Consider the following 144179-nt stretch of genomic DNA (forward strand, 5'->3'; position numbering starts at 1 on the left):
TATGTGATGTATCATGACAGTTTCCCTTGGGTGTATTCATAAGATGGACTAGCCAGGTCACAGGGTAAATGCTCCATCAGCTTTACTGGATAAGGCCAGATTGTTTTCCAAAGTAGTTGTCCAATTTCTAATACCAGCAGCAGCGTCTAAGTGTTCCAGTAGTTCCACTTTCTCTCAGACACAGTACTATTAGACTTAAATTTTTTTTCACCAACCTGGTAGGTGTGTATATTAAAATTTTAAAATATTGACATTTATTTATTGACTACTTTATGTCAAGTACTGTGGGAGACATTGTCATATGTTATTTACTCCTCTCACAGCTCTTCTTCTTAGCCCTCTAATGGAAACTAATGTTGTATTTAGTTTGTCATGCATAATTACCCCTAAACCTCTCTCTGGCAAATTTATTCCTTATCAAGTTTTTCTTCCATCTTGTATCTGCATAATTTATTTTCTGTTGTTCTTTTAATAGTCTCATTGTAGGAGAAATTTGAGACATGAAGTGGTTAATAACTTGGCTCAAGTCACATTGTTATTTTTTATTTTTCAAGAAAATGTTCTTTATTACCAATGCAGTAAAGACCTCAAACATGTTGTTGATTAGTTGCAGACTTTGATATGAAACCCAGTTCTCTGGCTCCTAATCCTTTTTTTTTTTTTCTCCATCTCTTCCCTTTTTCCTCCCACATTGCATTTCTTCTTCCCTTCCCTCACATTTTTCCACTCCTCCTCTGAGTTTAACAGCTTAAATGTACTTTCCACTTGGCTGCTATGTAATGTGATGTGCATGCAGAGAGCGTCAGAGCATTGGGTGAATGCCTGGTTCTAGCTAAATACTCATTAGTCAGGTCCCTGGCTGGCTGTTAAGTGTCATAACCATTTCACATTCCAAGCTGTGCTGCTTGTGTGCAGTTATCCAAGCTACCCTCTCAAAGCTGCTGATGGTCCTGTGGGATTTGAACCTACTGTAGGAGTTCCTGAGATCTCTCAGGGTGCCTCAAGAGTGGTGATGCTAGAATAGCTAATATTGGTTAGGAGCACACAGATTCTGCTGGCAGAAGAAACAGACCTTAGATTGGGGTACAAAACTTCCAGCACATGTGATTTTTTTTGGCTTACACAATATTTAATTTTACTTTTTAAAAATTTTGAATACTTTTATAGAAAGCACGCACTGATCAATTTGTCACAATAATCAGCACTTCATTTCTCATTTTACATCCAACTATTATTAACTCACTGGTGCCTAAAGTTAGTCCTAAATTTTGGAGTTACCTTTTCACTAGACATAAAATATTTGTATCTATATTAGATGAAAATCCATAAGTTAACTGCTGCCCGATGGAGTTATAATAGAATACTCCAGTCAATAGAAAACTAATCAAAGGTATAGGCCCAGAACTTCACTGAAAGATCACCCAATAATTTATTTTTCCTGTTTCCAAGTTTCAGCTAATCTTTCTGACAGATTATAGTTGTCAGCTTAGATTTGGTTGCTAGAAAGTGGAATTTATTTCCCAAGTTTTAAAACTATAACTTTATGATAAGGATATTTGAAATGAATTCTAAAATTTAGCATATGTATTTTTAGAAGTAGATTTATTTTGGATTTTAGAGGTCAAGTTCCAAGTTCCTTAAGTATATGTTTAAGTCAAATGGTATCGGCAATGAGAAATTCTCATTCTAAATGTTTTTATTTCCTTACAGAAGTTCCGGGGAATAATAACTGAAACTACCCTGCGATGTCTGTATCTGAAAAGGAAAGTGAGGACAAACAGAATGGAGGTAGGTGAACTCTTAAGTCTGTACATCATTATTGCCTCTAAAAGTACATCCGTGCTTGCACATGTGTGTGCACTCACACATAGGACAAATGAATAGACTGCCAACCTACCAGACTGCCAGTTGGGCTAACTGACCAGGAAAGGAAATACACTTTGCAGAAGTAAATCCTTTGTACTTAAAATGAGAAGCTCCACCATTTTGCCTCTTGAAAATTTTAAGTAGTTACAATTGCTCATCTTTTGTACTTTTATTGGAAGCTGAACAGGAAAACATGTGTTCCTTTTCCTCTCCCCGTTGTTCACAACTGCCTCTTGCTAAAAGAGAAGCGGTCAATGTGGAAAACCAGTTGCTGAAGCAGATAAGGTCAGCTTTTGTAGACTTTTTACAGACAGGGATAGTGAATCTGGCTATGGTGTGAGAGAGGATTTCTGTACCACTTTCATGCTTTCCTGTGGCGAATATAAGTACTAAAAGGAGCTGGGGTTATCACAGCCAAGGCATCTTTAAGGATAAAACAGCCTGACATGAAAAAAAAAATCTTTTTCTGACATAAAATTTTGAGAAAGCAAACCAGACTGTAGTTCTGTGTTTAGGCTTCCTATTGAGGAATGGAGAAGGTACAGAGAATGAAATTAGGTCACTGATTTAAGGCCACCCCGCTCCAGTACTCTTGCCTGGAAAATCCCATGGACGGAGGAGCCTGGTAGGCTGCAGTCCATGAGGTCGCTAAGAGTCGGACAGGACTGAGCAACTTCACTTTCACTTTTCACTTTCATGCGTTGGAGAAGGAAATGGCAACCCACTCCAGTGTTCTTGCCTGGAGAATCCCAGGGACGGGGGAGCCTGGTAGGAGGCCGTCTGTGGGGTCACACAGAGTCAGACACGACTGAAGTGACTTAACAGCAGCAGCAGCAGCACACCTTCTTTACTTTTTGTTATTACGCAGTTGTCTGATTCCTGGAAGTAGCCCATGACAAGGACAGAGGAAGTCAGGCAACTCCCAACAGAGGGGAAAAGCAGCACATCTGCTTGTACTCTCTGAACTGCTAAAAGAGAGAGGGCTGAAGAAAACAGGCTAACTGACCAGTTTCTCCTGCATCTTCTTATGAACAGAGCACATGGAGGATAGTGTAAATCAATGAAATCAGAACATACCCTCACACCAGTACACACCAATAAACTTAAAATGGCTTCAGTTCAGTTCAGTTCAGTCGCTCAGTCGTGTCCGACTCTCCATGACCCCATGAATCACAGCACGCCAGGCCTCCCTGTCCATCACCAACTCCCGGAGTACACTCAAACTCATGTCCACAGAGTCGGTGATGCCATCCAGCCATCTCATTCTCCGTCGTCCCCTTCTCCTCCCGCCCCCAACCTTTCCCAGCATCAGAGTCTTTTCTAGTGAGTCAACTCGTCGCATGAGATGGCCAAAGTATTGCAGCTTCAGCTTTAGCATCAGTCCCTCCAATGAACATCCAGGACTGATCTCCTCTAGAATGGCTTGAAGACTTAAAAATATGACACCATAAAACTCCCAGAAGAGAACATATTAAAAAACATTCTAATATAAACTGTAACAAAGTTACAACAATGCCTTTGGTCAGTCTCCCAATTCAATAGAAATAAAAGCAAAAATAAACAAATTTGTACCTTATCAAACCTACAAGCTTTTGTGCAGCAAAGGAAACCATAGGCAAATTGAAAAGACAACCTATGGATTGGGAGAAAATATTTGGAAACAATGTGACCAACAAGGACTTAATTTCTAAACAGCTCATACAATTCAATAACAGCAACAGAAAAGTCAAACAACCCAATCAAAAAATGAACAGAATACCTAGACATTTCTCCAAAAAAGAAGTGCAAATAGCCAGTAGGCACATGAAAAAGGTGCTCAACATTGCTAATTATTAAAATGCAAATAAAATTACAATGAACTACCCCCCTGACACTTGTCAGAATGGCCATCATCAGAACATGCACCCAATATGTTTTCAGCAACATAGCCAAGACATGGAAACAACCTAAATGTTCACAGGCAGATGAATGGATAAAGAAGGTGTGGTGTGTGTGTAAATATTTAGCTCCTTTTATCCCAGCTCCTACACACACACACATACACACACACACCAAATGGAATATTATTCAGCCATAAAAAGAGCTAAATGTTTGTCCCCTTGAATTCCATAGCCGTGACTACTTCAACTAGACCATCTCCTAGACTCTCCTTGTCTAAGCTAATTTTCAATCTTCTATAGTTCTGACTTCTCATCTTTAATTCACATTTTGTCACTCTTGTTTAAACCAAACACAAATAAACTTTGAATTAACATGCGATGGGGAAAACACTTGGTCATCCCAGTCTTTTCTCAATAGTATTCACAAGCCCTAGGGAATCTTGAGTTAATCTTTTATTATCTCATCTAAAATTTTTTTTTTCTGCCTTTAGTATCTCAAACATGACTGGCTACTCTCTTTCCGTAAGTTTGTCTTCTTTTTCTCTCAGACTTTTAGTTTCTTCTCCTAGATGATTGTGCAAACTGAAGTTTTAACCACTTTTCTCATTGTTCCAGCTTTTCCTTTTTTCAGAGGCATCTTAAGAAATTCAACTTTCTAGGCCTCATTTTTTTCTTTCCTTTATGGTGAAAATCCTACTCTTCTTTTTCAGGCAGGTCTGGGATCAAAGAGCTAGAACTAGGTGTTGGTTAATCCCATTACCCACTTTGAAGTCTCAGTCTGTCTCCACCAAAATAGGCTCTGAACTTTGAGATCTCCCTGCTTTGTTTTACTCCTAAACTCAAAGAGGGAGGTATGTATTCAGTTGTTGTGCAGAGCCTCAACTCCTTGTATCCCTTGGGGCTGCTACACTTAGATGGAATAGCTTGCTACACCCAGATAAGTTGCTGGGAAAATCAATTAGACCTTTATTAAGTTAAAAACATAGTTAGTATGGGGGCGGGGGAACACATGTATCAGTTCAGTTCAGTTCAGTCGCTCAGTCGTGTCCGACTCTTTGTGACCCCATGAATCACAGCACACCAGGCCTCCCTGTCCATCACCAACTCCCGGAGTTCACTCAAACTCATGTCCATCGAGTCGGTGATGCCATCCAGCCATCTCATTCTCTGTCGTCCCCTTCTCCTCCTGCCCCCAATCCCTCCCAGCATCAGAGTCTTTTCCAGTGAGTCAACTCTTCGCATGAGGTGGCCAAAGTATTGCAGTTTCAGCTTTAGCATCAGTCCTTCTAATGAACACCCAGGACTGATCTCCTTTAGAATGAACTGGTTGGATCTCCTTGCAGTCCAAGGGACTCTCAAGAGTCTTCTCCAGCACCACAGTTCAAAAGCATCAATTCTTCGGCGATCAGCTTTCTTCACAGTCCAACTGTCACATCTATACGTGACCACTGGAAAAACTATAGCCTTGACTAGACGGACCTTTGTTGGCAAAGTAATGTCTCTGCTTTTTAATATGCTCTCTAGGTTGGTCATAACTTTCCTTCCAAGGAGTAAGCGTCTTTTAATTTCATGGCTGCAATCAGCATCGGCAGGATGCTGATCCACAGGAACACATATATACCTGTGGCTGATTCATGTTGATGTATGGTAAAAACTATCACGATACTGTAAAGTAATTACCCTCCAATTTAAGTTAATTATAAAAACATAGTTATATCTAGGATTAAATTTAATAAGAAATGTGAAGTTCAATAAGAAAATATTAGAAACTTACCAAGCAGCATAAAACAATTTTTTTGAAAAAATTTAGAGGCTGTGCTGTGTGTCGGGTTTGGTTGGAAAGGCAAACGCCAGGAGAGAGACTGATTTCATTAACCAATGCCTGAGCAAATTGAGAATGATCATAGTAGAAAAGCAACCTGCTCATGGACTGGATCACCTTATACCATAGAAAGACCAGTTCTATCCTGGTACTCTGCTTTAATCAGGCAGCTGGGTCCCTGAGAAAGTTCCTGTACAAAGAGCATAGGCCATGCAGCACCTCTAAATCCTAGATGCATCTAAGTTATCTGAGCCATACATGTTCCATTGCTTTGGACAACCTAAGCTATAATGGTTAACAGAAGCTCTCATATCATCAGGTTGTAAATAAGCTACTAACTAGTCAAAATAAAGTACAACCAAACTTTCTGTCAGTCCCATCTCAAATTCCCCCACCTTTATTCAGCTAATCCTATTAATTGCAAGAATGAAACAACAAGAAACAAACACACTAGTCCAGGAAAACAGACTCTAAGCTGCATAGCTGGGTGGTAAACTAGCCCAGAGAAGACTTATAGCCACTTGTTTATGTTGTTCAGATCAGTTCAATCGCTCAGTTGTGTATGACTCTTTGCGACCCTATGAACTGCAGCACGCCAGGCTTCCCTACCCATTACCAACTCCCAAAGCTTACTCAAACTTATATCCATTGAGTCGGTGATGCGATCCAACCATATCATCCTCTGTTGTCCCCTTCTCCCCTTCCTTCAATCTTTCCCAGCGTCAGGGTCTTTTCCAGTGAGTCAGTTCTTTGCATAAAGTGGCCAAAGTACTGGAGCTTCAGCTTCAGCATCAGTCCTTCCAATGAACATTCAGGACTGATTTTCTTTAGGATGGACTGGTTGGATCTCCTTGCTGTCCAAGGGAATCTCAAGAATCTTCTCCAACATCACAGTTTAAAAGCATCAATTCTTTGGCCCTCAGCTTTCTTTATAGTCCAACTCTCACATCCATACATGACTACTGGAAAAACCATAGCTTTGACTAGATAGACCTTTGTTGGCAAAGTAATGTCTCTGCTTTTTAATATGCTGCTTAGGTTGGTCATAGCTTTTCTTCCAAGGAGCAAGCGTCTTTTAATTTCATGGCTGCAGTTGTCATCTGCAGTGATTTGGGAGCCCACAAAAATAAAGTCTGTCACTGTTTCCATTGTTCCCCCATCTATTTGCCATGAAGTGATGGGACCAGAGGCCATGATCTTAGTTTTCTGAATGTTGAGTTTTAAGTCAACTTTTTCACTCTCCTCTTTCACTTTCATCAAAAGGCTCTTTAGTTCTTCTTCGCTTTCTGTCATAAGAATGGTGTCATCTGCATATCTGAAGTTATTGATATTTCTCCCGGCAATCTTGGTTCCAGTTTGTGCTTCCTCCAGCTCAGCATTTCACATGATGTACCCTGCATATAAGTTAACTAAGCAGGGTGACAATATACAGCCTTGACGTACTCCTCTCTTGGTTTGGAACCAGTCTGTTGTTCCATATCCAGTTCTAACTGTTGCTTCTTGACCTGCACACACATTTCTTAGGAGGTAGGTCAACTGGTCTGGTATTCCCATCTCTTGAAGAATTTTCCTTAGTTTGTTGTGATCCACACAGTTAAAGGCTTTGGCATAGTCAATAAAGCAGAAGTAGATGTTTTTCTGTAACTCTCCTGCTTTCTCAATGATCCAACAAATGTTGGCAATTTGATCTCTGGTTCCTCCGCCTTTTCTAAATCCAACTTGAACATCTGGAAGCTCTCGGTTCACATACTGTTGAAGCCTGGCTTGGAGAATTCTGAGCATTACTTTGCTAGTGTGTGAGATGAGTGTAATTGTGCAGTAGTTTGAACATTCTTTGGCATTGCCTTTCTTTGGGATAGGAATGAAAACTGACCTTTTCCAGTCCAGTGGCCACTGCTGAGTTTTCCAAATTGACTGGCATATTGAGTGCAACACTTTCACAGCATCATCTTTTAGGATTTGAAATAGCTCAACTGGAATGCCATCACCTCTACCAGCTTTGTTCGTAGTGATGCTTCCTAAGGCCCACTTGACTTTGCATTCCAGGATGTCTGGTTCTAGTCCAGTGATCACACCATCATCATTATCTGGGTCCTGAAGATCTTTTTTGTATAGTTCTTCTGTGTATTCTTGCCACCGCTTCTTAATATCTTCTGCTTCGTTAGGTCCATACCATTTCTGTCGTTTATTGTGCCCGTCTTTGCATGAAATGTTCCCTCAGTATCTCTAATTTTCTTGAAGAGATCTCTAGTCTTTCCCATTCTATTGTTTTCCTCTATTTCTTTGCACTGATCACTGAGGAAGGCTTTCTTATCTCTCCTTGCTATTCTTTGGAACTCTGCATTCAAATGCGTCTATCTTTCCTTTTCTCCTTTGCTTTTCACTTCTCTTCTTTTCACAGCTATTTGTAAGGCCTCCTCAGACAGCCATTTTGCCTTTTTGCATTTCTTTCTCTTGGTGATTGTCTTGGTCCCTGCCTCCTGTACAATGTCAGGAACCTCCGTCCATAGTTCTTCAGCACTCTGTCTATCAGATCTAATCCCTTGAATCTATGTATTGTTAGCAAGGTGATGGTACAGATGGGATCACCATGTCCAAAGAAGTGGTTTCCTGGGGGCATACCAGTCTCCCTCTGGGGATATAGTATGCTGCTGAATGGGGAACTGAGTAATAGTGCAAAAATGTCATCTGTCTCCAAATTCATCTGTGTAGTTTCGAAATCTACATATGTAAATCCTTGGGTAAAAGGAACTGAACATACCAGTTTCACCTTTCCTGCAGTTTGTGCAAATTCTGAACTTCAAGCATTGCCCAGTGTGCAGACTTTGGCCCCTTAGATATTTTCTATAAGAAATTTAGTCTTGTTCTGATTTCATGATCTTTAGTAATTTTTGCTAAATTTTAGTCATTTATTTAACCAGAGGATAAATAAAGGAAATTACATGAAGAACCATAAAAATCCCTGTCTTATCATTGGCTCTCTCCTCAGCTTTCAGAAGCATATTATCTTAGCCCCCTGAGAAATACAGTGTGATTTTCCAGACCTTTCTGTACTTCCCATGGGAGGGAGCTCTGCATTTTCTAATAACCCACTTTCAATGCATCCCCAGGATCTAGTGAATAAAATTTTCTTTGTCTTCAAACTCCAGTCTTGAGCAAATTGGCCAAAATGATTCTGAAGTTTACCTAGAAGAGAAAATAGACAAGAATAGCCAAGAAGAAACATCTCTGGGGGTCCAGTGGCTAAGACTCTGCGCTCCCCATGCGCCGGGCTCAGAATCAATCCCTGGTCAGGGAACTAGATCCCATGTGCTGCAATTAAGAGTTCACATGCCACAATTAAAGATCCTGCGTGCCGCAGCTAAGACCTAGCACAGCCAAATTAATTACTTTTTAAAAAAAGAATAGCCAAGAAGATGTTAAAATAGAAGATTCTCCATTCTGTATTAAAAGTTACATAATTTAAAAGACAAATGGAGGGAGGGATAAATTAGGAGTATGGGATTAACAAATTAAAACTACTATAGATAATATAAATAAGCAGCAAGGATTTACTATATAGCACAGGGAAGTATATTATTTCATGAAATAACATATAATGGAAAATTATCTGAAAAAATCATATACAAAATATATATATGTATAAACAACTGAATCACTTTTCTGTACACCTGAAACTAACACAATATTGTAAATCAACTGTATTTCAATTAAAATTTTTTTTCTTAAAGATGGATAGACTAGAACTTAATAGAAAACCCATAATTAGGGGCTTCCCAGGTGGCGCTAATGGTAAAAAACCTGTCTGCCAATGCAGGAGGCTTAAGAAAACCCATCATTATATTCAATATGCTATAATTTGGTACATTATAAAAGTGACATTTAAAATAAGAGACAAAATATTTGCAAGTCACTTATAACTGATTTCTATTCAGAACATATTAAGAATTCATAGTTCAGTGATAAAAAGATAATTAACCCAGTTTAAAAATGAGCAAAGAATCTGAATAGACATTTCTCCAAAGAAGATATAAAAATGTTCAATAAAATACATGAAAAGATACTCAGTATCATCATTAGTCAATGGACTAATTAGTCCATGGAATTCTCCAGGCCAGAATACTGGAGTGGGTAGTCATTCCCTTCTCCAGGGGATCTTCCCAACCCAGGGATTGAATCCAGGTCTCCTGCATTGCAGGCAGATTCTTTACCAGATGAACTACCAGGGAATCCCTCATTAGTCAATATGGACATACAAATCAAAATCACAATGAGACATTACTTCATACCCACTAAGATAGTTAAAATAAAAAAGCACAGTCTTTTACAAGTGTTGGCAAGGATATGAAGAAATTGGAATTCTCATACATTGTCAATAAGAATGTAAAATCATGCAAGTGCTGTGAAAACCTGTTTGGTAGCTTCTCAAAATGTTAAAACCAGAGTTACCATATGACTTGAGTAATTCTACTCCTATGTATATACCCAAGAGAAATAAAAACAGGTCCACACAAAAACTCGTACATGAATGTTCATAACACAGGGCTTAACATCTACCAAAAACTCAGTAAATGCTTGTTGAACCAATGAAGAATTCAAGAGGCTATAGGAATGTTTTATTCAGGACAGAAAGAGCTGTTGATAATTTATATTTTTGAGACATTTTATAACACAGTAATAAGCTATCTGTAATAGTTTGTGACATCTGTGTATTTTGATGTGATGATTTTGTCATGTGTTATTGTTATCAGGCCGACTCCACTAAATCACAAGTCTCTTGAAGTAAGGACTCTGCCTTACTTATCTTTTTATCTCCTCACAGCATCCAGCACATTTGTTTCTGTGCAGTAGATACTGGTAATGATTTATTAATTCAGAGCAAATTTAGGAAAGGTTGGCCTTAGAAAGAACCTCAGATATCTAAAACTACTGCTGTAATTAACTTATGAAGGAGGATTGGGTTTCTGTATTTGGCAATAATGTTGATGCAGGCCTGTTGTCTGTGGAAACATAGTCTTAGGGTTACTAGAAGCATTAATGGTAGAGTGCTCCTCAGAAGTTACTTGTCCTCTTGCCTCCAGAAAGTTCGAACACTTGAGGGTTTCCATTTTAACCGTATTGCTTGATTCTTTGAACAAAGAGACAAACACCTGTTTGTGGACAGATATTCTTGGTGAGAACGTATGAGATGCTAGTGAAGTCACTGGCAGCCAGCATCCCAGGCTCATGTCAGAGGGGCATCCTGCTCATCATTTCTCTCATCTTTTTCAGGACAAGAGAGATATCTGCAAGCCAACAACAGGGAATTTAACAGTCTGTTTGGATACCCAGTGAGTATCTGGTCTCTAGCTATTTCAAGAAGGGGCTGATGTTCTCCTCTAATATTCCCCATTGTCAGTGAGGCAGGAAATTCCTTGTAGATGTAAATCCTACAACATAGATTCTACTTTGTTTCAAGCTCCTGTACAATGAAGGCTGGTGCAGTGAGAGCTCAGAAACCAAATTAATCCAGTGACCTAGGCTCGGGGGAGGATGTGTCTCAGATTTTGGTTTTATATATAGCTCCTAGAAAAGAAATACTGTAGCTTGAACAAATGAAGGCATAGTTTTCTTTATTCACTTAGACTTCTCTCTATGATAGTACATGTTCAGTTCAGTTCAGTTCAGTCGCTCAGTCATGTCCGACTCTTTGTGACCCCATGAATCACAGCACGCCAGGCCTCCCTGTCCATCACCAACTCCCAGAGTTCACTCAAACTCATGTCCATCGAGTCGGTGATGCCATCCAGCCATCTCATCCTCTGTCGTCCCCTTCTCCTCCTGCCCCCAATCCTTCACAGCATCAGGGTCTTTTCCAGTGAGTCAACTCTTCGCATGAGGTGGCCAAAGTATTGGAGTTTTAGCTTTAGCATCAGTCCTTCTAATGAACACCCAGGACTGATCTCCTTTAGAACGGACTGGTTGGATCTCCTTGCAGTCCAAGGGATCTCAAGAGTCTTCTCCAACACCACCGTTCAAAAGCATCAATTCTTTGGCGATCAGCTTTCTTCTTCTCTCTATGATAGTACATGTAGAACTTCCTAATTCATTTAATCAGTTCAATTCAATCGCTCAGCCATATCTGACTCTTTGAGACCCTTATAGCCTGCCAGCCTCCTCTGTCCATAGGTTCTCCAGGCAAAAATACTGGAATGGGTTGCCATGCCCACTAAATCTACTTTTTTACTAAATTAAGATATTTGAAGTTCTGAATGGGAAAAAAGTTATACTTCTGTTAGTAAACTACTAAATAAATATATACCTGAATGAGTTCTTTTAATATATTCAACTGAATTACCTTTTGCAGCTGAGTAATATGAAAACTTTTACTTCATTTTATACTTACAGATTCCAAGCTCTCTTTTTTCATATTCAGTGAATCTAGCTGTTGCTTAAGTATATCTAATTCCTAAGAAAAAGGGGAAAAAGCAAATATATATGCAAATTACATTAAGAATAATCTGTTTATCATTTCAAATACACACGTGTCAAAGTAAATTTTGTAAACATTTTCAACCCATATCTTACGATTTGACTAGAATTTATTAACATTCATCATTATTTCTGTTTTGCCAATTTATTTCATCATTATTAAAAACCTTGCATGATCTACCTTTTAAATACTTTATGAGTTTTTAAAAGGGAATCAGAACTTTTCACAGTGAATCATTGTGTTCTGAGAATATAAAATATCATAAGACTTTGAATTAATGAGATTACTATATAAAGTTATAATTTTTATTTTATTTTTTAGCTTCGTTTCCATGTTTTTTTTTACTATTTTCTCTTAAGGCCAAGACCTATAACAATTTACATCTTACACTCTTAGGGATAAGACTCTTCAACTGTTTACCACTGATCCTTGAATATAACAGGTTTGAACTGCATGGGTCCACTGATATACAGATTTTTTTTCAAGAAATAGGTACTATGGTACTACTCAGTTCAAGGATGGCTGAATCAGTGGATGTGAAACCTCAGATACTGAGAGCCAACTATAAATTATACACAGATTTTTAAACTGCACAGGTGTTGCTGTGCTTAACACCCAGGTGTTTCAAGGGCCAACTGCTGCTGCTGCTACTAAGTCACCAGTTGTGTCTGACTTTGTGCGACCCCATAGACAGCAGCCCACCAGGCTCCCCTGTCCCTGGGATTCTTCAGGCAAGAACACTGGAGTGGGTTGCCATTTCCTTCTCCAATGCATGATAGTGAAACGTGAAAGTGAAGTCGCTCAGTCGTGTCCGACTCTTAGCAACCCCATGGACTGCAGCCTACCAGGCTTCTCCATCCATGGGATTTTCCAGGCAAGAGTACTGGAGTGGGGTGCCATTGCCTTCTCCATCAAGGGCCAACTAGACCCATTCAAAAACCCCTGTGCAATATTAGCTATCAGTTCAGTTCAGTTGCTCAGTCGTGTCTGACTTTGTGACCCCATGGACTGCAGCAAGCCAGGCTTCCCTCCCTGTCCATCACCAATTCTCAGAGCTTGCTCAAATTCATGTCCATCGAGTTGGTGATGTCATCCAACCATCTCATCCTCTGTCATCCCCTTCTCGTCCTGATATTAATTCATTTAATAGCAACATAGTTTTCCATTGTATCAACATACCTTAATTGATTTAGCCAGTTTCTTACTAACATTTTAAGTGTCTCCATTTATATCCAGCTGCCCCCTCCAAAAAAAATTTCTCCAATGTTTTGCTGCAATAAGTGGTCCTACATGAATACCATTTTATATGCCATATACTTTGGCACATTTGTGTGAATATACTTTAGGAAAGTTTCCTAGAAGTGAATTGGCCAGATCAAAAATGAAACACATTAAATTTTTGATACTTATTGTCAGATTACCCTCTAAAAAGGTTATATCTATTTATATTTTTATCTATAGCAAAGAATTCTCACTTCTCCATATTCCTGCCGAATTGGTATTGTCAGTCTTTTTTATCTTTACCAGACCCTTTTGTGGAAAATGACATTTCATTATCTATCTTTCCTTAATTTTGAGTGAGAGCAATAATTTTTATGTTAATTAGCCTTTGTACATCTTTTCATGGAAACAATTGTTAATGGCATTTGACCATTTTCTATTAGATTGTTCATTTTCACTTATTTATTTATTTATAAATAAGTAACTCATAAAAAGATACATGTTTAAAAGTCATGCTCCAATACCCCATCCTTGTCTACATCTCTGCTGCCTAGAAGGAATCACTTTTATTCAGTTCAGTTCAGTCGCTCAGTTGTGTCTGACTCTCCGCGACCCCATGAATCACAGCACGCCAGGCCTCCCTGTCCATCACCAACTCCCGGAGCTCACTCAAACTCATGTCCACAGAGTCGGTGATGCCATCCAGCCATCTCATTCTCGGTCGTCCCCTTCTCCTCCCGCCCCCAACCTTTCCCAGCATCAGTCTTTTCCAGTGAGTCAACTCGTCGCATGAGGTGGCCAAAGTATTGCAGTTTCAGCTTTAGTATCAGTCCTTCCAATGATTTATCATATATTCAGCAGTGCTTCTTTGAGCAAATAAAGTAAACACACACACACACATATATATTATCATTTTCCCACTTTCTTAAACTATTCTGAACTTAACGTTATATCCTGGAGATGTTTTCATAATTATAATTTCATAATAGCATTTTCCTTCTTTTTTCAACTGCTTCCCTGGCAGATAGCATAATTTATGTAACCACTTTCTTATAAATTGACATTTGGATTGTTTCCAATCTTTTACAATTATAAGCAATTTTTACATATATGTTACTTTATGCATATGTAGATATATTAATGTATAGTGCTGTAAGTATATAATATATGTGTGTATATATACTATATATGATATATGTGTGTGTGTATATACTATGTATATAATGTATGTATGTGCCTGTGTATATATATATATGCTACATACATACAGTAGTCTCTATAGGATACTAGTTTATGATTTCTGAGTTAGGCTCTGGATAAGAACAATATTTAGGATATGGCTGTGGGAACAGGTTTCCCCTTCTCTACCTTTTCCGCTCTCTAAACTTTTCCTAAGTAACTCTAAGGTGCAGGTTTTGGCATCACTCTGAGTTTGAACATAGCTCTATTCCTTACTAATGTTGTATCCTTGCTGCTGCTACTGCTAAGTCGCGTCAGTCATGTCAGACTCTGTGCGACCCCATAGACGGCAGCCTACCAGGCTCCTCTGTCCCTGGGATTCTCCAGGCAAGAACACTGGAGTGGGTTGCCATTTCCTTCTCCAATGCGTGAAAGTGAAGTCGCTCAGTCGTGTCCGACTCTTAGCGACTCCATGGACTGCAGCCTACCAGGCTCCTCTGTCCATGGGATTTCCCAGGCAAGAGTACTGGAGTGGGGTGCCATTGCCTTCTCCGAATGTTGTATCCTTAGGCACATTATTTATTTTAACTTCTTTGATCTTCAGTTCCCTCATCTATAAAAAGAACATAATAATGTTCACTGTACATGGTGGTTGTTAGAGTTAAAAATGGTTGTGAAAATGTTAGTTCTGTTTCACCAAAATACTGTTACCCCTTAACAGAAGGGTACAAATTTCATTCATCTCTGTAACTACTGTTCCCATCACAGTATCTGGCCCATATGAAATTCAATAAATGTATGCAAATAATTGATGAACAAGTAAACAGATTTGACTGATTCTTATGTACTTAACAACCATTGCATTTCCCTGGCCCCACACATTGCTCATTTTTTCCCTATTTCTCTAACTTCTTCCATTCCTACTCCTTTTAGGCTTCTCTGGTGGCTCAGTGGTAAAGAATCTGTTTGTGATGCCGGAGACTGCCTGCAATGTAGGAGACATGGGTTTGATCCCTGGGTCAGAAAAATTCCCTGGAAAACGAAATGGCAACCCATTCCAGTATTCTTGCCTGGGAAATCCCACAGACATCACAAGGGTCAGACATGACTTAGTGACTAAACCACCACCACCACTGCTCCTTTTCCTCTTTTCAACCCCCTAACTACTGATTCTCATTATATCCTTGGCCTTCTGTTTTCTATTTTCCACTTTAGCAGTCAGTCAGGTGCTGTGCTTAGTCACTCAGTCATGTCTGACTCTTTGTGACCTCTTGGACTATAGCCCACCAGGCTCCTTTGTCCATGGGGATTCTCCAGGCAAGAATACTGGAGTGGATTGCCATACCCTCCTCCAGGGGATCTTCCCAACCTAGGGATCAAACCCTGGTCTCCAGCATTGCATGCGGATTCTTTACTGTCTGAGCAACCAGGAACTATCCCTGCCCAAATAAATAAATACCCCAAAGCCAAATCTACCATCTCTATCATGTCAAAAGAATTAAACACAAGAATTCTATAGTTAAGCAAATGTTCTAGATCCTTAAGATCTTGCTTCTGATTTGACATTTAAGAGTAGGACAAAACACTCTAGTTGCCAAATTAGTAAAGAAGTACTGATTTGTCTATCTTGGGACAGATTCAGCATAGCTTTTGTCTTTGTTTTCTAAAAAAAATGCTACCCCAATAAGTAGAAACCAAAATACATTAACTGTAAAGTCAAACGGAAAATTTACTAAAGCCAGCTGCTTTAGTAAGGTAACAGATTGAAAGATCTTTGGGTCCAAGTATCAGAGTCATCTGGACTTCAGTTCAGTTCAGTCACTCAGTCGTGTCCAACTCTTTGCGACCCCATCAATCACAGCACGCCAGGCCTCCCTGTCCATCACCAACTCCCGGAGTTCACTCAAACTCATGTCCATCAAGTCGGTGATGCCATCCAGCCATCTCATTCTCTGTCGTCCCCTTCTCCTTCTGCCCCCAATCCCTCGCAGCATCAGGGTCTTTTCCAGTGAGTCAATTCTTTGCATGAGGTGGCCAAAGTATTGGAGTCTCAGCTTTAGCATCAGTCCTTCCAATGAACACCCAGGACTGATCTCCTTTAGAATGGACTGGTTGGATCTCCTTGCAGTCCAAGGGACTCTCAAGAGTCTTCTCCAACACTACAGTTCAAAAGCATCAATTCTTCAGTGATCAGCTTTCTTCACAGTCCAACTCTCACATCCATACATGACCACTGGAAAAACCATAGCCTTGACTAGATGGACCTTGGTTGGCAAAGTAATGTCTCTGCTTTTTAATATGCTATCTAGGTTGGTCATAACTTTCCTTCCAAGGAGTAAGCATCTAGAAATTCAGGATATCTTAAAATCAAAGAAAACCATTTCTATGTTAGAATAACCTACCCCCAGCGTTGGGAGGGGCCTTAGAGGTCATTTAGTTAGAACTCCATTCAAGACACAGAGAAGGCAATGGCATCCCACTCCAGTACTCTTGCCTGGAAAATCCCATGGATGGAGGGGCCTGGTAGGCTGCAGTCCATGGGGTCGCAAATAGTCGGACACGACTGACGCGACATAGCAGCAGCAGCAGCAGCCATTCAAGACATACCTGTGAACTTTCCAGGACAGATTTTGTTTAATTCTTTTTTAGTCTCTACTAGTGTAGCCCAGCATAGAGCTGTGAACAGAACAAACCTTGAGAAATGTATAGTGTTTGATCATTAATTCAAAAGTCATGGAGAAACACCAAGGAAATCTTAGGTTTAACATGGATCTCTAAACTCCTAAGTGCTAAGCTATTTGACCAGCTTCTTTTCCTTAGGGAAATAGACCTTAAGCAAGACTTGACTCGGTTGCCTGTCTAGTGTTCCAAGGCCAGTTTTAGCCTTAGGACAAAAAAATGTTGGTTCTCTTAGAGTATTCAGATGTCTTCCCCAGATAGGACCCAGAAAGAGATTCTGTTTTCCAGGACTGCAGGTAGGTTTGTTCTTCTGTTTGACCCTATAGGTGGAGGAGGTGGGAGAGAAGCCCTGTCCTTAGGGGATTATTTGGTCTCATTCTCCTACTTTTCTTAAGTTCTTAGATTCAAACCCTTACATCTTAGGTCAAACAACTGAAGATCCAAAAGTAGAAAGTAAGATGGTCTTGTCAACATCTTGAGATTAGCATTGAAGAGGTAGCAAGTTCCCATTTTTACTCAACAAAATGATAGCTTAGATGTAGGCCAAAACAGTTTAGACCTCCCCCAGGACAATTAAGGGGCAAGTGATTCTCCAGTGCTGAAAGCAACCTGTGTAGGATCCTTCAGTGGCTAAGACTGAAAGACAGTCATTTGCATTTGGCATTTGACACCTTTCAGCACTGAAAGCAACATGTAAAGACATACCAAAATGGGTTTGCCAGACTTAAGAAAAGCTTCAGTAGAGAACTCTGAGTAAAGTGAACACAAATGGCAAACTTGCCTACTGTTCGGCACTGAGAAGGACCTTGAGTCAGAGGATAAGATGAAACAGAAAGATTTCTGATTCTAAGGAAGGAAAGCATTTGGATGGCTGCCCAAGTGAACTGGGGCTCAGGGAACAGTACAATCTCAACTCCACAAGTAACTGGATGGTCTTCAGCAAATAAATTAACCTCAGGGCCTCAGTTTCTGCATCCTGAAATGGTGATGTTACTCCCTTCTTACAGTTGTTTTGAGAATTAAGTAAGTTGCTTTTTCTAAAATACTTAGAATAGTACTAAAGTACTTAGAATAGTACTTTACACATAGTAAATATTGTATAAGTTTTGATTGTTGTTGATTTTATTATTGTCATTATTATCAATAGCATCAATAAACAAAGAATTGTACTCAGGGCATAAATACATCCTGCCCCTCCTAAAAATGTCCCATATTGATCAGCCTTGCCATCTTTGGCATACATACATAGGCCTCTCTAGGCCTCAAAGAAAAGAGTCTGGAGACAAACACTTCTTCCTTCCTTCCCTCACTATGTTGGGAAGCTATTAGCTTTTTCCTATTTTATGAAGTGGTCTTGGTCCTTTTTGTTAAGACTTGGAGGTGGAGTCTTTTGTTACTCTAATTGTGCTTGTGTTCTTTTAACAGGATAATAGCGTCAAAACCTCAAAATATAATGCCTTAAACTTCTTGCCTATGAACCTGTTTGAGCAGTTCCAGAGACTTGCAAATGCATATTTCCTCTTTTTGCTTTTTCTACAGGTATTACCTTTTAGGGCCTTTCCCACAGAATATTTTATCAACTTCTCTGGGGTCCAGTTATGTAATCAGTCTTCCTCCTTAAACTGAGAGATGTCTTTCTTCTCTCTTTAGACAACGGGCGAATGGATGGCTGGAGTCTCATGCCAGTCTCCTAGAATAGCTGTGGTCAGGATTAGCCAGGGTGAAACAAGCCTCTATAAGAGGAAGGAGTCAAGGTCGCTGAGTCCCAAGTAAGGGGTGCTCCCTCACCATGACTGCATGACCACACTTCAGCTTAACCGTGAAAGGCCACAGATTTGATTCTACACCCCCGCCTCAGCTGCAGCCACATTTCTCCTTCTTGTCCCAGCCTCCCTGACAGAAAGTTAGCACGTGGGAGCACCAAGGGAGGAGAATGGTTTAGAGCATCAGCACAGGGCACGGAAGCAGGGCAGGGTAGGCACAAGTTGGGAGAGAGAGATGGGTCTTCTCATTGCCCCCTGTGCTGAAGGGGTGTAGGCAGTTATGTGGTTTTCCCATGTCCACACTTAATGCCCTACCCCCCAGCACCTTCATTATCAGAAGAGGAATGGCTCTTTGCCAGCAAGACAAAGATATTAGAGTTCAGGACAGTACCTGACAATTTATCATCTCCTCTTCTTTCATCTTTAGGAGGTGTTTGCTTGTATTGGGGTGGCTATTTGGAGGTTATAACAGTGGAAAGCAGCTAGGATTGTTGAACTTATTATGAATCTAGGGAGGCGAAAATGGTGGTGGAGTAGGGGTTGGGAGGAAATACCTTGTCCTTTAAGCTTTCTGACACATGTTTCTCTCCCCTTCCCTCTCCCAGTTGATTCCTCAGATCTCCTCCTTGGCATGGTACACGACTGTGGTACCCCTGATGGTGGTGCTGTCCATAACAGCAGTGAAAGATGCCATCGATGATATGGTGAAGTGACTTCCAGGGCCTCTGTACCCTCACTGTACCTCGTCAGGCTGGGGAGGGAGGGAGCATGAAAGACTCCCCAGAACTGCCTAATACTAGAAGGAAGAAGGAAAGAGGTGTTTCCTTTCCCTATGTCCTTATCTGTGCCAGAGGAATATGAGATTCCCTTAAGCCCAAGATTGGTGAGCCATCCATGGCCAGAAAGGGGTCACACGAGGCCCTTCTCTGTCTTCTTACTGCAGCCTTTTCCAGATTTCCTTCCATCTCCTTCATAACCCACCTCTGCCTTCACTTAGCTCTCTCTGGGTTTGCTCTCACCCTTCTTTCTCCACTCACCCTTCTCCCATTTCTATATTCCTCTTCCCTTCTTCCTGTCCCCCTTGTTTTCTCCAGTCTTATCTCCCCTTTCTACATTCCCGTTCTCTTCTCCGACTCTCCGTATTTCCCTCTCCAGCTTTTGGTTCTATCAGGTGCACACAGCTAGGAACCCTCTGGGTTTAGAGAGCATCATGACTCAACAGAGGCTGGCTGTTTCCCTGGCCTTGGTGGGAGAAGCTGGCTCTCAGTGAGTGCAGTGTGGCTTCCTGCATACTCCTTTACAGCAGGGCCAGGTGGGAGGGCAAACGTGGGGAACCAGTGCTGTGCCTGCCAGTGGGATTTGGGAAGCCCATCATATTGACCTGTTTGGAGCTTCCCTAAGAGAGTCCTTCTGATTTTTATATCAAAGTTTAAGAGCAGAGTGTTTCTGCAGCTCTTTAACTCTGTGACTCTTTAAACCCAGAATTAACATATATAGTGGTATAAATTTCAGGCACAACTCAGATGTGCAAAAATATGACTTAATTTTCCATAACTAAACTCAATGTAACTCATAACCACCACCTCACCATCTCAGCCCTTTTTTAATGAGAGCTGAAAGCTAAACTTGCCAATTCAGGATAACCCACACAGTTCCTTCTGGTTTAGAACTCGGTCTCTTTAGGAGAAATATTCTGACCAATTCAAGATTCTTTCTACCCTCTTCCCAGGGAGTAGTCTCAACTGAAAGGAAAGGGACTCATGTGAGTCTTAGCATCAGGACATACCCTTATTTGTCACCCTCTTATTTGGTCTTTGAATAGACCACTATTCCTCTTTCCTCATTGCATCCATGGTAGAAACTTCTTACGCTGATTGTGGTTGAGGGTAGGGGTATTGGTATGCTTGTGAATACATAACTTCCCTCCACCTACCAAGGTGTAGGCCCATCATTTTGCATTCTCTCCTCTGTGGCTTTCAACATAAGTTATTTGTTCTCATCACCCCAGGCTTTGGCTCTTGATATTAAAACAAAGAGTTTGTCTCTTTCTTCTCGCTTGATTCTCTTTCTGACCTCCTTTCCCAGCTTCTCAGAGACAATCAGCTTCTTGGTCTGGTTTTAATGGTGGAAGAACTTGGAATTGGCCAAGCGCTGGGGGGTAAGGTGGTGAAGAAGCGGGGGTAAGGGAGAATTACAAAGAAGAGGAACTACATTGAATAATACTTCAAAATATTAATCTTCTAAATACAGTTTGCTCTATGTCTATTTCCTGAACATTTTCTTGTACGATTTTAGAAAAGGCACAAAAATGATAATCAAGTCAACAATCGGTCTGTTCTGGTGCTGATGAATGGCAGGTAAGTGCTTCTTGAGAAGCCCGTTTAGGTTTGATCAGCTCTGGTAGAGCAATGACCTTGCTAAAACTTGATGTCTTTGGAAAGGTGATTTAAGACAGTGAAAAGAACCTCGGTCTGGACATAGGAAGAGTTTGTTTCTAGTATGCCCTGAACTTGCCTCTCTGGGCCTCATATGTCTTATCTATAAAATGAAAATAATATTCTTTACCTTAGAGGATGCTTACAAAAATGAAAACAAAATAATATATATTAAAAAGAATTAACAAATTATGACCTGATATTAGTATGCAAGTGGTTATTACCAGTACGGTGGTCAGCATGGAGATGTCTGTCTTTAGTGCATCAGTGGATTCTACATGACTTATTGACCATTCTACTGTAGCCTTTGGTTAGGACATCTTTTTGTTAACAATCTAAAGAAAATATTGGTGTTGACCTCATTAATGTAGTGTTTGGTCTTATCTATCTAAAGTATGGGTAAATGCTTATGTTTTTTGTGGGGTCCTGCAAAATTTGAGCAATTTACCTTTGGCAGGGATAGAGGGAGACCAGCATAATTTTATATAAAGCAAACTATGAAGATTATCATAAGAGGTACAAAAAATATCATAGGAATTAATAAAAAATAGGCAATCATAGCTGGCTAAAGAAATCAAGGAAGACTTTCTAGAAGAGATGATGTTTGTGCTTAAAAGATGGGGAAGAATTCAACAGAGATTATATGAAAGGAGAAGTGACCAGTGTTTGCAGAAGCATGATCATAAACAAGTACAGATCTGAGGGAATTAAAGATTGAGGTCCAATCCTTTCTCATGGTGACCTTACACAACACCCAGTAGCTATAGTTTTATATGTATATTTATATTTTAAAAATATTTTTTAATTGAAGTGCAGTTGATGTTCAACATTATATGTTATAGGTATACAATATAGTGAGTCACAATTTTTAAAGGTTATGCTTCCTTTATAGTTATTATAAAATGTTGTCTATATTACTCGTGTTGTACAATATATCCTTGTAGCTTATTTTATATGTAATGGTTTGTACCTCCTCATCCCCTCCCCATATACTGCCCCTCCCCCTTCTCTGACTCCATTGATAACTACTAGTTTGTTCTCTATGTGTGTGAGTCTGTTTCTTTTCTGTTATATTCACTAGTTTGCTATATTTTTTTAGATTCCATATATAAATGATATCATACAGTATTTGTCTTTATATATCTGACTAATTTCACTTAGCATAATATCCTTCAAGTCCATCCATGTTGTTGCAAATGGAAAATTTTCATTATTTTTTATGGATGAATAGGATTTCAAGAGACCCCGGTTAAATTACGGGGTTGGAAAGATCCCCTGAAGAAGTGATAGGCTACCCACTCCAGTATTCTTGGGCTTCCCTGGTAGCTCAGTCAGTAAAGAATCCGCCTGCAGTGCGGGAGACCTGGGTTCAATCCCTGGGTTTGAAAGATCCCCTGGAAGAGGGCATGGCAACCCACTCCAGTATTCTTGCCTAGAGACTCCCCATGGATGGAGGAGCCTGGCAGGCTGCAGTCCATGGGGTCAACAAAGAGTTGGACTCATCTTGAGTGACTAAGCACACACATATCAAGATGTATAGTTTTAATCATAGAATTCTATTATGGGAAGTTCTTGGGCATCTGATTCTGTTATTTATTGTGTTTGCTGATTCTTACTCATGATGGATTATTTCCCAAAGTGTTTTGATCTGTTGAAGTCTCTCATAAGATATCACTAAAAAAGTTAGTTGTGATTAAAAACAAAATTTAAAAAAGTTATAGAAATAAAGAGAAAAGATAAAGCTGAGTGTATATAAGAAATTTGTAAAGCTAGGAATTACTGAATGAATTTAGTCAAATGAACTTCCTAAGGAGCTTGAGCACTTGGGTTTTATAAAACTATTACAGAAGAATGTGTCATAGAGTCGTTTTAGAGTAGGAGTTCACAAGCAGGGCCCTAATGGTTAAACTTTGTAAGCCAGTGAATGTCTGATTTATTTAACACTTGAGATGAATTGTCTATATTCCAGAAAGTGGAGTCCTTTTTGTAGAGCACATGTGTTTGAACAGAGTTATTAATACCTTTGAAAAATTTTATTTTTTGAGTTGTGATTTCTGTCATTGTAGTCAGTAATTCTGGCTACAAGCACATCTTTAGTTAAAAGCCACATTTTTTAGCTATCAAGAGGAATGAGCCACACCTTCTATAAGTGTTCTCTCAGATATATTATTAATTGAAAAACGCAAAGTACAGAAAATTGTGTATCTGGTATGTCATTTTTAAATGTATATCCTGTATGTGATTATATGGATTGACATTTTCTCAAAAGAAATGCAAAAAATTGCTCTAAGTGACAAAACTATGATCTGGGGAGAGAGGAGACTTTACTTTTTCTTTTTTCTATATTTTTAATTATTTGAACTGTATTTTCAGTTCAGTTCAGTTCAGTTCAGTCGCTCAGTCGTGTCCGACTCTCCGCGACCCCATGAATCACAGCACGCCAGGCCTCCCTGTCCATCACCAACTCCCGGAGTTCACTCAAACTCATGTCCACAGAGTCGGTGATGCCATCCAGCCATCTCATTCTCCGTCGTCCCCTTCTCCTCCCGCCCCCAACCTTTCCCAGCATCAGAGTCTTTTCCAGTGAGTCAACTCGTCCATATGCATATATTGCTTTTACTTAAAGAAAAATTATGTGCCTGTATATCTACATATACCATTATAGAGTTTTAGAGAACTCTTATAGCCTGATCAAGAGAAATGGGCCCCATTCTTGATACTGCTTGGGCAAGGAGTATCCCAAAGCATTTTGGTCCTCCTCTGAGCTTTGAGTTCATCTCAGCTTTTTTCCCCCCTTGATTGTCAAAACAGGACTGTAGGGAAATTCTCAGAGCTGGCATTCAGGCATTCAAGGTTCACTTTCTTGCAGGATAGTGACAGAAAAATGGATGAATGTCCAAGTGGGAGATATAATTAAACTAGAAAACAATCAGATTGTCACGGTGAGTACCTCTTTGGGCTGTGGCTTTTTCTCTTTGGGCTTGAGTAGGAACCTTTTTAGCACTTCTGTGACCACTCCTTTTGGTGATATTCACCTGCTTCACTGTGCATCTAGAGATCCCCAGCCCCTGTGGTAAGAAGTTTGTTCTTGTCCACTTCTCACCACAACCCCAGGTAAAGTATGACTGGCTTTGAGAAAAGAGGTGTGTGGTACCAGTGATGGCTCTTGAGACAAAGAAAGTAAACCAAATGTCTATAAAATTCTTAGGATGAATAGCTGTTCCTGAGGTAATTGCTTTTATCACACTGTAATTTTAAAAGTCTGCCTTCCTTATCTTCTCTGCCTTTCCTGACCACAGGCTGATATACTATTACTCTCGAGCAGTGAGCCCTACAGTTTGACATATATAGAAACTGCAGAACTGGATGGGTGAGTGTTCCTTCCTCATAGTCCATTAAGACAGTTGAACCAGCTTAGAATGATTTCTCATTGAGGGAGAGCATGATGCAGAGAATAAAGTGCTAAAAGCTAGAAATATCCAGATAAGATAGGAGACCTCAAGTCTAAGGCTGAGCTCTTGACAGATTATTGAGCATCCAACTGGGTGCAGAATCTGGGCAAATATTCTTCATCTTCAAATTGGAAACATTCAGTCTGACTGTATTCAATAATGCTGAGTGGTAGGAAAGAGGTTAACCGGACTATGAAATTTCAGAATATAGTTCCAAAGTTTCTTGGGGTGGGGGAATGAATACTGAGATAATTATGTACTGATAAACCATGTTCTGGAAAAGATTTAAGGTAGAAATTCATTAATTTGCAAAAGCTAAGATCTTTGGAAGACAGAGGCCATCTTCAGAGAGCTTGCCCTGTGGAGTTTTATGTTAATCTGCATCCTTACAACTCTTCCTCTTAGTGCCCACAAACTTTTTGAAATGTGGCTTCTTTTTTACTTCTGTCTCTGTGCATTTCTGTATCAAATAATGGTTAAGTGGGATCCCTTCATGGGTCCTATAAACATTTGTGAGATGAGGAGTACGTTTACTTGGAAGTGTTCACAGGTTCTTACCAGGACCTTACTCTTGAAGGGAATAGGTACCACCTCCAGGTTCTTTTGTGATGTTTCTTCAGCTTTTCTAGAGCATCTGACCAGCAAGATCTCATAGGTTGGTTAAAGTAGTTGATATATGTTTCAGGGAGAGAGGGTAACAAGTGGGCTAATATTTAGCTTCCTTGTAGAACCATTCCACCTCAATACTGTCCTTGAGAGAGGATGACAGTAGGAGTGACTCTAACAACTCAAGTCTAAAAGCCAAGCTCTATTGGCAACAGCTGTTTTCTAAAGTAGGAGAAATTGGACCTGTACTGCTGTTATATATGTGCATTCTTTACTGTAGTGAAACCAACTTGAAAGTGAAGCAGGCCATCTCGGTTACCAGTGAGATGGAAGATAACCTGAAGCTTCTGTCTGCTTTTGATGGTGAGTTTTGAAATAGATTTTCCAACCCAAATTTTTATCAGTAGAGGTGTGATTAAAGTGTGATACAGCCATATACTGAATTCTATATAACTCATAAAAAACAGTATGCCAGTTGATATTTACTTATATGGAAAAGTATTCACAACATATAAGTGTAAAAAGATTACAATACATTATGCACAGTATAATGTAACATAAATTTGTCTTTGGAAATATGTATATGTTTCTGAGTATATGTATAGAAAAAATCTTGGAAGGATATACTATAAAAGGTTAATAGCATTTATTTCTAGGCGATGAGTGAATTTTACTTTCTCCTTTTTAATGTTGTATATATATTTACAAAGGGCATATTTTAGTTTACTAATCATGAAAAAATTAACTTATTTCCATTTTGAAAAAAATACTAGGCTTGCTTCAAGTAGTTTCTGAATTTATTCAGATTTAGCTCATTTGATCTGGAAGTACTAATAGTAATAAGTTATCATGTGGGTTGTTCTCTTTCTCTATAACCCATGTCACAGAATTACTCTTCTCTGATACCCAGACCCCTTTGTCTGCCTTTCTAAAGGGAGCTGCTGAGAAATGGGCAGTGGCTGAGAAAGGATAGGAAAAAAAGATGTGTGTATATTTTGAAAGAGGCTTGTTCTTTCCTGTTTTCTATTAAGCCTCCTCTTTGCTGGGAAAGATTGCGGGCAGGAGGAGAAGGGGACATTGGATGGCATCACCAACACAGTGGACATGGGTTTGGGTGGAATCCGGGAGGTGATGGACAGGGAGGCCGGGAGTGCTGCGGTTCACAGAGTCGCAGAGAGTCGGACACGACTGAGCGACTGAACCGAACTGAACTGAACTTCCTGTTGGGAAAGAATTAAGGTTACAGAGTCAGGACTCTTATTCCTTTTTTCCAGGAGAAGTGAGGTGTGAGTCTCCCAATAACAAGTTGGACAAATTCACAGGAATACTCATGTATAAAGGAAAAAACTACCTCCTGAATCATGACAGACTGATTCTCCGAGGCTGTGTCATCAGGAATACAGATTGGTGCTATGGTTTGGTGATTTTTACTGGTACGTCTTTCTGAAGTCACAAACCCCCAACCTTCTGGATTCCATTCATAGCCACATTGTGGGTACTTAGTTTTCATGACGTAGATATGATGCTCAGATATACACCAGAACACTGTGGCTTTGAGGAAGGGAGGCAGGGAGATGGATAGATGGATGGAGGAATTAAGAAAAAACTTTTTTTTTTAGGAAAAAAAAAATGACTTTTTTTCCAAACACTGAGCTGCCAGCATATCAGCGCTGCCTTTGATAGTGGAAGGCTTTGTGTTCCAAGGCCACAGAACATTCATGAGTCTTTCTAAACACATCTGGACACAAGACAAGATATACACATAGAAGTATACATAGAATCAGCATTTGAAAGGAGAACAGTGTGAAAGGGGAGGGTATACATGTGGATTACTTGCATGAGGAGAGAATAAACATGGTGCTTATTATGGAGAAGATTAAATACAGTGTGAAGTGTTCATGCCAGAGAAAAGGCACATGTGGCTCCTGAGCAGTGGCCCATCCTGAGATGGCATTTAGAACCGTAATCCTTTATACTTAGTGAGGGATTGTCTGGAGTTATAATGTAGTGCCGGAAAATGAAGGAAGCTGTTGTGCTCCCTATGCCCTCCGTGACGGTGAGTATTGGTGACAACAACCACAGTAAGATAATAATTTCCAGCTCTAGTCCCAGTGTGTCATTAAAAGTTCTTTATTTCTAATTATTGTTTGTCCTAGCGTGAAGTTCAAAGTCTTTATCGCTCAGCTTCAGAGAAATCTCAGCTCCCACCTCAGAGGAAATCACTTGCCATTGCCTTTTACTTTCTCCATTTCCTAGTTAAAAACTTTAAATAGAGCCTGGTCCAGCTATGAGTTTCCTCAAAAGAAGATGAAGATCTCCTTGTCAGAAGACCCTTTTTCTAAGCTAAATAAACCAGATGGTGATGAGAGAGAAGTTTGAGGCTCCTATTCTGACTTATCAATGAAAAACTAGACTGTCTAAGGTGCTGCAAAGAGAGGGAGGTGTCAGCATTGATGCAGTTTGCAGAAGTAATTGGAATTATCCTAAGAAATAAATTTTCCATTCTTTGAGTTTAGGGCACCAACCACGAGCCTTTCGCCAAGGCTTTATCCTTTAGCATTGGAAAGAAGTTTGATAAAGTGACCATAAAGGTGTATTTCAACCCAATTTCAGTCCTCTTGAGAATATTTAGTGATTCTAAGAGATGATGTCTCCCTGTTTAACTTAGGACCAGACACCAAAGTAATGCAGAACAGTGGAAAGTCCACCTTTAAAAGGACACACATAGACCACCTCATGAATGTCCTTGTGCTCTGGGTAAGTTAAAGACCTCTTTTCTGTATTTTTACAAATAGGCCTTCTTCTCTTCCTTCTACAGCGGTAGCTGGTATTTTCAAGTCAGAATTTACTTGTCTGAAAGTCTCAAGCAGTTCTAGGACCCCACACACTTATATCTGGACCAGATAAGAAGAAAACTCATTGACGCTTTTTTTATTCATAGCCAGGTTGACTCATGACCACTTCAATAAGATCTTACTCAGATTAATAAGATCACCTTACTTAAACCAATGATTTTCAAACTCTATTTCCTTAGAGAAGCCTAAGGTCTGCTGCAGGAGGAATAGAGAAGATCAAGAGTTTTGTTCTGGCCTCTTCATTCGGAAGTAGTTCCTGCTTCAAAAAGACCAGCCTCACATTTATCTGTTCTGTAAAATTTCAGTTAGAGAATAGAGGATTCTACTGCTAAGAAATAAAATTTGAAAAGCACTCAGTACTTATATGTGAAATCGTAAAAAAAAAAAAAAGAGTACAAATGAACTTATTTACAAAACAGAAATAGTCACAGATGTAGAAAACAAATTTATGATTCAGTTCAGTTCAGTTCAGTTCAGTCGCTCAGTCGTGTCCGACTCTCCGCGACCCCATGAATCACAGCACGCCAGGCCTCCCTGTCCATCACCAACTCCCGGAGTACACTCAAACTCATGTCCACAGAGTCGGTGATGCCATCCAGCCATCTCATTCTCCGTCGTCCCCTTCTCCTCCCGCCCCCAACCTTTCCCAGCATCAGAGTCTTTTCCAGTGAGTCAACTCGTCGCATGAGGTGGCCAAAGTATTGCAGTTTCAGCTTTAGCATCAGTCCCTCCAATGAACATCCAGGATTGATCTCCTTTAGAATGGACTGGTTGGATCTCCTTGCAGTATAAGGGACTCTCAAGAGTCTTCTCCAACACCACAGTTCAAAAGCATCGATTCTTCGGCGATCAGCCTTCTTCACAGTCCAACTCTCACAACCATACATGACCACGGGAAAAACCATTGCCTTGACTAGACGGACCTTGGTTGGCAAAGTAATGTCTCTGCTTTTTAATATACTATCAAGGTTAATGGGAAAGAGATAAATTGGGAGATTGGGATGGATATCTACACACTACTATATATAAGATAGGTAACTAACAAGGACCTACTGTATTGCACAGGGAACTCTACTGAATACTCTGTAGTGGCCTATATGAGAAAAGAATCTATGAGAATGGATATGTGTATAAATGATTCACTTTGCTGTATACCTGAAACAACACAACACTGTAAATCAGATATACTCCAATAAAAGTTTTTTAAAAAAGCACTCAGTAGATAATAATCAGCTTTGAGAATAAAAGTTTAAATTGAAGATTAATTAGTTAATTTCCATGCTTATCATATGTGTGTGTGCATGTTCAGTCATGTCCAACTCTTTGCGACCCACGACTATAGCCCTCCAAGCTCATCTCTGCATGGGATTTCCCAAGCAAGAATGTTGGAGTGGATTCCCATGCCCTCCTCCAGGGAATCTTCCCAACCCAGGGATTGAACTGGTGTCTCTTGCATCTCCTGCATTGGCAGGCAGATTCTTTACCACTAGCACCACTGGGATTTTAGAAAATTATTAAGGTTCATTCAGCTTTGAGACCAGAGATTAGTATTCACTATCTTTTTCTTTCCACTACTGTCTGCATAGCTTTCAGCAATTGAAACAAAGTGACATTTCCTGGTTAATTAATGAAGAAGATAATCATAGTTGAGAATTCAGAAAGGCAACAGAGGTAAATATGCCTTTGACAATATCAGAGAGTGTATCATTAGGGAATAAGCTAGGTAATTTAGCCTAGGGTTGTCTTTAAAACAAGATGTCTCCCATATGCCTAAGAAAGCTCAACTACCCAGTTACCTATCTGAAAAGTAGTAATAATACTTGACACCTGTAGAGGAATTTTAACTTTTTAGAATATTTTCACATTCACTTACAGCATCTTCACAACATCTATGAACAATAAGTCAAGAAATATTTTTCCCACTGACATATATGCAAGTTAAGTCATAGTAAAGATAAATAACATAAAGTCCCACAGAAAAATGTCAAAGACTCATTGTCAAGTCATATTTTTTTTATTAAAGTATAGTTGATTTAGTGTTACATTCATTACTGCTATACACCAAAGTAATTCAGCTATGCATATATATACTTCCTTTTTTAATATTCTTTTCCATTATGGTTTATCATAGGATACTGACTATAATTTTTTGTGCTGTCCAGTAGGACCTTGTTGTTTATACATTCTATATATAAAAGCTTATATCTGCTAACCCCAACCTCCCACTCCATCCTTCCCCCTTGGCAACCACCAGTCTGTTCTGTATGTCCATGATTCTATTTCTGTTTCATAAATAGGTTCATTTGTGCCATATTTTAGATTCCACATATAAGTGAAATCATATGATATTTGTCTTTCTCTTTTTGACTTACTTCACTTAGTATTAATATGACAATCTCTAGCTGCATCCATGTTGCTGAAAATGGCAATATTTCATTCTATTTTATGGCTGAGTAGTATTCTATTATATATATGTACCACATCTTTATCCATTCCTCTGTCAGTGGACATTTACTTTGTTTTCATATCGTGGCTATTATGAATAGAGCTGCTGTAAACCTAGGAGTGCATGTATCTTTTTGAATTATAGTGTTGTCTGATTGTATGACCAGAAGTGGGATTGCTAGATCATATGGTAATTCTACTTTTAGTTTTCTGAGGAATCTTTATGCTATTTTCCACAGTGGCTGTACCAGTATACATTCCCACCAACAGTGTTAGAGGATTCCCTTTTCTGCATACCCTTTCCAGCATTTGTTATTTGTAGATTTTTTTTGATGATGACCATTCTGACCAGTTAAAATGGTACTTTGTTATAATTTTGCTTTGCATTTCTCGAATAATTCGTGATGCTGAACATTTTTTCTTGTGTCTATTAATCACTTGTGTATCTTCTTTGGAGAAATGTTTATTTAGGTCTGCTGCCCATTTTTGGCGGAGAAGGCAATGGCAAGCCACTCCAGTACTCTTGCCTAGAAAATCCCATGGACGGAGGAGCCTGGTAGGCTGCAGTCCATGGGGTCGCTACGAGTCAGACATGACTGAGCGACTTCACTTTCCCTTTTCACTTTCACACATTGGAGAAGGCAATGGCAACCCACTCCAGTGTTCCTGCCTGGAGAATCCCAGGGACGGGGGAGCCTGATGGGCTGCCCTCTATGGGGTCACAGAGTCGGACACGACTGAAGTGACTTAGCAGCAGCAGCAGCAGCAGCCCATTTTTGGATAGGGTTGTTTGTTTTTTGTTGTTCATTTGTTTATGCTGTTTGTATACTTTGGAAATTAAGCCTTTTTCACTTGCATCATTTGCAAATATTTTCTTCCATTCTGAAGGTTGTCTTTTCATTTTATTTATGGTTTCCTTGCCTGTGCAAAAGCTTGTAAGTTTAATTAGGTCCCGTTTTTTCATTTTTGTTTATATTTCTATTGCCTTGGGAGACTAACCTCAGAAAACATCAGTACAATTTATATCAGAGAACGTTTTGCCTATGCTCTCTTGTAGGAGTTTTATGATGATGTCTTTTGTTTAAGTCTTTAAACCATTTTGAGTTTATTTTTGTGTATGGTGAGGTGAAGTCATTTTTATTGAGAATCTAATATGTGCCAGGTATTATGAGGACCATAAGGATTTATAAGTCCTGGGTCCAGCTCTCAAGTATATACATTCACTTTGGGGAGACAGAGCATCAATGTGTACCAGATGCTTTACATATTAATTTTATTCAATAATCACACCTATCCATCTAGGCATAACTTTTCAGAGTCAATTCTCTTTCTGCTATGCTTGCTATCTCCCTGTGGAGATAAAATTAAAACACATGACAAGCCTATTTAACATGGAAATCTGACCACATGTGAAGAAATTATAAATTTTTTTAAAGATCCTAAGAGCTTTCAGAGAGAAATAAAAAGTCATTAACAAGAATCAGAATGGCACTGGCCTTCTCAACAGCAATAGCAGAAGGTAAATGTTGTTGCCTTCGAAAGTCTGCCAGAAAAATATTGGCATCTTCTAATTCTAAATCCATTGAAGCTTTCAATAAAATGCAAGTATAAAGAAATTTCAATATGTGCAAAGACTCAAAAAAATATTTACTTCTTACGTATCCTTTCTTAGGAAGTTTCTAAAGTATACTCAAGCAAAAGAAGAGAATAAACCAAGAAAGATTTGGAAGCCAGGAAACATGCAAACACTGAAAGGAAATCCTAGGATAGTAGCTGAAAAGCAGGCCTAGAGCAGATTAAAATAGAGGTATCTGGGTTTCTGAGGTGGTACTAGTGGTAAAAAAAAAACTGCCTGCCAATGCAGGAGACTTAAGAGATGAGTCCCTCAGTTCCATCCCTGGAGGAAGGCATGGCAACCCTCTCCAGTATTCTTGCCTGGAGAATCCGCATGGACAGAGGACCCTGGCAGGCTACAGTGTATAGGGTTGCAAAGAGTTGGACATGACTGAAGCAATTTAGCATGCACGCCTGCATGGAGAGATCTGCAGTGGGAGTCTTCAAGAGAGAATGTAGTTCTCTATTCAAATTCCTACAAGGTGGATTCAGCAGAGAAGTGGTGTAGATGCCTGGAGCAACTACACTAGCCAAGTAGCTGCTATGAATTCCTACATTTGTGAGCTCTTTCATGCAATCTTTCCTTCAGAAAATAGGGAATATTATCTTGGGTCCCATGCTCCTTCTTGGGCATTTAGTTTAACAAGGATGTTGCTGTTCGAGCCCAGTACAATGACTGTGAGAAAGTACAAATAGAAAATAAATTCCCTGACAGAGGATGAAGAACCATCAGCAGACCCAAGAAGTTGATGGTCTTTGGGAAGGCAGAAAGTTGTTAGATTGTACTGATAGGTAAGCCAGAATAGTGGAAGCTTTGGTGGCAATGCGTTCCTCTTCAGCAGCAATGCATTCCTCAAGAGTAGTTCCAAGCTTGAGTGAGCAGGAATGGAGAGCAGGAGTAAGATATGTGGATATAATAATCAGGACAACTAATCTTAAAACTGCCCATAAAACAGCTTGGACAACCACTGGCCCTCTGTACCATCCTACCTTCCTATAGGCATCCATACAACAAGAACAAATGTATTTGACTTCCAGTCTCAAACAAGATAACTGCTTTCTGAAGCAATGTAACAACCTCTGCAGAGGGCTAGGGCTTCTAATGTGGGTGTCATCACTTCAGAGTAACATCCACTTTATTTTCAATTTGGGCGACTCAAGTTTGCCTGCAAGTTCCTTTTATATCCTAGGGTAAAACCAGTGAACTGACACATTCTGCCTACCTATATAGACCTCGTGGTTCCATCTTCCCATTCAAGGGAGTGGCCTGCTAGGTAAATAAAACTATCCAAAGGAAATAAAGCCAACCTATAATGGTCAAACTACTCTTTTACTTCTGTTTTTAAGTGATCTGGAAAAAAAAAAAAACCAGGAGCACGAAAGAAGAGGATGAGGACAAATAGAATAACTGACTCTGGAAAAAACATTATAATTCGAAAGATAAAAGAACTTTCAAAAGAATTTCACTATTCTTAGACGAAACAATTGCACAAATAAGAATAGACTGAATTTCTTTTTTTTTTTTTTTTGAAATGCTGTGGCTTGGGCATCAACCCTGGGCCAGTAGCAAGAGTGTGGAAACTTAACCACTGGACTGCTCAGGAATTCCCTACAATTTTTTTTTAATCAAAGAATAAAAAAAGCAATCTAATAACAACAAAAAAGAATTTTGGAAAGTAAAAATTATTGAAATTAAAAAGTCAATAGAAGGGCTGAAATAAAGATCAAAGAATACTCCTAGACCTTAAAACCAAAAATCTAAGAGATAAATACTTTTTTTAAATGGAGGACCAAACCGAGAACCCCCACATGATCTTCAAGAGTATCAGAAAGCAAAAATGGAGGGAACAATATTGTCAAAGAAATAATAGAAGAATATTTCCTATAATTGAAGAAGGATATGAATTTCAGATTTAAAACATCCATTAAACATCATGAAATTCAAGAGCTCCAGTGGCGTTTAGAAGTACCTCAAAGTTTTCATAGATATAAGAATAAGATACCAACAAACAATGAGAATTAGATTGGCATCAGATTTTTCACCAGCACTACTGAGTCCTGGAAGCCAGGAGGTTCATACCTTCAGAGTTCTTAGTTTGACCTAGAAATCTATACCCAGGCAAACTACAAATCAAGTGAGAAAGCAGACTTCTTCCTCTCATGGGAACTTTATCCTGGCTGGCAATGGCTGCCTTGGCCTTTGCATGGCTTGCTTCTTTTTCAGGGTTTAATGTCTCCTTTTCAGAGAAGCCTTCTCTGCCACCCATCTAAAGTGGGCACCACCTCTACCAAGACCTTTTTTATTCTGTTAACTTGTTTTATTTTCCTCACAGCATTTAGCACTAGTTAACTTGTATTTTTCATTTCTTAACTTGTTTGTTTTCCACCTATATCCACAGGATTACAAACCCTCTGAGAGTTAAGACATTGTCTTTTATCACCACTGTATCCCAGTCCCTAGAACTGTGTTTAACATATAATCAGTTCAGTTCAGTCGCTCAGTCGTGTCCGACTCTTTGCGACCCCATGAACTGCAGCATGCCAGGCCTCCCTGTCCATCACCAACTCCCAGAGTTTACTCAAACTCATGTCCACTGAGTCGGTGATGCCATCCAACCATCTCATCCTCTGTCGTCCCCTCCTCCTCCTGCCCTCAATCTTTCCCAGCATCAGGGTCTTTTCACATGAGTCAGCTCTTCGCATCAGGGCACCAAAGTACTGCAGTTTCAGCTTCAGCATCAGTCCTTCCAATGAATATTCAAGACTGATCTCCTTTAGAATAGACTGGTTAGATCTCCTTGCAATCCAAGGGACTCTCAAGAGTCTTCTCCAACACCACAGTTCAAAAGCATCGATTCTTCAGCCCTCAGCTTTCTTTTAGTCCAACTCTCACATCCATACATGACTGTTGGAAAATAACACATAATAGAAGCATCATTATTCTGTGCTGAGTTAGTGAGAGAGACAAATGAGTGCCTGAGCTACCAAATTATGAGCCTCTAAAGTAGAAATGGGGACGACAGAGAATGAGATGGCTTGATGGCATCACCGACTCGACGGACATGGGTTTGAGTGAATTCTGGGAGTTCTTGATGGATAGGGAGGCCTGGCATGCTGTGATTCATGGGTTTGCAAAGAGTCGGACACGACTGAGCGATTGAACTGAACTGAACTGAAAGTAGAAATTATATCATATCCATCTCTACATCCTTAGGAGTGTCTTGTACAAAGCTGTTCTCAGGAAGTATCTTTTGAATGGTTACTAAATGAATAAATGTTCTTGAATTAGCTAGGTTCTTATCAGCTCAGCAGTTTTGTTTATGTGGTATTTTTGCCAAGACATTGTCAAGACATAGTTAGATATAATGCACTCTCATTTCTTGAAGCTGAAGCAGAAATTCTTCCCCATTTGAACATTTCATTTCTTCCCCATTTTTAGAAATGATTCTTAGGGGAAATTCTGACAGAGACAGGAAGCAAGATGAGTAAAGATGCTTCTTGATAAACACATAGCTGAGCTGGAGTCTGGTCCTTTCCCTGTGCCCAGAGCTCCCCAGAGCTCACAGTGACAATGCTTTGTGAACCCTAGTCTTTTGAAGTGGGACTGTATTTGCGGGGCAAAGAAAAAAAAAATCAGTGTTTGAAATTTAAATGATGCCAGAAATCCAGGCTGTACTTCTGGAGTGAAGGTACAGTGAAAGGCACAGAAGTGAAGGGCCCAAGGATCGAGGAGTATTCTTTTTACAGGCTGCCTATGACTGTGATCAGCGATGGCCTTAGTTCTTGACAGACTTGAGAATCTCTTTCAGGCTTTACTGGACACACACTGCAAAATGGGAGGTTATCTGCTCTTCTTGGGTCTGACTGGCTCTCATAATAAACAAAGTAATGTTTGGGGGTTGTAGCAACAACCAATTTCTTATTTCTTTCTTCCTATACAAAAGAAGCACTGTGAAGCTTTAGAGACTAAGTACCAATAAACCCCATCACAACATGAATGTTTCTTAAGAAATAGACCATCTGCAAGATTTTAGAAAGTCTCAGGATGGCAGGAAAAGCTCTAGGAATGAGGAAAGAGAAGATTATGTACTTACCCTGCAGGCCTCTCTGAGTGGGAGAAGCCCTGCCCTCAGGGGCTTGGTCTGATAGAACTGATTTCCTTTCTGGTTCAGGGGAGGGCACAGCACTAGAAATGACTGATGGGTCATTCTTAATTATCCAGGCAACAGGGATGGAGCTGAAGCAGTGTTGAAGGTCACTCTGTAATTTTCTCCCACAACTTTGGAGGGTGTCAAATTATTCGTTCTAATAATTTAAAATAATTAAATTAGAAATAAATTTATATTTATAAATAAGTAATAGTAATTTATTATCATCATTTTACCTTCCTTACTTTTTATCAACTGGAGTTGATAGAGTTGGGGCTGGAGAAGTGGCAGGTAGAGGACTATGGTTTCAAATTTAATATTGGCTGCATGGAAGACGACTTTACATATGGACATCACCAGATGGTCAATACCGAAATCGGATTAATTATATTCTTTGCAGCCAAAGATGGAGAAGCTTTATACAGTCAGCAAAAATAAGGCTGGGAACTGACTGTGGCTCAGATCATTAACTCCTTATTGCCAAAATCAGATTGAAATTGAAGAAAGTAGGGAAAACCACTAGATCATTCCGGTATGACCTAATTCAAATCCCTTACAATTATACAGTGGAAGTGACAAATCAATTCAAGGGATTAGATCTGATAGGCAGAGTACCTGAAGAACTATGGATGGAGGTTCGGAGGTTCATGACATTGTACAGGAGGCAGGGATCAAGACCATCCCTGAGAAAAAGAAATGCTAAAGAGCAAAATGGTTGTCTGAAGAGCCTTACAAATAGTTGAGAAAAGAAGAGAAGCTGAAGGCAAAGGAGAAAAGGAAAGATATACACATCTGAATGCAGAGTTCCAAATAGCAAGGAGAGATAAGAAAGCCTTCCTCAGTGATCAATGCAAACAAATAGAGGAAGGCAATAGAATGGGAAAGACTAGAGATCTCTTCAAGAAAATTCAAGATACCAAGGGAACATTTCATGCAAAGAAGGGCACAATAATGGACAAAAATGGTAGGGACCTAACAGAAGCAGAAGATATTAAGAGGTGGCAAGAATACACAGAAGAACTATACAAAACAGATCTTCATGACCCAGATAACCACGATGGTGTGATCACTGGACTAGAGCCAGACATCCTGGAATGCAAGTCAAGTGGACCATAGGAACGATCACTATGAACAAAGCTAGTGGAGGTGATGGAATTCCAGTTGGGCTATTTCAAACCGTAAAAGATGATGCTGTGGAAATGCTGCACTCAATACGCCAGTAAATTTGGAAAACTCAGGAGTGGCCACAGGACTGGAAAAGGTCAGTTTTCATTCCTATCCCAAAGAAAGGCAGTGCCAAAGAATGTTCAAACTACCACATAATTGCACTCATTTCACACGTTAGCAAAGTAATGCTCAAAATTCTCCAAGCCAAGCTTCAACAGTATGTGAACCAAGAACTTCCAGATGTTCAAGCTGGATTTAGAAAAGGCAGAGGAACCAGAGATCAAATTGCCAACATCCACTGGATCACTGAAAAAGCTAGAGAGTTCCAGAAAAACATCTACTTCTGCTTTATTGACTACGCCAAAGCCTTTAACTGTGTGGATCACAACAAACTGAGGAAAATTCTGAAAGAGATGGGAATACCAGACCACCTGACCTACCTCCTAAGAAATGTGTATGCAGGTCAAGAAGCAACACGGAACAACACACTGGTTCCAAATTGGGAAAGGAGTACCTCAAGGCTGTATATTATCACCCTGCTTGTTTAACTTATATGCAGATTACATCATGAGAAATGCCAGGCTGGATGAAACACAAGCTGGAATCAAGATGGCCGGGAGAAGTATCAATAACCTCAGATATGCAGATGACACCACCCTTATGGCAGAAAGTGAAGAAGAACAAAAGAACCTCTTGTTGAAAGTGGAAGAGAGTGAAAAAGTTGGCTTGAAGCTCAACATTCAGAAAACTAAGATCATGGCATCCGGTCCCATCACTTCATGGCAAATAGATGGGGAAGCAGTGGAAATGGTGAGACTTTATTTTGAGGGGCTCCAAAATCACTGCAGATGTTGATTGCAGCCATGAAATTAAAAGACTCTTGCTCCTTGGAAGAAAAGCTATGACCAACCTAGACAGCATATTAAAAAGCAGAGACATTACTTTGCCAACAAAGGTCCATCTAGTCAAGGCTATGGTTTTTCCAGTGGTCATGTATGGATGTGAGAGTTGGACTATAAAGAAAGCTGAGCACTGAAAAATTGATGCTTTTGAACTGTGCTGTTGGAGAAGACTCTTGAGAGTCCCTTGGACTGCAAGGAGATCCAACCAGTCCATCCTAAAGGAAATCAGTCCTGAATGTTCATTGGAAGGACTGATGCTAAAGCTGAAACTCCAATACTTTGGGGCCACCTGATGGGAAGAACTGACTCGTTTCCAAAGACCCTAATGCAGGGAAAGATTGAAGGCAAGAGGAGAAAGGGACAACAGAGGATGAGATGGTTGATTGGCATCATCGATTTGATGGACATGAGATCAAGCAGTCTCTGGGAGTTGGTGATGGACAGGGAAGCCTGGTGTGCTACAGTCCTTGGGGTTGCAAAGAGTTGGACACGACTGAGTGCCTGAACTGAACTGACATGGATGGTTCAAAAGGAAAGCACGGCCAGTAGAACTCATCATTAAAGTTTAATCTGAACCGTGAGGATAAGCCATTCTGTCACCTAACTCAGTGAAGAGAAGCAGAATAAAGTGGGAGTAAGATTAAGAAGAGTTTTATGGCCCCAGAGAAACCTGCATCACAGAGAATGGAACTAATCAATATGAATCTGCATTAGGCACAGGGAGATCCAACCAGTCCATTCTAAAGGAGATCAGTCCTGGGTGTTCACTGGAAGGACTGATGCTAAAGCTGAAACTCCAATACTTTGGCCACCTCATGGGACGAGTTGACTCACTGGAAAAGACTCTGACGCGGGGAGGGATTGGGGGTGGGAGGAGACGGGGACGACAGAGAATGAGATGGCTGGATGGCATCACTGACTCGATGGACATGAGTTTGAGTGAACTCTGGGAGTTGGTGATGGACAGGGAGGCCTGGCGTGCTGTGATTCATGGGGTCGCAAAGCGTTGGACACGACTGAGCGACTGTGGTGTTGGAGAAGACTCTTGAGAGTCCCTTATACTGCAAGGAGATCCAACCAGTCCATTCTAAAGGAGATCAATCCTGGATGTTCATTGGAGGGACTGATGCTAAAGCTGAAACTGCAATACTTTGGCCACCTCATGCGACGAGTTGACTCACTGGAAAAGACTCTGATGCTGGGAAAGGTTGGGGGCGGGAGGAGAAGGGGACGACGGAGAATGAGATGGCTGGATGGCATCACCAACTCTGTGGACATGAGTTTGAGTGTACTCCGGGAGTTGGTGATGGACAGGGAGGCCTGGCGTGCTGTAATTCATGGGGTCGCGGAGAGTCGGACACGACTGAGCGATTGAACTGAACTGAACTGAACTGAGCAACTGAACTGAACTGAACTGAAAAGCAGACTTTGTTCTTTTTTATCTTAATGCTCCTGCTTTATACTCTTTCATCCCTCATTCAACTCTCAAATCTCAAATATTGAATGATATTGAGGGTTTATTACTAACTTTTTAAGTGATAAAGATATCATGATTATGTGTTTAAGTAAGATCCCTTAAAGCTATATATTAAACAGTTTGCAAATAAAATTATATAATGTGAGAAATTTGCTTAAAATAAAAGAGAGGACAGAGAAAGAGGAGATTTGGAATAAAAATAAAACCGGCCATGAATTGATCATGATGAAGCTGGGTGATGGGTACATAGGGGTTCATTATAGTATTTAATATCTTAATATGTGTTTGAAGTTTTTCATAATAAAAAGGATTTTTAAATCTCATTTTTTGAGAATGGTCCTAGTTAGATCTGCTTCTCTGCCTTCATACTCTTGTCTTCAAAGACTTTCTATCAGTGACTCAAAGATGAGACCTACAGTTTTCTACCAGTGGGGACGGGTTACTTTGAACAGTTCACACCTTGTGACAAAGGGCATAGATTTGAAGACCCCTGAGTAGACTTAAAAGTTCACAGTAACATAATACATGTCTTCTTTGTAGATATGTGGGCATGTGATGCTGATGGAATGTAAAATTGTATAACCACTTTGGAAAGCATTTGGCAGTTTCTTAAAGAGTTGGGCATTTGTCACAAATTACAGAATTCCCTTTTTCATGGCTGAATAATGTTCCATTGTAGTGTGTGTGTCTGTGTCTCTGTGTGTGTATCACATTTTCTTTATCCATTCATCTGTCGTTAGACACTTAGATTGCTTCCATGTCTTGGCCATTGCAAATAACGCTTCAGTGAACATGGGAGTGGAGATATCTATTCAAAATAGTGATTTAATTTCCTTTGGATATATACCCTGAAGTGGGTTATATAGTAGTTTTATTTTTAATCTTCTGAGGAACCTCTATACTGTTTTTCAAAGTGACTGTGCCAATTTACATTCCCACCAAGAGTATCATGATAGTTAGTGATGTTTATCTTTTCATGTACCTATTGGCCATTTGAATATCTTCTTTGGAAAAATGTCTGTTCAGGACCTTTGCCCATTTTTTAATTGATTTTTGTGTGTGTGTGCTATTGAGTTATTTTCTTAAATATTTGGGATATTAACTCCTTATCAGATACATGGTTTGTAAATATCTTCTCCTATTCCATTGATTGACTTTTTATTTTGTTGAGTGTTTCTTTTGCTGTACAGAAGCTTTTTAGTTTTATGTAAATCCCACTTGTTTATTTTTGCTTTTGTTGCTGGTGCTTTGGATATCATATTCATAAGATCATGTCCAAGACTTCTGTCAAGGAGCTTTTTCTCCCTGTTTCTATGTTTTCTTTAGTTTTTTGGTTTGAGGTTTCACATTTAAACCTTTGATTCATACCAAGTTAATTTTTGTAAGTGGTATAAGATCAGGGTCCAGTTTCACTCTTTTGCATGCATATGTCCAATTTTTCCAATACTATCTTGTCTCCCTTTCAAATATTAGTTGACTATAAATGCATGGGTTTATTTGGGGGCTCACAGTTCTGTTCCATTGGCCTATATGTCTGTTTTTATGCCAGTACCTTACTGTTTTGATTCCTATATCTTTACAATATAGTTTGAAATCAGGAAATGAGATATATTCACCTTACATCTTTCTGAAGATTACTTTGACTCTTTGAAGTCTTTCATGCTTTCATATAAGTTTTAGGATTTTTTTTTTAAACATGTATATTATCATATGTGAAACGAATCGCCAGTCCAGGTTTGATGCATGATACAGGATGCTCGTGGCTGGTGCACTGGGATGACCCAGAGGGATGATATGCGGAGGGAGGTGGGCGGGGGGCTCAAGATGGGGAACACATGTACACCTGCGGCAGATTCATGTCAATGTGTGGCAAAACCAAAACAATATTGTAAAGTAATTAACCTCCAATTAAAATTTAAAAAAAATTTTTTTAATTAAAAAAAATAATAAAAAAATTGCTATTGAAATCTTGATAGGGATTGTATTGAATCTATAGATAGCATGAATAGTACAGACATTTTAACAATGATTAACTCTTCCAATCTGTGAACATGAGATCTTTCCATTTACTTGTCTTCTTCAATTTCTTTCATTAATGCCTCAATCCTATTTGATTATGGTGTGTGATCATTTTAAAATGCTGTTGTATTTGGTTTACTATTGGGAAACTTTGCATTCATCAGGGATATTGGCTTGCATTTCATTTTCTTATAATGTCCTTGTCTGGCTTTGGTATCAGAGTTATGCTGGCCTTGTAAAATGAGTTCAGGATTATTATCCCCTCTTCCTCAAAGTCCTTTTCTAAACATAGTTCTCAAATCGGTCTTATTTCTTTGCAGCCTTTCCCCTCCATACCCTTTCTCTCAACCTAAGAGTCGGACACGACTGAGTGACTTCACTTCTTCACTAAAGGCAAGAAAGTTGATATTATCTAGAACAGTAATCTTAGTTCAGTAAGAAGGTATCATCTTTAATCTGAACATTGTCCCTAGGCTGATTCATTTTATTCAGTTAGAAAGAATTATTGGGCCTTGTTTGCTTAAGATCTCAATCTTTTCTCTTTTTTCCTCTTTAGTGTCTAAAAGTAAAGGCTTTTCCAGTTCTTTGATGACCCAAGTGAAAGTGAAGTCGCTCAGTCATGTCCGACTCTTTGCGAGTCCATGGACTGGAGGCCACCAGGCTCCTCAGTCCATGGAATTCTCCAGGCAAGAGTACTGGAGTGGGTTTCCATTTCCTTCTGGGGGATCTTCCTCACCCAGGGATCGAACCTGGGTCTCCCACATTGCAGGCAGACACTTTACCATCTGAGCCACAGGGAAGCCCCACATTTGATGACCCAAATTTCACTCTATTCCTCTCGCAGTTATTCGCCTACTTCAAATCTTTCCTTTGTCAAAGTCAGCCCCCACACACTAATACTCTAATTATTTCCAACCACTTCCCTTAGAGCTCTAGGCTTAGTAGGCACATGGTCTGACTTCCTGTTTTACCATCTTTCTGTAAACATGATTGCCATATTGTCAGCCTTTTACATCCATTTCCTTCTCACCTCTCCACCTGCAACTGCTAAGCCAGTGTCACACATTTTATACTTTTATTAAAGCAGAACCTCACTTCAGTAATGAAGTAATTAAGAGCTTGGGTTCTGGAACTGGTCCAAAACCTGTCTCCTGCATAGTAGCCAGATAACTTCAGGCAAAATACTTTTCCATTCTTAATATCAAGTTTATTATCTATTATTAAAAGAAGAGAATAATATTAAATAATACATGTAAAGAACTTAGCACTGTTATTGGCACTTAATACTTAATGCATTTTAGTTACTGTTTTGTCCTATTAAAATCCCAGGGTCGGCTCCTGCTGGGCTCTTTTCTGTCTTGTGGACTACTGCCTAGAGACTGTGAGCTTCAGGGGGGACCTCCCCCACTGCAACCCTGCCCTCCAAGAAAAGAGAGAAGTTTTGTTGAGAGAGAGACTCCAGATGGTAGAACTAAAGCAGTACATCTTGGATGAAATGTTAATTTAATTCTTTTTTTGATTTCTAGATTTTCCTGTTTTTAGGCAGCATGTGTTTTCTCCTAGCAGTTGGTCATTACATTTGGGAAAACAACAAAGGTTACTACTTCCAGGATTATCTGCCGTGGGAAGACTATGTCACTTCATCAGTTTTTTCTGCCACCCTTATATTCTGGTCCTACTTCATTATCCTCAACACCATGGTGCCTATTTCCCTCTACGTCAGGTAGGCTGCTTCTCTTCCCTTCTGAGGGAGGAGCTGACTTCTTCTGGGGGAGGATACTTCCTTCTTATTCCCCAACTAGACTGTGAACTTTCAGAAAACATAGATGCTGTGCTCTTTAACCCTTTACTTTCCAGAGTGCCTGGTGCACAAAACACTCTGAGAAATATTTAGAGTTTGCATAAATGCTTTCTATGTCCAGAATACTGTGCTAGATACTATGTGGGTTATATAATAAAAAAATTATTCCTACCCTCAAATAATTTATAATGTACATGACTAAATAAGACATACAAACACATGAAATAATTAGAAAACAATGCACACAAATTTTGTGTTAAAGTACAAGCTAGGCAGCCTCTAGTTTATCAATGACCCTGATTCTAAACAGTCATTTGTAAATGACTCAGAACTCAGAATGCTTTTCCCCCCAGAAACAATGTGGCAAACTGCAGGTAGGTGTGATTGTGACTTAAATTCTGGTTTCTAAAAGATGGAGAAGATGAGGACGTTTCCTTCCCCTTTTCATGAGCACCTTGGACAAAAATTTGAAATACAGGTAGAATAAGTTTTTACTGTATTCCAATCTCCTGTTTCGAGTTCCAGCATTCCCTTTCACATAAACGCACCCAAACACATTTTCTGCATCCTTTCGGGTTTTCTAAACCCTGCATTGTGGCATCCCAACCCTAAAAGCACCCTATATGCATGTGTGCTAAGTTAGCTAAGTTATCTTACTAATTTAATAAATATTTATTGAACATCTACTATGTTACCAACAAAGGTACCAACAAAGGTCCGTCTAGTGAAAGCTATGGTTTTTCCACTAGTCATGTATGGATGTGAGAGTTGGACTCTAAAGAAAGCTGAGCACGGAAGAATTGATGCTTTTGAACTGTGGTGTTGGAGAAGACTTTTGAGAGTTCCTTGGACTGCAAGGAGATCCAACCAGTCAGTCCTAAAGGAAGTCAGTCCTGAATATTCATTGGAATGACTGACTGATACTGAAGCTGAAACTGCAATACTTTGGCCACCTGATGCAAAGAACTGACCCATTGGAAAAGACCCTGATGCTGGGAAAGATTGAAGGTGGGAGAAGAAGGGGACAACAGAGGATGAGATGGTTGGATGGCATCTCCGATGCGATGAGTTTGAGTAGGCTCTGGGAGTTGGTGATGGATGGAGAAGCCTGGCATGCTACAGTCCATGGGGTCACAAAGAGTCTGGACGACTGAGCAACTGAACTATGTGCCAAGCACTATATTAGGTTACAGAGAAAGATACATGAATAATAAGACAACCCTTCCTCTAGATAAGCTTACAACATAGCCATGGAAACAGATACTTAAGTAAATAATTAAGGAACAGTATGAAGAATGATGTAACAGAAATTAATATGTGAATGCTATGGGAACCTAGAAAAGGGATACGTTGGTTCCACCTATAGAGTCTTAGGGATTTACAGAAAAAAGTAATGATCAAACTGATACTTAAGAAAAGAGTAGAATTTACCCATAAGAAAATATGAAAATAATATTACAAGCAGAAAGGTCAGTATGTACAAAGGTTGGAGGTTTTTAAAAGCTTGATCTGGTCATAGAATGGTGAGTGAGCCTAGACTGAGGTGTTGGATGGTAATTTAGGATTAGATTCAGGAGAACCTTGAATGCTAGGTCAAGGAGTTTGGACTTTATCCTAAAAGCAGCAGAGATCTTTCTAAGGAAAGAAATAATATCATTAAGTGTCTGATTTTAGAGAGGTTGCTATGGTGACCGGTATGGTGAAGGAAGAAAGGGGTCAAAACTCAACACATGAGGACTAATAACGTCAATAATGGAGGCCTGAGCACCACCTCCCTCACCTCAAGCAAGAGATTTGTGTTGCTCAATGCAGCTGTCTCAGACAGGGGTTACTAATGAAGAAATGAAGTAACACACACTAAGTATGAATGATGATAGAAAGGAAGGCACTTAAAAAGTCTGCACTGTTTTAAAATGAAGATGCTTGTTAACCATGTTGTTATTTAGTCGCTAAGTCATGTCCGACTCTTTTGTGACCCCATGGACTGTGGCCTGCCAGGCTCCTCTGTCCATGGGATTCTTCAAGCAAGAATACTGGAGTGGGTTGCAATTTCCTTCTCCAGGGGATCTTCCCGATCCAGGAATCAAACCCACATGTCCTACATTGGCTGAGCCACGAGGGAAGCCATAGAGAATCTATAATGATGTTATTTAGAATAAAAGTGGAATGTGACTAACACAACTGGGAAATTTTAGATAAAATGGAGAGGAAGCTGTTTTAGGAAAAAGCTACCCTACAGGCAGGCTGGGTCTGCCGAGAAATTTATCAGAGGATCAGCTCCTGTAAGCTGTTTCTGAGTCTCACAGATCTTCCCCTTCCTCTTCTGAAACAAAGAAGCACTGTTTCCAGTCTTAAGTATCTCTCTTCCCCATCAATGAGTTTACGTGACAGCAGCAATACCCCTCTAATTAAGCTTTGGCTGTCTTTTATAAACTAGCTTAACTCTGTCAGGCCTTGCATTGAACAGAATTTTAAAATTTTTTAAAGAAGTAGTATAAACGGAATATGCCTCAGCAAAGTTAATCAGTATATTTGGTAGTCAAGTAAAGACTTGAGTGATAATAATCAAAGTAGAATTACAATGGGTTGGCTAGTAGGTTCTGAGAGAAGGTATTCTGATTTTCATTTCCACCACAGGACTGGAAAGAAGGAAACCAGGGGGATGAATTTACTTTCCCTTCTTTGACCCAGGACCATTCTTTTCTTGCTTTCTCCTTAGTGTTGAGATAATAAGATTGGGCAACAGTTTCTATATCAACTGGGATCAGAAGATGTTTTATGAACCGAAGAACACACCAGCACAAGCTCGTACCACCACCCTTAATGAGGAGCTCGGCCAGGTCAAATATGTGTTCTCTGACAAAACAGGGACCCTGACTCAGAACATCATGATTTTCAACAAGTGTTCAATTAACGGGATGGTCTATGGTATGCATGTCTTTCTGTTTTCCCTTAGTCTTGGGGAAATTTTACTTTGCAGGTTGTTCTCAAGAATAATCTATCTCTAAATCTATCTATATGTCTCTAAATTCACATTTACTTACTCTTACAACTTGCTGTCCACTAAGCAAAGATCACCTAGTCCATTCAGTTCTAACCAAAAAACACTTATTTAGCACATGATAGATGCCATCCATTGTGTGGGACATTGAAAATATGAAGATGTATAAGACTTAATCTCTGTCTTCAGAGAACTGCCAGTGTCTTGGGAATGTTAGTTACTCTCACATTAAATCAGATGGTGCAACCAGGACGTTACTGAAGCTGCTCTTCTCCTGATTCTGCCTCATACCAATAAACAGTCTATAAAGAAGCCATCAAAGGGTGTTCAGAATTTGATCAGAGTCTCCCATACCCAGTTGTTCATTTATTTCCTGTGTTAGACAAGCTTATTTTTGTGATAGTGTTAAGGCTTCATATGTGTGAACATTATGGCAGTAACTAGCGAAGGAAAGCAATCACATCAAAAAAGCTAGAGCACATGGGGTATTCCTCTGGGATGATGAAAAAGCTTTGAAACTAGAAAGATGTGGTGGTTGCAAAACATTGTGAATGCACTAAATGCCCCTGAGTTGTGCACTTTAAAATATACGGTACAGTCTTTGGGACTCTGTGAGAGAGGGTGAAGTTGGGATGATTGGGGAGAACGGCATTGTAGCATGTATATTATCATATGTGAAATGAATCACCGGTCCAGGTTCGACGCATGATACAGGATGCTTGGGGCTGGTGCATGAGGATTACCTGGAGGGAGGATATGGGGAAGAGGGAGGTGGGAGGGGGGTTCAAGAAAGGGAACACATGTACACCCGGGGCGGATTCGTGTCAATGTATGGAAAACCAACCAATATATTAATGTAAGATAATTTGCCTCCAATAAAATAAATTTTTTTTTCTGGTTATTGATGTTTAAAATAAATTTTAAAAAAGAATTAAATTTAAAAATTAAAGTTAAAAGATTTTTAAAAGAGGATTCTAATATTTTCTATTACTCCTGCCAAACAAGTTTTCACATGTGTAAACTCTGAAAGCTTATTTTTGGGTGGTTGATTTGGGTGAGGATCTTAATTTTCTGACTCATTGTGAGACCTGATCACATGCTGGGTAGGGTTGCAAAGGTTCCTGGGTGTTTCTGCACTTGGCATCAGACTGTCTTCCACCCCAAGTCTGTCTGTGCTATCTACTGGCCAAGAACCCTAAGCATTCCAGCACTACTTTAACCTCTCTTCTAGGGGACTTTTCTGATGAAGAGCTTCCTGAGCTTCAGGGTCTCTCATAGATGCCAAGCCTCCAGACTCACCTCACTCAAAGAAGAGTTGTACCCAAAGCAGCAGGATTCTTACCATTGGCTTGGGGAAAGGAGCTTATAGGTCACTGAGAGCTATGTGGCCTGAGGGGATTTGAGGAGCTTAACTGCAAGTCTAGATAGAATCAGAAGAAATAAACTTTTAAAATCCTCCTTAGAACCTCCCCGGCAGTCCAGTGGTTAAGAATCTGTCTGCCCAATGCAGGGGATGAAGATTCGATCCCTGGTCAGGGAACTGGGTATATCCCACATACCTCAACTAAGAGTTCAAATATTGCAACTAAAAGATTCCGCTTGTGGCAATTAAGAACTTGCGCAACCAAATAAAAGAATTAAATTTTTTAAAAACCTCCTTTATTTATGAGACTTCCTTGGTGATCCAGTGGTTAAGAAGAATCCACCTTCCAGTTCTGGAGACTTGAGTTTGATCCCTGTTAGGGGAACTATGGTTCCACATATGGTGAAGCAACTAAACCCTTACACCACAACTACTGAGCCCGCATGCTCTGGAACCCAAAGGCCACAACTTGAGAAGCTGGCATGCTGCAACTAAAACCCAATGCAGCCAAATTAAATAAATAACTATTTTTAAAATCCTACTTTAAATTACTATGGAAAAAAAAAGGAAAAGTATTGATCTCTCAGTCGTGTCCAACTCTTTGTAATCCCATGGACTATAGCCCAACAGTCTCTTCTGTACATGGAATTCTCTAGACAAGAATACTGAAGTGGATAGACATTCCTTCTCCAAGGGGATCTTCCCAACCCAGGGATCGAACCCAGGTCTCCTGCACTGCAGGCAGATCCATATGACCCAGTAATTCCATTCCTAGGTATATACCAAAAAGAGGAAAAAGAAAACAAGGATTCAAACAGAGAGACATATGCGTGTTCATTGCAGCAGTATCCACAATAGCCAAAGGTGGAAACAACCCATGTTTCCATCAGCAATTGAATAGGTAGACAAACTGTGATATATCCATTTAACGGAATGTTGTTGTTATTCAGTAACCAAGTCATGTATGCCTCTTTGTGATCCCACTGACTGTAGCACACCAGGTTTCCCTGTCCCTTACCATCTCCTAGGGTTTGCCCAAGTTCATGTCCATTGAATCAATGATCATTGAATCAGCCATCCAACCACCTCATCCTCTGTTGCCCTCTTCTCCTTCTGCCTTCAATCTTTCCCAGCATCAGGGTCTTTTCTAATGAGTCAGCGGTTTGAATCAGGTAGCCAAAGTATTGGAGCTTCAGCATCAGTCCTTCTAAAGAGTCTTTCAGGATTGATTTCCTTTTACATTGACTGTTTTGATCTCCTTCCTTTCCAGGGGACTCTCAAGAGTCTTCTCCAGCACCACAGTTTGAAAGCATCAATTCTTCGGTGCTCAGCTTTCTTTATAGTCCAGCTCTCACATCCATACATGACCACTGGAAAAACCATAGCCTTGACTAGCCGGACCTTTGTTGAGAAAGTAATGTCTCTGCTTTTCAATATGCTGTCTAGGTTGGTCATAACTTTCCTTCCAAGGAGTAAGCGTCTTTTAATTTCATGGCTGCAGTCAGCATCTGCAGTGATTTTGGAGCCCCAAAAAATAGTCAGCCACTGTTTCCACTGTTTCCCCATCTATTTCCCATGAAGTGATGGGACCAGATGCCATGATCTTCGTTTTCTGAATGTTGCATTTTAAGCCAACCTTTTCACTCTCCTTTTTCACTTTCGTCAAGAGGCTCTTTAGTTCTTCTTCACTTTCTGCCATAAGGGTGGTGTCATCTGCATATCTGAGGTTATTGATAGTTCTCCCGGCAATCTTGATTCCAGCTTGTGCTTCTTCCAGCCCAGCGTTTCACATGATGTACTCTGCATACAAGTTAAATAAGCAGGGTGACAATATACAGCCTTGACGTACTCCTTTTCCTATTTGGAACCAGTCTATTGTTCCATTTCCAGTTCTAACTGTTGCTTCCTGACCTGCATACATGTTTCTCAAGAGGCAGGTCAGGTGGTCTGGTATTCCCATCTCTTTCAGAATTTTCCACAGTTTGTTGTGATCTACACAGTCAAAGGCTTTGGCAGCAGACATGTCAATAATGCAGAAATAGATGTTTTTCTGGAATTCTCTTGCTTTTTCAATGATCCAGCAGGTGTTGGCAATTTGATCTCTGGTTCCTCTGCCTTTTCTAAAACCAGCTTGAATTGAAATAGCTCAACTGGAATTCCATCACCTCCACTAGCTGTGTTCGTAGTGATGCTTCCTAAGGCCCACTTGACTTCGTATTCCAGGATGTCTGGCTCTACGTGAGTGATCACAGCATCATGATGATCTGGGTCATGAAGTTCTTTTTTGTACAGTTCTTCTGTGTATTTTTGCCACCTCTTCTTAATAACTTTTGCTTCTCTTAGGTCCATACCATTTCTGTCCTTTATCGAGCCCATCTTTGCATGAAATGTTCCCTTCAGTTCAGTTCAGTCACTCAGTCGTCTCCCACTCTTTGCGACCCCATGAATCACAGCACGCCAGGCCTCCCTGTCCATCACCAACTCCCGGAGTTCACTCAAACTCATGTCCATCGAGTCGGTGATGCCATCCAGCCATCCCATTCTCTGTCGTCCCCGTCTCCTCCTGCCCCCAATCACTCCCAGCATCAGAGTCTTTTCCAGTGAGTCAACTCGTCGCATGAGGTGGCCAAAGTTTAGGAGTTTCAGCTTCAGCATCAGTCCTTCCAATGAACACCCAGGATTGATCTCCTTTAGAAGTATCTCTAATTTTCTTGAAGAGATCTCTAGTCTTTCCCGTTCTGTTGTTTTCCTCTATTTCTTTTCATTGATCACTGAGGAAGTCTTTTTTATCTCTCCTTGCTATTCTTTGGAACTCTGCATTCAAATGGGTAAATCTTCCCTTTTCTCCTTGGCTTTTCGCTCCCCTTCTTTTCACAGCTATTTGTAAGGCCTCTTCAGACAGCCATTTTGCATTTTTGCATTTCTTTTTCTTGGGGATGGTCCTGATTCCTGTCTCCTGTACAATGTCATGACCTCCGACATGAAAAGTAATAAAGTTCTGACACATGCTACAGTAACATGAATGATTCTTGAACACTTTATGCTATGTGAAATGAGCCAGACAAAATAGAAAATAGTGTATCATTCTACTTGTATGAAACATCTAGAATAGGCAAATTTATAGAGGCAGAAAGCAGATTAGAGGTTACCAGGGGCTGGGAATAAGGGAAAGTAAGGAGTTTCTGTTTAGGATGCTGAAAAAGTTTAGGAAATATATAATGGTGAGTGTTGCACAACATTGTGAATGATACTAATTCTGCTGAGTTGTTCACTAAAAAATGGTTACAGTGAAAATTTATGTTATATATCTTTTACCACAATAAAAAGAAATGTAAATCCTACTTTAAAACCTTTGCTAAGTGTGTACTCTGTTTATTTACCAACAGGTGATGTCTGTGACAAAAACGGACAGAGGATGGAAGTCTCGAAGGTGAGTGTTTACAGCTCCCTGTGAAGTGCCTGCAGGAGCTGAGCAAGGCTGTGCTTTATAGCAGCATCTTCAGTACAGATTGGGACTCCCTGAGCCCCTGAAATACCCCAGCTGTTATTGGCCCCATAATATCAGAAAGTATTATGGAAATAACCTCTGTTTATTTCAGCAGATTTGGGTTTGTGTTTTTAAATGAAATAGCTTTTTGTAAGAAGGTTATTATGTATATAATTACAAACAAATGATATATAAATATTTTTAAAGTCAGGAATGTCTGAAGAAGCCACCAAAGGGATAAATCCTTGAGCTCATAAAAATGATCTAGGACAGCAAATGAATAGTGGTTTAAGATACTTTTTGGAAAGACATTACATTACTCAAGAATAAATTCTAGTTCTGCATATAAATATTACCCGTTTTCTCGATAGTGCTATTAAAATTTCTTTAAAACATTTATTTACTTTTTAGTAAATAAATAAATAAATTGAAAATAGCTTTATTGGTTTTTTTTTCTATTAAAAAAATTATCTGTGCTTACAATAAAAGAAATTCAAACACTATAGAAATGTATGAAGAAGAAAGTTAAAAATGATTTAGTCTCATTTAGATAACCAGTGTCAAATTTGGGAGTATTTATCTTTTCAGATGCTTTTCATGTATATATATATACACACATATACATCTAGGTCTGATAGGTAACCAGGAAGGAAGGATGGATGGATCAAAGCATCCATGCTATTTTCAGCCTCTTTTTATTTATCAGACACAGTATATACTGTGGCCCTCCTTCCATGTCTGTATATTTAGGTATATTTATGTCTACATCTATATCATTTTGAATGACTGTCATATCCAGCTATATTGATGTATCTTTTTTTTAAATGTATTTATTTTAATTGGAGGTTGCATTACTTTACAATATTGTATTGGTTTTGCCATACATTGACATGAATCCGCCATGGGTGTACATGTGTTCCCCATCCTGAACCCCCTCCCATCTCCTTCCCCATCCCATCCCTCTGGGTCATCCCAGTGCACCAGCCCCGAGCACCCTGTATCATGCATCAAACCTGGAGTGGCAATTTGTTTCACATATGATAATATACATGTTTCAATGCCATTCCCCCAAACCATCCCACCCTCGCCTTCTCCCACAGAGTCCAAAAGACTGTTCTATATATCTGTGTCTCTTTTGCTGTCTCACATACAGGGTTATCATTACCATCTTTCTAAATTCCATATATATGCGTTAGTATACTGTATTGGTGTTTTTCTTTCTGGCTTACTTCACTCTGTATCATAGGCTCCAGTTTCATCCACCTCATTAGAACTGATTCAAATGTATTCTTTTTAATGGCTGAGTAATATTCCATTGTGTATCTGTACCACAGCTTTCTTATCCATTCATCTGCTGATGGACATCTAGGTTGCTTCCATGTCCCAGCTATTATAAACAGTGCTGTGATGAACATTGGGGTACACGTGTCTCTTTCAATTCTGGTTTCCTCTGTGTGAATGCCCAGGAGTGCGATTGCTGGGTCATATGGCAGTTCTATTTCCAGTTTTTTAAGGAATCTCCACACTGTTCTCCATAGTGGCTGTACTAGCTTGCATTCCCACCAACAGTGTAAGAGGGTTCCACACCCTCTCCAGCATTTATTGCTTGTAGACTTTTGGATAGCAGCCATTCTGACTGGCGTGAAATGGTACCTCATTGTGGTTTTCATTTACGTTTCTCTAATAATCAGTGATGTTGAGCTTCTCTTCGTATGTTTGTTAGCCATCTGTATGTCTTCTTTGGAGAAATGTCTGTTTCATTCTTTGGCCCATTTTTTGATTGAGTCGTTTATTTTTCTGGGTTGCTTGTATATTTTTGAGATTAATTCTTTGTCAGTTGCTTCGTTTGCTATTATTTTCTCCCATTCTGAAGGCTGTCTTTTCACCTTGCTTATAGTTTCCTTTGTTGCGCAAAAGCTTTTAATTTTAATTAGGTCCCATTTGTTTATTTTTGCTTTTATTTCCAATATTCTGGGAGGTGGGTCATAGAGGATCCTGCTGTGATTTATGTCGGAGAGTGTTTTGCCTATGTTTTCCTCTAGGAGTTTTATAGTTTCTGGTCTTACATTTAGATCTTTAATCCATTTTTTTATTTTTGTGTATGGTGTTAGAAAGTGTTCTAGTTTCATTCTTTTACAGGTGGTTACTTTGCCAACAAAGATCCATCTAGTCAAGGCTATGGTTTTTCCCGTGGTCATGTATGGATGTGAGAGTTGGACTGTGAAAAAAGCTGATCGCCGAAGAATTGATGTTTTTGAACTGTGGTGTTGGAGAAGACTCTTGAGAGTCCCTTGGACTGCAAGGAGATCCAACCAGTCCATTCTAAAGGAGGTCAATCCTGGGTGTTCATTGGAAGGACTGATGCTAAAGCTGAAACTGCAATACTTTGGCCACCTCATGCGACGAGTTGACTCACTGGAAAAGACTCTGATGCTGTGAAAGGTTGGGGGTAGGAGGAGACGGGGACAACAGAGAATGAGATGGCTGGATGGCATCACCGACTCGATGGACATGAGTTTGAGTGAACTCTGGGAGTTGGTGATGGACAGGGAGGCCTGGCGTGCTGTGATTCATGGGGTCGCGGAGAGTCAGACACAACTGAGCGACTGAACTGAACTGAACTGAACTGACCAGTTTTCCCCGCACCACTTGTTAAAGAGATTGTCTTTTCTCCATTTTATATTCTTGCCTCCTTTGTCAAAGATGAGGTGTCCATAGATGCGTGGATTTATCTCTGGGCTTTCTATTTTGTTCCATTGATCCATATTTCTGTCTTTGTGCCAGAACCATACTGTCTTGATGACCGTGGCTTTGTAGTAGAGCCTGAAGTCAGGCAGGTTGATTCCTCCAGTTCCATTCTTCTTTCTCAAGATTGCTTTGGCTATTCGAGGTTTTCTGTATTTCCATACAAATTGTGAAATTATTTGTCCTAGTTCTGTGAAAACTACCTTTGGTAGCTTGATAGGGATTGCATTGAATCTATAGATTGCTTTGCATAGTATACTCATTTTCACTATATTGATTCTTCTGATCCATGAACACAGTATATTTCTCCATCTATTAGTGTCCTCTTTGATTTCTTTCACCAGTGTTTTATAGTTTTCTATATATAGGTCTCGGAGAAGGCAATGGCAATCCACTCCAGTACTCTTGCCTGGAAAATCCCACAGACAGTGGAGCCTGGTAGGCTGCAGTTCATGGGGTTGCTAAGAGTCGGATACGACTGAGTGACTTCACTTTCACTTTTCACTTTCATGCATTGGAGAAGGAAATGGCAATCCACTCCAGTGTTCTTGCCTGGAGAATCCCAGGGATGGGGGAGCCTGGTGGGCTGCCGTCTATGGGGTCTCACAGAGTCGGACACGACTGAAGCAACTTAGCAGCAGCAGCATATATAGGTCTTTTGTTTCTTTAAGTGAAAAGTGAAAGTGAAGTCGCTCAGTCGTGTCTGATTCTTTGCAACCCCATGGATTGTAGCCTACCAGGCTCCTCCATCCATGGGATTCTCCAGGCAAGAATACTGGAGTGGGTTGCCATTTCCTTCTCCAGGGGATCTTCCTGACCCAGGGATCGAATCCAGGTCTCCTGCATTGCAGGCAGACACTTTAACCTCTGAGCCACCAGGGAAGCCCTTCTTTAGGTAGATATATTCCTAAATATTTTATTTGTTTCATTGCAATGGTGAATGGAATTATTTCCTTAATTTCTCTTTCTGTTTTCTCATTGTTAGTGTATAGGAATGCAAGGGATTTCTGTGTGTTGATTTTATATCTTGCAACTTTACTATATTCATTGATTAGCTCTAGTAATTTTCTGGTGGAGTCTTTAGGGCTTTCTATATATAGGATCATGTCATCTTCGAAGAGTGAGAGTTTTACTTCTTTTTTTCCAATCTGGGTTCCTTTTATTACTTTTTCTGCTGTGATTGCTGTGGCCAAAACTTCCAAAACTATGTTGAATAGTAGTGGTGAGAGTGGGCACCCTTGTCTTGTTCCTGACTTTAGGGGAAATGCTTTCAATTTTTCACCATTGAGTTATGTCAATGTATCTTAATTGATGTAGCCAATCCCCTGTTTTTATTCTGCTGTCTTTTGCTATTATAAATAGTATTATGATAAAGGAAAATGGCAACCCACTCCAGTGTTCTTGCCTAGAGAATCCCAGGGACGGGGGAGCCTGGTGGGCTGCCATCTATGGGGTCGCACAGAGTCGGACATGACTGAAGCGACTTAGCAGCAACTTAGCAGCAGCATGATAAACACCCAGCTACATACATTTTAATCTCCTCTTCTGATAATTATTTCCTTAGAATAAAGTCCTGTAAGTAAAATTAGTTGCTGAAAAGGTGGCTAGATTTTTAATACATTTAATAGTGCCATATTGCCCTCTGGATAGACTGCATCAATTTATAATCCCACCAAAAATATAGGAAAATTCCTCTTTTATCATGTCCTTGTCAGTACTGGGTATTAATATTTCAATCTTTAAAAATTTCATTGGTGAAAATTATATCATTTAATTTACCTTTGATTACTAATCAGATTGAATCATTTTTATATACTTAGTTTCTTTCCTCTTCCCAATCACTTTATTGCCTATATATTGTTATTTTGTGAACTGCATGTTCATATTCTCTGGGTTTTTTTTTCTTATTTCCAAGGGGTGTTTATACAGTAAAAATATAAACTTTTCCTTTGGTATATATATTACAATTATTTTTTCCATTTTTGTATTTTGTTTATAAGTATTTAATTTATGTAACCAATTCTATCAATCTTTTTCTTTTGTACCTTCAGGATTTGCGACATATTTAAAAGTCCTAACCCACACAGTTGTAAAAATATTTTCCTTTTCATTCTTCCTGTCTCAGACTGGTTCATTTTTACTGTTTGTTTCCATTATTGGATCTTGGCTTTTGTTTATGAATCTGAGTTAGGCCTTTTTTCATAAGGCTTCTTTCATTACATTCAGGGTACTCTTCACCCTATCCTTTTCCTATCAGAACCAATTCCAAACCCTTAGCCACTTGATTTACATACTGAACAACTAACTCCAGCTCCCAACTAATGCCTCACCCTATCCATCCAGAGAGATTGGAAATGGGAAATAAAATCAGCATTTGCCTTCATCCTCTTGCAGGGACTCTGCTAATGACCTTGGCAAAATCAACAAAGATTGCTTCTAGGGAGTAAACTGTTACCCTGGAGCATCCTTTCTCTTCCTCTTCCTTTCACTACTCTGTGACCATAAAACATTTTCCTCTGGATCAATGGAATCTTTGTTCTCTTGTAAACAAACACCCACAGCCTTATCTTTTCCTAAAAATTCTTTCTTCTTCCTACCTTGAATGAAAGATAACTTTCCCTGAGAATATTCCTTTTCCTCCATCTCTCACACTCAGCGTACCAAAAGCCCAAAGATATTGTCCTCATTATCCCGTGCCACTTTTTCTTCTTTTGACTGCATTGGGTCTTCACTGTAGTGCATGAACTTCTCTTCTTGCAGTGCATAGGCTCTAAATGTGTGGGCTCAGTAGTTGTGATGTACAGACTTCTCTAGTTGCAGCATACAGGCTGTTGCCTGGCAGCCTATCTTAGTTCTCCAACCAGGCTTCGAACCTGGGTCCCCTGAATTAGAAAGTGGATTCTTAACCACTGGACCACCAAGGACATTCTTTCCTGTGCCATTTTTGAACTATTACTTTTTCTCCCTCATATAATCTTTCTTCCTGTGATGCAGTGTGTTGTGATGCCTTCTGGCTATCCTCCTCTCTCTTTCTGTCACTGACATTTACACATCTCCTGGCTTCTCCACTTCATCCTGAGGACTTTGAAACTTTGCTCATGTTTTCCCTGTCTGCCCAATCCCTGCTGTCATCTTGGCTCTAAATGTGTGGGCTCATTAGTTGTGGTGTTGGTTTCTTTATGGATGATCTAGCACCATAGATGCTTTCAGGTGTCTGAAAGAATTTATCTTTCAGATTACTTCTTGGACTCAAAAAAAATCTCTACCATTCATTTCTGGGTCATCATGTCACCATCCAGAATTCTACTATGAAATTGTAAACTCCTTTGTCATGATCTCTGGTCACAAACCTTATTCCTCCAGTTTTCTTCATACTTGACTCCTAGTATACCTGCTTTCTTATCCTAGGAAGATCTACAAACTCTCCTTTTTCTCGTCTGTCAGTCCCTTGTGACTTTACTTCCTTTCCCCCCATCTGTACCCAAGATCATGAGCATCTTCAACACCTCCCTTTTTTTCTCCTCTTTGATCTCCCAATAAATCTCAATCTTGAATTAATCAAGCCAACTACCCTTCTCTGTTTCTAATCTCAGAATGCCAAGTACTTTTTGGCGATCACAAAACCTTTACAAATTCAGACTCCAACTTCTTTTGGGTTTCCAGTACCACTTGGATAATTTTTAAATTTATTTATGGTCAGTTTAATTCTTAATTCTTTTTATTAGCTATTTCCAAATTCACCACCTTCAGGCCTTCTACCACATCTCACTCCCTTCTTCCCCAGGGCTCTATTATTGTACCTCTTTTTCCATCTTTATAGTATCATGTTTTTACTGACCTTACTGCCTACTTACTAATGAACTCCAAACCCACATATCCAGGAAGCCTTTTTAACTCCCTCCCCTTTCATGACCAAGGCTAAAGATAGCCTATAAAAACTATCTATAGCTGTGTCACAGCATCTCAAAGAGCTTCCTCCGTTCATTACTGCATCATCTACCCTCCATTCTAAATTCATTTTCTCCTATCTGATATCCCCGGTTTCCATCCTTTTGTCTGAGACTTGGACTTGCCATTCAGTCTTATTCAACTGGATATTTGACTTCCAATTTCAGAGTAATTCATGAATAATACCTCTTGGATCATGCTGTACTATGGCTCCAAACCAGCCCTGCCCGAGTCCTGTACCCAGCTAGGTCCAGTGTTCTCAAACATTACTTGTCTGGAACAGGAGATTAGAAACTAGCTCAGATCTCTTACCTGAGCTTCAAAACTATATGTACCTGCTTTCGTTACTACCTGTATGCCCTTCAGGTATCCCCATGTCAATTTGTCAAAAACATTTTCAAACCTTGCCCTGAATTTAATATTTATTTTGTCACTACTTTATGATTTCTCTTGTGAATTACTGAGTGGCCTACTAACTGGTCTCCCAGCCTCCTGTCTTGCTATATATTCTTCATGGTGCTCAGTTCAGTTCAGTTCAGTTCAGTTGCTCAGTCGTGTCCGACTGTCTGCGACCCCATGAATCACAGCACACCAGGCCTCCCTGTCCATCACCAACTCCTGAGTTCACTCAAACTCATGTCCATAGAGTCAGTGATGCCATCCAGCCATCTCGTTCTCTGTCGTCCCCTTCTCCTCCCGCCCCCAACCTTTCCCAGCATCAGAGTCTTTTCCAGTGAGTCAACTTGTCGCATGAGGTGGCCAAAGTATTGCAGTTTCAGCTTTAGCGTCAGTCCTTCCAATGAACACCCAGGATTGATCTCCTTTAGAATGGACTGGTTGGATCTTCTTGCAGTCCAAGGGACTCTCAAGAGTCTTCTCCAACACCACAGTTCAAAAGCATCAATTCTTCGGCGATCAGCTTTCTTCACAGTCCAACTCTCACATCCATACATGACCACGGGAAAAACCATAGCCTTGACTAGACGGACCTTGGTTGGCAAAGTAATGTCTCTGCTTTTTAATATACTATCAAGGTTGGTCATAACTTTCCTTCCAAGGAGTAAGCGTCTTTTAATTTCCTGGCTGCAATCAGCATCTGCAGTGATTTTGGAGCCCCAAAAAATAAAGTCTGACACTGTTTCCACTGTTTTTCCATCTATTTCCCATGAAGTGATGGGATCAGATGCCATGATCTTTGTTTTCTGAATGTTGAGCTTCAAGCCAACCTTTTCACTCTCCTCTTTCACTTTCATCAAGAGGCTTTTGAGTTCCTCTTCACTTTCTGCCATAAGGGTGGTGTCATCTGCATATCTGAGGTTATTGATATTTCTCCCAGCAATCTTGATTCCATCTTGTGCTTCTTCCAGCCCAGTGTTCCTCATGATATACTCTGCATATAAGTTAAATAAGCAGGGTGACAATATACAGCCTTTACGTACTCCTTTTCCTATTTGGAACCGGTTTGTTGTTCCATGTACAGTTCTGACTGTTGCTTCCTGACCTGCATACAGGTTTCTCAAGAGGCAGGTCAGGTGGTCTGGTATTCCCATCTCTTTCAGAATTTTCCACAGTTTATTGTGATCCACACAGTCAAAGGCTTTGGCATAGTCAATGAAGCAGAAATAAATGTTTTTCTGGAACTCTCTTGCTTTCTCCGTGATCCAGCGGATGTTGGCAATTTGATCTCTGGTGCCTCTGCCTTTTCTAAAACATGCTTGAACATCTGGGAGTTCACGGTTCACATATTGCTGAAGCCTGGCTTGGAGAATTTTGAGCATGACTTTACTAGCGTGTGAGATGAGTGCAATTGTGCGGTAGTTTGAGCATTCTTTGGCATTGCCTTTCTTTGGGATTGGAATGAAGACTGACCTTTTCCAGTCCTGTGGCCACTGCTGAGTTTTCCAAATTTGCTGGCATATTGAGTGCAACACTTTCACAGCATCATCTTTCAAGATTTGAAATAGCTCAACTGGAATTCTATCACCTCCACTAGCTTTGGGACTATCTGATCATATGACTCTCAACAGAAAATTGCTATAGTTCCCTATTGCATATAATATTGATAATGCAGGATCTGCCTCATATCTACCTCTCCAACTTCTCTCTCATCACTCACCAGCTTCTAGTCTCAAAGAATGTACCAGCACAAAAGCACAGTTTTAGAAAAGCCTCAGAGGATGCTCCATAATGAGTTATCTTAAATTACTGAACCCACAAACTTAGCAGAACTCACAGTTCTGTGGTTGGCCAGGTCTAGAACTTGGCTCTGGATCTGACCATACTCTCTTACTATCATGGCAAAAAACCCTCTAGATGGGACTTAGAAAAGAGCCAGTATAGCCCACTGAAGACTACTGTTTCCCCAACTTAGCACCAAGCAGGACAGTTGTGTCTGTACTTGACACATTGGGGCCCAGCCCAGTCTGGTGTAATAGCACCACAACTACAAAAAACTGGTTATATATCTTTGAGAGTTCTAGTATGGCCTGGAGAAGTCTGTTAACAACACTGCACTTCAGGGTGGGCATAAGAGAGTCTTGGAACCAAACTGAGCCAGAAAAGAATGTTTACCCAAGATGGCTACCAGCAGCCTACCTGAAATGAATGACAGTCAACATTTAAAGGAGCCAAGCCCATAGCCAGGAAAATGGTAGTGAATATTAGGTCTAAAGATTGAGGCAAGATCAATAACCTTGAGGACTAGAGGCAGGAAAGAATCAGGGGTGCTGATGGGTCAAGTAAAATGGTTCAAAATTAAGTCTGTGAATGAGAAGTCTGTACTGGAGCCTCATTGCTATACATCCTTGCCTCTATCTTATAATATTCCTCTCTAGCCCTCTTGTGGGCTAAAATAGGAATAGTGCAACACAGGGATATCTTTGTACCTAACTCCTTCCCTCTCCAGCTCCCCAAATCAGGTAGAGACAGGACTTAACCATTTACTCATAGGGAACAGTTACCCTCTTGTATCCTCAGGTTTGATTTATCGTGGATTTGGGACTTGGAAGAATAGAGTCTGAAGATGCCCATTGATCATTTAGGACAGCTGGAGTTGAAAGGGGGCAAGAAGGGTCTGCCAGGAAGTACTCAGCTTCTCTCCTGTGTCATGGATCTTTTCTGAGTGAATGGATGGTCGAGGTCAGAATACCAAGGCCTCAGAAACCAGCACAGGGTCTCTTTCACTTATCTTGCTTTTCTTTTCCCATCCTCCTGAGAGTTCTCATCACATTCCAGAAATTGCCCCTAAATCAATCGACCTTCTATAAAGTATCAAGCTGCTGTTGAGAAGTTCATTCTGGCTTGTGTGTTCCAGAAAAGAGAAAAGGTTGACTTCTCCTACAACAAACTGGCCGATCCTAAGTTTTCATTTTATGACAAGACTTTGGTCGAAGCAGTGAAAAAGGGAAATCACTGGGTACATTTGTTTTTCCTGTCACTCTCATTGTGTCATACCGTGATATCAGAAGAGAAAGTAGAAGGTGAGTAATCATGAGACCTCATTGACTGAGAATATGTCGAGTCTAGGCTGATTTGGGGGTGGGGGTTGATATAGTTTGTAATGGCTTAATCTAAGAAAGAACTTTCTAATAGGGAGAGTTGTCCAGCAATGGGATGGATAGTCAAGGTAAGTAGTGAGCTCCTAGTCCCTGGATATATTCAAGTAGAAAACAACCTCTTGGTCTTAAAGAAGATTCAGTCATTGGATAGGGGTCAAACTTGGTGCTATCTAGGGAACCTGAGATTCTCTAATGTTCTGTCACAGAATTTGTCTAATTTATTGCCAAAATCGACCCCACCACCTCTGACAAGATTTCCTAAAGGATGAGTTGTCATCCTCTGGTTGCTTCACAATTTAAAGTTATCCCTGTATACCCTAATTTCTTCAGTCACCAAATATGACAATGTCATCCATGAATTTATTGAAATCGTTTTTAGAAATAATGAGAAATTACTGATTTTAAATTAAAAAGACTTTTTTCCTTAACAAATAAGAATTTAGGCAGCCAAGTAAATCACATCTTTTAAAGTCAATATAATTGACTTAATAGAATACTACTATGAGTGACACCTTATATTTTTACATCACTTTATAATTTTACAAGTTGCTTTCATTTATTTTACCTCTCACAGTCTTCATGACAGCCCTCTGCAGAATAAGAAGAATGATCTTTGTTTTATAGTGAAGTAAGCTGAAGCTAAAAGAAATTAAGTGACATTACTAAAATCCAATAGCTAAGAAAAGCAAAAATGAGATAAGAACCCAAATCTCGTGTCATCTGGCCCCATAAGCTCCTACCCCACCAAGGCCTCTTCAGGTCTGACATTCCAATAAATTGCTGTGACTTGAAGCATATTTGGACTTACCTTTGTTTACTTCCTTGAGTGACAAGGTAGGAAACATACAAGAAAATAGTCTTATTATCCCATGGACACATTGTATGTCTGACCTAAAATTATACTGCCTCATCTACATCATTCCCAAGAATAATATTCTGGTGGTGCATAATTGTTTTTCAAAATTAAGTTGGCCTTCAAAAGAGAAATAATCCAATATATAGCTCAGGTTATGGGGGTATCCTAAAAGAAGAGTTCCAGAAATTTCTTGAGTAATATCAGGTTGAAAAATTGATTCAACAGAGTAAGTCATTTAACTTCCCAGGGTGAGAGTTTCAAAGGCGACAATACTCATTCATATATATTTTTTAATTGTTTACTAAACCATCAATCTTGTTACCCTGTAGCAGTGTTCATCAAAGTGCAGCCAGTCTTATGCAGGAGCACTTTACGTAGACCCATCTGCATGAGACTCACTCAGGAAAATTGTTAAAATTCAATTTCCTGGGCTATCCTCCCAGGTTTTGTGATTCTGGATTCAGTAGTTTGGGTCGGACCCAGGAACCTTCATTTTTAACAACCTCTTGAGCCACCTTTACCCTCTAAAGTTGGAAAGTAGCTACCTATGTTTTGATTGTGTACATGTACCGTAATACTAACTCAGGTCTGTGAAATGAGGTGAAAATATTAGAAAGAAAAGAGAAACTGACCTGTTCTATGCAACCTGGCCTTTTAGGGCCAGACTTATGAGGAAATTTTGAAGAAAGATGCCCCCTCCTGGGCTCCATCTTTATGTCAGCCACTTGGAAGACAGTCTAACTTCCGGGTGGACTTCATCCGCACATCTCTATGGGCTCTGGCTGCCCTCTTCTCTCCTGCCAGGTGAGCTGGTTTACCAGGCTCAGTCCCCAGATGAAGGTGCCCTGGTCACTGCTGCCAGGAACTTTGGCTTTGTGTTCCGTTCCCGCACGTCTGAGACAATCATGGTAGTCGAAATGGGGAAAATGAGAATCTACCAACTGCTGGCTATCTTGGACTTCAACAATGTGCGCAAAAGGATGTCAGTTATTGGTGGGTGCCTCTCCTTGTCAGTCCTCTCCCCTTCTTTGTCTTTCATATACATTCACACATTGATTTTCTCTTCTGTCTGCACACAAATATTTTCTCTCACCCACATGCCATTTCCAAGGCACTCTTGCTGCAAATACAAACACAGCCATTCCCACTTTCTCTCTCATAATTCTTTATATTTCCTTCTATACACATGTATAAGCTTAACAACCACGTGCTAAGCCCCTTATTTAGTGATCCTGGATAGTGACTTGTCAGAACTTTCAAAGCCAAAATAAGAATGGAGAATAAACTCAGAAAGCCTGAACTTGGAATGAGAAATGGGGGCGGACATTATGGGGGAAATTCATACTATCTTGCTCTCAATTAGTTTGGGCCTCAGACTGAAGAGGAAGGTCACTTTTATTCCTTGGTCCTCACTAGGTATGGACCTTGGTCTGGGAACTTGGACTTGAGAAGCTAAATGTGATTCTGTATCAGTCTTCCATAGGTGATGTTGAACCTGTGGAAAAACTGGTTCCAAAAGATCTTCTCTCACATCTCATCAGCCCTCATCATTCACCCTGTGTGACCATTCATTGAATGCTTAGCCTCCTGTGGTATCAGAAACAAGCATCATGGGAACAGCCTTCTGCCATCCCTCAGTGGCTCTGACATGTTCTTGTGACAATGGACCCACGTGGTTACTTTGCTTAATTTGCTTATTTTCAGTGAGGACACCTGAAAATCGCATATTGTTATTCTGCAAGGGTGCAGACACGATCCTCTGTAAGCTCCTTCATCCATCCTGTGGATCCCTCAAAGACATAACCATGGACCATTTAGATGTAAGTGTTCAGGCTGCAGGCGAGGAGAGCAGCAGGTGGCTCTGTGTATCTGGATGTGTGTCCGCATATGTGTCCCCATGTCAGTGTGTTTCAGTATGAGGTAGATTGGTATCTGTGTCTCTTTAATTGATAGAAGAGTAAAAACTACCTCCTTCTGTGGGATTCTCATTGACCACGTTGCCAGCTTCTGCAGTGAGGAGTTGAATGGGCCGGGATCCCAGGGGGCATGATGAGAATTGTTGTAGGAGCATTTACTATAATCAGGGCAGTTCACTCGGTGATTCCTGGCCCAGTCATGACAGAAACAGACTGCTTTTAGGTATGGAACAGAAATCACCAGGCCTGGACTGTTTAGGTGACTGTGTGACACCATCCTCTGTTATTTATAGGGGTAGAATCCCCACGGGTACCTACCTGCCCCACTGCACTTGTACCTTCTGGGATTTAAGATGTAACGGAAAGAGAGAATGGCTCAAGTCTGCTAACATTAGAAAGGAAAACCATACTCATGATCACTGAGGTTTTCTACCCCTAAACCTGGATATGTGAAGGGTTGGAGGGATAGGACAGGGGATATGATGGCAGATTAGAGGCAGATCAGAGAAGTATTTTAAGGAAGAAATAGTTTGGAGGACATGTTATTTTATTAGGACATTTTGGCGTGACCCTACATTAACACATAGTCAGAAATCAGAGAACAAATGGTCAATAGGCACATGAAAAGATGTTCAATGTCATAGCCATGAGGGGAAAGCAAAGCAAATCACAAGATGCTACTTCTCATCACTAAGGTAACTAAAATCAAACAGATGACCAGACAATAATGAGTACTGTCAAGGATATAGAGAAATTGTAACCTGCACACATTGCTGACAAGAATGTAAAATGGTGCAGCCATTTTGGAAAACAGTCTGGTAATGGCAGTTCCTGAAAAAGTTAAGCACAGAGTTGTCATATGACCCAGCAATTCCACTCCTAGCTATATTCCCAAGAGAAATGAAAACTTACATTCACACAAAAACATGTACCTAATGCTTATAACGGCATTATTCTTACAGAAACCACCCTGATCCCCATCAGTGGATGAATGAGTAAATAAAATGTGATAAATCTGTACAGTGAATGCTATTCAGTCACAGAAGGGAATGACATACTTAATACATGCTACATGTGTAGCATGATAAACCTTGGAAACATTATGCTAAGTGAAAGAAGCCAGTCACAAAGGGCCAGTATTTTATGATTTCATTTATATGAAATGTACAGAATAGGCAAATCTGTAGAAAAGGAAGTAGATTAGTGGTTACCAGGGGCTATAGGAAAAGGGAATGAGAATGACCGCTAATAGCTAATCATCTCTTAGATAATGAAAATGTTTGGGATTAAGTTAGTAGTGATGGTTGCACAACTTTATCAATATATATACATATAGATACATAGAAAGTGTAAGTTGCTCAGTCGTGTTTAATTCTTTGTAACCCCATGGATTATACAGTCCATGGAATTCTCCAGGCTAGAATACTGGAGTAGGTAGCCATTCCCTTCTCCAGGGGATCTTCCCTACCCAGAGATAGAACCCAGGTCTCCCACATTGCAGGTGTATACATATATATACATATACATTATATTATACATAGTTGTATACTTAATTGTATACCTATATATTACACTTAATTGTGTACTTTAATAGGGTGATTTTTATGGTACATAACATTGTTTCTCCAGTTTTTGAAAAAAAGCACTGACGTGTCCCTCATACTGGTTTCCTGAGGTCACAGCTTTGTTTCTTCAGTGTGTGTGTATATGTGTGTGTGTTATAGGCTACTCTGAAAACCTCCCTGATCTTTTAACCATCCAGAACACATGAATTAGGGTATCTTCTCAGCATTTCCACAGACTGGATTCAAAGGGGAATCATAAAACCATTTCAGATCTTTTGACCTGCAACCAACCTTAACAGATACCCATAGTGGAGCCTGACTACATTAGTGTATTAACCACTGAGGATATTCTGTAAAAGTCAAGTTCCAGAAAACCATTCATGCAGAAGTACAGCTCCAAGCCCTCTAAGACAGGAATCCAGCAAACAGATCACACAAAAACAAGCGGCAGTCAGGACCCCAGGACCCCAGTTTGCCCCCGACAAGGGAAAAGAAAAACATACAAGTAAGAGATATGTAGGAAATAATGTTAAGGACAGACTGCTAAAGTATTTGTTGAATGGATTAAGAATCTGTCAATGTATTGTTAAGCTTGCCAAGTCCTCTTATCAGTACGCCATGCAAGATCAATTTCTACCATATCTCTTCCTTCTTTTTTTAAATGGCTGATGTATATTTTTAATTCCTGAATATATAAGTGCATATATGTACATATATTATTGAGGTAAAATTGGTATGTAATATTAAATAAGTTTTAGGTGTTGGAGAAGGAAATGGCAACCCACTCCAGTGTTCTTGCCTGGAGAATCCCAGGGATCGGGCCGTTATAATTTGATACTTGTATATACTTCAAAGTGATCACCACTTTGTCTTGTTATCACCCATCCCCATCAGTTGACCCCCTCTCACCCCAAACCCCTTTCCCCTCTAGTAACCCCCAGTCTGTTCTCTTTATCTATGAGTTTCTTTCTGTTTTGTTTGTTCATTTGTTTGTTTTTAGATTCTACATATGAGTGAAATCATAATGGTGTCTGGTCTTTCTTTATCTGATTTATTTCAAACAACATAATACTGTGAAGGTCCATCCATTTGTCACAGATAGCAAGATTTCTACTTTTTATGACTGTGTAGTGTTCCATTCATCAGTGGACACTTAGGTTGTTTCCATGTCTTGACTGTTGTAAATATTGCTGCAGTGAACATAAGGGTGTATGTATCTTTCTGAATTAGTGATTTCATTTTATTTGGATAAATATAAATACCCAGAAGTGAAATAGCTGGATCTGGATCATATGGTAATTCTATTTTAAATTATCAAAAAGAGACAAGAAATAATAAGGGTTGGTGAGGATGTGGAGAAAAGGGAACCTTCATACACTGTTGGTGGGAATATAAACTGGTGCAACCATTAGGGAAAGCAGTATGAAGATTTTTCCTTTGTAAGAAGTCTCTTGAGATCATCTGTCAGCCTTCTTTTTTATAGCTTCACCTGTCAACAGTAAAGAGATTTATGAGAGAGGATTCTTGGGACTTCCCTGGTGGTCCAGTGGTTAAGACTTTGCGATCTCAGTTCAGGGGACCTGGGGTTCAACCCTGGTCAGGGAACTAGATCTCACATGCTGCAACTAAGACTAGACACAGCCAAATAAATTAATTTAACATAAAAGAGACAGGATTCTCTACAGATATTCCTGGATGTTATATTTACCTGACAGCTAGCATGAAGTACTCGGGAGTTATACAGAGAACTAATAACAAAATATTAAGGTGATAAATTCTGTTTCTCTTTGGTCTTATGATGCCAAAGTGAATTATTTTAAAGCTCACTATTACCAGTGATTGTATAGAATTGTTATTCATTTGCAGTTCTCAACACACTTTCAGTTAGATACGGATTGTGCCCCAAACTACCCACACTGTCACCTTGCTTTCCTTATAACCAAGAGTATACTTCTGTAAGATAGTTAATTGTGGTTAGTTAGGATACATTAGGAGAAGGCAATGGCAACCCACTCTAGTACTCTTGCCTGGAAAATCCCATGGACGGAGGTGGCTGGTAGGCCACAGTCCAGGGGATTGCGAAGAGTCGGACATGACTGAGTGACTTCACTTTCACACTTCACTTTCATACATTGGAGAAGGCAATGGCAACCCAATCCAGTGTTCTTGCCTGGAGAATCCCAGGAACGGAGGAGCCTGGTGGGTTGCCATCTATGGGATCGCACAGAGTCGGACACGACTGACGTGACTTAGCAGCAGCAGGAGCAACAGGATACATTGGTGGCCAAAGAGCAAAAGGTTCTAACTTACCCAGAGAGCATTTCAGCAGTGGCCTCATTAGCACTCTTGGCTATGACTAATCAGCTGAGCCAACCAGCTGTAGGTGGTGGTGATGGTTTAGTTGCTAAGTCACGTCTGACTCTTTGCAACCCTGTGGACTATAGCCTACCAGGCTCCTCTCTGTCCATGGGATTTCCCAGGGAAGAATGGGAGTGGGTTGCCATTTCCTTCTCCAGGGCATCTTCCCAAACCAGGGGATAAAATCGCGTCTCCTGTTTGGAGGTGGATTCTTTACCACTGAGCCACCTGGGAAACCAACCAGCTGTAGACAAATACACAAATTTGCTATTTAAGATGCCCACTGAATACTTGATGAACGAAGGCAGGGAGAAACTAAAATAAATGAATGTATGCTTGTAAAAAAAAAACCAGTAACACCCTTATTTTTTATAAAAATTCCTTTTTACTTTATTACTCCCTTCTTTCTCATATTATAAACATCATTATCTTCTGTGTGGAGGGTGAATTATTATCCCAATTTTAGAAGACATCTGAAGGCTTCATTATTTACCATGGTCACAGCAAACTACCTAACCATAGGTAGAAGTTAGAATCTTCTGTCTCTCAGAAGTATTCTCAGACTTTATACCCAGCTATGCTGGCCTTATCTTTAGGACTGAGAAAACAGGTGTTTTCTGGTTAGGCTCGGTAGTAGCCCTAACCAGATAATTAGGCAATAAACCCTCTCTTGCGGGCAGAGGGAGCCTGTGGGGCTAGTCTGTCATTCCTTGACTCAGCCCTAACTCAGCCCAGATCCACTCAGTGCACACATATGTCTTCCAGGATTTTGCCAGTGATGGCCTTCGCACCCTCATGGTGGCCTACCGAGAACTGGACAGTGCATTCTTCCAGGACTGGAGCAAGAAGCACAGTGAAGCCTGCTTGTCTTTGGAGAATCGGGAAAATAAAATATCAATTGTCTATGAAGAAATTGAAAGAGACCTGATGGTTAGTGTGAGAAAATCATGGACAAATTGGGGGCAGGGGAACAGTTGGGAGACTGAACAAGAACTCTGAGAATGGCTTCCAGCAAGTCATAGGTTCAGGCTGTCTCTGGATACTGGAATGTAAGCTGACTCAGGATATTGTGAATCTTTGAAATCCATAAATAATGAAAAATGCATTGGTTGTAAATTTCATCTTTCTGGCAGTGTTTCTTATCCCAAAGATGTCCACAGAAGCTAAGTAATCTGGAAGAAATCAAGTTCTGAATGATGTACAAATTAGATAATCCAGAATTAATTGATGGAATAATCAAGACAATAGTATTCACTCTTTCATTCAACAATATTTTATTAAATGCTGTGCCAGGTACTGTTTTAAGCCCTGAGCATGTAGTAGTAGACAGACCAAAAAATAATATATATACATAGTATGTTAGGTGGTGACAGTTCTGTGGAAGAAAATAAAGCCAGGAAGAAAGGTTGGGAGTATCAGCACACGCATGTGTGTGTGTGTGTGTCTGTGTTATAGAAGACAGAGCATAACTGCTATTAAATAAGGCACTTGGTCTTCACTATGAAAAAGACATCTGAGCAGAGATCTGAAGAAGGTGCAAGCCAAGCAGATCTCTGGGGAGTCAGTTTTCCAGGAAGAAGGAATAGTAAAAGCAAGGACCCTGAAACAGGAGCAGACCTTATTTGTTAGTTGAAGAGCAAGGCAACTGATGTGACTGATACAGTGTAAGCAAGGAGGAGAGAATAAAAGGACATGAAACAGGGAAGCAGTAGCAGGTCTTGACAGGCTGGTATAAAGACTTATAGTGAGACATGGAACACCACTGAAGAGCTCAACCAGAGGAGGGATGTGATAGCTTTTACAGTGATTAGTCTGATTGCCGTGTGGAGATTATGCTGTAAAGGAGCAAGTGCAGACACAGGGAGACTAAGTAGAAAGCAACTGCAGTAGTACCAGAGAGAAATGATAATGGCTTAGACCAGATAGAAGTAGCAGAAGTGGTGAGAAATGATCAAATTATGTACATTTTTAAACAGTAGAGCCAACAGAATTTGCTGGTGGGTTATAGAATATGATAAAAGAAGTAAAGGATGACCCCAAAATTTTTGACCAGATTGATACAGGCTGTGCTATAAAAAAAGAAATTGCTGTGGTCTAGTGGTTAAGAATTCACCCACCAATGCAGGAGACATGGGTTCAATCCCTGATCTGGGAAGATCCCACACTCTATGGAGCAGCTAAGCTCCTGTGCCACAAATACTGAGCCTGTGCTCTAGAGCCTGGGAGCCACAACTATTGAGCCCATGTGTTACAACTACTGAAGCCTGCATGCCGTAGAGGCCATACTCCTCAACAAGAGAAGCTCCCACAGTGAGAAGTCTACGCACCACAACTAGAAAAAAGCCCAGACAGCAATGAAGACCCAGCACAGCCAAAAATAAATAAATGAAATTATTTTAGTAAAAATAAGAGAAATTGCTGATACCAAATGGGAAAATTTAGAGCTGCCAAAGGTCACAAATCTCCTTCCATGGTTAGCTCTGTGGTTAGTGTTTCTCGTCTGTCCTTTTAGGGGCCCAGCAGCCATCAGTCGGTAGTTTGTCCATCTGTCAGTTGCTCAGACTCAGTGTTGCTGCCCATCCCTGTGGTCAGTAGGGTATCATTGAGAAGAAGGCATGTTGTGGACCAACATGCTTTTGATCTAGTGTGGGAAAGGCCTTGAAAACCTTAGAAGCCCTCAGTAGATACAAACAAATGAAGTTCATCCAAACTCTTTTAGAGCTGAAAAACTAGAGTTGGATTTGGGAGTCCTTTGTCTGAGACATACCACTTTTGGAGACCAAAGCCAGGAAACATGCTCTGAAAGCACGGGAGAAGAAAAAGTGTGTTGAGAAACAGAGGATTTAGAAGTGGCACAAAGCTTCATGTATGACTTAGTCAGTCTTTTCCCTCTTTGATTCCTTATATTCTGTTTCTAAATTTGATGTCAATGTCTGATTGAAGAAGTGTGTCTGTTGAAGGGCAGAACGTCGTGAGTTTTATGCCATTGAGGCCCTCATGCCAGGACAGAGCCAGCTTACTAAAGAGGATACTAAGGTGCCAGTCAAGTTGTTGGATACCACTAAATGCTGGGAAAGATTGAAGGCAGGAGGAGAAGGGGGTGACAGAGGATGATGGTTGGATGGCATTGACTCAATGGACATGAGTTGAGCAAACTGTGGGAGATAGTGAGGGACAGGGAAGCCTGGCATGCTGCAGTCCATGGGGTCACAAAGAGTCAGATATGACTGAGCTACTGATCAACAACAAAATGTCATGAGTCTCTTCCTTTTCCTCTCTCACTGATATCTCTGTTCGAAGCTGTTAGGGGCCACAGCCATAGAAGACAAGCTGCAGGATGGAGTACCTGAGACGATCCTCACCCTGAACAAAGCCAAAATTAAAATTTGGGTTTTAACTGGAGATAAGCAAGGTAAAGGGGAGTTCCTGACCAATGCTACAGCCTAAGTATATCTCAGTCCCCCATAAAATCTAGCACAGAAATGGGCACAGTACTATTCAAGGAAGTATATCCAGATTGCCTGGAGAAGTGAGTACAGACCGGAATTGCTTTAAGTAATAAGGAAAGCTTCCTAGAGGAAGCTAAGCCAGAATGAGCCTAGTTATTGACTGATGACTCACAAGTCTGTCCTGTGGATGTTTGAATATAGCCTCTGCTGACTCATGAAAAACCCGTTCAAACGCATCCATGGCAAATGTGGCCACATGGGGCCCGCAGCCCACTGTCTGTACCTTGTGCCTGTGCACTGTAAAGACCCTATCCCCGCCAAATGCGACCTGTGTTCCGCCTTGCCCTGCAGAGACTGCTGTGAACATTGCCTATGCCTGTAACATATTCGAGGATGAGATGGATGAGATATTTATCGTGGAAGGCAACAATGATGAGACTGTGGGAGGAGAACTCAGGTATGAGGGAAGAACTGCCACAGCCTGTCACTGGAACCAAGATTTCCCACCCATCTCTTCCCCCCAGTATGGCTCCCACATTACCAGAAGGAACAGAGAAGAAGTAGGGGAGGGCAAAACAAAAATCCTAAAATATCTGAGAGAATTTTGTGAAGAAGCATTAGAGCTCAAGGAGTGTTCGTAAGTGGAGAAGTGTCATGTGTAGATGCACATAAGGCAGGGGCGGGCCTCAGGAAGTGGTTGAGTCTGAGGCCCTGGGAGGTACTCTGCAGACTCTCTGTGTCCATCTGGCCCATTTTCACCTTGGGACACCTTTTCCTTCCTAAGCTCTAGGGCTTCCAGTCAGACATTAATCATCACTCTTGGCTTACAGGTCAGCAAGGGAAAAGATGAAACCCGACTCTCTACTGGAATCAGACCCCGTGAACAGTTACCTCGCCACAAAGCCCCAACCACCCTTCAAAATACCTGAGGAGGTGCCCAATGGCAGCTATGGCTTAATCATCAATGGCTACAGTCTGGTGGGCAACACAGATCTACAACTCTGTTCTCTTCTTCCAAGGAACTCTTTTCCTAGGTCCAACCCACTTTAGGGAAATTTCAAGATCCTTTTGCTATTCCTTGAGTTACCCTAGAACCCCTATCAGACACCTTTCCCTGGCCTTCTCTAGGCAGGAGTAATGAGGAAAGAGAAGCCAAGGGCTTATTCCTTTCTTCTCCAAATTCTTCACTGCTGATGTGTCCCATTACTTGAGGAATGGGGGAAGTGAGCAGACACAGGTCCTCCAAAAGGTCTCTGGGCCTTTTAACTCAGTCAACTAATTTGACCCAGAGAGAGACTCTCATGGTTTCCCACTGGAAGCTGGGTCAGGATGCCTAGAACTGACTTGGGGGCTTGGCTTCACTGGGAATGGAGCATCTTGGGAGCAGCTCTGCCTGAGAGGGGAGAATGGAGGGGAAAGAGAAGGCCAAGGAAGGTTCTGTCCCAAGAGCTTTTGGGGCAGCCTGGAATGTAGATGTGTCCTGGTGCTGCAGGCCCACGCTCTAGAAGGAAACCTGGAGTTGGAACTGCTGCGGACGGCGTGCATGTGCAAGGGGGTGATCTGCTGCCGGATGACGCCCCTCCAGAAGGCCCAGGTGGTAGAACTGGTGAAGAAGTACAAGAAGGCGGTGACACTGGCCATCGGGGATGGGGCCAATGACGTCAGCATGATCAAAGGCATGTGAGGGGTTGGTGGCAGTACTGCCTAGCCATGGGCTCGCCCTTTCCTTCTTCCATGGGCAAAACTGACGTGCATGGCACTGTGTTGCTGGTTCATTCTCCTGCATATCTCCTGTATGTGTTATACATTTATACTGTTTTGCAACTTCATTCATGTTCCTTGGCACCTGAGTACCCACTTATTTATACATCATTACTTACAGTCATGCACACACATTCAGATTCATGCATGTAACACTCATGCACTCAGATACCCATTGCTCCAACAAGAACACAAGCACATACTCGGAGAACAACAAGCTGCACAACCACAACACCCATCTTGTTGAGATGGCATCGAAGCCCACAGAAAGGACCCTGGGGCCGGAGTCATGGTTGGTTCCTTTCTTGAAAGCTGTAGAGTTGAGCAATGTTAGGCAGACGACAGGGCTGCCCAACAGGGGAATTAGCTGTGCAGCCTGATGCAGGGATCTTTTCCTCTCTGAGGCATTATTCCCAAGAGCTTTCCCTGACTCCCCTGGCTGGAGATGAATAGCAAACTTACTGATGCTTCAGAGTAATAGAAGCAAACGGCTGAAACTGGTGTTAATTTCAGCTGAATGTTGTTAGCCTCCAGCAGCTTATAGTTCTGTGAGCTATGATAAGATCTAGGGGTCCTCTAGTCCAACCTGTCTCCCATACTGAAGACACTAGCATATATGCCAGCCTCAGTTTCAACACTAGGAAGTATTCTTGCTCTCTTTCTCCAGTTTCTAGAACTTTGACTTTTAGGGCCTCAGAGGTTTTAGTTATTCTATTAAGCAGTGTAATCGGTATGTACCAGAAGATCAAAGAATTTAATCTGTACTACCACAGGCCAATTAAAACTTTTAGAAATTTAAGTCTTGTCTTCCATCAAGCATAAAAATGAAAGTGTTAGTTGCTCGACGTGTCTGACTCTATGCGACCCCATGACCTGTAGCCCGCTAGGCTCCTCTGTCCATGGAATTCTCTAAGCAAGAATACTGGAGTGCATAGCCATTCCCTTCTCCAGGGAATCTTCCTGACCCAGGGATTGAACCCGAGTCTCCCTTGCTTTATCCAGAAAAAGATACCTTAAGCTTCCTGAAGAACTCATTTCTTATGTACATCACTGTTCTCCCAACAGATGGAGTTTAGCTCCTTAGATAAACTTAGATAAATAAATAATGTGTTAGGTTGATATCAATCCTGAATCTTTAAGTGGCCTCAAGAGATAACAAGAAATTTTTTACCTGAGCATCTGGGCAGCTGGGGAGAGCCCAGATGGCTATAATAAGTACAAAGACCATCACGGACAGACTTCTACAATAATGCTAGCCATATCTGGTAATCTTGAGGGGCAGTATCCAAAACAAAATGTGAATGAAGGGGCTGTTTTCTGACTTGTGGGGAAAGGGAAATCCACTAAGGAGAAAAGACTCCATTAAGTAAATACCACTTCAGCTGGGCCTACCAGTGTTTTTCAGGCATAAAATAAGAGGTACATGAAACGTGATCTCAGCCTTAATTGTACATTTCCCAGGCTGGGAGCCCAGAGAGCAAGCTCTTTGGCTGAGAATTTCCTGGGGTTCCTTTGCAGTTGCCCACATTGGAGTCGGCATCAGTGGCCAGGAGGGGATGCAGGCCATGCTCAACAGCGACTACGCCTTCTCCCAGTTCCGCTATCTTCAGCGTCTGCTCTTGGTTCATGGCCGCTGGTCCTACAATCGCATGTGCAAGTTTCTAAGCTACTTTTTCTACAAAAACTTTGCCTTCACCCTGGTGCACGTCTGGTATGCCTTCTACAGCGGGTTCTCTGCACAGGTAAGTGCTCAACGGCATTCTCCACTCTGGTCAAGTGGGTCTTCTCTAATCTTCCTCCACTTCAGCTAGTTCAGACCCTTTTTCACCTCAAGAGACCTGTGTATGACATGCCACTAGCTATCCTTTATACTCCTCACCCATGATGATCCCATCTCCTAACCGTGCACTTAACCTTAGACTTCTAAACTCTGTCCTGGATCTGACTCAGCCTTGACTTCTACCCACGGAAGACATTTTCATCTTTCCCGTGACATAGAGACCTAGAATTGCCAAACATATGTAATGAGGGTGGGGGTGAGATTCCTGGATCTGAGAGTCTTTAGGATCCAAAGTAATCTTTATGGAACAGGCTAAGCCTCAGGAGGGCTTTGGGTCTTGCCAGACGGGCCAGTTCTGGCATTTACCTGTAGCCACGCTTGGAAACACAGCTTCTCTTTACCTCTCCTTCCTCACCCAGACATACCACCCTGCCAAACACTGTTGTTGCTCTGATGAGTATGAAATCTCCACAGAAGTGGGGAGAAGTGACCCTTGGATGTTGATGTTCTATGAGAATTCCCTTTTTCCCATAAGAAGTTTCTCAGGATTCCCAAGGATTCCTATAAGAGAAACAACCTCCAGAACAATTATCTTGGAGATCCCTACTACCTTTGTGACCTTAGGCTCCAGGAAAACAGACCAGTCAGCAGACAATAGCGGGCTTGCCTGCCCCTAGTGTCTAGTAACACCAGTCTGGCTTGTGGGAGGTGTATGTATATGTACATGTTACTGCTGACCTCTTGTGGCTAGGAAAGAAAGTAGCCTACTGTCGGCTCATGGGTCTGTTCTGCTTGCCAGTGCTAGAAGGTGTCCAGGGTTATAGAAACTACTGAATGCCGTAAAGCAGATAAAGAACACAGAGGCTTATATGCCTGGGAGTGCAGGGGTACACTGAGCATTCCCCAGCAGCCACTCTGGGTCCTTTCCATGCAGAGAGGAGAAGTACAGGTCGTGGTAGAGTTGGTCTCAATCAGCCTCATCAGACTGGCCACAAACAAGTGTAATGTGGCCTTGTCCCAGCCTGGGACCAAGGGACCAAACAGAGTCTGCAGTCAGCTTTCTCGGTCAGATTTCAGAAATCCAAACCATGTTCTAGGTTATCACGATGATGGGCAGGGGAGGGCAGAAGGGGTTTTCTTAAAGTTGGGAGGTAGAGCTGAGACTTTGGAAAAGAGAGGGACCTAAGAAATCTCCTTGGTGTTCTTCCAGACAGTTTATGATACCTGGTTTATCACTTTCTACAACCTGGTCTACACCTCCCTCCCTGTCCTGGGCTTGAGTCTGTTTGATCAGGTAAGACCAGCAACAAACCCCTTAGTCAAGGCTGAAGCCCCTGACCCCTTGAAGAGTATTCCCAGGAATGAGGATGACAGTAGCAGCGAAGAGATAGGCTCCAAAGTCAAATGTAAATAGAATCATTTCTAGAGCAAGGGAGGGAGCTCACCACCTGGAGAGGTATCTTTGGATAAAGTAAAGTATCCTCTGCCACAGAGAATAATCATTGGCTGTAGAAACCCAAGTTTTCCTGTGTCAAGTTTTTCTTCATAGAGAGAAATACAGATATTGTGCTGTGCAATAAATGGAGTGTGTACAAAAGTGGAAGGAAATAGTTGTTGGGGCAGGACTAGATAAATCAAGGGGCTCTAGAAAGGAGAGACCCATAGAGAGATAATGGGATAAGCCAGTGCAGCGAGGCCTAGGTGAGAATCCTGAAGGCCAAGCTTGGAAGTATGGGTATGATTCCTCAAATCGTAGGGAGTCAGCCCTGGGGGTACTTCCTAGTCCTCTCGGAAGTTTCCCTGGGCAGTGAGGGTCCTGGTGCCCTACCTTTCCCTCTTCTACCCAACCTCCAGTCCTGGGCACCTGGAATAAAAAGGGAGCCTCCAAAGAGAAATAAAGTAGCTAAAAGAGGACATCATGGGATCATGGTTCCTGGTCTCCCATCAGGGTAGGAAGGAAACTCTCCATGAAGTAGCTGCCAGCCTTAGAGCAGCAAGAGGATGAGTTCTGTCATTCAGCAGTCCTATACAGCTTCAGTAATCTAAATCTAGGGATCCACAGCCTCTCAAAACAAGCCTCAATCCTTGTTACCCAAAGTTTTAGATTCAGGAGATGAAGATGGTCCCATGTCATCCTCATAGAGAATTCCCTCAGCTGAGTTCCCCAGTGGCTATGGGAATGGGAGGAGTGTCACAGAACATAAATACCTCTAACAGACTAACTGGATGCCACTGGCTTCCCTCTTGCCTCCCACTGGCTTTTGACACAAAGAATACTCAGCCAAAGGAACACTTATAGCTGGGGACTCATGTCCCAGTTGCCTCCCCACCCAAGCTCCAGTCCTTCCTTCCCTCTACTCCCAATCCTAACTGCCCCCTTTCTTAACTCCCCATCTCGACCTTCTGGCTTTCTTCCACCACGTGTATCCCTGCCTAGAGAGTAGGGCTTTAGAAAGGGTCTGTGGTCACTGCTCTGTTCTCTGGTTCCACATCTCAAGTAATCCATGAGGAATCTCCTAGGCAGCCTAACAGCAAACTCAGTGAGGGGAGAAACCTCTACTCTGCTGGAGATGGGACCTTCTTTGGAGAGACCCTGAGCCTTGCTCCTTACCCTCTGGTGCTTCCAGGACGTGAATGAAACATGGAGCCTACGCTTCCCAGAGCTGTATGAGCCAGGCCAGCACAACCTCTATTTCAACAAGAAGGAATTTGTGAAGTGTTTGTTGCATGGGATCTACAGTTCCTTTGTGCTGTTCTTTATCCCTATGGGGACTGTTTACAATTCAGTGCGCAAAGATGGGAAGGAGATCTCCGACTACCAGTCCTTCTCCCTGATAGTGCAGACATCCTTGCTCTGTGTGGTCACAATGCAGGTGTGGCCAGTGGTGGGGTAAGGGGATTACGTGGGGAGCCTGTCTGGAAGAGAGGAAGGGAAGGAGGGAGGGAAGGCAGGAAGGGAGCGTCCCCTTTTATGAAATGAGAGAAGGGAGGTGACTGGTAGGTCCTGGGTTGTAGACTAATGTACATAAGAGGGTGCTTTTCAGATTGCGCTGGAGACAACCTACTGGACGATGATAAGCCATGTCTTCACCTGGGGTAGCCTGGGTTTCTACTTTTGCATCTTATTCTTCCTGTACAGCGATGGCTTATGCTTATTTTTCCCCGACACCTTCCAGTTCCTAGGTAAGATTCTGCCCGGTGTGGCAAGAGGCTGGGGCTGGGGCTGAGAGTGTGAACCAAGTATATTTGTTTATTAAATGTTTACTGAGCAGCTACTGCTATGTATTAGACCCCATGGATATAGATATGATTGAGACATGATCTCAGCCCTAAAAGGATTCAAAATCTAGCTAGGGGAAATACTTTACCTTATTAGACTCTCTAAGATATTTTTAAGTTTCTTACCTAATTTGAGTGTTACAAGCATACTGAGAAATAGACAGGGCAAGAATTATTGCACCACTTTAGAGACCGGAAGTTTTTTTTAATGACTCAAATCTAGGCCTCCTGATTCCCAGTCAGATGTCCTTCCTACTATGACATAATGCCTTCTTAGCTCCTGTATTAATTTTCCCCTTGCTCATCTCCACTCTGATGAGGACAAAATAACAGGCAGATGTTACTGTATATAACTGGTTCCTCTTTTTTGTCGAGCCACTCATTTCTCCCCTCCAAAACCTCGTCCCATTTTTGTGTCTTGGTCAGTGCTCTAGGACTCCTAGAACCTACCCTCACCGCTGCTGCCTGGCCTGGCCTTTAGGGGGAGACAAAGGCATGTGAATTCACAGTGACTGGCTACACCAAGGACCTTTAGCATTTATATTTTCTCAGGAGACTAAATTGTTTCCAAATCAGTAACTTCCTTCTTTGGACTGAAGAAGTACCTAAGTTCAGACTGACAGCCCCCTCCCCCCGCCCGTCCCGCCTTTCCTTTCTGGCTCTTTGTTTACAGGTGTGGCCAGGAACACTCTGAACCTGCCACAGATGTGGCTGAGTGTTGTCCTCAGCATGATCCTCTGCATGTTGCCTGTGGTTGGGTACCAATTTCTCAAACCGCTGTTCTGGCCTGTCAGCGTGGACCAGGTGAGTGCAACAGGAATCTACCCAAATAGAATTCATGACCCTCTTAGCCTTTGCCTCTGTGGATAAAAGTCCTGTCCCCCATGCTCTGACTATAGATTATTGACAGAATTCATCACTGCATGAGACATCCACTGCCATACCCAATCCGGACCAAACTGAAACACACAGCCTCTCGACGTTCTGCCTACGCGTTTTCTCACAAACAGGGCTTTGGGGCCCTCATCACTTCCGGCAAGACCATGAAGGCCAAATTGCCCAAGAAAAACAGCTTTCCTTATAAAAGGTAGAGGTCTTTGGGGAAGCCCCAAAGGAGGCAGTCATTGCTCTTCCTCTCTTGGATTCACGAAACTTAGTAAGGAGAGACTAGAGCCCCTGGAAACCAGCATAAACTCGTGCTTCCACTCTCACTGCAGGGGCTCAGCCTCTCTATTGCCTAGAAGGCTGTGCCCAAGTAAGGAAAAGCAAAGTAAAGAAAGAGCCCCAGACATCTTTCGGAGTTACAGCATTTCAAGAAAAAGTCATGTCAGGCCTCCCCCTACCTTCCAAGTTCTATTCTGGACAAACACATGTGGAGATACTGAGTGAAGAGGGGCAGTGTGAGGAAGGGAAAAGAAAAGTAAGATCTAACAATCCTTCCCATACCCAGAGCAACCGGAAAATTTGCCTGGGCCCCGCACAAGCATATTCACCCAGGCACCCTTACCAGGTTTATCTAAGGGATTCAGGGTAAATCTTTTGCTGGCCTGGATACCAAAAGGAGGAGACAGCTGTGAACAGTTGGTTATAAGAAGCAAGAGGAGAGTTTCTGAACCAAAAAAAGAATGGAAATTATTCCTGCCTTGGTAGGACAGCTCAAGATTTTGCCACCCTCTCTTCTCTTTGACCCAAGAACTGACACCTTTTCAGGCCTCAGAACTGGGACAGGGAAAATGCAGGGGATTTTTAAAATCTTTTCTTGAGGGACATAAACCACAACTGTTGAACACTTGTCTTCATTCCATAAAATTATTTTGAGAAAAAATTGTATATATTTGAGAAACTGTTTCTGATAAGTTTATAGATAAGTAATAAACTGCTTATTTTGGAGTGGAGAGATTTGTATGGTCTGTTGGGGCCCCAGTGATAGTAACTCAGGCCAAGCAATAGCATCAGCCTATAGACTCCTGACACCTGCCCCCTTTCAAGTGAGACCAGTGTTTCCCTTCCCCCACTCTTTCTCTACTTCTTTACTTCCATTCCACTTTTCTTCCCCCTGTTACTAAGCTCTGCCTCAGCATCTTTTAACTGTATATTTATATACTATTTGCACACCTTAAATATTAGTTCCCAAAGCTCAACCCTAGGTTCTCTGCTCATTTTTCTCTGTACACTTTTCCTGAGTGACTTCTTATAACATCATGGCTTTATTTACCAATAAAAAGAAGATTCTCAACTCTCTTTCTATCCTAGATCTCTCTTCTGAGGTCCAGACACTTCTGGACTGACTCTAAGACACTTCACTTAGTTGAATCTCAGGAAACTCACCAACCTGTATTAAATGTATTCCCCCCAAATTTCACCCCAGGATGCCATTACTGTCATCCCAGTCACCCAAGGCAGAATACTATACTCTTCCTGTATAGTCTGACGTCTAATAAGTCATCAAGTGATATAAATTCAGCGTCTCCATTGTCTTGCTTTCAGTTCCCTCCATTATTACCATTGCCCTTGTTTATATTTGGATCGTCTCTCACCTGGATTACTGCATAAAATCTCCCCACTCATCTTTCTGGCTTTCCCCTGTCTAAAGTATCACGAGTACCATTTCCAGAGTCATCTTTCTGAACTGCAAACTTGATTGTGTCAAGCCCCAGCTTAGCATCCTTTAAGAGTCTTGCACACCTCAGGATCTAGTTAAAATTTGCATGTTTTATTATTGAGCCCTCTCTAGCGTTGTCTTCTCCCCCATCTGCATTCACTCCAGTCATGCTTTTTCTGGCCTTCTTCTCATCAGCATGCTGTTGTCATATCCTAACATGCTTTCCCTTCTCTTTTCTTCATCTAGCAAACTTCTGGTTATCCTCCAGAAACTCAGAATAGTTGGAACTAAATAGAAGTAATAGTTGAACAACATTGTGAATGTACCAAGTACCACTGCATTGTGTACTTAAAAAGAGTTATGAGAATGTTTTGTGTTAGGAGAATTTTACCTTGATTTAAAAAAATAAATAAATAAACACTCAGATTAGGCACTGTCTCCTGTAAGAGCTTACCCTAATTCCTCAGTGTGACTTTTGTATGTCTGTCCAATGTATTCGGTTGCTCCCCTGTATATAAATGTCACTGTCAGTGATATTTATCACAAGGCATTATAATCACTAATTTACCTGTCTATGCACAATATATAATGGGTCTTTAATAAATATCTGTTGAATAAATGAACAAATAAAGAATATTGAAATTTGCTTCTCTGTTTTTGTTTCCCTGAATAGCACTACCACCCAGTTGCTCAAACCAAAAAACTAGAAGTCTTTCTAGACAGCTCCCTTCCATTCCTCTAATCCAATCTATCCTGTTACCAAGTTTCATACACTCTGTCTTAGAAATATCTTTAAGTCTTTCTCCTCATATTTGTTTCCAATCCCATAGATTTCATTGTTCCTTTCCTAGACTTTGCCAACATCCTCCTCTCAGATCTCCCTGCCTCTGATTCTACTTATTCCCACTCCATTATCCACACCACAGAGAATGATCTTTCAAAAATCCAAATCAGATCATGTCATTTGCCAGTTTAAAGTCCATTAGTGAATCATCAGAGTTTTCCTGCCTTGGTGGTGCCTACCTCTCCAGCTTCACTGTCACTTTCTGCTGCATATACAAAATTATTTGCAATTCCCCCAAAGGTCTCATTATTTTCAGAAACCACTGTGCCTTGGCCCTTTTTGTTCTTTCTTCTTAGAATACATTCTTCCCTTTGTCTAGCTAAGGTCTGTCTGATCTTCACCCTCAGTAGCTTTAGTTGCTTCCTCTGGGAGCCTTCACTGACACCCAGTTCCCTACTCTGAGCTGTGTGCCTCTTCCTTGCACAAGACCACCTTATACATTTTTCTTATTTTTGGTTCTCATGATTTGACTGTGTATCATTTACATGCCTATTTTACTGTGGTTTTCTCCTCTGCTAGACCATGATGATCCCCTTGAGGATAACAATTGTTTCATTTTTTAATTTGAATAACTAAGCAAAATGCTAACGCTTGGATTATTAATGTTTTTCAACTAGTAAATGAATGAAATGTGCTACCTTTTATTTTTCCTAAAACTGTCTTTTACCTGTCTTTTCAGTGTGAATTTTATCCTTCAGGATCTAGTTTCCAGTTATACTTTGCAGGCCTCTTTTTATGAAACACAGTCACTCATGGCCTCCTGACTAGAGTCATTGCTCTTGCTGCTGCTGCTGCTAAGTCACTTCAGTCGTGTCCGACTCTGTGTGACCCCATAGATGGCAGCCCATCAGGCTCCCCCGTCCCTGGGATTCTCCAGGCAAGAACACTGGAGTGGGTTGCCATTTCCTTCTCCAATGTGTGAAAGTGAAAAGGGAAAGTGAAGTCGCTCAGTCATGTCTGACTCGTAGCGACCCCATGGACTGCAGCCTACCAGGCTCCTCCATCCATGGGATTTTCTAGGCAAGAGTACTGGAGTGACTTGCCGTTGCCTTCTCCTCCCTTGGATTTACCCAATTTAAGGAGAGATCAGAGCCCCTGGAAACCAGTGTAATACCACACTTCCACTATCACTCCAGGGGCTCAGCCTTTTCATTCCCTAAAAGGCTGTGCCCCAGTAAGGCAAAGCAAAGTAAAGAATAAGCCCCAGATATCTGTCAGAATTACAGCATTTCAAGAAAAAGTCATGTCAGGCCTTCCTGTATCAACCCTTCCAAGTTCTAATCCAGACAAGCACATGTGGAAGTGAAACCGTTTACCGCAGATTGCTACTCGAACCCATGTGCTGGGATTTGAACCATCCAAAACCCAGTTTGGGACTTGAACCCACATAGCTTGGACTCAAACCCAGCCAAAACCCACAGTACCTGGTTTCTGGACCTAATGAAGCTCAGGTTATTGATATCTCATCGCAGAAAGAATTCAGTGAAAGACAGTGATAGGTAAGAAGTGGATTCATTCAGATACAGAGAGAAACGCCACAGACAGAGTGTGGGCCACTGCGGAGGGGGAGTGCGGCCTTTAAATGTGGCATGGTTAGTGTTTATAGGCTGGGCAATTTAATATGCTAATGAGTGGGAGGATTCCAACTATTTGTGGGAAGGGGTGGAGATTTCCAGGATTTGGGCCCAAATTTTGCCCTTTCCTTGATCTCTCAACAGTGCCTTGGAACTGTCATGGCGCTTCTGGATGTGTCATTTCACTTGTTGATTGAGGATCAAGATCTAGTTTTGTCTGCTATCATGATCCCATTCGATTCTAATTGGTTTATGTTGTGTGAATTCTTTCAAAAGTTAAGAATTCTTTCTTTCTTTAACTTTCCCTGCCCCTTTCCCTCCTGTTAAAGAAGTAATGGGTGAAGAGGGGGAATGTGAGGAAGGGAAAAGAAGGATCTAATCATTGTTCCCATACCCAGAGCAACCATAAAATTTGCCAGGGCCCTGCACAAGCATATTCACCCAGGTGCCCTTACCAGGTTTATCAGAGGGATTCAGGGTGAGTCTTTTGCTTGCCTGGATACCAAAACGAGGAGGCAGCTGTGAACAGTTGGTCATAAGAAGCCAAAGGAGAGTTTCTGGACCAAAAAAAGAATGGAGATTGTTCTTGCCTTGGTAGGACAGCTCAAGATTTTGACGCTTTCCCTTCTTTTTGAAGAGTGACTTTGAGGAGATACCCCACGTCCAAGGGCAGAGGAGAAGCCACAGCAAGGTGGTAGGAGGAGGGAAATCACATTTCGAATCAAACCCCATACCCACCAGAGATGCTCAGAGGGCTCAAACATACCTTGTGTGCATCAGGACCCAGAGACCCCACAGAGACTGAGACAGAACTATGAGTGTCTCCTGAGGGGGTATGGGTCAGCAGTGGACCGCTGCAGGGGAAGGGGCGCTGGGTCCAGCAGACCTGGGTATAGCATAAGCCCTTTTGGAGGAGGTCACCATTAACCCCACCATAGAGCCCCCAGAACTTACAGAGGACTGAGGAAACAGACTCTTGGAGGGCACAAACAGAACCTTGTGCATACCAGGACCCAGGAGAAAGGAGTAGTAACTCCTCAAGAGACTAACCCAGACTTGCCTGTGAGTGTCCAGGAGTCTCCAGTGGAGGCATGAGTTGGTAGTGGCCTGCTGCAGGTTTGGGGGGCACTGAGTGTAGACATGCGGGCATGGGACCTTTTGAAGGCAGTCAACATTGTCTTTATTACCTCCACCATATAGTTTGGCCTGAGGTCAAACAACAGAGAGGGAACACAGCCCTGCCCATCAACAAAAAATTGGATTAAAGATTTACTAAGCATGGCCCCGCCCATCAGAATAAGACCCAGTTTCCCCCTCAGTCAGCCTCTCCCATCAGGAAGCTTCCATAAGCCTCTTATTCTTCTCCATCAGAGGGCAGACAGACTGAAAACTACAATCACAGAAAACTAACCAATCTGATCACATGGACCACAGCCTTGTCTAACTCAGTGAAACTAAGCCATGCCGTGTAGCGCCACCCAAGTTGGATGGGTCATGGTGGAGAGTTCTGACAAAACGTGGTCCACTGGAGAAGGGAATGGCAAACCACTTCAGTATTCTTGCCTTGAGAACCCTATGAACAGTACGAAAAGGCAAAAAGATAGGACTGGAAGATGCTCTCCCCAGGTCGGTAGGTGCCCAATATGCTACTGGAGATGAGTGGAGAAATAACTCCAGAAAGAATGAAGAGACTGAGCCAAAGCAAAAGCAACACCCAGTTGTGGATGTGACTGGTGGTGTAAAGAGCAATATTGCATAGGAACCTGGAATGTTAGGTCCATGAATCAAGGCAAATTGGAAGTGGTCAAACAGGAGATGGCAAGAGTGAACATTGACATTTTAGGAATCAGTGAACTAAAATGGACTGGAATGGGTGAATTTAACTCAGATGACCATTATATCTACTACTATGGGCAAGAATCCCTTAGAAGAAATGGAGTAGACCTCATAGTCAACAAAGAGTCTGAAATGCAGTACTTGGATGCAATCTCAAAAATGGCAGAATGATCTTTGTCCACTTCCAAGGCAAACCATTCAATATCACAGTAATAAAAGTCTCTGCCCTGACCAGTAATGCTGAAGAAGTTGAAGTTGAACGGTTCTATGAAGACCTACAAGACCTTTTAGAACTAACACCCAAAAAAGATGTCCTTTTCATTATAGAGGACTGGAATGCAAAAATAGGAAGTAAGAATACCTGGAGTAACAGGCAAATTTGGCCTTGGAGTACGGAATGAAGCAGGGCAAAGGCTAATAGAGTTTTGCCAAGAGAACACCCTCTTCCAACAACACAAGAGAAGACTCTACACATGGACATCACCAGATGGTCAATATTGAAATCAGATTGATTATATTCTTTGTAGCCAAAGATGGAGAAGCTCTATACAGTCAGCAAAAATAAGACTGGAGCTGACTGTGGCTCAGATCATGAACACTTTATTGTCAAATTCAGACTTAAATTGAAGAAAGTAGGGAAGACCACTAGACCATTCAGTTCAGTTCAGTTCAGTCACTCAGTCATGTCCGACTCTCCACAACCCCATGAATCACAGCACACCAGGCCTCCCTGTCCATCACCAACTCCCAGAGTTCACTCAAACTCATGTCTACAAAGTCGGTGATGCCATCCAGCCATCCCATTCTCTGTCATCCCCTTCTCCTCCCGCCCCCAACCTGTCAAGTGTAGACCATTCAGGTATGACCTAAATCAAATCCCTTATGATTATACAGTTGAAGTGATAAATGGATTCAGGGATTAGATCTGCTAGAGTGCCTGATGAACTATGGATGGAGGTTTGTGACATTGTACAGAAGGCAGTGATCAAGACCATCCCCAAGAAAAATAAATGCTAAAAGGCAAATTAGTTATCTGAAGAGGGCTTAAAAAATCTGTGAAAAGAGAAGAGAAAGACAAAGGAGAAAAGAAAAGATATACCCATTTGAATGCAGAGTTCCAAAGAATAGCAAGGAGAGATAAGAAAGCCTTCCTCAGTGATCAATGCAAAGAAATAGAGGATTGGAAAGACTAGAGATCTCATCAAGAAAATTAAAGATACCAAGGGAAATTTTCATGCAAAGATGGGGACAATTAGGGAGAGAAATGGTATGGACCTAACAGAAGCAGAAGATATTAAGAAGAGGTTGCAAGAATACACAGAAGAACTATACAAAAAAAGGTCTTCACAACCTAGATAATCATGATGGTGTGATCACTCACCTAGAGCCAGACATCTTGGAATGTGAAGTCAAGTGGGCCTTAGGAAGCATCACTATGAACAAAGCTAGTGGAGGTGATGGCATTCCAGTTGAGCCATTTCAAATCCTAAAAGATGATGCTGTGAAAAAGCTGCACTCAATATGCCAGCAAATTTGGAAAACTCAGCAGTGGCCACAGGACTGGAAAAGGTCAGTCTTCATTCCAATCCCAAAGAAAGTCAATGCCAAAGAATGCTCAAACTACTGCACAATTGCACTCATCTCACACGCTAGTAAAGTCATGCTCAAAATTCTCCAAGCCAGCCTTCGACAGTACATGAACCGAGAACTTCCAGATGTTCAAGCTGGATTTAGAAAAGGCAGAGGAACCAGAGATCAAATTGCCAACATCTGCTGGATCATTGAAAAAGCAAGAGAGTTCCAAAAAAAATCTCCTTCTGCTTTATTGACTTTGCCAAAGCCTTTGACTGTGTGGATCACAACAAACTGAGGAAAATTCTTCAAGAAATGGGAATACCAGATCACCTGACCTACCTCCTGAGAAATCTGTATGCAGGTCAAGAAGCAAGAGTTAGAACTGGATATGGAACAACAGACTGGTTCCAAACCAGGAAAGAAATATGTCAAGGCTGTATATTGTTACCCTACTTATTTAACTTATATGCAGAGTATATCATGAGAAACGCTGGACTGGATGAAGCACAAGCTAGAATCAAGATTGCCAGGAGAAATATCAATAACCTCAGATATGCAGATGACACCACTCATATGGCAAAAAGTAAAGATAGACTAAAGAGCTTCTTGATGAAAGTGAAAGAGAGTGAAAAAGCTGGCTTGAAGCTCAATATTCAGAAAACTAAGATTATGGCATCTGGTACGATCACTTCATGGCAAATAGACGGGGAAACAGTGGCTGACTTTATTTTCTGGGGCTCCAAAATCACTGCAGATGGTGACTGCAGCCATGAAATTAAAAGATGCTTGCTCCTTGGAAGAAAAGTTATGACCAACCTAGACAGCATATTAAAAAGCAGAGACATTACTTTGTCAACAAAGGTCCATCTAGTCAAAGCTATGGTTTTTCCAGTGGTTATGTATGGATGTGAGAATTGGACTATAAAGAAAGCTGAGTGCCGAAGAATTGATAGTTTTGAACTGTGGTGTTGGAAAAGACTCTTGAGAGTCCCTTGTACAGCAAGGAGATACAACCAGTCCATCCTAAAGGAAATCAATCTTGAATGTTCATCAGAAGAACTGATGCTGAAACTGCAATACTTTGGCCACCTGATGTGAAGATCTGACTCATTGGATAAGACCCTGATGCTGGGAAAGATTGAAAGCAGGAGGAGAAGGGGACAACAGAGGATGAGATGGTTGGATGGCATCACCAACTCGATGGACATGAGTTTGAGTAAACTCCAGGAGTTGGTGATGGACAGGGAGGCTTGATATGCTGCAGTCCATGGCGCCACAAAGAGTCGGACATGGCTGATGGACTAAACTGAACTGAACTTCTCTTTGACCCAGGAACTGACACCTTTTCAGGTCAATAATATCCCCCCAAACTCCTGAACATTTGCCATCCTCCCTGATGGTTCATATGCATCTTGGGAGAATTGAGTCTTGGTCTCTACTAAGGAGCAATGGCAATCCACTCGAGTATTCTTCCTGGGAGAATTCCATAGAGGAATTCCTATTCCATAGTGTAGAGGAGCCTGGCGGGGTACAGTCTATTCAGTCACAAAGAACTGGACACGACTTTTTTTTCAAGGATCCAAAACAGCAGATGCTTCTTTCCAAGGTGAAGTTTTAGATAACCATGTAAGACTTGCCAAAAAATAGGATATGAAAAGTCTCAAAGTCTTAATTTCTTACCCACCTTGAGAAAGGGGCCAGAAATTCAGACATTGGAAAAGTATCCTTGGAGAGAATTACTAGTGGGCTTTGAGTCCCACCCCCAGTTCAGTTTTGAAAGGGTATAAGGAAATTACTTGCTGAGATTGATACAGTTAATGGGTGGGGGGATACAGAGAACTCATGCCTGACTCATACCTGGAAAATCTCAAAAGCGAGAGACGAGCTAACTATTTGTTCTACGGCAGAGCAAAAGGAGGTATTAATAGTAGTGGTGAGATTGGCATTGTTTTTCAGGACAAGTGGTTCATGAGTGCTCCCCATAGATCAGATATGAGCCATAAAAGAAACCTAGTTAGGGTTTCTTTATCTTGTCAGAGAGACCATCTGAAAGGTTGAGGAGATTTCCCCAGAAGGAAGCAAGAGATATGGTGTCAAATGCCTGGATATTTCTAAATAGATAGAAGGTTGCCTGTGGGTGGGATTGATTGCCTGTCTAAGAGCATGAGGTAAATTTTCTATATCTTGATTTCAGAGGTGGTTACATGGGTATATGTATACATTTGTCAGAACTCATCAAACTGTACACTTAAAATCTGTGCATTTTATTGTGTGTAATTATACTTCAATAAAGTTGATTTGTTAACTGCCTAGAGATTTCTAAAGGAGCTATAAGTGATCAGCTAGAGGAGCTGAATTCACTCACCTTAAATTGGCATAGGAGAAATATCTACACCAACAAAGAAAGAATCTCTCTGTCAAAAAAAAAAATGACTTTAGATACCTGCCAAACACTAAAACTAGTTTGTGACAGTATTAGTCAAGTAAGAACCTTCTTCTCCCTCCACCCTGCTCAAACACTGGAGAAAGAAGATTAGTAAACTGGGGCATGGAAAAGAGATAAGTGAGGAACCATAGACATCTACTAAGCCCCACTGAACATGACCATCTGCAATAGGGCCAAGCTGAGAGATAAGAAAAACTTTAATTTTAAAGTATGAAATTTTAAAAATACTTTCATTAACTCAGGCATCTTAAATATTCAAAGTAACAAGTACTGATTGCTACCTTAAAATCACCAGAAAATTCATAAAGTCTCACGCAATAAGTTAAAAGAGTAGGAGACAATATAAAATGGTTTCATGGTTATGGGTTTCCTTGGTGGTTCAGACAGACAGTAAAGAATCTGATACTGACCACACAAATGCCATTCTTTCAAAGTTCCAATTACACACACACACATACACACACACACACTGCCTTCTATCACATTCATCCGTATACAAATATCTGCCATGTCTGGGCACTGTTCTATATGCTGCCCATACAGAGAAAGACAGCAAAAAAGATTTCTACTATCATGGAGCTTACCTTCTAGAAGAAGAGACAGTATCAAAGTAAACAAGATCATTCAGATAGCAAGTGCTATGAAGATACTACAATGGCTGTTTTAACAGTGAGAGACCGTGAGTGGGGAGGGGTAGCTAACTTTCTGGCCACCTTTTCTGGTGGTCAGAAAAGGACTTTCTGAGGAAGTAACATGTGACATGAGACTTGAATGACTAAAAGGATCTAGCTTGGCAAAAATCTAATGGAAGAACATTCAAATCCCTAAGATAGGAGCAAGCTTTGTATGTAAGAAACGTAAGTCTAATGTGGATAAAACATCATGAGCAAAGGGGAGCGTGGTTGGAGAGGTATGATAAGATGCAGTGGAAGATTTTAAAGCCAGTTTGAAAAGATTGTTTAAGCCATTCTATGGGCAGTAGGACTGTAAAAGTGATATCAGAGAGACTATTTAGGAGGAAGTTTACAATTATCTAAGCGTGGAATGGTGGTGGCTTAGACTATGGAAGCAGTGAAGAAATAAGTGGATGAGTAGCAGATACATTTTGGAGATAAAACCAAAAGACTCTGTTAGCTGCAGAAGATGCAGGCACTAGTTTATCAAATAAGCCCCTTTATTTACTCAACAGTGCTAAATCCATGGATTACTGGCTCTTCCCACTCAGCTCTTGGTGACGGGATGAGTCGTGTTCATGCCGGTTGACTCCACTAGTCCTAGCCACAGTTGGCTAGGAGTGGACATGTGACCCCAGTCTATGTTATCTTTCTTGTAATTAGAATTCTGAGAAATTAAGTCAGTGATGAGAATAGTTGCTAAAAGCTCATATAGTTTCAGAAAGAGATGGTCATGACTTGCTCTAAGTATGAAGATGAGGGGGCCAATGTGTCTGGTCTTTAGAGAGAAGAATAAACATAAAGAGAAACATGAATCATTATTTCATTTCAGGAGAGCACCCCTCACTCTGAAGTTGGATGGGTTATGAGACATTTTCACTGAGCTAGATGGAGTAACTGCCAAAAGCAAAAACAAAGAGGTGATTCTAGCGTACATAGGCCAGGTTTATACCTATTCCTCATCTACAGTGTCTCAGGAATAGGGAGAGACCTTGGGACGATTTGGCTCATCCTGCATCTTTAAGAACTTTTGGGGAAAGACCATATTTACCACTGCCAGAAACAGAGAAACAAGGGAGCATTGTCCTAGATCCAATATTTCCCTGTAATTCTAGCTCCAAATCTTCTAAGAGGTGTACAAAGGGTTGGAGAAAGCTCAGCATTTGGAGGATCCTGGGAGTCATCTGAGACTATTTGCTCTTCTTTACCTCCAACCCCCCGTGACACATTAAATTAATCGTTAAGTCCTATAGAGTCTATACCCTTAATGTCTCTTGAATCTATATCCTCATATCTAACCCCTCAACTACTGCCCTAATTCACACCCTTGCATTTTTCATCACAATTACCAATCTCCTAACTGGTCTCTTTCCTCTAATTCAGTATCCACACTATGACTGGAGTGAGGTTTCTAAAGTTCATATCTGTTCAAATACTGATAATATTGCAGAATATTTCTGTCTTTAACAATGCAAATAATTCCTTCTCTCGGTGATGCAAATTAATTTTGTTTGGAAGAGAATTTACATTTCTAAAAGTCAGATACCCTTGTGAACCAGTCTTAGTGTCTTACTGGTTCTCTCATTAATTAGTGAATTAAATATGGCTTTATTTTATATTTGTATAAGACTCATGATTTTAACTTTTTGAAAAATTATCCCATAACACAAATAACAGAAAGTAACCAACATTAGCTGAGGTCAAAAATAAGACTGTATGAATGGATAGAAGGATGCATCATCAACCCAGGGTAAGAGTTAAACGGCCTCAGTGAGAAGTGGAATCAGCTACTGGAGACCCCAAGAACCTGGGGAGTAGTCTCTTTGTGTCTTCACTTGACTCCTGTCTAGGCAATAGACTGATGCTGCTGCTGCTGCTGCTAAGTCACTTCAGTCGTGTCCAACTCTGTGTGACCCCATAGACGGAAGCCCACCAGGCTCCCCTGTCCCTGGGATTCTCCGGGCAAGAACACTGGAGTGGGTTGCCATTTCCTTCTCCAATGTGTGAAAGTGGAAAGTGAAAAGTGAAAGTGAAGTCGCTCCGACCCTTAGCGACCCCATGGACTGCAGCCTACCAGGCTCCTCCATCCATGGGATTTTCTAGGCAAGAGTACTGGAGTGGCTTGCCATTGCCTTCTCCGAGGCAATAGACTGATACTTCTCAGCAAATTGGTTTTTTCTGCAACTCAGGCCCTTTGACAAGTAAAATTTGATACCACTCTCAAATTTCCATTGTAAGTCTAACCATGAGTAAAAGTGTAATTATCTTTCCCCCAAGTCCAAATTCTCAGGGAAAGGGTTCTAATTAGCCTAGCTTAGGCTAAGACCCCACCCTGGACCCTTTATCTGCACAAACATGCAGTTTTTTATTGGTCTCCCTGACTAAATCTCTCTCCACTTTGCTCCCAGAACTGTAGTTCTAAAACTCATATTTGATTTACCATCCTGCCTCGAGATACAGTATTTCTCCACTGTTTACCGGATGAGTCCCAGCTCCTTAGTTTGTCATGGAAGGCTCTTCACTATCACAGCCCTGACCATCTTCACTATACTCTCTGCATCGGCCCCACATCTCCATCATATCAGTTGCTTTGCCCCATTGTTCTTAGGTACATGCTTCCCCCACACCTTTTACCTCCCACTCATTATTCAAAGCTCAGCTCACATGACTTTTGTGAGGCCTGAGGATGTATTACACGATATGACATTTATCTGCTTTCTTGACTATGACCTAACAAGCACAGGGTCTCAGACTCTTTCATAGAGGATGGAACCTAGTGAGGTTCTAATAACTATTCATTGAAAAAACCACCTGCCCCCACCCCCCTTTGGATCCAAGAAGAAAACAGTCTTCAGTGTCTCACATACACCCTGCCTAGGAGCAGGAAGCACATGAGTTCTGATAAAGAAAAAACATTCATTACACTTGTTAAAGATGGTAAGGCAAACTTTATTTGCAGGGGCGGGGCAGGGGGGAGGGGAGGGAGTGGGCCAGAGATCGCGAATAGCTATAGGAACCACTGCAATGAGGTACTGCAGTGGGGGAGAGATTGAGCTCAACTCAGACCCCAACAAAAACAAGTGATAATTTATTAGCCAAGCAGCAGGGTAGAGGTCAGTGGCTGGAAAATTACTCCCCTGGTGGTCCAGTGGTTAGCCTTTGCGCTCCAAATGCACGGGGCAGGGGTTTGGTCCTTGGTTGGGACCGAAGGTCCTGCTTGCTGCATGCCATGGCTAAAACACACAACACACTACAGACTGGGCAGCTTATAAACAAATTTCTCAGAGTTCTAGAGGCTATAAGTCTGAGACCAAGGTGCCAGCCAGCATGGCCACTAGGTGCTCTCTCTGGTCAGCTACTTCCCCATCTGAAGGGCTGGGCTAGGGAGCTCCATGAGATACCTTCTGTGACGCTACTAATCCTAATCATGCAAGCTCCTCATGACCTAATCACCTCTCAAAGGCCCCACCTACTAATGTCTGGGGGTTAGGATTTCAACATATGAATTTTGGAGGGACATGAACATAGCAATTACTAAGAAGAAACATCAGAGGAAAGGGGGATTCTTGGTAGATCAACTCAACAGAATTCTTGCTGAAAGCAGGCCAAGGTGATAAATAACAAGGACGGTCAGATATCAAGAGCGGAGAATTTCCAATAAACTGACTTAAAGGGATTCTTGCTCAAACTGGATTCTACAAGGACAAAGAGGGAAGCCCAAAGTCAAGACTGGTCCAGGGCCGACTCAGAAGAACCTGACTAAATTTTTGGCCAAAGGAGACAGTCTTTGTTCCGTTCTATACTTTCCCAGGCTTCTTCATCCTAGCTATGCTGGGGTGCATTTAAAAATATCAAGGCTGGGCACCACCCAACCCCTACTCCACCCTACCCGTGCTTCTAGATCAATTGGTCTCTGCTGAAGTCAGGCTTTAGTTTTGTTTGTTTTTCTATTTTTCCCAAGAGGTTCTACTGCGGTGTCAGGGAGAGAATCGCTCCATTAGCCGATGGCGGATGCGCAAATGCACCTGCCTTCCACACGCCAGTTAAGCCGCGCGCGAGGGTTTTCTGGGTTCCAGCACAGCCCAGCCACTTAGCCGGCACCACCCCGAAGGGGCGGGGCGCAGGCCGCAGGAGGCGGGGCCACGGCTGAAGCTCCGCCGCGCCCCTCGCGGGAAAGCTCTGCGCGTGACTCGCCGCGCTCAATGCAGAGGGAGCCAGGAGGTGGGCGAGCACCCCACTGGCCCAGCGGGCCGAAAGGGCCATCCCAGGGGGCGGCATGAGGGCGATTCAGATCGGACCATCGGCGCCACAGCTGCAGTGGAGGACCGGGCGTTACCAAGCTGTCTGAGAGAAGGGGGACGACTGCTTGTCCCGGCTGCAACGCGACCCCTTCAGGGCGCGAGACGCCGCCGCTGCCTGCGCGGTAGGACCACGCCGAGGCGAGAAACCAGGTAGGACGCGTCTTTGGGGCAGGCGAGATCCCGGAGATCCTCTGTCCTCGCGTTCCAAGTGATCCCTTGGGAGAAAAGCCCTCAGTTTGCTCACCTATCCAGTCCTCAGCGCGCCCTCCCTTCCCTTCAGCCCTTCCCCCTCGTCCCGTCAGCCGCACCCTTCGGTCTTGCTTGACCCTCTGGACCAACCTCATCTTCAGTCCTATCCCTTCAGTTCCGCCATCCACTGCATCCTCAGTCAGCCAGGATAAGCCATTCTTTGGGGCGTCACCCCAGATCCACCCTAACCGTCTCCTCAAACTGTCCCTTCGAGACACCCCCTCAGCTGACTCGCGCCCAGGGGTCATCGTTGTCCCCCCATCTCCTGTGACGGCCCTGGAGGAGCGCGCGTGGCCGCTCAGCACCCAGCCCGGCGACTGCGGCGGGAGTCCTCTGCACGCTGGGTCCTTTGCACCCTCCGCCCCTTTGGTCCCTGGTTCCCACCTTGATGCCTGTTAGAGCCGGGCTGGGATCGCTCTCTCACATCCAGTTTTACCTTGGGAAAAACTGTGGCCTGGCATTTTGCCAGCCCCCTGCTGCTGCTCTTACCTGCTGCAAAGGGTACCGTGATCCCGTTGCCCAGGGCTGCCTTGGGATGCCAGGCTGGCCCTGAGGACACCAGGCGGCTGCCCTGGAGGCAAGGACCCTACACGATTCGTTTGTATCTCCAGTGCCCAGCACAGTGCCTGGCACATACATGGTAGACTCGGCAAATATTTGATGGGTGAGTGAATGAATGAAACCAGTGCAGAGGCTGTGAGGCAGTGTTTCATGGGAAGACGTGTCACTAGTTACATGAATGGGGGAAAAAACGAAGGGCGTCTGGGGATTACCTGCGGTGCTCATGGTGGGAGCTTAAAACTGAACATACTCAGTCTCTCAGTTCATGCATCTAATTTCATTTACATAGAAGCTTCTTTTTATTAGCTATTTTACCTTTATGTTATGTTTACCAAAAAGAAAAAATTAAGGTCCAAGGCTGCAGAAATTTTTATTGGTCAGTCCTTCAGTGGCTGCCCAGATAATCTTTAAAGAGCTTTACCCAGGTGACCCCCCCCCTCTTGTCCTAGAGACTAACTGCTCCCTCTTGGGAAGAATTGTGGAGGCTAGCCACATCCTTCAAACCTGATTCAGTGTACCTGATCAGCTGGTGCTTCAGGACAGGTTGGAGGAATGACCTCAGTTACTTAACCCTTTTAATTCTTGGATACCTCCCCTCCCCCTTCCTCCACTGGACAGGGGAAACATCCTAGCCTGGCCTAGTGTGAGACTTTTCAAAAATTCCTAAATACTACTATAGTATGATCAGGCCATATGAGCCATTTATATCTCCGTAGACCAGCATCGGGCAGGGATTACCACTATCTGAACAGTGTCAGTAATAAACAAGAACATAGGCCTTTTAAAGATGGGATTCTCAAAGAACAGAGAGCCTGAAATCTGTTTTTGTTGATTCCTAAGAGGATGACATGAACAGATTCAATTTCCTGAAGCTAAGACAGGGTTTGGCGATCTCAGTTTTGGCCCAACGTCCATGGAGAAATAGATGATATTGCTGACTGATGATAAAATGGCTGGAAAGCTGCTGGAGTTTATAAGACATAGTTGCCTACATTGTTGCATTATTGTCACTGGGGCTCAGAGTACTGTTGTTCAGTCACTAAGTCGTTTCTGACTCTTTGCGACCCCATGAACTGTAGCACACCAGGCTTCTCTGTCCTTCACTATCTCCCTGAGCTTGCTCAAGCCCATATCCATTGAGTCAGTGATGCCATCCAACCATCTCATCCTCGGTCGTCCCCTTCTCCTCCTGCCTTCAACCTTTCCCAGCATCAGGGTCTCTTCCAATGAAAATGATGCTCTTCGCATCAAGTGGCCAAAGTATTGGAGCTTCAGCATCAGTCCTTCCAATGAATATTCTGGGTTGATTTCCTTTAGGATTGACTGGTTTGATCTCGTTGCTGTCCAAGGGACACTCAAGAGTCTACTCCAGCACCACAGTTTGAAAGTGTCAATTCAGAGTATTCGTAGGTAAAGACTGTGACTGGAGTTTCTTGGGGGACTCCGTGGAAATTAGTAATGGTAATGGTTTCAGGAGTTGGGAGATCCCACCCCTGTCTCCGGTGTTCTGCTATGCCAGTCCCTCCTCACTCACATGTGTGCTCAGTCATGTTCCACTCTTGGCGTGTCCCTCCTACTGTATGGCTATAGAGCATTCACCCTCATTGTTTCTCTTCTGCTTTGCGCCAGATCAAAGTCCAGTTTCTTCTGATTTTTATGTTAAGTGTCTAAGGTCCCTTTTTGAGGCCAGTCCTTCCTAACTGGAAGCTGGGTATGTTCTCACTCATTTCTAGCTTTGGTTTATCCTTCTCTACTTTTTCTTTCTCCCGTTCTCTGACTTTGTAACTTTAGAAAGTAAGTCTTGGATCACAGATACTCAAAGCAGGAAGGGGCTCCTGAGCAGAATTAAGCATGGAGTCTAGAGACCAGTACTTTTATTTTTTTTGGGGGGGGGTGATTAACCAATATGTTTTTAATGGGCTTTTCTACACTACTCTGTCTAGGTCCCTGTTAAGACCTCAGTATCCCCAAAACACTCTGGATTATTTATTTTCTCTTCACTTCCAATATGACAGAGCGTTGCCAGATAAAATACAGGATGCCAAGTTAAATTTGAATTTCAGATAAATAACAGAGTATCCTGTATTTTTATTTGCTTCCCTAGTTCACGGGAAGGGTTATGTGTTCTGTTTTTCTCTGTGCAACTATAGGACAATAACTCACCCTTCTTTTCTGTTACTCATACACAGTGACTGAGCACTTACTAAAAGTCAGTTGACTGAGATGGCTCACTGACTAAGTGTTAGGGTAAGGGCAGGCTCTGTAGAGATAGTCCAGTTGATCAGTGTTGAGGTTACCCAGAAAACACCCACTCAAACACTGACATATGATATTGTAGTTCCTGTCAAATGAGTCTGTCATGCAAAATGAGTGTATTGTTTTGAATGACTACATATAAACATTGCTCTGAGATTGACTTCAGGGGGTGAGGGTGGAGAATGGGATGCATTCTAATGAAAAGTTATAACTCAAAGCAGAATCTCTCTGGTATTACATTTATTCCTTTTTTTAAGTTGTGGTAAAATATATATAACATGAAATTTACTATTTAAACAATTCTTAAATATACAGTTCAGTGACATTAAGTACTTTCACATTGTTGTTCAATCATCACCACCATCTATCTCCAGAACTTTTTTTTATCTTCTCAGACTGAAACTGCATGCTTATTAAACAATAACTCATTTCCTCTTCTTCCAGCCCTTGACAACCACCATTCTACTTTCTTTCTCTGTGATTTGACTACTCTCGGTACTATGTGTAAATTGAATCATACAATATTTGTCTCTTTGTGACTGGTTTATTTCACTTTACAAAATGTCTTCAAGGTTCATCCATGTGGTAGCTTGCATCTCAATTTCCTTCCTTTTTAAGGCTGAATAATATCCATTGTAAGTATATTACATTATTTTTATCCACATAAAATCTTGGGTTGCTTCCACTTTTTAGCTATTGTGAATAAAACTGCTTTGAACATTGGTGTACAAATATGAGCCCCTGTTTTCAATTCCATTGGATATATATCCAGAAACGGAATTGCTGAATCATATGGTAATTTTACATTTAATTTTTTGAGGAACTGCCATACCATTTTTCACAGCGACTGTACCATTTTACATTCCCACCAGCAATGTCAAGCATTCCAGTTTTTCCACAAATTTGCCAACACTTATTTTGTGTTTTATTTTTTTAAATAATAGTTATCCTAATGGGTCTGAAGTGGTATCTCATTGTAGTTTTGATTTGCATTTTTCTAATGGCTAGTGATGTTTAGTATCTTTTCTTGTGCTTATTGTCTGTTTTTATATTTTCTTTGAAGAAAAGTCGATTAGAAATCCTTTGCCTGTTTTCAGTTGGGTTATATCTTTCTATTGTTGAATTGTAAGAGTTCTTTATATATTTAGGATAGAAGTCCCTTATCAGGTATTATGATTGCCTTTTCACTCTTTTGTGATTCTTTGATACACAAAATTTTTAAACTTTGATGAGGTCCTGTTTACCTATTTTTTTCTCTATTTGTCTGTGCTTTTGGTGTTGTAGCCAATAAATCATCACCAAATTCAATCCATTCATCTGTCATGAAGCTCTTTCCCTATGTTTTCTTCCAAGTTTTCTTGAATAGATTTATCTCTTATGGTTAGGTCTTAATCTATTTTGAGTTAAATTTTGTATGGTGTGTAAGATAAGGGCCCGTTCTTATGCATGTGGATCTCTAGTTTTCCTAACACCATTTGTTGAAGACTGTCCTTTCCCCTTTGAATAGTGTTGCCATTCTTGTTGAGTATCAATTGACCAGATGTGCCAGGTTTATTTCTAGGCTCTCTATTTTCTTACATTGGTCTCTGTGTCTGTCTTTATGCCAGTACCACCCTCTTTTTTTTTTTTTTTAATTTTTATTGAGGTATAGTTGAATTACAGTGTTCAGCAAAGTGACTTGGTTATTCATATATATACTTTCTTTTTCATGTTCTTTTCCATTATGGTTTATCACAGGTTATTGAATATAGTTCCACATGCTATACAGTAGGACCTTGTTGTTTATCCATTTGGTACATACCAATTAGCATCTGCTAATCCCAAACTCTCAATCCACCCCTCCCACCCCCCACACCTTGGCAACCACCAGTCTATGCTCTATGCCCCTGATTTTGCTTCTGTTTCTTAGATAGATTCATTTGTGTCATATTTTCAATTCCACATATAAGTGATATCATATGGTATTTGTCTTTATCTTTCTGACTTAACTTCATTTAGTATGATAATCTCTAGTTGCATCCATGTTGTTGCAAATGGCGTTATTTTGTTCTTTTTTATGACTGAGTGGTACTTCATGTCATCACTTGGATGGCATCACCGACTCAGTGGACATGAGTTTGAGAAAACTCCAGGGGACAGTGAAGGATAGGGAAGACTGTGTGCTGCAGTCCATGGGGTCACAAAGAGTTGGACACAGCTTAGTGACAGTGCTTCAGAGTATATATGTACCACGTCTTCTTTATCCATTCATCTGTCAGCAGACATTTAGGCTGTTTCCATGTCTTGGCTACTGTGAATTGTGCTGTTATGAACATAGGAATGCACGTATCTTTTTGCATTATAGTTTTGTCTGGGTATATGCCCAGCAGTGGGATTGCTAGATCATATTATGGGCTTCCCTGGTGGCTCAGACAGTAAAGAACCTGCCTGCAATGCAAAAGACCCAGGTTCGATCCTGGGTCAGAAAGATCCCCTGGAGGAGGAAATGACAACCCACTCCAGTATCCTTGCCTGGGATATCCCATGGACAGAGGAGCGTGGTGGGCTACAGTCCATAGGGTCGCAAACAGTCAGACACGACTGAACGACTAACACTTTGAACTTTTGTGGTAATTCTATTTTTAGTTTTCTGAGGAACCTCCATATCATTTTCCACAGTGACTGCACAAGCTTACATTCCCATTAATGGTATAGGAGGGTTCCTTTCACCATTAGTTAGCATTTGTTACTTGTTCAGTTCAGTTTAGTCGCTCAGTCGTGTCCGACTCTCCGCGACCCCATGAATCACAGAATGCCAGGCCTCCCTGTCCATCACCAACTCCCAGAGTTCACTTGTAGACTTTAACAAAAAAAAAAAATTTTTCGTTTGTTTGTTTATTTGGCTGCACCAGGTCTCAGTTACAGAATGTGAATTCTTAGTAATGGCATGTGGAACCTAGTTCCCCAACCAGGGATTGAACCCTGGCACCCAGCATTGGGAGCATAGAATCTCAGCCACTGGACCAGGGAAGTCCCCACTTTTCATGATGGCCGATCTGACCCTCATGAGGCAGTACCCTACTCTTTTGATGACTGTAGGCTGTGTGGTAAGAAGTATGAATCCTACAACTTTGTTCTGTTTTTCAATATTTTTTTTTTAACTATTCAGGATCCCTTGTGATTTCATACAAATTTTAGAAATGAATTTTTCTATTTCTGTAAAAATTATCATTAGGATTTTGAAAGGGATCTCATTGAATCTGTGGATTGCTTTAGGCAGTTGACATCTTTTCATTATTGTAGAAAGAACACAGTGTTAGTTGCTTAGTTATGTCCAGCTCTTTGCGACCACATGGACTGTAGCCCACCAGGCTTCTCTGTCCTTGGGGTTCTCCAGGCAGGAATACTGGAATGGGTAGCCATTCCCTTCTCCAGGGGATCTTCCCAACCTAGGGATTGAACCTGGGTCTCCCTCATTGCAGGCAGATTCTTTACTATCTGAGCCACCAGGGAAGCCTCACATGAGATCTACCCTCTTAACAAATTTTAAGTTTACAATATATTGTTGATTGTAGGTATATTATTTTACAGCATATCTTTAGAGCTTATTCATCTTGCTTGACTGAAACTTTATACCCAGTAAACAACAACTCCTCATTTCCCTCTCCCCCAGTCAACCATCATTCTACTCTTTGATTCATGAATTTAACTATTTTAGATTCCTGATATAAGTGGAATTGGGCAGTATTTGTCATTCTGTGTCCTTCTGTGATTTTAGCCCATTTCACTTAGCATAATGTCCATCCATATTGCAGGTGTCACATATTCCAGGTATTGACATCTTAACAATGTTAAGTTTTATGATCCATGAACACATGATATCTTCCCACTTACTTCTTTACTTTCTTCCAGTAGCATTTTATAGTTTTCACCTTCTTGGTTAAGTTTATTCCTAAGTATTTTATTCTTTCTGATGCTGTTGTAAATGGAATTATTTTCTTAATTTCCTTTTCAGATTGTTCATTATTTTGTCTAGAAACACAACTGATTAAAAAAAATTTTTTTCTCTCATCCTTATTTATTTTTAAAATATTTATTTATTTGGCTACACTAGGTCTCAGTTGCAACAAGTGGCATCTTTAAGTTGCGGCTCTCAGACTCCTAGTTGTGGCATGTGGGATCCAGTTCCCTGACTAGAGTTTGAACCCAGGTCCCCTGCATTGGTAGCACAGAGCCACCAAAGAAAAGTTAAGTTATAGTCTATATACTGTGTATAAAACAAATGTGTGTAAGTAAAAGTGTACATTTTAAAAGTTTTACTGAAATACCTACGTTTTTAAAAAATTATTCTTGATACTTAAAGCAGAAAATTGCTGTTCTTTGGAATTCTTGGAAGATGAGACTTTGAGCTCTGAAATGTAGGCTGTTTTTGGCTTCTTGTGTGAGATCCTGTGGTCAAGGACAACAAGTTGATAACTGGGTGGAGAGGGAAAAAGAGTCAGCCAACTTCTGGCTAGATTTAGTTATTTTAGGATCCAAAGTTTATACTTAAGTTTATCTTAGGATCCTAAAATCTATATTTAACTTGTTTATCTGTTTTTATACTTTTGTACTTCCTTTCTTTTCTTGTATAATTATTTTAAGAAAGAAAATAGAACCTTATATTTAGTGTCCTTAGGGAAAAATAGAAAATTGGTTTTTACCCATGTTCAGGTAAAAGAGTATTCCTAAAGTCAGTATAGATAGGATTCAGAAGGCCCCAAGGAAAAAAGCAAAAACTCCAAATAGGAGAGTTGGGAACCCACTACTGATCCCATTCATCTGAGAGTTGTTTCACTTCCAAAATGTTATTTTCTTGTTATCTGAAGGATAACAAGGATCCATTTATTTAAAGATACAGCCAGGGACTTCCCTGGTGGTTCAGTGTTTAAGAATCCATCTTACAATGCGGGGGATGTGGGTTTGATCCCTGGTTGGGGAACTAAGCCCACACCCCACAGTTATTGAAGCCTCACACTCTGGAGCCCTGGAGCCACAACTAAAAAGAAGCCTGAGCACCACAAAAAAAGATTCCGCGTGTGTCACAACTAAATGTGAGGCAGCCAAATAATTTTTTTTTTAAAAGATACAGCCAAACTGTTATCAGACCAACCTAGTCTCTGAAGGTTCTAGACAGCTAGAGTTTTTCTGCGAGGCTAGTCATTTCCTTTTAAATATCCTCTAAATCAGGGTCCCCAACCTCCAGGATCTAATGCCTGATGATCTGAGGGGAGCTGATGTAATAACAATAGAAATAAAATGCACAATAAATACAATGCTCAGGAATCACCCTAAAACCACAGCCACTACCCCATCCCCCGGGTCCATGGAAAGACTCTTCCATGAAACTGGTCTCTGGTGCCAGAAAGGTTGGGAACCACCTTTTTATCTCCTGCTCCAAAAGGATAGTAATTTAAACATTTCTGTCTCACTTATGTATTACTGTTTAACAAACATTCCACAACTTAGTGGCTTACAACAATGACTGATTGTATCCAGTTTTGTGAGTTGGCTAAGGGGTTTTTCGCAGTTCCAAAAGATGAGTTCTTGAAATGTTTTGAATCGGAGCATTCCTGGGTGAATTGTCTCCCAAGGAGATTACTTTGAAGGACTTCTCTTATTTGGTTGGACAGGGCTATTCTGCTTCTATTCAAAGCATTTCCAGAACCCATCTTTTGGAACTGCAAAAAAACCCTTAGCCAGCTCACAAAACTGTGAGATATAATCAATCATTGTTGTAAGCCACTAAGTTGTGGAATGTTTGTTATACAGTAAGATATACATGAGACAGCAATGTTTAAGTTACTGTTATTTGGAACAGCAGTCCCCAACCTTTTACTCCTGAGATAATGTCAAGTTCAGTTTATAGGCTGATTTATGTAATATGCTTAGCCTCACATCCAACACAGCAACTTGCAACATTATTAGTTTATTCATCCCTAATGATAGTGGTTGGAGAAGGGAGTCCTGGAAGCAGGACCACCTGCCCATTATGCGTGGTGAGTCCTTTTGACAGCCAGGTGGTGGTGATATATAGTTAATAAGGAGCACTGACAGCTCCTTGTTAAGCTATGGCTTTTTATTGGGTTGTTGAGAATATGTAGTAGAGAATAGAAATTTTCAAAAGGTTTTTTAGAGGGGAGATTTTAGTTCAAGTATATTCCACAGAGAAGTGGACACAAAGAGGTAAAGGCTGAGCTGTTTTGGTTGAAGGCAAGGGGTTGGGAGAAGTAGAGTCTAACCTGTTCATCTCTCCTTCCTTTCCTCTCCATCCCATTCACTTCCCTTTCACTGTCAATGGAAGGGCTCTGTAAAGCACACTTTAAGCCAGTCACGGTGACTACTGAGTTTTCCCTACTGAGTCATGACTCCAAAGTGGAAACAGGTTGAAAGAAGTGAAGATCCCATCATCTTCAGCTGATCACCTGCCAGTAACCAATCATGGTTTGACAGAAATATAGCAAAAATATTTACTGCATCCATACCTAAATTCCTATGTGAAATGCTTAGCCTTAATTTAATGAGCTGTCTGGAACCAGGAATGAATTATAGATTCCTTTTACCCTTTGATCCAAGACCTATGCTAATTTGTCAACCTTTTTTAGTCCAAAGCCAAAAAAATATTTTCTAGCCATAACTTCTAGTTTATAGTATGGAAAAAGTTTGTTTTTAGAATATTTTATAATAATGTATATGCTTTAAATATATATATACATTGAACATTGGATGGGCTCTGTACCTCTCCCCCTTTGCATACTATTAGCCTCTTTACTTAATTTCCTCTAGATATATGTTAATTCTTAAACTTGAGGCTACATGAAAATCACTTGTCACTCCTGAAATTCTGATTCAGTAAGTCCAATCATTTACCAGTCTAATAAATTCCCAGGAGAGGCTGATTCTACTGGTCCATAGACTACACTTTGAGTAGAACTACTGTTAGACCCAAACTCTAGTCTCAGCTTCTTGATAAGTGGTTCTCAGATTTAATCAACATAAAGGTTTTTGTTTTGGTTTTGAAAGAAAAGAAAAGGCTTTAATGCATAAGACCCAGGAATCAAAGGCCAAATAGTGCCACTAAGAGTGTGATTTATGGCATATCATTTCTACACTGTGTTTTCTTCCTTTCGAGATTAGGTTTATAAACCTATTGCTCATTTAAGATTAAGAGATTGTGGAGAATACAGTCCAAAGAAATGCTATTCACTGCTCAGATTTTAACCTAGAAAATGTTTAAACTTAACTGTGTTTTTATGGAGACAGATGAAATGAAGGATACTATGATATTTTCCTTTGAAACAAATAAATCTTGTCTATTTTGTTTAAAAATATTTTCTGAGAAAGTGTTTGTCTCTTTCTGTAATTATAGGTGAAATATATTTTCACTGTTGAAAATCTAGAAAAATACAGACAAGTATAAAATGACAACATATCTTTGAACAGTTTTTGGAAACCAAATTTTTAATAGTTGGGTAACAAATCCATTGTTTGAATTTACCATAATTTGCTTAACACAAAAGTTAGACATTTGAGGTTTCTAAAAAGAGCTTTCTCTTTTCTGAAAAATGTTCAGATTAATAACCTTATAAAAATCTTTGATAATTTCTTTAGTATAGAATTCTGGAGGTGTAGTTACAGGATTTGAATATTTTTAAGACTGGATATATATATACATTTCACCCCAACCTCAATATGAAGGTACCCAAATATGCTTTTATTGACAAAGTGTGAAAACGCATGTTTTAGTTGTCTTCACCAGGATTAACTATTACTATTTTGTTTGATAATTGATGAACAAAAAGCAATATTTTAATAGTGTTTTAAATCTTATTGTATGCTTAGCAGCTATATTCTGTTCCCTCTTCTATGGAATGTTTGCTCATACCCTGTCCATTTTCCTATTATGATCTTAGTTTCAAGGGAATAAGTCAGTCACAGAAGGACAAATACTGCATGATTCCATTTGTATGAGGAATTTAAAATAGTCAGAGTCATAGATATAGGAAAAAGAATGGTGGTTACCGGGAGGTGGGGGTGGGGGAAATGAGGAGATGCTGTTCAACTGGTATAAAGTTTGAGTTATGCAAGGTGAATAAGTTCTAGAAATCTGCTGTACATTATGTTTATGGTTAGCAATATTGCCTGTATACTTAAAAAAATTTTAAGAGAATAGAAATATAGAAAATTTGAGCGCCTAACTACTTCTCAAGGATGTTGCTTCATCGTTTAATTCCTCTCTTTCTAAATCGTCAATGTCAGTGGCGACAAAGTTACGAAAAAGAAAAGAAAAAGTAAAAGTGTATTTTCCAGAACTGAAGAAGAGTCTCCAAATCAGAAGAAGAGTCTCCACTGAGTGCCCAGCACAACCAATAGAAATACCATACCCTACGGTACCTTGTCATGAAAATTTAGAACACTAGGGATATAGAGAAATTTCAAACCAGTATTTTTTTTTTAAGTTTACATAAAAGCATCAGAAATCAGAATGGCACTTGGTACTCAACAAGAATGGAATCTGATTAGTAAGCAGTGAGCAGTGTTTTCAGATTCATGAGAGGAATTGATTTCTAACCTAGGGTTTTATGCTCAGCCAAATTATCAACTGTGAGGGTTTAAAATATATACTTTCAGATACTCATTACAAAATTATTCCTACTATGTATCCTTTCTTAGAAAGCTATTATAGAATATGCTTCAGCAAAATGAGAATATAAACAGGAAAGAAGAAATCATGGGATCTAGGGCATGGGATCCGGAGAAGGCAATGGCAAGCCACTCCAGTACTCTTGCCTAGAAAATCCCATGGATGGAGGAGCCTGGTAGGCTGCAGTCCATGGGATCGCTATGAGTCGGACGTGACTGAACAACTTCACTTTCACTTTTCACTTTCACACATTGGAGAGGGAAATGGCAACCCACTCCAGTGTTCTTGCCTGGAGAATCCCAGGGACAGGGGAGCCTGGTGGGCTGCCGTCTATGGGGTCGCACAAAGTGAGACACGACTGAAGTGACTTAGCAGCAGCAGCAGCAGGGCATGGGATCACAGGGCAGCTAAGAGAAGAGAGGCAAAGAAAATTCCTAGGATGAGGATAAAGAGAAGTCCAGTGTGATAGTGGTGTTGTAAACCATAAAGGAGAGTCAGTTCAGAATGTATCAGGAGAACAGAAAGTTCCGGAAGGATTATGGTCCAGGAAAAAAAAAAAAGGAACTTTGTTTGACCGTTTGGAAAATTAGATTGAGAGCAATTTTTACAGTTCTGCTAGAGAATTTGGGAAGAATTAGGGATAAATATATAGAAAACTAAACTAAAGAGAGTCAAGTATTAAAGTTACAACCCATTATTTCATGGCAAATAGGTGGGGAAGCAATGGAAACCGTGACAGACTTTATTTTCTTGGGCTCCAAAATCACTGCAGATGGTGACTGTAGCCATGAAGTTAAAAGACGCCTGCTCCTTGGAAGAAAAGTTATGACCAATCTAGACAGCATATTATAAAGCAGAGACATTATTCTGCCTACAAAGGTCCATATAGTCAAAGCTATGGTTTTTCCAGTAGTTATGTATGAATGTGAGAGCTGGACAGAAGAAAAGTGAGTGAGTGAGTGAAAGTTGCTCACTTGTGTCCAACTCTTTGCGACTCCATGGACAACGAAAAAGGCTGAGCGCCAAAGAATTGATGCCTTCAAACTGTGGTGCTGGAGAAGACTCTTGAGAGTCCCTTGGACAGCAAGGAGATCAAACCAGTCAATCCTAAAGAAGATCAACCCTGAACATTCCTCAGAAGGACTGATGCTGAAACTGAAGCTCCAATACTTTGGTCACCTGATGCGAAGAGCTGACTCATGAGAAAAGATCCTGATGCTGGGAAGATTGAAGGCAAGAGAAGAAGGGGACAGAGGATGAGATGGTCGAATGGCATCACTGACTCAATGGACATGAGTTTGAACAAACTCCGGGAGATCAAGGACAGGGAAGCCTGGCGTGCTGCAGTCCATGGGGTTGCAGAGAGTTGGACATGACTAAGCGACTGAGCAACAACAAATAGACTCTTATTTGCTATACCAAGTCATAGCAAACACTGGATATTAATTAAATCAGAAAGTGTGAGGAAGGTGGATGTAGGAAGTGAAAAAAGAATGTTTAAAATTAAGAAATAATTAAATATGCATGTGATTTATAAACATGAACATAAATGCCAGATGAAACAGCTAGAAGATTTGAAAGTAGTGGAAAATGACAGAGATAGAAGGGGATTGGAGCTGTGGATTTCTATTATTCATCATAAGCTTTATAGTATAATGAATACTGGAGTGGGTAGTCTTTTCCTTCTCTAGGGGATCTTCCCAACCCAGGGATCTAACCCAGGTCTCCCGAATTGCAGGTGGATTCTTTACCAGCTGAGCCACAAGGGAAGCCCTTTCACTTTTAACTTTGTAACCATGTGCATATATTAATTTGATAAGGTCTTTATTTTTTAAAATAAATCCCCTGACACCACATCACCCTCTGGGTAGTGACTGTCTTGTACTGTAACAGCCAACCTTTGTTGACCAGCCAACCAATCTGCTTGATTTTCCATTCACTTTTGCACCCTCTGCAGTCTAATTTCATTTCCACTAACCACTCCCCTGAAATTGTTTATGTCAAGATTATCAGTGGACTCCTGGTTGCCAAATATGATGGTATGATGGACGCTTTCAATGACACAGTTTTCTTTCAGTTTTTCTAAGATACCAACCACTTTCTTGCCTCAGGGCCTTTCACACATGTCATTCCTTCTGCCTGGAATGTTGTCCCCACCTTTATACCTGTTTAACTTCCTTTCAGCTAACCTTTCAAGGCTCAACATGTAATTACAGAGAGGCCTTCAAAATTTACCAGAAAGGCCTTCCGTGACCTCTTAATCACATCCATCATCAGTCTTAATCAGGTCTTCTTAATACTCTGCACTTTATCTTCAAGGCATTTATCACATTTCATAATTGTATTTTTATTTATGTGATTGTTAGCATTCCTTCACTAGATTGTAAGCTTCCTGAGGGCAGGGATAATATCTGTTTTGTTTACCACTATATTCCTAGCAATAGTCTCTATTCCTAGCCAGTAGGAATCTTTGCCCAAAGATTGAATAATAATCCTCGAAAGAGGTATTTCTGGAGGGCCTAGAAGTGGAGCACTGATTTTAGGAATTAAAAGAGAGGATAGATTAGAGACGCTTTTCTACAGCAGAAGCTATGGGACTTGGATAGGGTCTCCTGGGGTACATGTTTGGAAATAATTAGACTTTTTAAGGAGAATCTTGTCAGCCCATAAATTTATGTAGAGGACTTGCCTTCACTGTCTTCTGCTAACAGGTAATTCAGGTACTCATGTACCTGTATTCACTGGGTAGGAAAATCTTGATTCATAGATAAATTGCATATTCACTCTGACTGTCTCTGTATGTTATCTTGTGATGTCTCCTGGGATTGAGTCACTTTCCAGCTTTTAGGGGACAAAGAATAGAGCCATGAGGGTTAAAGATTTTGAGGTGGTATGCTTGTTGAAAGGCACTAGGTATGACAATGACAAGATTCTCTGCTGTGAATTGATAAATTGAACAGTAGTGCAGCCTCAGAAGGCAATAGGAAGGACTTAGACTCAAGGAAAGAAGACATTCCTGATTCACATTCATTGTAATTATTTACTGAGCCTTCAGTTCAGTCAGTTCAGTTGCTCAGTCATGTCCAACTCTTTGCGACCCCATGAACCGCAGCACGCCAGGCCTCCCTGTCCATCACCAACTCCTGGAGTCCACCCAAAACCATGTCCATTGAGTCGGTGATGCCATCCAACCATCTCATCCTCTGTCATCCCCTTCTCCTCCTGCCCTCAATCTTTCCCAGAATCAGGGTCTTTTCAAATGAGTCACCTCTTCGCATCAGGTGGCCAAAGTACTGGAGTTTCAGCTTCAACATCAGTCCTTCCAATGAACACCCAGGACTGATCTCCTTTAGGATATACTGGTTGGATCTCCTTGCAGTCCAAGGGACTCTCAAGAGTCTTCTCCAACACCACAGTTCAAAAGCATCAATTTTTCAGTGCTCAGCTTTCTTTATAGTCCAACTCTCACATCCATACATGACCACTGGAAAAACCATAGCCTGGACCTTTGTTGACAAAGTAACGTCTCTGCTTTTTAATAAACGTCTCTGCTTTTTAATATGCTGTCTAGGTTGGACATAACTTTCTTTCCAAGGAGTAAGTGTCTTTTAATTTCGTGGCTGCAGTCAGCATCTGCAGTGATTTTGGAGCCCAAAAAAATAAAGTCAGCCACTGTTTCCACTGTTTCCCCATCTTGCCATGAAGTGATGGGACCAGATGCCATGATCTTAGTTTTCTGAATGTTGAGCTTTAAGCCAACTTTTTCACTCTCCTCTTTCACTTACATGAAGAGGCTCATTAGTTCTTCTTCACTTTCTGCCATAAGGCTGGTGTCATCTGAACCTTCACTAAATGCCAATCACTGTTCCACATGTTTTCTATATCTTTTAACTTCCACCAGCACCCTGTAAGAGGAGGTATTATTAGCCCCACTGTACAGGTGAAGAAAGTGAGAGGAGTCAAATAATTTCCCTTTAGACTTTTTGATGATGGCCATTCTGACATGCACTCATCTTCTCCCGCAAGAACACCAAAATCGCAACCAGCTGCCAAACAGCCATCAACAGGAGAATGTTGGATCCCACTGGAATTAGTCCTTAGGAGCAGAGTTATATACCAGCCGTTTCTTAGCTCCCTTCCAAGTGGCACAGTGGTAAAGAATCTGCCTCCTAATTCAGGAGACACAAGATACATGGGTTCGATCCCTGGGTTGGGAAGATCCCCTGGAGGAGTAAATGGCAACCACTCCAGTATTCTTGCCTGGGGAATTCCATGGACAGAAGAGCCTGGCAGGCTACAGTCCATGGTGTCACAAAGAGTTGGACGTGACTAAGCATGTGCACAAGGTCAAGGTCTATGCTGACCAGAAAGAAACAAAAGTGCTTGGCCTAAAGCTGGAGACAGCAAATCAGAGTTCAGTTTCTTCATTATAAATGAACAGCCGTTTCCTAGTTGAAGTGAGTTCTTATGCCTTAAACAAAAGTGTTTGATGTAAATAAGGACTGAACTCCTGCAGAATGAATGGGAATAAAAATGGGGCTCAACTGAGAGCAAGTTATTGATGGATGCTAGTGACTACCTGGGAGAGGGCAATGGCAACCCACTCCAGTGTTCTTGCCTGGAGAATCCCATGGACGGAGGAGCCTGATGGGCTGCCATCTATGGGGTCACACAGAGTCAGACACAACTGAAGCGACTTAGCAGCCGCAGCAGCAGCAGTGACTACTTGAAGGGCCAGAGTTTTCAACCAAAACACATAATTTTAGTTGCCAATTCAGTATAAATTGGTCCCTGATTTAATAAATATGCTAATCGCCTTCCGTGAACAGAGATGGCTTTTGTGGATTAACTGTGTATCCTTTGAATACAGCACATTCCAAAGGCCTACTTCATAGTTTGTGTGGTCATAATTATTTAGTTGTTTGTTTAGTCTCCCCAGGTGAACTTATAAGCACTGTATGAAGGCCAGCCCCGGATCTGCTTTGTTCACTTAGTCCGGTGCCTTGAAATTCATAGATGCTCGGTTAATGTTTATTGGCTCATTCATCTAGTCCTTGGGCAAGACTGCATCTGAGGTTCTCAGGGCCACAAACAAATTCTATTCATCTGCCCAAAGCAGGGGAGGAAGGCCTCCCAGAGCCTTGTTGTGCTTCTGTGGTGAGCTATTAGACTCCCGAGGTTCTGCCTCCTTCGGGTGGAGCCTCAAGGACTTGATGCCACTGGTTTTAGCAGTGGGGTTCTGGTTTTAGTAGTGGGGCACATCTTTGTTCTGAGATGTTAACTGTAAACGAATTGTGCTATTTCCTGTCCCCTGGGGAACTCAAAGGGGCCACAATTGAGGGGCAGTGAGAGCACAAGAGTTACAGTGTTCTCTGCTGGAACCTCCCCATTGCTACCCAGAGATGGCTCCAATATAGGCTAGCCAATCAGGAAATTCCAAACCCTTTTCCTGAACTCTAAACAGCTTGAGGAATCTCTCCAGCTGGAGTTGGAAAAGCTCCCAGTGAGAGCCGAGTCTTATGTAACTTTTATGGACTGACCTTTTTTAGGAAAAAACAAACAGTTCCTCAGCTAGTGCTGAACTTTTTGAGGCACATCCTGCATTCTTTCCTAGAGGCTCAGCAGCTCACAAAACAGAATTGAAGACTGGTGAGGTTCGACGGAGATGGATGACGAAAGACAGAGAGAGGACATCTGTTGGACATTCTGGCTGGAATACGCTGTTTTGGTTCTCATGCTGCAGCTCCCACTAGCAGTGAAGGGAGTGCGGTGTTGGGGTACAGGGAGAGGAGCCGTACCTGGGGACACTCACCCTGCACATTCCAGAGGCCAGCCACTGTACCAGCTTTGTCCTCTCAGCACCCCACGTCACACTAGGGAGGAGAAGAACTTAGTATGTATAGATACGTCCACAATTGTAATGAACCAAATTCTGCTCTGGAAAAAGAAATTTTCCCAATTTAGTTTGGTAAAGATTCAGTTCCTCTTTAGTTCAGTTCAGTGAACATTTTAAACCTTGTGCCAGACTCTAGGCTAGGTTAAATGACTGCAAAGATAAGTCAAAGACCATCTCTGTCCTTAACGTGCAATCAAGGAGGAGAGAAAATGTATATAAACAGTTTTAATATATTTCCTTGCCATATAGTCCTGTGTACTTTATGTATCTCTTTTATTCTTAACTCTCTTATAAAGGTAACCATTAGTTTTATATCTACTTGTGAACTTAGAGGCCTCCTAAATTATGATAAACAAAAATACAAGAAAATCTCCCTTTTTCAGGTGTGACCATTTGTATTTCTAAATTATACATGAAATAGGCAGGCACAACTTTCAAGAATATTCCTATATTAATTGTTCTTATTTCCGTAATTTTCTCAAGCTGATATGAGGCATTTTAGAATTTTGAATGTGTCTTGAATCTTTCAAAATAACAAGTAGCTTTCTCACTGAATTAGGATTTGCCTTAGACAAGGATTTGCCTGTACCTTTTGCTTTTTCTCTCAAATGAAGTATTAGGCAAACATCTAGCATAGCAGTAGCTTGGTAGATTATTATTGTTGTTGTTATTTAGTCGCTAAATTGTGTCTGACTCTTTGCCACCACATGAACTGTAGCATGCCAGGCTTCCCTGTCCTTCACTATCTCCCGGAATGTGCTCAAACTCATGACCATAGAGTCAGTGATGTCATCCAACCATCTCATCCTCTGTCACCCCCTTCTCCTCCTGCCCTCAATCTTTCCCAACATCAGGGTCCTTTCCAGTGAGTCAACTCTTCACATCAGGTGAGATAATAAATATCAAATAGATAATAAATAATGGCTACTGTCATTGTAAGTATTATTCTTTAGCTGCAAGCCATTCCCTTCTAGTCTGTGTTGTGTGGTAAGGTAGTAAAAGTGAAAGTTGCTCAGTCGTGTCCAACTCCTTGCGACCCCATGGACTACACAGTCTGTGGAATTCTCTAGGCCAGAATACTGGAGTGGGTAGCCTGTCCCTTCTCCAGGGGTTCTTCTCAACCCAGGGATCGAACCCCGGTTTTCCACATTGCAGGTGGATTCTTTACCAGCTGAGCCACAAGGGAAACCCAAGAATACTGGATTGGGTAGCCTATCCCTTCTCCAGCATAACTCTGGTAATTCCTGACGGTTTGCACATTGTCCTTAGGTTGCTTTTATAGTAGTTTAAGTCCTGTTTACAAAGCTATTTTAACTATTAGTAATAGAGCCTAGATTTACAACTCTATGTCTTTGCTCAAAATAAGCTCACCTCTCTCCTCATGCCTGTCATCCATATTTACAATATCCAAACTCATCTGATTGTTGATAGTTCCCTAGTAATCTACAACCATACCACATATAGAAATAGGAGGTATAGGTAAGAGAGAAGGACTTGAGACCCAGGTCAGTTCAAGTGTAGGTTTGGAACCTGGGGATCAGGAGAAGAAGAAAAGATAAAGGCCTGGTAGAGGCATGGGATAGTATTATGAAATAGAAATAGAAAGATAAGGGCTGTTTATGGCTCAGTCTGCACTCCAGAATGATAATGCAATAAGCTAAATTCCACAGATGTTTCTGAAGCACTTTATATGAAGGGAATTAGCCAGTCTGTCAGCTCCAATACAAATAAACTCAGAATTCTTCCTTCACATTCCTCAGTGGCTCCTAGAGGGGAGCTGCCTCTGAAATGTATGCAACAACCGTGTGGGAAGAGGAAAGAGGATCCTTAGGCAGGCCCAGCAGAGTCAGAATTTTGAGAAACAGATTTTGAATAGAGAGGCCTTTAAAGTCCAGAATAGAAATCAGCAAATTATGGTCCATGCCAGAATAACCTTATAAGGTTTTTACATTTACACTGAGGATGGTTTTTACATTGTTAAAGAATTGTTTTTTTAAAAAAGGAAGAAGGGAATATATGGCAGAACTTTACGGCCGCAAAGCCTAAGTAGTTACTGTCTGGCCCTTTGCAGACAGCATTTGCTGAAAGGAGGGTTTCCTGAAAGCTCACCAGAAGCTGCAGGATCTGTGTTGAACCCTAGGGTAGGCACCTGCAGAAAAAAAAGGTATCAGCATCAGTGATGAATAAATTTCTATTTCTACTTTCCAAAAGTGCTGGGGACCTGGCAAACTAATGATCACTGGGCCAGAAAGAGTGAAGCCTTGTATTGGGTTTAGAATACACTATTGCCTTTGTTCTGATGGAGCAGCGGAATATATCCTTTCATTGACACTGCTTTATCAGGCCTTTAGATGGAGCAAGTGGGTGAGTAGAGGCATTTCTTTCTGTTTGCATTTTTCTACTTTCTCTATTACACATTAGTGGAAATTAATAGCTTGTATTTAGGTAAGCAGATTCCTGACTGTTTCAACTGTTCCTCAAGCCAGTGGTGGGGATTATATGCCTGAAAGAAAAGAACTGTACCTCCAAGTACAGGCCAGGTTCACTTCCCAACATGGCCACTGTGACCTAGAAGAAGAAAAATATGCAAGGCCAGGCCTCTCTACTATATGCATGAGTGACAGTCCTAGTTTTAAAATACTTTGGTCCAAAGAATTTATAGCATTTTCATTTCTTGCTACTTATTTTTTATTAAAGTATAGTTGATTTACAATGTTTTAACTTCTGCGCTTCAACGAAGTGATTCAGTTTATATATGTATGTGTGTATATATAGTATGCTGTGCTGTACTGTGCTTAGTCACTCAGTCATGTTCGACTCTTTGCAACCCCATGGGCCTGTCAGGCTCCTCTGTCCACGGGGATTCTCCAGGCAAGAATACTGGAGTGGGTTGTCATGCCCTCCTCCAGGGAATCTCCCCAACCCTGGGATCAAACCCAGGTCTCCCGCATTGGAGGTGGATTCTTTACTATCTGAACCACCAGGGAAGCCCAAGAATACTGAAATGGGTAGCCTATCCCTTCTCCAGGGGATCTTCCTGACTCAGGAATCGAAGCAGGGTCTCCTGCATTACAGGCAGATTCTTTACCAGCTGAGCTACCAGGGAAGCCCATATATATGTATATTCTTTTTTTAATGTTCTTTTCCATTATGGGTTGTCATAGAATATCAAGTATAGTTCTTTGTGCTATACAGTAGGACCTTGTTTATCCATTCTATATATAAAAGCTTACATCTACTAACCCCAAACTTCTACTCCATCCCTCCTCCACCCCCCACCTGCTTGGCAGCTACCAGTCTGTTCTCTACATGTGTGACTCTGTTTCTGTTTCACAGATAGGTTCATGTGTGTAATATTTTAGATTCCCCAAATAAGTGATATCATATGATATTTGCTTTTTCTCTTTCTGACTTACTTTACTTATATGATAATCTCAAGTTGTATTCTTAATACTTATTATTTGATTGTTCAAATATTTTCTTGCCATCTCACCAGAAGGTACAATTAGTCCCTTCTCCAAATGGTAAACCTAGAACTGGGAGAGGACAGGTACCCTGCCCCAAGATGACCCAGCAAGTCAGAGAAAAAGCCAAGAATGAAAGCAGTGTTCCTATCCGGGCATCCTGCCACTATCCTAGGCATGAGTAGCTTCCAGATGGAGCTGAGATCAAACCACATATCTCGAGTCATCAAATCTGGTTGATTCTGAGGCTGCATTGTTGTTTTGATGACCAGGTAGATAAACCTTGAATGGCAGGAGAAAAAATGTACTGAATGGGTGGTTCACCAACCTACCTTCCTATTCTTCAAGATGTTTCTATGTTGTGTCTCTGACGATGGCTATGAGTCAGCCTTAGGCAGGAAGATGATGGAGTCACTGTTATTGTGTGCTTGGCTGCTGCTTTCTTTGCACTTCAGCATTCCTACCTGGTGCGTGGTACATTTTTGTCATTCCACAGCAGTCTGCTGTGCACATGACCCCTCAGTAGCCCAGACCCATCTATTTACATCAGCTCTCCAGCTGCCAGCCTCCTCACCTCCTTGTCTGCCAGATGGGACTAGACGAAATCTGTGTTAGGACTGCCTTTCAGGGACATGACTGGGATATCCACAGAGTTCCAGATTCTGTGTTCAAAGTGTAAGGTCCCTGGAATTCCACCTCTATGCCTTGGGGGAGAAGGAGGCTTTCACACAAGATTTTTCTAGGCACTGACTCCTGGCCAGATGAGAGCTGGTTTCTTGGTATTTCTATCCTATTGTGTCATTTCTAGGAAAGACGCTCTAGCCAAATGAATTTTCAAGGGATTTGATATACCTGCTGAAAATGCTGTGCAAATCAAATAAAGACCAGCCTAACCATCCTTTCTTTGAAATATCCTATAAAACCTTCCCAGGTGGGTTTTTTTCTTTTTTTCACAAGGTCAGCATTCACAGCGCTAATCTGTGACTTGTGACTGATGAGGCGGAGCTTCTGCTTAGTTAAGTAACAGTCTTTCCTTAATTTTATTCAGATCATTTCAGTGCAACCAGTGTGTGTGTGTGTGTGTGTGTGCACGCGCGCGCGCACGCGCATACACCCACCCTTCCAAAACAATGTAAACAACATATTAGGTCCCTTGTCCAGGGCCTTTCTGACTCAGGAGGATGCTGTGAACAACAGCTCTCAATTGAGGTCCACCTGGTCCCAGAGATTTGGGACCAGACAGCTGGACCTATGACAGCTCTGTTTGTTCCTTTTCCCCTTCCCTGTCCCTGTTAATACTAAACTGTTTTCAACAAGGCTCATTTCCTTCAGAATGCAACTCAGCATCCTGGAGAAGACTGAGGCCACTCTTGTAGCAGGAAGCTGCCCTAGATTTGGGCAGTAACCAGTAGAACTTGATACTGACGCCAGAGTGTAAAAATAAACACCTCCTACAGTGCTGTCTTAATCCATTGGCATCAGAGTTGCTATTATTAACCCATAGGCCTCACAGGCAGCTGTGATGGGCAGACAACAGCCTGGCCAGACCTGTCCTGCCAACTTGGGATCAGACTGTTTCTTTCCTACATCTACTGGAATCTGATCTGGGGCCCCTGGAGAAGCACCGTCAGTCTGGGAGCATGCCCCACAACAGGTAACACTAGAGATGGATTAGTATCTTTGGTTTGGGAGAGCCTTAGGTTCCTAGGGCTAGCCGGTGAGTCTAGAGTGTAATGGGCACAGGCTTACTGATTCAGTCCTAGTGCAAGGGAGGGGGGAAAAAAAAGACTTTTCAGTTCCTTTGGCTCTTTTGAAGAGGTTTTGACCTGCCAGTTCCCTGGATCTGGAGCCTTTAGGTTTTCTGGAAAATTGGGAAAGGAAAGAGAGAGGTAAGGACTCCATTGGTCATCTGACAAAGCTCTAATAATAATAGTAACCATGACTGAGCACTTACCTTGTGTCAGGCACTTGCATGTAATATCTTACTCAATTCTCCCTCAAGTCTTTGAGGGAAAATATCATGACAGTTTTGCGAATGAGGAAGCTGAAGTTTAGTGAAGTTGAGTAACTTCCCAAAGCCCACAGCTGGCAGGAAGAGTGTCCGATTTTAATCCAAACCTGTCAACGCCAAAATCCATGCTCTGAATCATTACAGAACCTAGGCTCCTGAATATTCTGGGCCCAGGCAAGACCCTTGCCACCTGCTTTTAAAGTTTTTAATAAATATTAGTTTGCTCTCACTTTAGTCTTATAACCAAAGCAAATACAGTATTGGGTACGCAGAAATGGTCTTCACTGCTGCCTGCTAATAAGGCAGTCCCAGTGCTTTTACCAAGCATTGGGAGCTGGACTTGGAGACTGTCATTTCAAGTCTATTGGAAAATAAGTCACATCTGGGAAAAGGCTTTTGACTTGACTGAGGAGTCTCAGGGACTATGATCCCTCTGCTGAGACTGGGGTGAGACTAGAACATAGTTTCCCAGGAAGCACGGCTTTGATGGTTTCCAGCAGTCCTGCTGAGGGTGGATTGTGCTTGAATGAAAATATTTCCTTGAAGGGCAGCTAGGCGTCTCTCTCCTCTTTCTCCTATCTCCCCCACCCAGTCTCCACAACTGGCTTGTGGTAATTCAATCTAGATTCTTCTCATAGCCTACTTCACTGTGCATATGTGGCCTTTTATTTACAGCTTTTGAGAGTCTGATTGGATAGCAGCTTACCCGCCCTGCACGACTCAGTCCACTGCCTTGGGGGAGGGGAAGCAGAAAACATTCTGGCTTCGCTTCCTAGAGGCTAGAAGCCAAAAGGAGCAGCCAAAGGAAGAGCAAAGGGTCAACCACACTGAACAGTGGAGAAGCATAGGGACCTTTTTGTCCCAGCTAACTTGCTTCTGCAAATATACGCTTGAGATCCATCTTCCAAGTAGAGCAGCCCTTGCTGGACCTTTCAACACTCACCCCTGGTTCACTGTGTCTGTCTTGGTGGTTTCCTGCTCCTTGCTGCTCTCCTGTACCTAGCATTAGGAGGCTCTATCTCTCTGTTTATCCACTGCTGCATCCTCCACCTCCTCCATCTGAAGAACTCAACCTGTCAAGGTAGGAATTGACTCTCCTAATTCTCTGTAGTCCTCACCTCTCTCCCTAACCTACATCCTTAAAAGAGGTAGATTTACAGCAAGTTCTCAGTCCTTAGAGACTTCTAACTGTGGCAGTTAGAAGCCAGTCATTTGGAAGTATAGCAGGGGTGGGGTATGTGTGTATGTGTGTGTCCGTGTGTGTCTTTCTCTGTGTGTGTATTTATGTTGAGAGGGAGAACGTTTATTAGCACACTGCATAGGGACCTTCCCTTGGGCCCAAGGTTTTAATTTAGCTTAGTTTATAATTAGAGTTGAAAGGTACCTTAAGAAGTTATCTGATTTAGCCTCCTGCCTCCAAACAGGTGCTATGAGTTGAGCTAAGAAAGGAATCAAATGATTGATCTAATGGAGAAGGGCATGCACTTGCTGGCTGGATTACTGGAAGAGAATATTTTTCTAGGCGTAGTCCCATTTGAGCAGAAGGAGAAACTGGAACAAAGCTGAGTTGATTACCATGGTATTTCTATGAATAAAGGAGAGACCCTTTACAGCTCCATGAGGGTCAGTGGCTTCTAGATTATTCTTTTCTTGGGTATAATTCCTAGTGCTGTACTCTGCTCACAACTGAGCCTGAGAGGTAAAAGGCTTGGAACTTGTTGGGGGTTTCACCCCAACATATTCTGTCTGTGATTTTTGGTTCCATTAAAGGTGCCTACATATTTCCAGTTCATAAGGGAGGAGATAGACTTTTGGCCACCTGATACGAAGAGCCAACTCATTGGAGAAGACCCTAATGCTGGGAATGATGGAAGACAAAAGGAAAAGAGGGCTGCAGAGGATGAGATGGTTAGATAGCAACACTGACTCAATGGATATAAGCAAATTTCGGGAGATAGTGAAGGACAGGGAAACCTGGCATCCTGCAGTCCATGAGGTCACAAAGAGTCAGACATGACTTAGCAACTGAACAATAACAAGACTTGGGGGAAAGGAGATAAACCCACACCAGGTAGTCCTAGGAAAGAGCCCATTCTATTGTACTTCAGAGTCAGGCCACTTCTAGAGTCTATTTGATTTTGGGGGGTGAACTTTTAGCTGAACCTTTCTGTAACATATTTGAGAAGCCAAACACAAAGCAAGCCCTGTGCCTCAAAAGAAGACTGTACATTAAGGACGCCTGATAAGGAAGCAGCTGGGTGTGTCTGGGACAGCCTTTCAGGCTAGGCCTCTTCCAGCACACACCCAACACACTGGCTGGCCTCACTTGGAGTCCAAAATAACTTAATGCCAGTTCAGAACAGTGGCCTCCTCAGCTCGGAGCAGCTACTCACAACCTGGAGGAAAGACAGAAGTGCTCCTGGGCATTGGCTGCTATTCCATTTGTGGAATCAGACTCCTGATGTCATAGCCTGGTGCTCTCAGGCAGCTAACAGCCTGTTTATTCTCTCCTTGCAACTCAGCCCAGAGACTGCAGGAATCACTATTTCCACCAATTCTTAAATCTCCAAATTATTTCAGCATCTCTCATACATTTCAGTGAGAAGTACTTGTCTTAGAGGAAATTCAGTGTCCATCAAATCTCATGGCCTATAAAGACATAGAACCTTAGTAGGCATGGGGGTAATTATACAAACTGATTTTTCGGAATTCACTTAGAAAGTTATTTTCTGTACTGTGAAGTAAGTCTGCTGCTGATGCAGTTAATTGATATCATTTTCCAAGCATATATGATTTGAGAGTCATGAAGTAAAAAAGATGATTTCTCTCAGTTTTTGTTTCACTCCCCATTTCCCCAATCCCGACCAACCATGCTCAGTCTTGCCTTTGCCCAGAGATTTTCAGAATTTTTTCATCTGAGCCCTAGGGTCCCCTGGAAGTGCCTTTGGGGGGGCCCTCTGAAGTGGAGAGAGGGAGTTGGAGTGTATGGGGCTTTAGGCCCTCCCTGCTTCAACCAGAGTTGTTCTAAGTATTGGGGCTGAAAAAGTTTGAAACCACTGCTCTGACCCTTATCATACATCCTGAAACATCTTTCTTGCTGCCCTAGACCTCCACAGAGGCATGTTGGCAATGATTTTAACAAAATTATGAGCCCATCAAGTTGAGCTCTTACCCCTAAACACCCAGCACAGTGCTTTGTACACAGCAGAAATGTGTGCAGTGACTACTTATGACTTGTTTATTTGATTGATTGATTGACTCTTGAGATGATATTAATTCATGGCCTTGGGATGCTTCTACCTCAGAGAAAAGAGTATATGGTAAATCGTGGTTTATTTTTATTCAGTATGATTTGGGCACTTTTGACCTTTCCTTTTGGAATCACTCATGCAGTCTGAGGCAAAAACATGGCCAAAAGGAGTTACCTAACATAGATTGTTTCTGGTGTAGAGGATACCTGACTAGGTCAACACAGGCAAGTACTTCCTGCTAATGTCCAAAGAAAAGTGTCCTGAGGTGAAAGGTAAGCAGAGCAATTGGGAAAGACTAGGGACAGAAATGTATTTGAATGACATTGTCTTATCTATTTTTCAGTACTGCTTTCACTAAAAATTACCTGCTTGATCTTTTCCAAAACTACTCAATGTCTTGATTATGGGAAATACAGATCTTTTCATTTGCTAAACTATACTTAAAACTCTTCGCATAAGGTGGCCAAAGTTTTGGAGTTTCAGCTTTTTTAGCATCAGTCCTTCCAATGATGCTGGGAGGGATTGGGGGCAGGAGGAGAAGGGGACGACAGAGAATGAGATGGATGGATGGCATCACCAACTTGATGGACATGAGTTTGAGTGAACTCCGGGAGTTGGTGATGGACAGGGAGGCCTGGCATACTGTGATTCATGGGGTTACAAAGAGTTGGACACGACCGAGTGACTGAACTGAGCTGAACTGATACTTAAAACACTGTCCAAGCTGTTTATCTATAGCCTCCAGTATATATCTACCTATCTTTTGGGAGAGAAGGAGGGCTTTATTTTGTTTTAAAACAATTTACATTTTATAAAAGTTATATACATGTGTATATACATCTATCTATCTATATGTATATATAGAGAGAGTTTTTTAAAAGCCAAATAGTTAATAAAAAAAAACAAGAATATTAGTGGGACAACTGGCAAAATCCTCACAATCTGCAACTTCAGACAATAATACTGTATTCAGTGTTGATTTCGTTGTTTTGGCAAATGCACCATGACTATATAAGATGGTAACATTAGGGCGTGCTGGTTGAAAAGACATAGGGATACACTCCTAACTATCTTTGCTATTTTTCTAAAAATTATTCCAAGAATAAATAGTTAATTTGAGGACTTCCCTGGTGGTTCAATGGTTAAGAATCTACCTTCCAATGCAGGAGATGCAAGTGTGATTCCTGGTCAAGAAAATAAGGTTCCACATGCCGCAGGGCAACTAAGCCCACATGCCACAACTAAGACCTGACACAGCTACATAATTAAAAACAATTTTTTTTACTGATCAAGTTTGTACACAGCAATAAAAATCTTCACACACAAAAAAGCCAAATAGTGCCAAATCTGGGATAATGACCATCAAAATCAATAATACCCAGCAAGAGATTATGACCCACTGAATGTTTTTAAAAAGCCAAGAATCTATACAGATACCAAATAAATAAATAGGAAGGAAACAGGAAATCTTTCTCATATTGGGATGCCATTTAATAAATGTAGAAGGAATAATAGAAAATCACCATCTTTCAACGATCACAGTAAATAACTTAATAATTCAGGTAAAATCTTCAATGGATGCTGGTATTTTTAAAGAGTAACAACAATGCATTACATTGCTATAAAATGCTTATAATTTATAGAGCATTTTCACAGTGTTTTGAATAGGCTACCATTCAGATCTATAGCAAGATGTTTATCTCCCCTTAGCCTCCATATCCTTTTTTTCACCTGGCAACTCCCTATAGCATAGCCTGGTCCAAGCATAAGAATGATCAGAAGCCAATGATTATATTTAGATATGTTTTATTTTCACCTCCCCTGGATCTTTCTAATAATCTCTTACTAATTGCTTATCTGTGAGAATTTATCCTTTATTTAAAACATTTTACCCATAGCTGATTTGTGTTCTGTCTCTCATGTTCTTAATATTTTAATTTCTTGCAGTGTAAATCTATTATTTGTTGTTTTCTGTTATTCATTCATAGTATCTTGTTTCCATGTATATTTGTGATCTTTGATGCAAATTAATTTTTGTATACTCCTTAATTTTGAGAATCCTGTCGACTTAAGTTGGAGATATTTTTCTCCAAAAGTTTGGAGGAACCATCAACTCTGGATCACATGAACTTGCTTCAGCCTAACTTGAGTTTAGCTATCCCTCGCCTTTCTAGTGGTCCAACGCTTGCCATTCTGACCACAGTAGAAATACTTGTACAAACCACATAAAATCTGTCGACATACGAGATGTGACCACATACGAGAGGCTCTCACTTTGCAATCTTCACTCTAGGATCATGACTGTGGAAATAAGCGGTAGTGAAGTACTGACTGAAGACATGGCTGCTCAGTCATCTTTCCATCCTTAGTATGAAAATGGAAAGAAATGAGGGGTTAAGAGAAATCTTGGCCTTGAAGATTTATTTACTAAGCACTTTGCTAAGGCTTAACTTTTTGGTTTTCATCTTCCTTCCTTCCATGCCTCTTATCAAATGTGCTATTCTCTTACAAACAATAAATGCCAGTGAGGATGTAGAGAAAAGGGAACCCTCTTACATTGTTGATGGGAATGTATATTGATACAGTATATTGAACAATGTGATGGCTGGATGGCATCACCGACTCTGTGGACATGAGTTTGAGTTTGCTCCAGGAGTTGGTGATGGACAGGGAGGCCTGGCGTGCTGTGATTCATGGGGTTGCGAAGAGTCGGACACGACTGAGCAACTGAACTGAACTGAACTGAACTGAATTGATACATTGTTCTCTATGAAGAACAGTTTGAAAGTGCCTTAAAAAACTAAAAATAGAACTACCATTCAGTTCAGTTCAGTTCAGTCGCTCAGTCGTGTCCGACTCTTCGCAACCCCATGAATCACAGCACGCCAGGCCTCCCTGTCCATCACCAACTCCCGGAGTTCACTCAAACTCATGTCCACAGAGTCGGTGATGCCATCCAGCCATCTCATTCTCTGTCGTCCCCTTCTCCTTCCGCCCCCAATCCCTCCCAGCATCAGACTCTTTTCCGGTGAGTCAACTGGTCACATGAGGTGGCCAAAGTATTGGAGTTTCAGTTTTAGCATCAGTCCTTCCAATGAACACCCAGGATTGATCTCCTCTAGAATGGACTGGTTGGATCTCCTTGCAGTCCAAGGAACTCTCAAGAGTCTTCTCCAGCACCACAGTTCAAAAGCATCAATTCTTCTGCGATCAGCTTTCTTCACAGTCCAACTCTCACATCCATACATGACCACGGGAAAAACCATAGCCTTGACTAGATGGACTTTTGTTGGCAAAGTAATGACTCTGCTTTTTAATATGCTATCTAGGTTGGTCATAACTTTCCTTCCAAGGAGTAAGCGTCTTTTAATTTCATGGCTGCAATCAGCATCTGCAGTGATTTTGGAGCCCAAAAAAATAAAGTCTGACACTGCTTCCACTGTTTCCCCATCTATTTCCCATGAAGTGATGGGACCAGATGCCATGATCTTAGTTTTCTGAACGTTGACCTTCAAGTCAACCTTTTCACTCTCCTCTTTCACTTTCATCAAGAGGCTTTTGAGTTCCTCTTCACTTTCTGCCATAAGGGTGGTGTCATCTGCATATCTGAGGTTATTGATATTTCTCTCAGCAATCTTAATTCCAGCTGTGCTTCTTCCAGCCCAGTGTTCCTCATGATGTACTCTGCATATAAGTTAAATAAGCAGGGTGACAATATACAATCTTGACGTACTCCTTTTCCTATTTGGAACCAGTCTGTTGTTCCATGTCCAATTCTAAGTGTTGCTTCCTGACTTGCATACAGGTTTCTCAAGAGGCAGGTCAGGTAGACTGGTATTCCCATCTCTTTCAGAATTTTCCACAGTTTATTGTGATCCACACAGTCAAAAGCTTTGGCATAGTCAATGAAGCAGAAATAGATGTTTTTCTGGAACTCTCTTGCTTTCTCCATGATCCAGCAGATGTTGGCAATTTGATCTCTGGTTCCTCTGCCTTTTCTAAAACCTGCTTGAACATCTGGAAGTTCACGGTTCACATATTGCTGAAGCCTGGCTTGGAGAATTTTGAGCATGACTTTACTAGCGTGTGAGATGAGTGCAATTGTGCGGTAGTTTGAGCATTCTTTGGCATTGCCTTTCTTTGGGATTGGAATGAAGACTGACCTTTTCCAGTCCTGTGGCCACTGCTGAGTTTTCCAAATTTGCTGGCATATTGAGTGCAGCACTTTCACAGCATCATCTTTCAGGATTTGAAATAGCTCAATTGGAATTCCATCACCTCCACTAGCTTTGTTCGTAGTAATGCTCTCTAAGGCCCACTTGACTTCACATTCCAAGATGTCTGGTTCCAGGTGAGTGATCACGCCATCGTGATTATCTTGGTTGCAAAGATCATATTTGTACAGTTCTTCTGTGTATTCTTCATATGACCCAACAACCCCACTCCTGGGCATATACCTGGAGAAAACCATAATTCTGAAATATACATGCACTGCAGTGTTTATTGCAGCACTGTTTACAATAGCTAGGACCTGTAAATAGCCTAAACATCCATCAGCAGAGGAATGGATAGGGAAGATGTGGTACATATATACAATGGAGTGTTCTGTTCAATCGCTCAGTCGTGTCCGACTCTTTGCGACCCCGTGGACTACCAGGCTTCTCTGTCCATGGGATTCTCCAGGCAAGAATACTGGAGTGGGTTACCATTTCCTTCTCCAAATGGAGTGTTACTCAGCCATAAAAAGGAATGAAATTGTGCCATTTGCAGAGACATGGATGGACCTGGAGACCGTCATACAGAATGAAGTAAGTCAGAAAAACAAATATTGTAGATTAACTAATACATGTGGGATCTAGAAAAATGGTGCAGATAACCTGTTTACAAGGTAGAGATGGAGACACAGATGCAGAGAACAAACATATGGACACTAAGAGGGGGAAGGGGAGGTGGGATGAATTGGGAGGTTGGGATTGACATATATACACATGTATAAAATAGATAACTAATGAAAACCTAAAGTAGAGCACAGGGAACTCTACTTAATGCTCTGGGGTGACCGAAATGGGAAGGAACTCTAAAAGAGAGGGGATACATATATACGTATAACTGATTCACTTTGCTGTACAGCAGAAATTAACACAACATTGTAAAGCAACTATACTCCAATGAAAATTTAAAAATAAATAAATGAATAAAAGAAACTATTTTAAAAGTTAAAAAAAAAGATCTATTCTCAGACTAAGCTAACCTTCTGAAAGCTGACTTGAGTCCAGCTAGCCCACTGGGATTGCCATTCAGTAGCTTTAGCAAGCAAACATCAGTGGTGCCTTACTGAGTGCCAAGACTCTGGGCTCAGAATTACTTATCAAGATATAAGACAATGCCACTCTTCAAAAGTGTGCTGTCATCAGGAGATAAATAACAAAATAAAATGGCCAAGACTTGGTACCAAATGAGTTGTGTAGACAGTTGATATTGAAAAAGTTCAGAATAAAGACTTTCATGATAAAGAAAAACTTCCAGACATGGTAGAATTTGAGCTAGATCCTTTAAAAAGAAACAAAGGCAAGGAAAATAGAGCATTCCAGATATCTTCCCAGTGGAATGAGCCAAAATGCAGAATAAATTTGTCATCTGATGGAACATGGTTGGATAAGTAGGAAGGAACTTTAAATACCGCATTAAGGAATTTGGATTATCCTGTAGGCAGTGGGGAGCCACTAACAACTTTTTAGTAGTAAGGTGAGGATACCAATATTGAGACAGTACTTTGGGGAAATCAGTCTTGTGTCAGTGTATAGGATAGCTGGGAGGAAAGAGCCAGAATGAAAGCAAGAAAACTGATTAGAAGACTGTATGATAATTCAGAGGAGAGGTGCCTGCAGGTCTGAACTCGGATGATAGAAGTAGTGACAGGAACTTGAAAGGCAGTGTAACAAGTAGTTGAGAACACTGACTTTGGAGTCAGACGGTTCTGTGTCTGAATGCCAGATCAGACATTACTGACCGAGTTACCTTTTGTTGTTGTTGTTCAGTTGCTAAGTCACGCCCATGCCAGGCTTCCCTGTCCTTCAGCATCTCCGAGAGTTTGCTCAAACTGACCAGGTTACCTTCAGTTCGGTTCAGTTCAGTCGCTCAGTCGTGTCCGACTCTTCGTGACCCCGTGAATCACAGCACGCCAGGCCTCCCTGTCCATCACCAACTCCCGGAGTTCACTCAAACTCATGTCCATCGAGTCGGTGATGCCATCCAGCCATCTCATTCTCTGTCGTCCCCTTCTCCCGCCCCCAACCTTTCCCAGCATCAGAGTCTTTTCCAGTGAGTCAACTCTTCGCATGAGGTGGCCAAAGTATTGGAGTTTCAGCTTTAGCATCAGTCCTTCCAATGAACACCCAGGATTGATCTCCTTTGGAATGGACTGGTTGGATCTCCTTGCAATCCAAGGGACTCTAAAGAGTCTTCTCCAACACCGCAGTTCAAAAGCATCAAGCCTTTGACTGTGTGGATCACAGCAAACTGGAAAATTCTGAAAGAGATGGGAATACCAGACCACCTGACCTGCCTCTTGAGAAACCTGTATGCAGGTCAGGAAGCAACAGAACTGGACATGGAACAACACACTGGTTCCAAATAGGAAAAGGAGTACGTCAAGGTTGTATATTGTCACCCTGCTTATTTAACTTATATGCAGAGTACATCATGAGGAATGTTGGGCTGGAAGAAGCACAGGCTGGAATCAAGATTGCCGGGAGAAATATCAATAACTTCAGATATGCAGATGACACCACCCTTATGGCAGAAAGTGAAGAGGAACTAAAAAACCTCTTGATGAAAATGAAAGAGGAGAGTGAAAAAGTTGGCTTGAAGCTCAACATTCAGAAAATGAAGATCATGGCATCTGGTTCCATCACTTCATGGGAAATAGATGGGGAAACAGTGGAAACAGTGTCAGACTTTATTTTTTGGCTCCAAAATCACTGTGGATGCTGATTTCAGCCATGAAATTAAAAGACGCTTACTCCTTGGAAGGAAAGTTATGACCAACCTAGATAGCATATTAAAAAGCAGAGACATTACTCTGCCAACCAAGGTTCATCTAGTCAAGGCTATGGTTTTTCCAGTGGTCATGTATGGATATGTGATTTGGACTGTGAAGAAAGCTGATCGCCAAAGGTTACCTTAGGAAGGTCATTTAATATTCCTGAGCCTCAGACTTCTCATCCGTAAAATAGAGATAATAATACTTATCTTAGAGAATGGTTATATGTATAAAATGAGACAATGTAAGTCCTTAGCATGTGGGCTTCCCAGGTAGCTCAGTGGTAAAGAATCTGCTTGCCAAGTAAGAGATGCAGGTTCATCCCCTGGGTGAGGAAGATCCCCTGGGGAAGGAAACGGTATTCCACCCCAGTATTCTCACCTAGGAAAACCATGGACGGAGGAACCTGGCAGGCTACAGTCTTGTTCAGTCGTTTAGTTGTATTTGACTCTGTGACCCCATGGACTGCAGCATGCTTCCCTGTCCTTCACTATCTCCCAGAGTTTGCTCAAACTCATGTCCATTGAGTCAGTGAGGCCATTCAACCATCTCATCCTCTGTCACCCCCTTCTCCTCTTGCCTTCAATCTTTCCCAGCATCAAGGTCTTTTCCAAGGAGTCAGTCCTTCACATCAGGTGTCCAAAGTATTGCAATTTCAGCTTCAGCATCAGTCCTTCCAATAAACATTCAGGACTGATTTCCTTTAGGATGGACTGGTTGGATCTCCTTGCAGTCCAAGGGACTCTCAAGAGTCTTCTCCAACACCACAGTTTATTTTATTTATTTTTTTCTTTCTTTTTTTTTTTATTGGAGGCAAATTACTTTACATTAATATATTGGTTGATTTTGCCATACATTGACCCAAATCCGCCCTGGGTGTACATGTGTTCCCCTTCTTGAACCTCCCTTCCACCTCCCTCTTCCCCATATCCTCCCTCCAGCTCATCCCCTTGCACCAGCCCCATGCATCACAGTTTAAAAGCATCAATTCTTCGGCGCTCAGCTTTCTTTATAGTTCAACTCTCACATCCATGCATGACTACTGGAAAAACCATAGCTTTGACTAGATGGGCCTTGGTCAGCAAAGTAATGTCTCTGCTTTTTAATATGCTGTCTATGTTGGTCATAGCTTTTCTTCCAAGGAGCAAGCATCTTTTAATTGCATGGCTGCAGTTACCATCTGCAGTGACTTTGGAGCCCCAAAATATAAAGTCTGTCACTGTTTCCATTGTTTCCCCATCTATTTGCTATGAAGTGATGGGACCAGATGCCATGATCTTAGTTTTCTGAATGTTGAGTTTTAAGTCAGCTTTTTCCACTCTCCTCTTTCACTTTCATCAAGAGGCTCTTTAGTTCTTCACTTTCTGCCATATGGGTGGTATCATCACATATCTGAGGTTATTAATATTTCTCCTGGCAATCTTGATTCCAGCTTGTGCTTCATCCAGTCCAGCATTTCTCATGATGCACTCTGCATATAAGTTAAATAAGCAGGGTGACAATATACAGTCTTGATGTACTCCTATCCCAATTTGGAACCAGTCTGTTGTTCCATGTCCATTTCTAACTATTGCTTCTTGACCTGCATACAGATTTCTCAGGAGGCAGGTAAGGTGGTCTGGTATTCCCATCTCTTGAAGAATTTTCCACAGTTTATTGTGATCTACACAGTCAAAAACTTTGGCATAATCAATAAAGCAGAAGTATATGTTTTTCTGGTCTTCTCTTGCTTTTTCGAAGATCCAGCAGATGTTAGCAATTTGATCTCTGGTTCCTCTTCCTTTTCTAAATCCAGCTTGAATATCTGGAATTTCACAGTTCACATACTGCTGAAGCCTGGCTTGGAGAATTTTGAGCATTACTTTGCTATTGTGTGTGATGAGTACAATTGTGCGGTAGTTTGAACATTCTTTGGCATTGCCTTTCTTTGGGATTGGAATGAAAACTGACCTTTTCCGGTCCTGTGGCTACTGCTGAGTTTTCCAAATTTGATGGCATATTGAGTGCCGAACTTACAGAATCATCTTTTAGAATTTGAAATAGCTCAATTTTGTATAATGGTAGTTTAAAGAAAGCTGATTTGAAATAGAAAAATCAATTTTTTTTTTTTAATGGATGGTTGGTTTTTTTTTGGGTGGGCCACACCACACTGAGTGGAAGATCTTAGTTCCCCAACCAAAAATCTAACCCACGCCCCTTACCATGGAAGCTCACAGTCTTAACCATTAGATCACTAGGGGAAGTCCCTCCATTTGGGGGAGTAAGAAGTACCTAATGGGCTATTGGAGATTTGATTCTGGAAGTTCAGGAAGAATGAAGATTTGGAAATCAATAGAATACTGGGAAGGGCTAAACACTTCTCAGGTTGAAAAGATTTCAGGTCTGAGCCCTGCTGTGACTCTATATTTAAATATAGGTCAGGTATTGTTGTATTAAACAATGAAGAAAGAATGATCTAAGAAGAAAAACTAGGAAGCCAAAGGAAAAGGAGGGTTTCAATAGGAGAGGGTGGATAAGTGTCAGGCAATTTAAATATTATGAGCTTAAAAGTTAGAACTGCTTTTAGCAGTTCAAGTATTAATAAAAAGAAGACAGACTTCTGATTGTTTAAGAAATAATTAAGGAGAAAGAATTAGCATAGTCCATCTTTCTAAGAATTTTGGTATTGAAAAAAAAAAAACAGACAGGAGAGGGAATTGTCTGAGATCCTTGGGTTGACATGGCAGTGATACCCTCTATTTTCTCGTACACCTGAGTTTCTGCCACCCCTACCCCCACCCAGTTACTGAGCCTTTAAAAACTTCTGCCTCTGTGCTAAACAACTTTGTTCACTGCTGCAGCTTCTTTTTTTAACGGCTTTATTGAGACATAACGGATATCTATTTCATCATTTAAAGTATAAGACTTTGTTTTTTTGGGCTCCAAAATCACTGCAGATGCTGATTGCAGCCATGAAATTAAAAGACGCTTGCTCCTTGGCAGGAAAGTTATGACCAACCTTGATAGTATATTAAAAAGCAGAGACATTACTTTGCTGACCAAGGTCCGTCTAGTCAAGGCAATGGTTTTTCCCGTGGTCATGTATGGATGTGAGAGTTGGACTGTGAAGAAAGCTGATCGCCGAAGAATCGATGCTTTTGAACTGTGGTGTTGGAGAAGACTCTTGAGAGTCCCTTATACTGCAAGGAGATCCAACCAGTCCATTCTAAAGGAGATCAATCCTGGATGTTCATTGGAGGGACTGATGCTAAAGCTGAAACTCCAATACTTTGGCCACCTCATGAGACGAGTTGACTCACTGGAAAAGACTCTGATGCTGGGAAAGGTTGGGGGCGGGAGGAGAAGGGGACGACGGAGAATGAGATGGCTGGATGGCATCACCGACTCTGTGGACATGAGTTTGAGTGTACTCCGGGAGTTGGTGATGGACAGGGAGGCCTGGCGTGCTGTGATTCATGGGGTCGCGGAGAGTCGGACACGACTGAGCGACTGAACTGAACTGAACTGAACTGATTCAGTTGCTTCCCTGGTGGCTCAGATGGTAAAGAATCTGTCTGGGTCCAATCCCTGGATTGGGAAGATCCCCTGGAGGAGGGCATGGCCACCCACCACCATAATCTGATTTTAGAACATTTGCATCATCCCCCCAAAAAATCCCATACCCAATAACAATCACTTACCATTTTCCCTTTCCCCAAGTCCCTGGAAGCCACTACTACAGTAATCTACTTTTCATCTCCATAGATTTGCCTAGTCCGGGTGTTTCATATGAAAAGGGCTTCCCTGGTGAAATGAAGTCAAACAGTACCTGGCCTTTAGTGTTTGGCATCTTCCACTTAGCGTGTTTTCAAGGTTCATCCACATTGTAGCATGTTTCACTACTTCATTACTTTTTATTACCAAATAATATTACATCTTATGAATATACCACATTTAATTTAATCCATCTGTTAATGGATATTGGGTTGGTCCTACTTTTTGGCTAGTATAAATAATGCTGCTATGAACATTCATATATAAGCTTTTGTGTGAAGATATATATTTTTTCATTCCTTTAGGGTATATATCTAGGAGTAGAATTTCTGGGTCATATGGTAATTCTGTGTTTAATGTTTTGACGAACTACCAGACTGTTTTCCAAAGTGACTGAACAATCTATCACACAATCCTCCCAGCAGCGTATGAGGGTTCTAATTTCTCCACATCATCAACATTTGTTATTCTCTGTCTTTTTTATTTATCCTTTCTAGTAGGGAAAAGTGGTATCTCATTTTACTTTTGATTTGCACTTCCCTAATAGGTCTGGCGTGCTGTGATTCATGGGGTCGCAAAGAGTCGGACACGACTGAGCAACTGAACTGAATAACTAATGATATTCGGTATCTCTTCTTGTGCTTATTTGTCTCCTTTAGAGAAATGTCTGCTCAGATCGTTGGCTCATTTTTAAATTGGGTTATATATCTTTTGTTGAGTTATAAAAGTACTTTGTGTATTCTGGATAGAAGTCCCTTTTCAGATATATGATTTGCAAATTTTTCTTGCATTCTTTGAGTTGTCTCCCCCCCCCTTTTTTCTTTTCACTCTCTTGATTGTGTCCTTTAAAGCACAAAAATTTTAAACTTTTATGAAGTCCAACTTATCTATTTTTTCTTTTGTCACTTGTACTTGTGGTATCATGTCTAAGAATGCATTATGTAACTCAAGATTATGAAGGGTTATTCCTTTTTTGCTAAACTTTCTTTTAATAGACCTTCCCCCTCCCCCCTTATGAACAGCAGGGGTCTTCTCTGTCAGTTTTTTGAGTCAGATCTGCCCACCATTTCCTTTCATTTATACTCTCACTCTTTTTGGACTACTCTAATTCAACAAGGCTTTGACTCACCACCTTCTACAATCTAAACCCTGCGAATATTATGAGAAGCACAAAATAAAAAATGATACTACCTTAAGCTCTGGATATTGGGAATACAAAGATGAGTAAAGCTTGGACTTTACTATCTAAAAGAGCCATTAAAGTGGATATGCAAAAAAAGAGCATAATCATGTCAAGTAACAAGTGATTTACTTAATCAAAACCTCTCATGAACTGATATTAGTTTCCAGTGAAGTTTGCCTCAGTATACAATGAAATGAGAAAAATAATAACTATGTTTTTTTAATGAAATGATGAAAATAATTGATATAACGGGGTTTTTTTTGTTGTTATCGTTTTAATGATCTTACTTGGCAGTTTAAGAAACTGGTAGCCCATATTGACCCCCTGGCTTTTGTGGGATTTTTTCCCTGTCTGTAAAATCAGTAATCTGCAACCACAGTTCAGTAGACAAAGATCATTTCTGGCTTCAAAGGTAATCAGTGAAGACTTGATGCAGGAGTTGATCTGGGCCTTGTAGGTCTTGGATAATTCCTTTTAGATTTAGTCAAGCGTAACAGCCAGGAGAATCTGAACAAAGACAGCTGAGTGGAAAGAACTTATGAAACAGGTTTGAAGGACTACATGAATGGAGGATGGAAAGTAAGGTTGGATCGAAAGTGAGTAGACAGATAAGATGGAGGGAACTTGAAAGCCAAAGTGAGGAGTTTGAACTTGATTCTCTAGGTATTCAGTTCAGTTCAGTTCAGTCGCTCAGTTGTGTCCGACTCTTCGCGACCCCATGAATCACAGCACGCCAGGCCCCCCTGTCCATCACCAACTCCCGGAGTTCACTCAAACTCATGTCCATTGAGTCAGTGATGCCATCCAGCCATCTCCTTCTCTGTCGTCCCCTTCTCCTCCCACCCCTAATCCTTCCCAGCATCAGAGTCTTTTCCAGTGAGTCAACTCATTGCATGAGGTGGCCAAAGTATTGGAGTTTTAGTTTTAGCATCAGTCCTTCCAATGAACACCCATTGGATACCACTAAAAGGAGCAGGAGGAGTGAATGTTGAATAAAGATAAGACTTCAGGGTAATAAATCTGGCAGTACTAAGTAGGAAGTAAATTGCAGATGAGAAGACTAGTTAGGAGGCATTGTGGTTCATAATGTGATGGTATATATAGTTTGTTTCTAGTCAGAAAAAAAATTGATCTTCTCATCAAAGCCTTATAGCTCTTTGGCAGGAATTGGTGGAAAGTAAGTGATGATGTAGTCTGTGATGTGGTGAAGTAAGTTAAGCACTGAAAGTAAGTTAAACTACCTGCTGTAGGCAACTGGAAACATTTCCAGAGTAAGTAGCTTTCCAGTGCACAGCTTAGCCTCACAGAAATTTCAGGGACAAAGCCCTGGGTCCAGAGCTCTAACTGCAGCTATAAGCACTGGTTGAGATTGACTTTGCCCCTGTCTACAGCTGCTTATCCAGCCTCCTTTGAGGTCTGTTCCAGCTGGGGGAGAGGGAAGCAAAGTGATACCTTCCAATATCCCAGAGGGGACCACTCATGGCTAGTTTTATGAACTGCAGCCTCCCTCTCTCCTTTATTCTGCTTTGTAGGATCATGGGGCCATGGCCTCTCAAACAGGTCAAGGTTGGAGATAGGTTTGGGGGGTCTTTAGCCACTTTTCTCTAACTCAGCTCATCTCAGCATAACATCAGTGGGCACTTGAGTCTCATAGGGAATAGAAGCAACAATAAAGGGCAAGAAAGGACATCTCTTCTGGATCCTGAGTGGTGGCTGACATGGTCCTGGCCAGTAGACCTAAGCCTTCTTTTTAGGGCCTGAAAATCCAAGGGCTTGGCTGTGGAGTCCAGATAGTGGTCCATACTGGAAGGAGCCCTGTAATGGCTAGTGTTTAAGGGCCAAGCCCAGCTTGAGACCATCCCTGTTCGGGGGTGCCCGTGGGCGGCCCTGGCGCAAACTGGCCAGAGAGATGCTGCTGCTCACGGGGCAACTGGCTCTGGCTGTGGCTTCTCCACTGTTTCCTGACTCCCACAGAACTGGCCCAGAACCTGACAAGGGTGGTGTAGGGAAGGGGTGGAGGGCTATGTAGGGCTTCAGAAGGAACTGAGGTTTCTCTCTGGCCTGGGGGAAACCACTCCTTTCCCTTAGCCTTCCTTCCTCTAGGAAAATAGACTTCCTGCTCCCTGGCCTGACCAAATGGACACCACCTCCCCACAGGCCCAGCTGGTCCCTGCTCAGCACTAACCAAAAACTGATGCAGGTGAGAGGGGGAAGGATTCTGCTCCAGTCACACCAACAGACCTTCTGAAGATCCAGGGAGCTGAACTGGACCCTGTGGTAGGAAGGGGACCGCAGCCAACTTGATCCTAAGGCTCACTCCCACTCATTGTATAGAAGCCTACCAATGGCCCAGTCTCTCTCTCTCTTTTTTTTCTGATCAGATCCCATTTCTCTGAAGAGGCACACCCTAGATAGCCTAGTGTCAAGTCTAGGAACTTGGTGTTACCGCTGGTGGAATGATGACTAATCCCCACAGCCTCCCTCCGGGCCTGCAGAAACCCCCTCCCCAGCTGGATGCTCCACCCTGAGGCTAGTCTGGAATCCTAGTGAAAGGAAAAGCCTGGAAAACAAGGAGTCATTCAGAGTGGGTGAAAAGAGGAGGGAGAGGTTTTCTGGCTGAGATCTAAAAGGAGGAGCCTGAGGAAGGAAGGAAGCTCCCAGCCTCCTCCCAGACCTTTTCCCTGAGACTCCTAGCAATGAGAGTGGAGCCGGGCCCAGCTCACTAGGCTTCTCTTTGCCGCTGGGAGAGTTCTTGCCTTGCAGCACTGCCTGCCCTCTGTGGCTGACTCCCTGCTCTACCCTCCCCCTTCCCCAGGCTAAAGGGCCGCAGGGACTGACAAGGGAGGGAGGCTGAGCGGCTGCACTGTGGGCATGCCTGTTCCTTTCCCTTCCCCCTTCCCGGAGCAGCAACGTCACCGCAGCACCAGCGGCAGCGGCAAGGATACTGGGCTGGGATTGCGCAGCCTCCCTGCATTAGCAACGATGCCATTGTATTAGCAGAAATCAGATCTTAGGAAATCAGCCCACTTGCCCCTGTGCGGGCCTGTGGAACAGTGCCTCAGCTCCAACAGTCAAGATAGCGGTTGGTCGGAGTGCCGCGGAACAGAAATCTCGGGATTCAGCTAAGGCACCTTACAGAGGTATGGCTCAGCGGAGCTGGGGGGAGGGGCAGGACAGGGACGCTGGAATAACTGATCAGCACATTTGGGCCCTGGCTTCTGAGGATTGGCTTTGTCTTTCGGAGAGGGAGAGAGCGCGAGCGAGCAGGAGAGCAAATGTTAGACAAGCTCATCCATGCATACTTTGGGGCTGTGGTGCAGAGATGAGAAGAACAGAGGTTGGGGCTGATGCTATTTTGTCGAGAAGATCCCCTTCTCCCTTTCTGAGCATTTCTAATGAAGCTGCTATAGTGTGGGTCAGGAGACAGGGAGTCAGAGCTAGACACAAAGGCTTAATGGGAAGAGACACCCGTACAGCTCCTGTAAGTTTATGATGGAGACCTGCAGGGATCCACTCAGCCTTCAAGAGCAGGCACTGGGAAGGGGAAGCATCGAGCCCATCTTGTCCCTCCATGTACATACATACATGCACACAGACACACACACCACATCTGGCACTGCAGGAGCCACAAGACTACAGATAAGGATGGAGTAAGAAAGAATGTTGACCAGGAGGCACATTATAGGGAGAGGGAGGATGTAATGCCGAGGACACCTGACCTGTTATCATTGGCCTTTTTATACAGGCTTAGATTCCTAACAGGAACAGACCTAAGGATAAGTTTTGATACACCCAAATCCACCCTCCTGCTCTCCCCGCTTCAGTCCTGTCCAAGAGAGACCCCGTACAGGAAAAGGCTCAGCAGTCCTACTGAGGCTCCCCATCAGACCTCAAGTCAAGGTCAGATTGCTGGAGAATAACAACTGAGTATCACTATCTTCCCCTCCTCATTCAGCAGGTCAAAAAAAGAGGAAAGGGGTTCTATGACTGGCAGAAAGATGCTGATGACCAAAGACAAGGGAAACCTTTCTCTGGAGTTTAAAACTTCTTCCTGCCCAGAATTACCCAGAATTCTATTGCTGAGAAGATAGAGTTCTTTAAATTCCCCTCTCCATTGATCACCTTGGTGGAGGATTCAAAAACATACACTAGTAGGAGTCAGTAGTTCCATGTTGTGCAAAATGTGATTGGGTAGGGTAATACATTGGGAAATTGTGGGAAGGTGTTAGTTCCCAGGAAGCATCTAGGAATGTGAACTATGGTGCAAGGAAAAAGGGTATTGAGGACTGTGAGTGGGGACAGGGAGATGTGTGCTGGAAACTGGAGCAGGAGGTAGGATTAAAGAGTATTATTAGAGCCTGGGGCATTAATATGAAAGGGACTATGGGTTCAGAGACGAGTAAAGTGGGTAAATACAAACTGTGTAAATGGAAACTGTGAGTCCCGGTGGCTCAGATGGTAAAGAGTCTACCTGCACTGCAGGAGACCTGGGTCAGATCCCTGGGTCAGGAAGACCCCCTGGAGAAGGAAATGGCAACCCACTCCAGTAGAATTCCATGGAGGATTCCATGGACAGAGAAGCCTGGCAGGCTCCAGTCCATGTGGTCTCAGAGTCAGAACGACTGAGCCACTAACACATTCACTTTCGAGACTAGAGTGTGAGCCTATCCAGGAAAAAGTAGGATGTGTCTGCGTTGGTAGTAGGGTAAATGCAGAGACTTTAGGAAGAGGGTGTGACCCTGATCATTTTCTGAGAGGCAGTTGTAGTGGAAAGAATTAAGAATTGAGGAGACCTGGTTTCGCGTCCATCTCAGCCGTATAATTATGGCAAACTGTTTACACTTACTAAGCTTCAGTTTTCTCATCTGTAAAGTGGGGATGATTATGTCTACTTTAAAGGATTATAGTGGAATTAGAGATGCTGTATGTCAATCACCTTGAGTGTAAGTGCTCAGTAAACAATCACTAATAAATAGCATTATGATGATTGGCCAAGAGAGACCTGTTTGTGATGAGAACCAGGAAGAGGGCTCTTGTGGAAAGCTTTGTCTAGTTGCAGGGATTCTAGACCTTGTAACTTTATTGACTGAGCCCACCACTTCTCTGTCCACCTGTTAGAGCTGAGTGCTTTCTTCCACTTTCTTCTAGGTTCTCTATTCCCCCCAACCTCCATCTCTCATGTCTCTCCATTTCACCAGGTTACAGAAAGAGACTGGGATGCACACTCCCATCTCACTGTTTTCTCTTCACCTTTCTTAGAGCTCATGGGCCACAGTATTAAACTTGTCTTCTTATAGAAAATGACAGTCTCAGGGGAGATGTCTAAGAGAAATGCTCTTAGTAAATGTGTTCTGTGATAATTGAAATCAAGTCATATATACCATATACTCTCATTATATTCCTAACTGATGGAGAAAAAAGGTCAAAAGTTATGATTCATGACTCCTGTCTTAATTCTGTCATTTATCCCCTGAGAGTTCTTGGGCAAGTCATTTCTTTTTTCTAGGTGTTGATTTCCTTTTTTTTTTTTTAATGAAATAATCTACCTGCTCTGGTGTGTTATTAGGATCAATGAGATGATATACATAAAAAGTGAAGTTGCTCAGTCATATCCAACTCTTTGCAACTCCATGGACTGTAGCCTACCAGGCTTCTCAGTCATGGAATTTTCCAAGCAAGAGTACTGGAGTGGATTGCCATTTCCTTCTCCAGGGGATCTTCCCAACCCAGGGATCGAACCCAGGTCTCCCACATTGCAGGCAGGTACTTTATCGTGTGAACCACCAGAGAAGCTTTTGATATACATAAAAAGTGCTTTGTAAAAACTGTGAAAATATATGGGGTCAAAACATGAGTACTGAGTCTTGTGAGATGACTGTAGAACTTTACCTTAGTTGGCTGAACTAGAGTTATCTGTGGAGAAACTATTGCCAAGATTTCCCCTGGTCATGTGGAGATCAGGAAGAACTAAGACCTTCTCTGAGATACAGAAATGAAAAATAAAATGAAATCAGCCAGTGAAAGAGCTTTACACTTAAAATAGAATGTAGCACAACCTTAATATAAAAGCAAAAACTATACAATATTTATTTTAAAAAAAAACAGGAAAATTTCTTGGGATAGGCAAAGAGTTCTTAGAACACAGACAGCTTTAACTCTAAAGAAAAAAACAGTTCCATAAAAATGGAACTTCATAAAATTAAACACCTCAATTAATTAAAAATACCATTAAGAAAACAAATGGGCAAGCCACATTTGAGAAGCCACTTAAGAAAATATTCTCAAGATGTGCATTTGACAAAGGACTCTTATCTAGAATAAATTTTAAAACTCCTACAACTCAACAATAAAAAGACAAGCAAGTCAATTTTTTAAATGGGTAGAACAGGAGTCAGTAACTAAGCTACCATGCCTGCTGTGTTCCAAGCACTATGCAGGGTTCTAGGGACAAGGGGTTGACTATATCCCAGTTTCTGACCTCAAGGAACTACTCTCTGGTCTGGGGACAGATACGTAAACATAACTAATAAACTGTCAGCACCCTCCTGCCTGAGGTTCCCCATCGCCCTCCACATCCATCTGTGCTTTATGCATGATTCAGAGAGAGTCAGCTTTCCAGGCTCTGTGAGTTACTATGTTTCTTTATTTGAATGCGTACATGACACAAAGTCAGTGGCTTTATTGGTCAGACAAATTCTTCTGTGTATATATTTGAAAATGGTGCTTTGAAAGGGGAATGGTGGGGGTGGGGAATGGAATTCCCTGGTGAGCCAATGGTTAGGACTTTGTGCTTTCACTGCTGAGGGTGCAGGTTCCATCCCTGGTCAGGGAGCTAATCTCACCAGCCATACGTGCAGCGAAAAAAATTAAAAGGGGATGGGGGTGGTATTCATTGAAGAGCAAGTAATGGCCGTAGCCCATAGGTACTCCTAACATTACTGCTGTGTGTATGAGAAAGTTCTTTGTGCTCCATTTAGTCCAGGCCTCAAATTATGACCTGGACCCTGGGGCAGCCTAGTACTATATTTAGGGGGTTGTCCCCTCCCCTAGCCCTGACCAACAGTATCTATAGTGCTTAAAGAAAAAAATCGCTTTAAAAGCTGCAAATTGTGTACATAACAGATACTTATTTTTAGAAAATACAGATGAAACAAAAAGAATAAAATTCAAAATAATCCAGAATCACTCAACAGCAATAAGCACTGTTAATATTTTGTTGTCAAGTCCACAGGTTGTGCATGCATAGATTCAACCAACTGGGAATCAAAAATATTCGAGAAAAAAGGATTCCAGAAAGTTCCAAAAAGATGTACTTGAATTTGCCATGTTCTGGCAGCTATTTAAGTAGCATTCACATTAGGTATTATAAGTAATCTGAAGGTGATTAAGGTAAACCGGAGGACATTTGTAGGTTATATGCAAATACGGCACCATTTTATCTAAGGGATCTGAGCATCCTTGGCATTTGGTACTGTGTATGCTTTCAAGTTTTCTTCCATGCATATTGCTCTGGTTTGAATGTCTGTGTCTCTCCTCCACCAACTCCACGTTAGGTCTTGAGAGTAGAGCCCTCCTAAATGAGATTAGTGCTTTTATAAAACAGAAAGATCCCTTGTCCTTACAATCTGTGTAGAAGGTGCCAGCTATGAACCAAGAAGTGGGCTTTCACCAGAATGCAGCCGTGCTGGCACCTTGATCTTAATCTTGGACTTCCAGCTTTCAGAGCTATGAGAAATACATTTCTGCTGTTTATAAGCCATCTGGTCTGATGTATTTTGTTATAGCAGCCTAAAGACAGACACTGACATATATTTATTTACAATAATGGTGTCATACTATACATATTGTTTGTAATCTGCTATTTCCACTTAATCTTTTGTGAATATTTTCTCAAGTCACTAATAGGGAAATTAACACAACATTGTTTTAATGATACTGTGTTCTCTACTTTTCAAATTGATCATTATTGGAATTTTAGGGTGTTCCTAACTTTTTGTTATCCTTGTGGCATATATTAATATATTGGGTTGGCAAAAAAGTTCATTCAGGTTTTCCCATAATATCATATGAAAAACCCTAACAAACTTTTTGGCCAACCCAATATTTGAGCCCAAAGTTTTCTTGGCAGAGGAAGAGAGAGATGGGAAAGAGTGAAGGGGAAATTATCTCATGTACCTCATAGCAAAATGTCCTAAAAATCCTTTATCCCTCTCTACAAAAATCCCAGTGCTTCAAGGCAGCGCTTCCTCTCTTGTTGTCATCTTATCTGTGCGAATACGCATTCCTCTCTGCTGCTGATACTGGTTCCCTTCCTTCCCTCTCCTTCAAGCTTCCCGTAAACCTTAATCTTTTTTCCTATTTAAATTTGTTTTTAAATAACAGCTTTATTAAGATATAATTCACATACCATAAAACTCACCCTTTGATAAAATTGAGATATAATTCACTTTCCATAAAACTGGAGTTTTGGTTTTATTCACAGACTTGGGTAACCATCACCACTGACTGATTTCAGAACATTTTCCTCACTCCCAGAAGGAACCTCCACACTCATTAGCAGTCACTCCCAATTTTCCACTCTCTCAGTCCCTGGCCACCGCTAATCTACTTTCTGTTTCTGTGGATTTGCCTATCCTGGACATTTCATGTGAAGGGAATCATATAACATCATGCAAAGAATCCTTTTCTGACTGGCTTTTTTCACTTACCTTTTTGCAGTTCAGACGTACTGTATCATATATCAGTACTTCACTCCTTTTATTGCTGAATAATATCCCATTATCTATACCATGGTATATCTGTTCATCAGTTGATGAGCATCTGGATTGTTCCCACTTCTTTGGCTACTGTGATTAGTGCTACTGTGAATATTTGTATACAGGCTTTTGCGTGAACATATGTTTTTATTTCTCTTGGGTATATACCCAGGAGTAGAATTTCTAGGTCATATGATAACTCTATGCTTAACATTTTGAAGAACTGCCAGGCTGTTTTTCCAAAGTGACTGTACCATTTTACAATGTCTTCAGCAATATTTGTGGGTTGCAATTTCTCCACATCCTCACCGGCATTTGTTATTGTCTTTTATCTTAGTGAGAGTGAAGTAGTATCTTGTTGTGATTTTTATTTCTTTAATGATTAATGATGTTGAACCTCTTTTGAACATACAAATACATGTGTATGTATTCTTTGGAGAAATATCTATTCAAGTTCTTTGCCCAATTTTTAATTGGTTTACATAGTTTTTATTGTTGAGTTGTATATTGTTTATATATTCTGATTCTAAGTCTCTTGTCAGATACACAATTTGCAAATATTTTCTCTCCTTCTGTGACTTGTCTTTTCACTTTTTTGATCATGGCCCTTGGAGACTCAAAGGTTTTTTATTTTTATTAAATCTACCTTATCTATGTTTTCTTTTATCACTTGTTCTTTTGGTATCTTATCTAAGAAGTCATCCAATAATAACCTTAACTGAAGATAATGAATTTACTCCCATATTTTCTTCTGTAACTCTTAGTCTTGTGGCTCATTTAGCCTCTCTGGTTTCTGCCCTTCTGCCTGTCTACTCCTTACCCTAGTCAACACACAAAGGCTTGGAAGTCCAACAGAGGAGCCTTCCTCTCAGAAAGGAAAGGAAGAAGAAAGATGGTAAATACTTCCTTTTTAATTTTAATGTAATTTAACACAAATAACATATTTTAATAGTGTCCCTCACACATATATTTATTAGCCATTTGAATTTTTTCTTTAATGTGTTGCCTGTTTGTGTCCTTGAACATGTGTGACTCGCCTGGCTCTTTACTGTACTCCTTGTGAAGAGCTCTGATCCTGTGATCTAAATGAGTTACACTTAAAAAAATATTGATGGTATAAAGGTTCAGCTAAATGATGAAGAACTTCCGTTCCGTTCCGTCGCTCAGTCGTGTCCGACTCTTTGCGACCCCATGGACTGTAGCCTCCCAGGCTTCTCCGTCCATGGGATTCTCCAGGCAAGAATACTGGAGTGGGTTACCGTTTCCTTCTCCAGGGGATCTTCCCAACCCAGGGATCGAACCTGGGTCTCCCACATTGGGGGCAGATGCTTAAACCTCTGAGCCACCAGGGAAGCCCCAAGGCAATGAGATATTTGGACTCATTGTAGGTAGAGGAAAAATGACAGGAATGATAAGGGAAAGAAGAGAACTGAATGAATTAGGAGAAATTAGGAATGAGAAGTCTGAGCAAGTGAAGGCTTTGAGGACCTGACCTTGATAGCACAGGAGACTAGAACTTGAGGGGGACCATTCTGCCATGGTCCAGCCAAGAGACCAGAGAAGCTCGGAATGGGCTCCATGTAGAGAACTTGACTTTAGCCTGTCAGAGGTAAAACCAGGCAGAGAAGACTTTTTAGGGGACCCTCATAGGGAAAGTTCTAGCTAAAACTGGACAGAATTGGGGAACTTCAGAAAATCTGTTCCCTGAGCTAGCTAAATATTAAGAATGTATTGTGCCTCATGTTTGCCAAGCCTTACCTGATGTTGTGCTGGAGTAATACAAAAAATATAAAAACAGAGCCCACACTGGGAAGGAAGAGGATGGCATCAGCCATACTAGAAGTCTGCTGCCTAACTCAGTCTCTATTCAGGAAGCTCTAATACAGTAGTAGGAAGAGTGAGGATCCTTGCCCACAGCCAATCAGAGTGGGACAGGTATCCTGGGGCTCAGGAGGGGAAAGGGGGCCCAAGAGGACACGGGTTTCAAGTGATATAGTACATTAAAAATTACCTTTCTTGCAAAATTATAGCTTATTGCTGTGCATACCTGACGTATTATTTGTGATGTCCCCTCATCTGTAAGTGTGTGTGTTGTAGCTGTGTGTAAGACAATTACGTGGCTCGTTTGCCTAGCACCCTCTCAGGCATCTTAGGTGGGTTTTTCTTAGTTATGTCATCATTCATAGTTTTTTTTGGACTCAGGACTGACTGGTCATTATTTACTAAGAAAGAGGAGAAAGGGCTGTCCCTGAGATTGCCCAGACCGTCAGAGGTGGCATTAACAGGGGCCTGGCCTTTTGTTGGAGTGGATGCATGGTGAACTTACAGTGAAGGGGGCACTCGAGAGCTGGCCCTGTGCAATGAGGCCGTGTACC

General features: G+C 41.4%; 2 protein-coding genes across 7 annotated transcripts in view; both read left to right on the forward strand.

Annotated features, from left to right (window-relative positions):
• The first annotated feature begins 1745 nt into the window (after positions 1 to 1745).
• LOC129557147 (phospholipid-transporting ATPase FetA-like) lies at positions 1746 to 79959 on the forward strand. The gene is made up of 27 exons (XM_088837700.1): positions 1746 to 1788; positions 10840 to 10898; positions 18545 to 18658; positions 19488 to 19586; positions 21178 to 21239; positions 24187 to 24259; positions 24617 to 24687; positions 25656 to 25738; positions 26650 to 26808; positions 28044 to 28132; positions 43529 to 43725; positions 46523 to 46731; positions 51554 to 51597; positions 61661 to 61826; positions 63565 to 63753; positions 64465 to 64580; positions 69365 to 69535; positions 71900 to 72011; positions 72400 to 72505; positions 72879 to 73026; positions 73541 to 73724; positions 75328 to 75551; positions 76800 to 76883; positions 78217 to 78462; positions 78634 to 78772; positions 79542 to 79672; positions 79768 to 79959. The coding sequence occupies exons 1-27, from the start codon at positions 1746 to 1748 to the stop codon at positions 79957 to 79959; spliced, it is 3510 nt and encodes a 1169-aa protein (XP_088693826.1).
• Positions 79960 to 94548: 14589 nt separating this feature from the next.
• Positions 94549 to 144179, forward strand: part of RUSC2 (RUN and SH3 domain containing 2) — a 72996-nt gene continuing 23365 nt past the window's right edge. For 2 of the 6 annotated variants that reach the window (XM_088837954.1, XM_055426982.2), the window contains exon 1: positions 94549 to 94870. The gene's annotated coding sequence lies outside the window, so the exon portion shown is untranslated. Of the gene's footprint in view, positions 94871 to 117312; positions 117463 to 118494; positions 118901 to 135721; positions 136189 to 144179 lie in introns of those variants that run through there. The other 4 variants (XM_055426980.2, XM_055426977.2, XM_088837953.1 and 1 more) reach the window with 4 other exon arrangements.

The sequence above is a fragment of the Moschus berezovskii genome, chromosome 7 (genome assembly GCF_049115385.1).
Source record: "Moschus berezovskii isolate FMDL1 chromosome 7, NW_MosBer_1.0, whole genome shotgun sequence".
Lineage (NCBI taxonomy): Eukaryota > Metazoa > Chordata > Mammalia > Artiodactyla > Moschidae > Moschus > Moschus berezovskii.

What these genes read in the sequence shown, in the direction of transcription:
- LOC129557147 (XM_088837700.1), top strand. Translation starts at nt 1,746, where the DNA reads ATGTCTGTATCTGAAAAGGAAAGTGAGGACAAACAGAATGGAG. An exon ending in CGACACCTTCCAGTTCCTAG is followed by an intron (nt 78,773 to 79,541) that starts GTAAGATTCTGC and finishes CTTTGTTTACAG; the next exon opens with GTGTGGCCAGGAACACTCTG. An exon ending in GGCCTGTCAGCGTGGACCAG is followed by an intron (nt 79,673 to 79,767) that starts GTGAGTGCAACA and finishes CTCTGACTATAG; the next exon opens with ATTATTGACAGAATTCATCA.